The following is a 144179-nucleotide window of genomic DNA, read 5'->3' as shown; positions in this document are numbered from 1 at the left end:
GGAGGGCACTATGGTGTTGAACGCTGAGCTGTAGTCAATGAACAGATGTGAGTGCTACGAGGCGAAAAGTCATTTAGACAGGTTACCTAGGCGTTCTTCGGCACAGGGACTACGGTGGTCTGCTTGAAACATATAGGTATTACAGACTGGGTCAGGCAGAGGTTTAAAATGTCAGTAAAGGCAACCGCCAGATGGTCAGCACATGCTCTGAGTACGCGTGCTGGTAATCCGCCCCGCGGCCTTGTGAATGTTAACCTGTTTAAAGGTCCTACTCACATTGGCAACGGAGAGCGAGATCACACAATCATCCAGAACTAATGGTGCTCTCATGCATGGTTCAGTGTTGCTTGCCTCAATGCGAGCATAGAAGGCATTTAACTCATCTGGTAGGCTCTTGTCATTGGGAAGCTCGCGGCTGGGTTTTTCTTTGTAATCTGTGATCGTTTGCAAGCCCTGCCACATCCGATGAGCGTCAAAGCCGCCGTAGTAGAATTCGATCTTAGTCCTGTATTGACGCTTTGCCTGTTTGATGGCTCGTCAGAGGTCATAGCGGGATTTCTTATAAGCCTCTGGGTTAGTGTCCCGTCCCAGGAATCAAGAGGATATAGTTATGGTCAGGGACAGTGAGGGAGAGCCTTGTATGCATTTCTGTGTGTGGAGTAAAGGTGATCTAGGGTTTTGTTGCCTCTAGTTGCGCAGGTGACATGCTGGTAAAAATGAGATTAAACAGATTTTAGTTTCCCTGCATTCAAATCACATGGGATGGGAAGTGCCACCTCTGGATGTGTATTTTCTTGTTTGCTTGTGGCCATATTCAGCTCATTGAGTGCGGTCTTAGTGCCAGCATCGGTTTGTGGTGGTAAATAGACAGCTATGAAAAATATAGCTGAAAACTCTCTTGGTAAATATTATGGTCTGCAGCTTATCATGAGGTATTCTAACGCAGCAAGAGCAAAGTTGAGACTTCCTTAACATTAGAGATTGCGCACCAGCTGTTGTTAACAAAGACACACCCCTACCCCTCTCAGCTTACCCGAGGCTGCCGTCCGATCTTGACGATGCATGGAAAAGCCAGCAAGGTGTATATTACCCTTGTCCTTGTCCAGCCACGACTCCGAGAAACATAGAATATTACAGTTCTTCAGGTCCCGTTCATAGAAAAGTCTCGAACGAAGCTCATCCAGTTTGTTCTCTAGTGATTATACGTTCACCAACAAAACAGAGGGCAATGGCAGTCTAGATTCTCGCCAACGTAGTCTAATCCTGATGCCGCCTCACTTGCCTCTCTTCCGCTTCCTCTTTCGAGTCCCAGGGATCAGGGCCTGGTCCTGGGTAAGCATAACATCCAGAGCTGCCAGTTAGAGTTGAAGTAGAAATCTTCATCCAAATTTAGGTTAGTGATCGCTGTCCAGAAGCTGTTTTCGGTCATAGTTATGATCAGCGTAATTATTATTTTTTTAATAGCAGAATTGGTCAGGAGCCCGTAAGACGGTAGCTATCCACTGCAGATGGGGTAGGGGTAGGGGTAGGGGTAGGGTTAAGGGTGGGGGGTGGTTAGACGACGTCACAACGACTTGGGGCAGTGGGTTCAGAACAACCACGACAGAAACTGTTTATACAAAATATATATATACCACTACCCAAAAGGGCACTTGGCAAGCGGGAGGGCAATGGGGCAGGTGCTCGGAGATGGTAGGTGAATGATGGTGAGTTTATAGTAGTGAGGAAAAAGCGCTCTCTCTTTCTGTCTCTCTCTTTCTCCATCCATCCCTTGTCTCTCTCTCTCTCCATCCATCACTCTCTCTCCATCATCCCCCCCTCGCCTATTTCTCCATCTCTTCACCCCTCCCTCCCTCGCTCCTTCCCTTCCTCTCTCTCTTACTCTTTATCTCACTCCCTCGCTCTGACCGCTGTATCTCCTGGCCAAAGTTTACAACACAGTGGGTGTCATACTGCCATCTGCTTTCCAGGGCAGTGAGCAGACTGATTCACTACAACATTGTGATTGAGTGGAAGGGAGATTTCCAAGTCTAATAGATACCCCCATGCTCCACCCCTCCTCTGTCCCTGTTGTACTGTGGAGGTTCTCAGTATGCATTTGCATTCAGCACCAGTCAGTAGGACCTCCACCTTCAATGGGCTAATCCTGCTTTGTCTCCGGTGGCTCGTGATCTCTCCTACCCCGTAATGAACAGGTTCTGGGGCCCATTGGCCAGGCTGTCTGGGGGGCTGCCGCCCTCCACTGCCCCCCCTCGACCCCTCTTGTCCCCTCCCCTCTCCGCCCCTCTTGTCCCCACCTGTACCCATAGGTCCCTGACAGCTGCTCGACATTGTGGGTGTGTAGGTGCCGTGAGGAGTGTGTCAGTAAGCCAAGGAGACGGAGGACATGGATGCACACTAATCCTGTTTTGCACTTGTATGCTATAGGCAGTGTTGAGGGGTGCACAGCCCCCAGTAATAAAGCAAGACAAAAAGAGCATTAGGCCTGCTGGTCCAAGAGGCACACCAGAATACCAAATCATCTAAGCGCATGGTTTGTTTTTTCTATCATAGATCACTAGGGAAATTGGGTTTAAGTGTGTGTGTGCGTGCGTTCGTGAGTGTGTGAGTGCGTGAGCCTGTGTGTGTATTAGTATGAAATACATGTAAGTATGTTAGTCTGACTGTGACTATATATGAGCAAGGAGGGCTCTGGGCTTTAACGCAGTGGTAATGGTAAACAATGAGGTCTGTCCCCTGACCATATGGGTTTAGCTGGTGAATTATGTAAATGGACTGTGGCCCAGCTGGTGGCCTGTGTCTGAGGGCAGCGGTGGCACAGCCCTTCACCCTCCCCCCATCTCCCCTCTGCCTCTCTCTACCCCACTGTACTGCTGTCACTGGAGCACAGCCCCCACCCCCCAGCCAGAGCTACAACATGAGGACAGTCACCCCATGTACACACAGGGAATATTGATCACCACTAGTGGACTTGATGTTTAAATTTATATGCCTGCAGTAGGGTTCAACTAATGCAAACTGACTGGCTGGACTAACACACATAGAACGATTTATTTAGTTTAAGTTTAGAATGAGTTATACGTTTCTCCTGTTCACACTCATTATTTCTAAACCATTATGTCTCTGAGATAAGATATTGTAGATTGTAAATACTGCCAAAGGTCCAGAGTTGTCATAATGAGTGTAAAGTATTACAGGGGGTAGGTGATGCGAGAGGCCTGGTCAGGAAGTGTGTGGCCATTGTCAAAACAGAGAAGTGAAACCAGTAGAATGTAGAAGGATAACTGCACCCCGCTGCTCCATGTCTTTTTATATTGTTCATTTTGAGGTTTGTCGTCTTTCTCCTCTTTTAGAAAGAGGAGTTGCTTAACTTCCATGCTAACAGTGTAGTCCACAACTGTCACCATTCTATACCATGCTGCGGTCACACATGGCAGCCAGAAATATCTGGGCTAAGATTACTAGAATAGGATGTATCTTATGTACAGTCTATTCAAGGTTATGTACAGTGGCTTGCGAAAGTATTCACCCAAATTGGCATTTTTCCTATTTTGTTGACTTACAACCTGGAATTAAAATGGATTTTTTTGGGGTTTGTATAATTTGATTTACACAACATGCCTACCACTTTGAAGATGCAAAATATATTTTTTGGTGAAACAAACAAGAAATAAGACAAAAAATACAGAAAACTTGAGCGTGCATAAATATTCACCCTCCCAAATTCAATACTTTGTAGAGCCACCTTTTGCAGCAATTACAGCTGCAAGTATCTTGGGGTATGTCTCTATAAGCTTGGTGTTGCTTTAGCAGTATGCTTAGGGTCATTGTCCTGCTGGAAGGTGAACCTCAGTCCCAGTCTCAAATCTCTGGAAGACTGAAACAGGTTTCCCTCAAGAATTTCCCTGTATTTAGCGCCATCCATCATTCCTTCAATTCTGACCAGTTTCCAAGTCCCTGCCTATACAAACATCCCCACAGCATGATGCTGCCACCACCATGCTTCACTGTGTGGATGGTGTTCTCGGGGTGATGAGAGGTGTTGGGTTTGCACCAGATATAGTGTTTTCCTTGATGGCAAAAAAGCTCAATTTTAGTCTCATCTGACCAGAGTACTTTCTTCCATATGTTTGGGGAGTCTCCCACATGGCTTTTGGCGAACACCAAACGTGTTTGCTTATTTCTTTCTTTAAGCAATGGCTGTTTTCTGGCCACTCTTCCGTAAAGCCCAGCTCTGTGGAGTGTACGGCTTAAAGTGTTCCTATGGACAGATACTCCAATCTCTGCTGTGGAGCTTTGCAGCTCCTTCAGGGTTATCTTTGGTCTCTTTGTTGCCTCTCTGATTAATGCCCTCCTTGCCTGGTCCGTGAGTTTTGGTGGGCGGCCCTCTCTTGGCAGGTTTGTTGTGGTGCCATATACTTTCCATTTTTGAATAATGGATTTAATCGTGCTCCGTGGGATGTTCAACATTTCTGATATTTTTTTATATCCCAACCCTGATCTGTACTTCTCCACAACTTTGTCCCTGACCTGTTTGGAGAGCTCCTTGGTCTTCATGGTGCCGCTTGCTTGGTGGTGCCCCTTGTTTGTGGTGTTGCAGACTCTGGGGCCTTTCAGAACAGGTGTGTATACAGTTGAAGTCGGAAGTTTACATACACTTAGGTTGGAGCCATTAAAACTCGTTTTTCAACCACTCCATACATTTCTTGTTAACAAACTATAGTTTTGGCAAGTCGGTTAGGACATCTACTTTGGGCATGACACAAGTAATTTTTCCAACAATTGTTTACAGACAGATTATTTCACTTATAATTCACTGTATCACAATTCCAGTGGGTCAGAAGTTTACATCCAATAAATTGACTGTGCCTTTAAACAGCTTGGAAAATTCCAGAAAATGATGTCATGGCTTTAGAAGCTTCTGATAGGCTAATTGACCTCATTTGTCAATTGGAGGTGTACCTGTGGATGTATTTCAAGGCCTACGTTCAAACTCAGTGCCTCTTTGCTTGACATCATGGGAAAATCAAAAGAAATCAGCCAAGACCTCAGAAAAAAAATTGTAGACCTCCACAAGTCTGGTTCATCCTTGGGAGCAATTTCCAAACGCCTGAAGGCACCACGTTCATCTGTACAAACAATAGTACGCGAGTATAAACACCATGGGACCACGCAGCCATCATACCACTCAGGAAGGAGACGCGTTCTGCCTCCTAGAGATGAACGTACTTTGGTGCGAAAAGTGCAAATCAATCCTAGAACAACAGCAAAGGACCTTGTGAAGATGCTGGAGGAAACAGGTACGAAAGTAACTATATCCACAGTAAAACGAGTCCTATATCGACATAAACTGAAAGGCCGCTCAGCAAGGAAGAATCCACAGCTCCAAAACCGCCATAAAAAAGCCAGACTACGGTTTGCAACTGCACATGGGGACAAAGATCGTACTTTTTTGAGAAATGTCCTCTGGTCTGATGAAACAAAAATAGAACTGTTTGGCCATAATGACCATCGTTATGTTTGGAGGAAAAAGGGGGTACCTTGCAAGCCGAAGAACACCATCCCAACCGTGAAGCACGGGGGTGGCAGCATCATGCTGTGGGGGTGCTTTGCTGCAGGAGGGGCTGGTGCACTTCACAAAATAGATGGCATCATGAGGAAGGAAAATTATGTGGATATATTGAAACAACAGCTCAAGATATCAGTCAGGAAGTGAAAGCTTGGTCGCAAATGGGTCTTCCAAATGGACATTGACCCCAAGCATACTTCCAAAGTTGTGGCAAAATGGCTTAAGGACAACAAAGTCAAGGTATTGGAGTGGCCATCACAAAGCCCTGACCTCAATCCTATAGAAAATGTGTGGGCAGAACTGAAAAGGCGTGTGCGAGCAAGGAGGCCTACAAACCTGACTGTTACACCAGCTCTGTCAGGAGGAATGGGCCAAAATTCACCCAACTTATTGTGGGAAGCTTGTGGAAGGCTACGTTTGACCCAAGTTAAACAATTTAAAGGCAATGCTACCAAATACTAATTGAGTGTATGTAAACTTCTGACCCACTGGGAATGTGATGAAAGAAATAAAAGCTGAAATAAATCGTTCTCTCTACTATTATTCTGACATTTCACATTCTTAAAATAAAGTGGTGATCCTAACTGACCTAAGACAGGGAATATTTACTAGGATTAAATGTCAGGAATTGTGAAAAACTGAGTATAAATTTATTTGGCTAAGGTGTATGTAAACTTCCGACTTCAACTGCACCACTTTTCCGTTATTTATTTTTTTGCATTTTTTGAAACAAGTTATTTTTTTCATTTCACTTCACCAATTTTGACTATTTTGTGTATGTCCATTACATGAAATCCATATAAAAATCAATTTAAATTACAGGTTGTAATGCAACAAAATAGGAAAAACGCCAAGGGGGATGAATACTTTTGCAAGGCACTGTATTCTATTCAGACCTTTATTTGCACATTGTCTTGCTTGTGTTCTGGATTTTTCTGTGGTAAAATGTGGTCAAATGTGGGGTATTGTACCTGTCTCTGTTAGTTGCATTGATCTAACCGTTATTGACATAGTCGCTCCAAACTGAAACATGACGTGATGTTTTTCAAAGAGAAAGGAAATTTAAAAAATTAATAAAAATAAGATACCCATATGAGATTCCTTTCCATTTTTATTTAGGATTGTTATATCATTAAATAACATCATACGAATACCGATCATTGATATCCTGTTTTGGACATTAAGGTCAAAACACAAGCCCCCAAGGAGGTTCGGCTGAGAATCTTTCCCAAGGTCTAGAGTAACATTACTTCTAAACATCTAAATGGCTGTTATTCATTTAGAAACATATTAAACGTTCTGTTTCTGCTCACGTAGTTAGAGGAAGTAAAACAGTGTGAGGCCTTGCGAGATCCCCAAAGAAATTAAAACGGGGAACTGCAAAAATATTCACGTCATTAAGCCCTCATTTTAGCGGTCAGTCAAGCAGAGATGCCAATCAAGCTTCCTCTTTCAGATGCTAAATGTTAATAAAGTCCCAGAAGAATGCCAACTTGATTGAGTTTCCCAGGATTCCTGCCTGGGCGGAGGGGGGGGGGGGGAGGATTTTGGGATTGGCAGAACCTGCTTACCGAGGCGGGACGCGGTGGCATAATTGTGCGCGATGCGTGCCCTGCTAATTATCACTCTGGAAGGTAATCTTCAAAGATTATGGCAGCTGTCAGGGGTAACAAGCCAGTGATTCTACGCCACATTACAGGAGAACCAAGGCTCTCCCTCTGTCTCAGAGACAGGGGCTGTCTCTTCTTGTTCAATACACACATGCACATGGGCATGCACAAACACACACGTATACACACAGGCGTGGGCCCGCACAGATACACACACACACACACAGGAGTATACTGTGTACATGCTACTGAAACAGATTCTCTCCTCTTTTAGCTAGCTGCGATGGACAGATGTCTCCTTTCAACATCACCATGGCACTGAAACCCACAGTCATTTCCCAGCAGCTCTGCAGGGTTTTTTCTCTCACCTGTCGCTGAGGACCCTGCCCATACCCTAATGGACGGCCAAATAGAGAATTAGTCCTGATTAATTTCATCACTTAACATTCTGCCCCCTCCTCTGATTTGATTCATACGTCAGGTACCTAGCATGCTGCCCGTGGGCACCTCCGCTGAGACCGCCGGGCCTTTTGAAGAGCAGGGCAGGAGATGTGCCACTGACAGGCAGGGAGTCAGGCAGGCCCCATGGGAACACCGCCATTCACAGGACCTACATACGAGGCACCTCAGTATGCCAGGCGTGCCCGCTACGAGTGCCACTACACAGGGGTCAGGCCAGCAAGGGAGGGGCTCAGGAGGAGAGCAGGAGATGGAGGAGAGGAGAGAACAAGAGAGGAGGGGAGCGAGGGAGGGAGGGAGTGATGGATACAAATTAATTTTCTGCCCCCTGATGTTAAGAGCGTTAAATTAGTGTTTTCCTCTGAGACATGCCATGGGCTCTGGGTGGCTCTCGTGCCCTGGCTGTTTTGTTTCTGCGCTCTGCACTGTGTGGAGTGCTGTACTATCACAGACACACAATCAAATGGGAGCAGCTCTCTATAATCACAGCATACTAAGAGACTCTGCCTGTCTGCCGGTCTATAGCCTGCTGCACAGTACTATTCATCAGCCAGTTACCTTTCTCCCTGTTCACACGAACAGATACTAAGGTTAGCAGTCATGTTGTGTGTTCCCAAATAATTTGGGGTGTATTATATTCTAGGTGCCACAACAATATCCATTATTATAATTGACAGGCATTCATACATACCCACTCTCTGCTCCACTGTGCCCTTTTCTGAGCTGCTGATCATGAGCAGTGTTAACGTAAGATCTTTATAAATTCCACTCTGTGAAGTGTGAAGTAAATCTAACAATATACAGAGAGAAAACCCCTATCGAACAACAAGAGTCCTCTCTGATCCCATATTTATATACAATCTCTAGAATGATAAGGATGATCATCTTCTGTACTTCCTCCTTTGTCCATATTCACTGCATGTTGGGCTGTATGTGGAGGACTGCTGTGTGGGGATGTGGATTCAGTCGCCTAATGAGGTATTGACTCCAGTCTGCACACTGCACATTGTTTAGCCTGTTTATTTATTTATGACTGTTTGATGTATAGAGCTCTGCTCATGATTCATTCCTTAACACAGACCCCTGATCAATATGCAAGATTAATGGTGGATTTACTTTAATGTTATTTTTATTGAAAACATGGATACACTCCTCTCTCTATTTTGCTATCTCTCTCCCTCTCCACGCGTTCCCACTTGATTGATGTCAGCACCGTATAAACCTGGCATTCTTTTAATTCTCTGTATAATTTTTCACCGGCTCTACTGTCAGTTGCATTGTTAAAAATTAAAGCGATTGTATTCCCCTTTCTAATGCTAATACCATCCCACGTGGGCCCCAAATGCATATGAGGGCCAGAAACAAGATCTGTGAGGAACAAATGACACTTCTTACAGACGCCAGAGTATTGAATAGTGATGAGGCCAGTGCTAACACACTCTTCCCCCCTCAGCACCCTATCAATGCCCTGTAGTTTACCTGTCTGTCTCCCTGTCAATCACACACAAGGAGGAAATGGAGCTAACGCTGTGTTTTCCTTATTTCTGTCTCGGCTTGTTTGATTCCGGGCTGACTTTGCTGAAGTGCCCTTTGTGTCGCAGCTACCCGTGTTGCTCACACACAAACCCTCCTCACACTCAAATCCCCAACCAACAATGCTATTTCAACAGAAACGATCAACACAATGTTATACGCCACCAGCAAAAAATATATCATCGTTTTAACATAGTTTATATTCATAGTTACAGCCTTAACATATAAATACAAATATAATCAAAGATATGCCCTCCTCCTTCATTACAAGGTAAATAAGGTAAGATAAAGCAACACTGCTGCAGGTGTGATTGACAGCCAGTGAGTGATTGACAGCCAGTGAGTGATTGACAGCTTGCATTATACCCTGGCTGAGGAGGAGTCTTATAGGTCCTTCGCTCAGGGCCATTGAGTTGTGTGTAGATTCCAGAAGCATCTGTTTCACTCTGACGGTAAAGAGAGACCAGGGAGAGTATAGCCTCTGTAGATCCCTATATCCTCCTCAACATGATCGTCATGGAGCCTCCCTAGCCCTCACCTTGTATCTTGATTGGTGGAGGAGGGTTGCTCTGAGTACGTTTGAGACGTCTGCTGAACAATCACTTCAGTTCATTGCGACATTTAGACTCTGTGAACATTTCTAAGGATTAAAAAAATATATATCTAGCCTCAACTCCCCATAGGAATGTGTAAATTCCTCCTCCTGCCATTTAAGAGCTTGTCTGAGGTCAGTATGGTCTGTTAGGTCTTGATGGTTATGGTAATGTTGGTTTGGTTATGAGGATTTTGGTCAGATCTCCATGTTTTATTTATGCAGAGCGCTTATCCGTTTTCTGTTTGCCCTGGGCAAGGTATGGTTATTTATTTCCGCTATACAAATATGATCTCACATCATTTTGCATTTTGTCAAGGATTTGTCAATGCTAATAATTCTTTAATCTACTCATAAATGTAGTCCTCCATGATTTTTTCATTATACATTTATGTGAATTGGAACATTAGCGTAATGCCTGAATGAAAACATACACAAATTGTTACACATTTTATAGTTATTTTAAAAGCTATTAACAGTTTAGTGTTGTTTAGAAATACTAATGTCATGAAGTTTGATACACACTTATTTTTTTCTCTCATAATTATGCCTATTAAATTAATTCAATTAAATCCAAGAATGCTTTATTGGCAGGGAACACATTAGTGAATAATCTGCCATGCTGTTTACCCACCCAGAGGCCTGTACAATATTTTCACCTCAGTGCTGCCTGCCTGTGAGAATAGGACTGTTGAGTACAGCATTGTTGGGGCAAAGTGCAATGGACCGGCTTACTTGAGACAAATGACAAGCGACATGGAGAAAATGAGAGCTAATTCGACACGGAGTGTTTTCTTTAATCCCAAACTTAACATCTGGGTTAATGACGGGAGGGTTCTGTGTTCGATAAGAGCAATTATCATGAACCAGGAGGGCTTATTAGTTTGAGCTCCTTTTGGCAGTCTGGAGTGGCATGCGGCACTCTCAGCGCACTCTCTAGGTGGTCCCTCAGTTCAGAGGCTCATGAATAAGTAAAAAAAAAAAAAAAAAAAATTGAAGAGGTTTCCTTGGGGAAATCGGCCCCTGTCTTCTCTCCACTCCTCTCCAGGTGCACTGGGAAACGGGGAAATCGTAGCCCTTCCCTACTGCTATTATCATATTCTCTCCCTCTCTCTCTCTTTCTCATGCTACTAACAATGAGGCAGTTTCTCTCATAATCTGATAATATATTGGTGCATTTATGTGTGGGACATGCTGAAGTGATCTTACCCTAACCTTTACCAAATTAGTCATTTTATTTGTGGTTCATTGTTGATGTTCTGTATTAGTTATATTTTATTTTACTTCTGCTCTTTTTTCCTCAACACTTTTTTGTTGTTGTTGTTTTATTTTACTTTTTTATTAAGAAATAAATGCATTGTTGGTTAAGGGCTGTAAGTAAGCATTTCACGGTTATGTCTACACCTGTTGTATTCTACGCATGTGGCAAATAAAATTTGATTTGATATCCAAGTTTCTCTTCATTTTTCACCTACCTGATAGTCTGCAGAACCAGAGCTTGTTCCCATCGTAGAATATAAAATAAAATGTATTGTAAAGACAGCTGCCATGTATGGGTAGTGCATTTTCAATGAGGATACAGGGGGAGCACAAATAGAAAATAATGAACAGAAGTCAATTTGGCAGCTGCCTGAAATCTCCACCAATCGAAGCTGATTTATACATATTTTCTCCAGATAGCAGATCATCAAGTTGTTCTCCATGTTACTGTGAAAATGATGACGTTGAAGAAAAGGAGTCTCTATACAGACCAAAACAACAGGTTACATTTAATTGAGAGCATTTGGCTGCGTTTAGACAGGCAGCCCAATTCTGATCTTTTTTCCACTAATTCGTCTTTTGACCAATCATATCAGATCTTATCACATCAGATCTTTTTCAGAGCTGATCTGATTGGTCAAGACCAAAAAATATCAGAATTGGGCTTCCTGTCTAAACGCAGCCTTTCAGCCTGGGAACTGGATCCAGTTCTAGTCAGGATTTCTAAAAATATTTTTTAACTAATCTAAATATACTGTGGAAAACTTGGAAACTTGAAAGACTGACTCATTAACACTGAGAGGTAAAGCAACAGTGAGTAGAAAACTCTTCTGAGATTACTTAAAATACTAAAATGCAAGTGGAGATCTCCTAATTCTGATGGTTGCATTCCCAGGAGAGAGTAATTTGGAGGACAGATGGGGAGGAATACCATAGCACATGAAAGTCCACCGGCCTCCCGCTGTTTCTCACTACAGTCTCTGACAGCCCAAATCAAGCACTGGTTGCCATGCAATGGATTTTTGGGGGAAACTGCACTTTTTGTGCGAGGAATGGATTATTTGACAGTGAATTCATGACTCTCCTCTCACTCCTTTCTCACTTCTTTCCCTCCCTTTTTTCTTCTGCCCCTCGGTTATTACTCCCTTAGGTTTTATGGTGCAGAACACCATTTTTAAGGTGATGATAGTGAATAATGGGAATGTTTGGTTTCTGGCATAATAGTGGTGGAACAATGAGCATTTTGTTATTCAATTTCCTATTTAAGCTGAGGAGGAGCAGCTTGACTTTGGAAATATGCTTAAGTCAGGAAATCCTTTGGTTTGACGTTTGAGTGTTCAGGGTCCCAAGTTTCATTTTGGCAGACCATCATCACTCACTTGTGGCTCATTCCTCCATCTCTACCACTCACTGTTCTCAGTGAGCTGTGTGTAAGGCTTTGTTTCAGAGTTTGTGTGCACAACAAGACATCTGATTAATTTTGAGCCACAGCTTTTGCTTCACGATCTGGTTTTAACTGGCCTGCACTATGTCACATCCACTGAGAAGCATTGGATTATGTGGAATATTCAGCATCAGGGATGTCCGTTTCTAGTTGACTACAGTCATTAAGAGCTCTGACGTGCGCTACAGCCCTCGTTTAATGAAAGGAAAAGGGCTGGCGAGGTGCCTGTGTTTTTAGCACTCCTCAAAGTCCTGAGAACTCACGTCTGTCCCGGAGCAAGGCCAGTGAGACATGAGGGAGTGTAAAAATACCCCAGTGTGTTCTAACCAGCCCAGCTCCCGTTGGGTGGAAAAAACAGGAGAACCAGGAGCCGGAAGATGGAGAGAGCTTCGCCAAAGTGCTAGCTTCCCATGTCAGCACCGCTGTGCTGCCCAGGGCCATGGCAAGCAGCACAGCATGTGTGCTCCCCTCAGGCCTGGAGGAGAGAGAGAGAGAGAGAGAGAGAGAGAGAGAGAGAGAGAGAGAGAGAGAGAGAGAGATGCTAAATCTCTGCTGGTTGTCCATTGCTTTCCTGAGAGAATGGCGCCATCTAGTCTGAGCAGAGAAAAACAGTGCAATATCTGTATAACGTCAACAGTGGCCAAGGGCTTCCCAAACAATATTGACCAAGAAAGAAATACAACAATTATTTTATTTTTCGTCACTGTGATTCATAATTTTCCTTCAATTTGCAAGAGGCTGTATCTCACCGGAGAAAGCATCCAAGCGATTTAAACAGCGCCCCTCTGTCTCTGTATGTGTAGCCCATCTATCTGATGCTGTCTGGTCAAAAAGAGTATGACAATGTTGCTGGCCATAGCATTGAATGCAATGGAAGCTAGCGAGCATTTGGCCTCCTTTGATATATATATATATTTTTATAATAGCCAATCAGCATTGAGCTAAACTGGGTGAGCTCAACTGTGAATGGTCCTGGCACACCCCCCAAAAAATGTAAAGGGAAGCCAGTTTGGATTTGGCTTCACACCAATCACATCACATCAAAAGCTAAACGCAATTTACTGAAAAAACTTGAATTGTTGCATCTCGTTGTGTCATCCTCCGGTGGCTAGCTAGCTAGCTAAAATCGTCCCTTTCCTAAATTAGCCATATATGGAGATAAGGATTTGGGCTTAATTCTCTGTACTGGCCAATGATTATAACAGTGAATATAACAGTGATTATAACATAAATTCATACATTGTGCCCCTGGCCTGAGAGGATGGAAGTTCAACATGTAGCTAGATGTAGTAAGCTAATGTTAACTAGCTGGCCTGGCGTATCGTTGCCCATGAAAGGAAGTTAGGCTAGTGAGCAATTCTTTTAGCCAGGTAGCCTAGGACAAATAAGCTAAAAGAGTGTACTGTTTGACAGTCATATACTTTTTCGACAACATGAAAGAGATGAGGATGGCATTGGCATTTCTCTACAAGTAGGGTGAGTCAACATGTTTTTTCTACTTGCACACACACACACACACATACATAAACACACACAGAAATCAGTCCATGGACAGCTTCATCATATTTAGCTAACGTTGATTGGACTAAATTGTTTTTGGTATCTTAGTTGTCACTGTATTAGACTAAGCATAGGTGGTTCTAAATCAATAGTTGTTTAGTAGTCCGAAAATGTTGGAAACATTAACTTGCTTGACCATGCTGAAGGTCATGTAACTGTTTGTTACATGCAATATGCTTTGTGGACTTCACCAGACAGATGTTGCTCTCCAGTTTTGTGATAAAACAAAGGTGTGGTTGAATTTATTCTGCCACAGTGTCTTCTTATTGTCTCGGCCTTAGGCCTATACTATATATCACAGTTGCAATGCATATGAATTAACAGGTTATAGAGCAAACAACGCAATTATCACATAACATAGATTGTAATATGCCTTTTTTTCCTGGCTTAACTTCCCCAATGATTTTACCAACGCACTGCTACTGAATGTCAACACGGTTACAATGGACACACAGCTATGATATCAGTCAGAAGAGCTTTGAGTGTCCATAACACATCATGAAGAATATCTATAGGTGTTAGTTCTGATTCCATTTTCGTCTTGGAATCAGGACTGCCTCAAAGTAGGTCAACGCAATGCAGATACTGTAGACCAGTGGTTCCTAACCTTTTTCGGCCACTGTCCCACCAACTGACTTTTGGCTGCCTGGAGTACCCCTGAAATACCACCTCATGTACATTTTACCAGTAGGCCTATGGTCTCATGAGTCCTCTCAAGTACCCCCAGGGGTCCTAGTACCTCTGGTTGGGAACCACTGCTGTAGACTAACCCTGTCTCAGATACTAAGGTATCTGAATAGGCAGAATAACTTGTGTTTTATACCTTTAAGTTTTATTGCTCTGTATGTTTCTCTCTTGTCTCCTTTGTTACAGATTATATATTACTGCACACAGGGAACAGTATTGAGCTCCAAAGTATGCTATTTCCTGTGTCGTTTTTTTTCTTCCCCTCTGCGCTGTAATGTTCTCTTTGCATCCTAAATTACTGCTACATCTGCACAGGCATTTCCTGCCTGACCTTGAGCCAGGCTCCCGCGCACCCTCAAAGTGATGGAGAAATCACTGACAGCCAAGGACACGCATCTGCACGGACACAGGACTCAGTCCCAACAGACACACAGTACAAACAGTATGGCTAGGGGGAAACAGTAGGCTTCACAACACTAGGCTTCACAATACAGTCTAAGATTTTATTCATTACACTAAACTAAACTAAAAAAATGTTATCATGCAAATGTATGCTTTATAAATAGAAGTGGATATAGTTACCTCGTACCCCTGCACATCAACTCGGTACTGGTACCCTGTGTATATAGCCCAGTTATCGTTACTCATTGTGTATTTATTATTACTTGTATTATTACGTTTTACTTTTCTATTATTTCTCGATTTAATTTTTTCTGCCTTGTGGGGAAGGGCCCGTAAGTAAGCATTTCACTGTTCGTCTACACCTGTTGTTTACGAAGCATGTGACAAATACAATTTGATTTGATAAACTACTTTAATACATTTTACCAATATTTGAGTTGCTGATGTCAGACCTGTTTACTTAGGTATATAGTTGATTTATCCAGGTCTCAGGTGATCTGTAGGAAGTCATATTACTTTCTTAACCTTGTCAGGAGTTTCATCGGCTTCCAACACCATAACACATTCTATAAGTCATTTAGGTTACGGTTACGGGTACGGATGGGAGGGTAGGTGGGAGTTGGCATTATTATTCTGGGGTACTCACACCAAAGTATTCCAAACCAAACCGAGCATTCAACTACGTAATCGCTGCACATTTTGAAATGCTATGCTCCTAAAATTGGGCACACGTGTTTTTATTCAATGGGAAATGTATATAAGTGAAAGTTAGTTCAAAGATAGTTTAGAATAATATTATTCATGTAAAAAGAAAGCAAATACGATGCAAGTGTGACTTCACTGTATTTTGCGAGCATGCTCAGAATACATTGATATCCCTCATAACAGTAAAAGACTGCCTTTTCTCACACTGCTATTTAATTGCCTGAACAAAATTTATAAGGCGCTGGAAATGAACCAAGCCAAAGTAAAACAATTAGCATAGATTTAAAATAACAAATCTTTCCCTCCGGCGATTTGCTAAACTTTCATAGACATAATAGCACACAGAATTATTATTCCAACTCTGCCCAAAAACAAGCCAAGCACACACAGTATCTATTGTGCTCTGTAATTGGTGTCTGCTTTTAATGTTAAATCATATGGCAAGTGACCATGATGGCAGTCCAAACACACAGAGGCTCAATTCTCCTGTGGAGCAGTTAGGCTCAGAATGGATCCACCCTCCAGTCAACACAACACAGTGTTCTCCCCTTCTAGTCCTGGCACAGTAAATCCCAACACATTTCGGAGGATCCTGCCCTGACATCTCCTGCCTCTTCGACCTCCACCCACCCTCCACCCCCTCCTAATCCCAGCAGGGGAGTCATAGTTTCCATGCCGTATGAGGTAGCGTAATCGTATGAGGTCATGGTGTTTGAGCAGGATACGAGTATCTCTCTGCTGCTTTCCCATGGGAGAGTTCTCGGAGGAACTGGCGGCGGGCGCTCTCACTCTCTCTGCTGATTGTTTGAGTGTGCTGCTGGGAACCAGCTAGCTCCACTGGTGGACGCACATCATGCACATGTCCTCAACAGTCCTCAACAGTTCCTCTGTTTTCTACACTGGGTTTTATCTATTGGCTGCCGTATGCATGCCTCCCCTCAAAGCACAATTACAATGTGCATGTACACACATGCACACGCACTACACATCAACATCCATCAAATGATCAACCCGTCCTTATAGTAATTTCATTTCCCCAACAACAGCCTGTGACATATGCTCAGTGCCAGGATGCATCGCTGACTGGCCCAGGCTCAGAGAGCGAGACAGCCATGGCTGTCACAGACGGTTCCTAATGCATGTTTGCTGTATAGACAGGTGCATGTCTTCACATTGTCCTATCTCATCTGTCACGGTTCACAGTGTTGCAGTGGTCTGGCCCTAAAAGCCCATGGGCTGGAGGAGGTTTTTACTGCTGTTCCACAGACCCATGGGGGTTGCTTCCTGATCCAGTCCTGACGGACTGACTGACTCTCTGGCCCTGACAGCCACAGCCCTGGTCCCAAGGTGCCCCTCTCAGTCCCTGGTGTTACCCCACATGACAGCTGGTGTCCCACTGAGCGAGAGCACAGCTCTCCACATGAGTGCCCATCCCGGCCGTCCGCAGCCCAGACTTAGACAGGAAGTGACAGACCGGGTTGGCCAGCCTTTCTCTTTCTGCAGAGTTAAAAGAGAGAAGAGATCGTTCTCTCACTTCAGAAGGGTTTGCCAATTACGGCCGGGGGGGGGGGGGGGGGGGGGGGGAGCTGCAAAGCAGTTTCAAAATCAATAACCAGATCAAGCGATGTTCTCTAACAGAACTCTTGGCGAGGAGAAGAAAACACAGCGACTCTTTCAACATCAAATTAGAAAGATTGATTGTGAGACAGAAATGCATGCAGCTTCAACTGTTGATAAAACACAGGCCAAAATGTCACATCTTGAAACGTGCTACTCTTTTATTTACAGTCCTCTTAGACACCTCTGACCTAGCTTCTTGACATGTTTTTATGACTTATTGAATATCGTTACTCATCATTGAGATTGTTCTGGGAGCCATGCCCACAATCACTAGGCCTATTTAATAATATAAATATCTGTGTTTTAAAGCCCTGGCAGCTTAAATCATGCAAGCCGTTGAATGGATAATGAGAGTACACAAAATGTTACGAAGTGCTGGAAGTGTGAGGTGAATGATGTCATTCCATATGTATGATGCATGATTATTTGCAAGAGGAGTATCCAGTCCTCCCAGTTAGTTCCCACTAGGTAGTAAATGTATCCATGCAGTTAAATACCTCCAGGATGCTTCTGGCCTGGCTTGCTCTGTTCACTGTGTGTTCACTTGAATATGCCTACACACACAATCAGAGTAACGACAAGAGAGAGGGGGCCTCAGTCAAAACACCTCTGGCGCTGTGACCCGTGTCGATCCATAAATTATTCCTGAGTGTGAGCGTAAAAAGGGTATGCCACTCCAACACTGCGCTCTTATGACATGCCATCAGATTTGTCCTTTCACATGGAGCCCTGCACCCCCTGAGCTATAGGGGTCACGTCGTGGCAAAGTGATGCAGAAATCATTATTTTCCCAGATAAATAAATGAGCCAGAGGCCCTTCAGGCTTCACTCCAACCACCCGTGATACTGGGGGGCCTGAATAATATAGAACAAATAGCTCAGTTAATTTATTAATAAGCCTTTTTTTCCTGCTGTCACAAGAAGCGGATTGGCTAGCGGCTGTGTTAAGGGACAAACGGATATGCCGCTGGGGACATTTAAATTCCTCCGGTTGAGAGAGAAGCGGGAGGAAATCGACTGCTCTTTTAAGCAATGTGAGGGTGACTGAGATGATGGAGTCGGGAGCTTGTCCCTGCAGGCTGTGTGACAATCAAGTGGTGGCGATCAAAGGCCTCATTAGATTTGTGTTTAGAACAGAAATATATTCTGAAGAGGGGGAAGTCAGAATGGCCATTTAATCGCTCCGTATTTCAACAACACTTACTGTGGTGACCTCTGATTAAATGTGAACAACGGGGAACACCTCTACTGCAGGCTATGTAGGCTTATTGACATTCTTTATTATTACCTACAGAAACCACAGCTCTTCTCTCAGTGATCCATACTAATAGGTCACTGGTCACAATGCATGTGCATTGTACGAAACATTGACTTGTGAAATGGACATCAGTACTGCAACTTGTATCTTTGCCTGAGGAGCAGCTTGGCTCCTGAGCTCTACTCTCTCCCTGTTGAACCTCACTCTGCTGTGGGAAGGTGAACTCACGACCTCCCATAAACCTCATCTCTGTGGGACTACTACTCTATATCATTATGACAGGGAAACCGCAGCTCACTCACCCCAACACAAACGTGTCAATTGGATTCACATTTTCCCATTCATGTCTTCTGGTTCTTACCCTCCCTACCCTTTACCCCTATCACCCTTACTGATCAGACGTGGTGTCCCCCCTTGGATCATCTTGCCCTGGCTAACTGAGCTCTGACATGTTAGCCTGTCCCTTAGTCCTCCAGCCACAGTGGTACCCTATCTTTATCATTGCTTAGTTACATTAGGCTAGAGCTCTTTTCCCATTCATTATAACTAATTCAGTAAGATTGTCCTCAGGCCTAGTCCTCCTAATCCTGGAAGATCGCCTAGTGCCTCTGTTGCTGTAGCTCCTCTCTGAGGGGTGAGGTTGCAGAGTGAGTTAACCCTGTGGGCTAAGAGAAACTCAGCTGGGGGACAGATGTGACAGAAGCGCCTCAGTGGTTTGGGTTAGGTTGGGTTTGGGGTCTTCAGTCTCCACAAGGGAGCTTGACGGTCTGCATAGCAATGGTATGTGACTCCAAACATGTTCTCCCATCAAAGATACCTCCAGTGCTTAGTGAAAGAGTAAGAGTCAGAAAAGAGTATCAATCTTTGTATATTCATGTTAATCAGCTTTAAAACTATTGACTCCATCAGCTCAGTACTAAGAGAGAGAGAAAGAGAGAGGAGAAAATAATTTGTATCTATCCAAACACGTGTATAGTGTATTTGTTAGCTATAGTCTTCCTTGGTTATCACTAGTAATGTATGTTGACCGGTGCTCTGACCGACAGTGTGCCCTGTTAGGGTACATGCTCATTGCCATGGCGCCGAGTGGGAGGCAGAGAACGCAAAAGAGTCCTGATTGGCTCAGACAGATGATGCAAATGCCCCATAAAATATTCATGCTCTGTGCATTGAGTGTTGCTGTAGTTGCTATTTTTTTGGTTGTTGTGGTCTTAATTCCACTAACGCTTACTAATGCTGAGAATATAGCCGCATTGATTTATGCAGTGTTGCTATGGTATTGCTGTGGACACCTTCAACAAGGTACAGTATTTGAAATGGGTTTCTAAGTCTCATTGTATAGGCTACTCTGACTCCTTTGCAAGCCAACATACATGGTGGTGGTTGTGGTGTTGTGTTTGGGGGAAAGTGGGGCAGTTGGATCGATGGAATGAAAGTGGTCCCCCTATCTGAACTCCCCGTGTTCCCCTGCTCGGAATCACTCTACGGCACTGAGCTCATCAGTCATGTTACAGTTGGATGTGACGTGGGCGGGTCAGGGTCCTGTGGTTCCACATGTCACACAGTCAAACCCCTAATAGCTCTCAGATGGAGAGAGGGGGAGGTGAGAGTGCCAAAGGCTCCCTCTCTATCTCCCTCCCAGCACATTCCGCCATCACACCCTCTCAGTCCTCCTGTCCCTGTAGTAATGCCTCGGATACACCATGGGATAGAACCACAGGCTCTGGGCTCTTCACAAACCTCTCACATCTTGCTAGAACTGAATATCCAAACACACTCACTGTCTCACAACATATACCATCACCCCACCCCTCCATCGGCCCTAACCCAACATGAACACATGCACACACTTACACACACTAAACCCACCGTTTATTTGCTGTGGCAGGTGAACAACCAAGACGGTTGGCTTTACAGTTTGGCCTGGAGGCATTATCCAATTCTACGCTGTTTCCTATCCCATGTGTCAACCCTGACCATTTTCCTTTTTTTTTTGCAATCAAGTACTTTGAGCTCGGTGTTGAAAACCTGGGTATCCTCTGGGGTGCAGTGGGCTGGAGGGAGGGGGCTGAGAGGGTAATTCCAGACGGCCAGCTCCAGTGCCTAAACTGCCATGGTTCCACAAACAACACATTCTCTCCTGGCTTTCTAGTGTTTCACTACCCCACTCGCTCTTGTGCTCTGCATTTCACTATGAAACATGTTGGCTCTTGGATGATTCTTTCCATCTCACAGTGTTGTATTTTCCATCTTTCCATCAGCCTCTATGCTACTGACGAAGCCTCTGATCAAACAGCCCAGAACAGAGGAGGGTAGAGTGGAGTAAACATGGAGTGCCGTTTTCTCTGCCGACATATTTGTCATATTTCTACAGTACTGAACACACTAGCGCTTTAAATAAACTACACGTGGATTATATGCAGTGAGTATACAGCTATATCATATTCAAGATAATGTAACCCTATAGCATCAGTGTAGCTTTCATCTTATCATGTTATCAGCTCAGCCCTCCAATAGTCATCATGTCCACTGAATCTTAAATATACTGCTGCATTCTCTCATAGAAATAGGTTAAAGACCCACTCCAGCTATTTGTTTCCTGTTGAAAATCTATATCCCAGTATAAATACAGTAATGTACACACATTTAAAGGAAAATTCCACCCCAAAACTATATTTTGGTATTTGTTTCATTAGTCCATTGTTGATATAGTCCCAAAATGTTTTGCTTGTCAGCAATTAAGTTTTCAAGATATGTAACTTTCAAAATACAGCAATCATCCACGTATGATCCATTTTGCATCGTATGATTTTCACCTCATTTAACACCTGATTTACTTAACAAAAGACACATCTCAATAGGTGGTCCAGGTAAGTCATGACATTGCACAAGTGAGGGGGGGGCTTTCCTCTTTTGTTCTCTATCGTTCCTCAAGCAAGGGGGGAGGCCGATGACATCACGGATTCCCATCAGTACTTTATTGTATTTATATAGGGATATCGCTTTTCAATGGTAAAAGTTCAAAAATTGCTGGAGGACGTCTTTAAGTGCTGTGTCTCTCTCACATCTCTCTGTCCCTATTAGTATTCATATAGAGCCATATTCCTGTGAAGTGTGTTTTCCTTTCACTTTGTTATTTCATGATAAATGGGAGGCAAAGTACAAAACATATTGAAGCTGCCCGACCATTCGCTCGCTGCTTATTTTCACACGATTACACTGTGACAGCTCCTCACATTCCACAAATGCACAGGGGTAGATTTTCCTTCCTTGAGCAGGCTTTGATTTAAACCTTAATAAATGCAATCGCCTTAATTTATCTCAGGGGCTCTTTAAGATGACAGCCTGAAAACAATTAACACCTTTTCTCCAACATGTCTTGCTTTTCCTTCTGGCGTAAGGAGCAATAATATTTGTTTTTGCCTGCAGTGTCATGGGTCACATCAACTCGATGAGAGTTTACTTCTCTGGCAAACGGGGGTTTCAACACCTAGTGTGCGTGGTGAGGAACCAGCTTGACAAGGCAGTGTTATTTTAAGAATGTATACTCCCTGCTTTGGGAGAGATGGTGCTTTTTTTATGTGTCTTGGAGCAATTCCCAGGCCTCTGAGGCTGCCTGCCTGCTTGATATAAATCATGTGCAGGGAAAACGGCTCTCTGCACAGCGTACAGGCAATGAGATGATGTATACACGGGACATTAAGGAATAGTTTTTCAATGACTCCACTCATGCAATCTAGCTGGCGTTGAAACAAGTTGAATGTTCCTTGTCAATGTCTTATCGTTTCTATGCTGCTGATGCGTAGTATCAAAATGTACATTGTATGTTTTACAACGTTGCATTTGGGAGTTGTTATTTCATTGCAGATTTAAATCACATAGTAATTGAAAGAGTATTTTTCTTCACTATCTATAACTGAAACCATAAGCCTCTGGAGAGAGAGAGACCACTGTCCACCCGTTTGTTTTATTTAAACAAATATTATGAAACCATTTTTTATTTTTTATAAACAGCGCCAGTGGTTGGTTTTGTATGCGGACCCACAATCTATGCTTTATCAGTGTTTCAATCAATGTACAGTATGCCTCAGCCACTCGATCTCTCTCTTGTCGGAGGCCAAAAAGGGGATTTTGATAAGACCTCTATATTTTATTCACATGCTTTTAACAGGCGAGTGTAAGCCAAGAGCCTGGTTTTCATAATGAGGTGCTCATAACAGCTCTAATAATCATTGTGGAGTTGACAATAGGAGGGTTAGCCTAGAGCTCAAAGCCCAGAGCCAGGGGATGTACAGGAGGATCCTGGGAGGTTTAGACTACTCTTTCTCTCTCTTTCTCTCTCACACTTTCCCTCTTTCTATTTTTTATTATCTTGCTCTCGCTTTCTTTCAGGGGCGGACTGGGACCAGAAATCGGCCTTGGCATTTTAAACACACCGGCCAATTTTTTTCCTTGATGCCCCCCGATTATTAGCCAGATAATTCTCATTTTGCACAAAAGAAAACAAGTTAGACAGGCCCACTGGGCTAAAAATGGACCAGCCCATCTGGTATTTGCCAGCCCTTTTGTGGGCATCTATTGTCATGCCATCTGCACTCTGCTTTTCTCCCATGGTTTTTGTAGCTGGAGAGGATAGACCCATGGACATGAAGCGTAGCATGATGTTGCATTTTGGTCGTTGCATGCGAGAGCATTTTTGGCATTGCTCTCCATCCCATGGGAGAAGAGACAAAGCCACGGACTGACAGGGCTCTTAAATGTCTCGCTATGAAGAGTGAATAGTCCTTTTTCATCTCTTTCATTCTTTGTGGTGTGTATATTATTTGTGATTTTTTCCTCTGATGGTACTGTCTATTCTTCAAAAACATGTATTATTTTTTACAAGCTATTGATTTAATTTAGGCCACTGGGGTATAATCTTTGCTTACTAAATTGACTGTCAATTAAATTCTGATGTCATTGCCACAACTTGTACTGTTTAATGTTATGCATTATTATCCATAGTCTCATTGGATTTACAATAGACAAATTATTATTTTATTTTTAGACAAATTATTTTTTCACCACTTATCTGCCATTTCTCTTAGCTGGACCGTGGCACAGACCTGTTTTATCATGCATGTCACGCAGGAAGCGTTTGTCCTTGAAAGCCTCTTCTTTCCCTTCATTTTCCACATTAACTGTTAATGACTCCAGATGTTTGGACCTTTTTCGCGTTCCTTTTTATTCAGCTAAATTGTTAATTTAATCTGGCCATAAAAGAGCAGCTGCTTTTTGGGGACCAGAACAGTGTGTCAGTGTCAGGATGGAGAGACCAACAGGATAGCAGGATGAGAGGGGTTGTCCTGGGTCCCACATGACGTCAGCAGCTGGCTTTATCCTGCTCTTTAATTGCCTTTAAAGTCTCTCCATTCCTTTCTCTTTATTCCCTGATATTCCCCTCATCCTATACCTGTGCCGCTACACTACTGTTGTGAATCTGCATGACGCAGGTTTAGGGTTATTTGCAAAAAGCAAATGGCTGACTGAAGCCATGCTCACAACCCTATTTGACGGCTGCTCTTCACAGTCAAAGTGTGTGTGTGTGTCTGTCTGTGTGTGTGTGTGTGTGTGTGCGGCGACAGGGGAGTTATCATTCCCGCCCCAGCTTTTTCATCCGCGATAAGAGGACTGATACAAGTCTTTAAATGCACAGGAGCTCTCCCATGGGGTTAGGTCCCAGTGCTCCACGGTTGTTCCTACCCAGATGTGCGCTAAGAATAAGGCCCTTATTTATCGTTCTCCAGTTTATTTTTGTAACAGCTCTGGAATGTGCGCCTTCTGCCTGTTTGTGTTGAAAATAAAAAACGTAAGCGCCAGTAAACGCTGCAGCAACTGATGATAAAGAAGCTGCAGCCTGTTCAGAGCATGACTGGGACTGGGAGTGAGACAGCAGCCTCCGTAAGGCCCTGTGCTGTGTGGCCATGCTGTGATGTCTTATGGCACTCCCTGCTGTGGCGCTAAAGATGGAGGACGTTTCATGTGTCCTTTCACCGTTCCCTTGTTCCCTCTCCTGCATGAACAATGACAGGCTGAGCCGCAGGCTGAGCCAGACAGTGGCGAGCACACACTGTTGTTTACCCCCTAGGAATGAACGCTGCCTCTCTTGTGGGGGGCAGAGGAATGGCAACAGTTTAGACAAAGGATTTTGAAGGGAAAAGGAACATTTAATGTGATTGTTGTGAAGCCAGTTCAAACAATCTATAAAGGAAGCATCAGATCAGATTTTGTCCAGTGCTGGGGCGAGACGTTGGCAGCATGCCCAGCGGACAGAAAATTATCTGCTGGGCAGTGTGCCCGCCCACTTAGGGTGGTGACCCTCCCAGCTCACACAGGCTCTGTTAGGCCTGCTAGAACCACCACAGTGTACACAGTGAATATGGCCCATGTCACAGTGCATCATCATACCTGGTAGACCTATGCTGTTCCATCACAAGGACAGGCAGCTCTGTAGATCCCATCACTATGACAGGAAGTGACTGGCCAGGACTGAACATCACGTCGACTCGGCTATTTGTCAAGTTCCCTGAACGTTCCCTGAGCGTTAATGGAGCGGACCTGTTTACACGGCTGAATTTCCCATGGCTGATCATCATCTGCGGTCACGGACGCTCTCCATCTTCTTCTCCCACTTTATAGTTTAGCAAAACAAAAAAGAACAAATAAAACAATCCAAATTTCCCATTATTCTTTTTTCATATGGATCCAATTAGTTTAAATACTGTGAAACCATGTGAGTGAGTAAGTTCTGTTTTCCTTCTATTTCCTTTTGAAATACAATGTCCTTTGTTCATTGATTTAGTTCTAATTTTACATATCCATGCCCACGACTTGGTTCTCAGGTTTGTAATCGCTCTGTTGGCCTGGATATCTCTGCTGTTTTATTTCGGGTTGTTATTTTTGGCTACCACTCAGACCAAAGTCAGACCTTAGGTCCTTTTCCCAAGCGATATACATGTCATACACCCACATGCCATACATAATTTGACCCTGCCCCACATGCAAGCGTACTTCCACCACGGCTTCTTTCCCAGAAAAAAATTATATCTTAAACAAACAAATAGGAAAAAGGTTCATGCCTGTTACATAGAAATCTGTGTGTTTTATGTGTGATTTTGTAAGTGGAACGCCATTTCCTACATTGTCTTGATAATCTGTCTTTTATAAATTCCTTCATCTCCATTGTATAAGGACACCAGAAAATGTCTCTCTCTTTATACTGTAAACTACAATAATTGATAATTTATAACTATCATTATTATTTCAAATTATACATATATTCAAAATAAAGCTATAAAACATTTCATATGATTATAGTAGTGACTAGTAAAAGAACTCACCGCTTGATTGGATTTATCCATTCTCTTGTTTCTTTCTATCTTTCATGTTTTATCTGGAGACATCATCCCAAATGTTGGGGTCACAGTGCCACCTATTGGAGAGACAGCATACACAGAATATTACATTTGCATACATTAAAGGATTGTGTCTTGATCAGGGTGAACTGTGGGCAAACATGTCCAGTCAATATTGACCAATCACTGTTCAGACAATAATTTGAAATGCAATTCAAATGCAATTGTGTCATCATCAGTAATCCCCACAATGAGTGTTGGTAGCCGACCGAATCAGAATTGCTTGTACACCCAATCCGTAGACCATACCCCCGTACAGACTTTTGTGGATCTGAACCGCATAAGATAGCTGTAAACAATAAGGTAATCATTTTACTTAGCCTATCAGAGGACAAGCTGGAGCTATCTTTTCAGGTCTACATGAAGTTCTTAAGTTGTAGAGGCTAGGGGTCAATTTGGCATTGAGTGCCAGATTCACTATGAAAATATTTAGTCTTGTGCCATGCATTTCTGAACTATTCTTCAGTGGGTTTCCATGTAGACCAATAAAAAGCTATTAATATATGTGAATGAAAGAGGTTACAATTTAATATTCATTTATTAATACACCAGTAGACCCTATTTCCTAATAAGTTCCACATCGTTCCACTTCCTTGTTAAAACAAATCCCTCCAAACCCACCAGATGAGGTCTTGAGGAGAAACAGTGAAAGCTGAGGAATAGTGAAGGATGACGGGGGCGTGACAGGAGAGTGGCGTTTTCAACTCATGCCTGATCGCATTGACAGAACTCAGCACTTCTTTTGGCAGCCCACTAACTAAGTGCATCTGTTTACTACTTATAGCCCATCCCCGTGGCCTCAACACTCCTGAATACTTTATTAGGAAGCCAGAAACAGGTTCGTAAAGAAGGGCCTGTCAATCTCTGCCACTCCTCTGAGTCAAAATGATTAAATTGCTTCTGAATGTTCTGATTTCATCTGCAGGCCTGACAGTCCGTGGGCTGTTTCTTCATTGGCCATGCAGTTTTGATGGGTTGGGGGCTCCCTCGGCACAGCGCAGATAGGGACAGTAAGTGCTGTCTTATGTCATGCATTGTTTTCACTAAAATCTTTCATCTGTTTTTAGAGCGTTGTAATTATTTTTAGTCTATGTGTGTAAGGACGAGAGCTACTCCTGCGGTTGAAGTGGGTCCCCGACCATGTAAACGTTCTCCTTCAGAGTCAGAAGCAGACGGTCTCCTGAAAAATGGGCTGGGGATCGGAGCTGACACCAGGAAACCTGCACGGCTGTCTCCTGTCCATCACTGAGACAGGCATGATAGAATCAGGATGACAAAGTGTGACTGTGCTGATGTGGATCGGGTCAGGCCTCACTCCACTGCCAGGCTGGATTTGGAATAAGAGCAATGACAGTATTGTTGGATGTCACCACTGTTGTTGTGGATTGCACTCTTCAAGCTGAATGTGTCCTCATGTAGATGGTTGCCTGCACCAGAAAATCCCATTAACTTTTCACTTGTCCTCCACAATAATGTCTCTCCTAGAATCATTTACCACTGACAGGGAGGCACATGAGCCGTTAAGATCCAAGGAGGTTGAGGCCCTATAGAGCAGTCAATGAATAGTAATTTAATTTGATATAATATTGTAACGAATGGCGGGGAAGGGAAGTGAACCCGGGTCGCTGGAGTGAACGGCAAACAGCAAGGGTTAACCCACTTGGTGGGAATTGTAGCGTGGCTCATATAGTCAGGATCGCTACACTGCCCCCCTTCAAACGGGTAGGCACGTCCTCGTGCTTTGACCTATCGCAGCCCGCTCACACGTCTGGCCATGCATTCTGATGGCCTCACTCATTCCACTTCTGACAGCAATGTAAAGAACAGCGATGCAGGGAAGCGAACCCAGGTCACTGGCGTGAAAGGCAACACCCTACACATCGCACCAATAGGGTTAATCCACTTGGTGGGAATTGTAACATGGCTCATATAGCAAGGATCGCTACAATATTTTATACAGTTACGCTTAATGATGTGTTGATTTGGGTGATTGTTTTGTTTAAGTCTATTTTTACACGTTTTTACAAGTTACAAATGTTTATTTCTTAGATTGTACAGATAAAGTGATCTTTGCCATATTTTGAGTGATACCTCACAAATATATAATAATTATGGTCATGAAACAAAGAGAGTCTTTTCAAGAGATAAGATGTAGTCCATAAGAAAAGTGTCAGGTGTTTGCCTCAACAGTTTGAGGACTGGGGGGTGAGGCCAAGGGCCAGGGTTCCGGTCTAGAATCACGGTTTCGACTGCTCCTAGAGTTTTGTTTCGGTACTGCAGTTTAACTGACTCTCGGCCCAGAAAGACAATTTCCATAGACGACCACATAGAAAAGTCAGATTAGAAAATTCGTAATAAGACATTTTAGTCATCACCTTTGTGCAGAAAACATCCATTGAATTATTCAAATAATTGTCGCTGAGGCCGTTTTTTTCCATCACTCACAGCTGAAGATATTAACATTTTATATTCATCCAATGTCTGCCATGTTTTTTGATGACATCGTCGCTGCTCGCGCGGCTCCCTGTGCGCACTTATGCCGCATTCACATGCTAGCCGGAACTAGGAAACTCAGACATTTTCGACTCGCTAACTGGTTAACGTGTAGAACTACAACCCTTTTTTAGCAAGTCTAACATTTCTGAGTTTCCTAGTTCAGATGAGCACGTGAATGTGGCATGAGTGCTAGTGCCTGGTTTGCCAAAAGCATCTTAAGGCTAAGTTCATCGTTAAAACCTTTGTAGGGTCATCGTTAAATCTCTGAGCTGTTTCCCAAAACCATCGTTATTAACGTTGCACTTGAAAACGCTCATAATCTTACGCACGCCTCAGTTCACTCGTAAAACACCTAAGTGCGTCGTTAGATGCTTTGTTGCCCTCCCACTTTATCAACAGAAGATCTCCCATAAACATAGAATCGCATGGTTTATCCTATCTCTGTGACCACCGATAACTTCAGAACAAAGTTGACTATAAATACAAAGTTGCCAATGTCTTTGCAATTGATACAAACAAGCAACGTATAAAAAGATGATTCAATTGAAAACTGAGATAACTGCATTAAAACATAAACAGTAGGCTATAGGCCTATTTCAATCATATTGAAATACATTTCATGTTCAATCCATTGAACTCTATTTTGCTACTTGTAGGCTGTAATTTGTCTCAATATATGTCATGATGTGTAGCCTAACGTGTGAAATGATGTTCCAAATCAGTGATTTAATGCATTTTTATTGGGTAAGCATTAGAATAAGCCGCCTCAATATTTTCAGCCGTAGGCGGTAATATTTCTCTAGGAACTGATCCGTCGTCAATATTGTGAAATCATTATAATGTTAAGGAAAGATTTGAATGGAGAAAGCTGATCCGAGAGCAGTGCTCCCTTTTTTTTCCCGATCGACACATGCTCCAACGACGTACATAGCGACCATTCTCTCTGCGTGGTGTTTTGGGAAACGCATGTCACATCTTCGGCCTTGTAGGAAAGACGCATCGTTAAAACCCTCGTAAGCCTAAATTCCATTGCTATCGGGAAACCGGCAAAGGATGATTGTGATTCTACTTTCTTGCAATAGGCTGCGTTTACACAGGCAGCCCAATTCTGATTAATTGGTATTTTGATTGCTCAAAAGACCAATTAGTGGAAGACACATCAGAATTGGGCTGCCTGTGTAAATGCAGCCTTTTAGGCTACCACAAGGGACAAAATCTACACAAAACTATCACATAGAACAATAAACATCTGCATATAAAAAGAACCAGAGCCAGCTTGGCGGCCAAACAGCAAAAAGTCTGACCTAATCAATTCAGTTACAATAGCTAAATCAAATATCATACCTGTGTATTTTATTGGAGTAAATCTCATGCCTGTGTATTTTACTGGCGAAGAGATGGCAGAGAAGGTTCTGATTATGAATCCTCTCTGATTATTCTTTACATAGGCCTAGACCTCAAGCTTGAGGGGAGGTACAATGAAGCAGGTGGAATTTTACTTTTCTTTACCCTTTAGGTCAACATTTCCGTGTTTTAGTATCCTTTTTTCCTGACACCGACCAATGCTAGCACAACCTGGCTGGGTGGGCACCACGGAAAAAAATGACATCTCGCCAAAAAACTGACTGGTCACTGTGGATTAGCTACAGTAATCCGACAGCAGTTTTTTTTTTAAGGAGCCCGACACGCGGTGATGGTGGCAAGTAGTGAGGATGCGGCGATGGAGGATATGGAGAGAAGGTTGGAGAAGCAACAGCTGTGCTGGAATGCGATCAATATGGATGATAGTTGTGATGATATGGGTCGTGACGATGAGGGTCAAGGACCTGAACGGTCTGTAGTGGAAAGTAATAGGAAAAAGAGAGACCATGCTACAGAAAGCAGTGGCGCTTCTAGTGCAGAGAGCGTGAAGAGGGTGAAGGTAGGGAACAAGAGTAATAATGTGTATGAGTGGGAAGTTATGATGGTGTTTAATGTGACCACAGGGCCGCATCTACATCCTATCCAATTAACCAATGACGTAAAGAAAGAGATAGGTGAAGTAAAACTAGCCCCGTTCATTGGAATGGTAGACTGCTTATAATCTGTACAAGATTCTTCAAATGGAAACCCTCAATGGGAAGAAGATCAAAAGTCATGTTCCTGGTGCTAAATCATTTCTGGGATCCCACTATCTATGTCCATAGATGATATTAAAGAAAATGTGAAGGGAGGCAGAGGTATTGAGGCCAAAAGGTTGATCAGTAGGAAAGAGGGTCAAAGGGTCAAAGATGTGAAAGCTTATCAGTGCTACTGAAGTTTGAGAAGGTTTTGCCTGAAAAGTACAGATAGGATTCCTTCGTTTCAATGTCAGAGAATTTGTCCCATCCGCATTGCTGTGTTTTACTGTACTGAATGTCCATAGATTATATAAAATAACATGTAGAGGGGGGCATAGTGGTTGAAGCCATAATGCTGTTCAGTAAAAAATAGCGGCAGAGAAGTCAGTATTTTTAATGTTTGAGAAGGTTGTACCTAAGAAAGTACAGATGGGCTTCCTGGCTTTCACGGTTAGAGAGTTTGTCCCACCTCCATTAAGGTGTTTTAAATGCCAGAGAATGGGACATGTAGCGGCTCTGTGCAAAGGAAAGAAAAGATGTGCCAAGTGTGGAGGGGAACATGATTATGATGAATGTGGGAACAATGTCAACGTTAACTGTTGTAATTGTATGTTGGTCCAGACAAAGATACGAGACCTGTTCAGACATCTTGCTCTCACAAATGTGTCATGTCAAAGGAGACCTTAATAGTTAATCAGATTGACTTTATAGCCTTCATGGGAAAGGTTATCAACCTGACTGCGTTTGTGGAAAGAAGAACTGCCAAGTTGAAGATCATTGCGGAAGCAGCAACAGAGTTTTTAGGAGTAACAGATGTTACTGTCGCCATGATTGTTGATATGTTGATTTCTAATAATACTAATGATGGAATGTCTCAGTATGATGATAATTAGAGTTATGTTTTTTGTTATCCTTCAGTGGAATGCCAGAAGCCTTATTGCTAACGGTCAGGAGTTTAAGAAATATGTAATAGATTTAGAGATCAAACCTGATGTGATACGTGTTCAAGAAACATGGCTTAGACCACATCTTGATTGTATTATTCCTGGTTATTGTTCAATCCGATCTGATAGATCAACTGTGTTTGATGCATATACAAAACTTTAAAGCCATTATTTTAATGTTTTTTTTAGGCTACTTTCCTGAAACAATAATTAACCACCTCATGGTTCAGCTGTCGGAGATTCAGGCACTACATTTGAGACACTTGAAACCCTACCTCTTTAAGGAATACCTGGAATAGTATAAAAGTAATCCTTCTACCCCACCCCCTCATAAAAAATAAAAAAATAGAAAAGAAAAGTGGTTGTCCCACTTGCTATCATAAGTTGAATGCACCAATTTGTAAGTCGCTCTGGATAAGAGCGTCTGCTAAATGACTCAAATGTAAATGTAAATGTAATCAACTGGACTTGGTGATAGGTGTGCTATGTTCATAAGGGAAGTCTTGTATATCGTAATATAACTATCCCATCTGAATTTTTATGTATAATGGTGGAAATCTACAGTGCAGGTAGTAATATTAAGTTACTAAATGTTTACAACCCTTGTCGTCAACAATCTGTAGCTATGTTTGATGAAATATCAGGAGAATTGGGCTCTAGAGAGATATGGTGCAGCGACTTTAATGTACATAATAGTTTATGGCGAAGAACACATACAGATGCTAATGGTACTATTGTGGAAGATATGATGGAAACAGGAGCATTAGTGTGTCTTAACGATGGATGTGGTACACGAGTAGATGTTGTTAGATGGGTTACATCCTGCCTGGACCTCACAATGGCTTCTAACTCTATTGCATCTATGTGTGAATGTAAAGTACTGAATGATTCTACTGTTGGAAGTGATCATTTCCCGATTTCGTGTACCATGAACTTTGATGTTACCATTCCAGATAGGGTACCATTCAGAAGATGGTGCTTTCATAAAGCAGACTGGAGAAAGTTTGGTGATCATTGCTTAAAGTCTGTTGGACAGTTGTCTTTAGAGAGGCTGGTTGATGTATGTGCTGCCTCTGTAACATCACTGATTTTGAGTGCTGCGAATGTATATGTACCAGTGAGTGAAGTGGGTGAGAAAAGGAAGGCGGTTCCTTGGTGGACTGAAGAGTGCACTGCGGCTATTCGAGAAATAAATAGGGCTTGCAGAGAGTTGCGTAGGAATATGACTCCTGAGAATCTACTTGTTCCAAAGGAAGAGAGCTTTAGTATGTAGGGTCATTAAGTCTGTCAAGAGAAATGCATGGAAACAGTTCTGCTCTACAATAGGCAGGGGTACTGAGCTGGGAGATGTATGGTCTATGTTTTAAGAAGATGACTGGAAGAAGCAAGTCCACTCGAATTCCAGTTTTGGTTGTGGGTCAAAAAATGGCTGTAACTGATCAAGAAAAAGCTGAGTTGTTCGGGAAGACATTTGCAAGGGTACATAGTGGGGTTACTTTGGATGAAGTATATAAACAACGCAGGTGTGAGATTTTAAATGCTCATGTTAATGTGTATAAGAAAAGGGATACTGTTGACTCTTCTTTGGATGCTGTTTTTACCATACATGATTTGTGTTCAGCCTAAATAGGCTGTGGATATACAGCCCCAGGTCATGATCAGTTGTACTATGTAATGTTTAAGCATCTACTTGATGAGGTCATACATGTTCTCCTGGGATTATTTAATAAGATTTGGAAGGAGGGGGTTATACCTTCTGGTTGGAAACGTGCAGTAATATTACCCTTTGTAAAGCCTGGTAAGGACCCTTCATGTGCTGATTATAGACCAATAGCACTGACCTCTAACTTGTGTAAACTGACGGAAAAGATGATAGTCAACGGATTGTCATATTTCCTGGAACATAGAGGTTTATTAAGTCAATGTCAAAGTGGATTCCGTAAAGGTAGATCTACTTTGGATGCATTAGTAAAGGTGAGTAATGAAGTTGAAAAAACTCTGGTCATGAAATAAGTAATGGCTACTGTCTTTTTTGACATTGAAAAGGCTTATGACAGTATGTGGAGAGAAGGCCTACTGATTAAGATGGAAAGACCTGGTTTTGGTGGGAGATTATATAACTGGGTTTTGGCCTTCTTATTTAATCGCTCTTTTCAAGTTAAAATATTATCCATTTTATCTGATGCCTATGGAGTAGACAATGGTATTCCTCAAGGCAGTGTTATCAGTCCTATTTTTTTCAACATGAAGATTAACGATGCGTTTTCGAATGTAGGTAGAGGTATTGGGGCTTCCCTATATGCTGATCATTGAGCTATTTGGAAGAGGGGAAGGAATGTCTCTCATGTGATCAAATTGATTCAACAAGCTATTGTGGATGTTGAAAGATGGTAGATTGACTGGGGTTTTAAATTGTCAGTGGCAAAGTCTATGGGGAGGGTTTCTAAGTACAAATATTTGGGTCTATGGTTCAATGAGCGATATACATGGAAAGATCATAACCAGGTGGCGAATCGCATCTCTGCATGTCTGGCAGACATATCAGTATGGATGACGGATCACCACCTCAAGCTGAACCTTGGCAAGACGGAGCTGCTCTTCCTCCCGGGGAAGGACTGCCCGTTCCATGATCTCGCCATCACGGTTGACAACTCCGTTGTGTCCTCCTCCCAGAGTGCGAAGAGCCTTGGCGTGACCCTGGACAACACCCTGTCGTTCTCCGCTAACATCAAGGCGGTGACCCGATCCTGCAGGTTCATGCTCTACAACATTCGGAGAGTACGACCCTGCCTTACACAGGAAGCGGCACAGGTCCTAATCCAGGCACTTGTCATCTCCCGTCTGGATTACTGCAACTCGCTGTTGGCTGGGCTCCCTGCCTGTGCCATTAAACCCCTACAACTCATCCAGAATGCCGCAGCCCGTCTGGTGTTCAACCTTCCCAAGTTCTCTCACGTCACCCCGCTCCTCCGCACACTCCACTGGCTTCCAGTTGAAGCTCGCATCTGCTACAAGACCATGGTGCTTGCCTATGGAGCTGTGAGGGGAACGGCACCTCTGTACCTTCAGGCTCTGATCAGTCCCTACACCCAAACGAGGGCATTGCGTTCATCCACCTCTGGCCTGCTGGCTCCCCTTCCTCTGCGGAAGCATAGTTCCCGCTCAGCCCAGTCAAAACTGTTCGCTGCTCTGGCACCCCAATGGTGGAACAAGCTCCCTCACGACGCCAGGACAGCGGAGTCACTCACCACCTTCCGGAGACATTTGAAACCCCACCTCTTTAAGGAATACCTGGGATAGGATAAAGTAATCCTTCTACCCCCCCCCCCCCCCCCCCCTAAAAAAAATTTAAAAAAAATTGTAAAGTGGTTATCCCACTGGCTATAGGGTGAATGCACCAACTTGTAAGTCGCTCTGGATAAGAGCGTCTGCTAAATGACGTAAATGTAAATGTAAATGTAATAATTGTTGAAAAAAAGTGTAAGGTGGTGAATCTTATGTGCTCGGTCTCTGGTTATGAATGGGGTGCTGACGGACAATCGTTGATGGATATTTATAGAGCTCTGATCAGGACGACAATTGATTACGGGTGTATCGTTTATGGAACAGCAGCAAAGACTTGGCTTCAGAGGTTGGACAGAATCTAGTATATAGCTTTAAGTATGTGTATCGGTGCATTTAAATCAACAACTGTGTGTGCCTTACTAGTGGAGGCAGGTTAGATGCCTTTAGATATACGGCAAAATATTATTAGGTTGAAAGGCTGTGATGTTGAGCATTCCACTGCTACTGTTCTAGATGACTGATGGGAATATACTGGTAGACAAGGCAGTGGTTTTGGTTGGACAATTGGAAAGGTTGCTGATAAGAGTGGTTTGAGGGAGTTGGAGGTTGGCCCTTCTGTGGTGATAGGGGATGTTCCTCCATGGTTACTCCCAGATCTTGTTGCTTATCTAACCTTGGTAGAGAAAAGGAAAGATCAGAAGTCAGTGATATAGGGAAACTGCTTGACAATTACATTGGTAGAAGTTTTTATGCTTTTTTACCGCTTTTCACAGATAGTGGGCGCACAGGAGCAGCCGTTTATGTTCCTTAATTTGATGTGCAGATATGTAGAAGACTAACAGATGAACTGTCAGTATACTCAGTTGAACTGTTGGTGATAGTAGTTGCCCTCCAGTGGGTGGAGGACGTACAACATGTTAGAATTATAGTATGCTCATATTCTCTGTCTGTATTGAATAGCTTATCATCTGGTAAATCTAATAGGAGTGACCTACTATTGGAGGTATTCATGTTATTATGGAGAATTGAGAGACTGGGTGTAGTAGTGAGATTCTGCTGGGTCCCAGCACATTCAGGTGTGGAAGAAAATGAAATTGTAGACCAGTTAGCCAAAAGAGCTTTGAAACTAGATCTAATTGATATTAATGTTCCACTGGGTAGAGGTGAGGCCAAATGTAAGATCAGATACTTTTTGATAGATGTGTGGCAGAAGAGATGGTACTCTGAGCACAAGGGCCGGCATTTATATGCCCTCCAAAGAAAGGACGGTGGACCAAGATTCAAAGGTCAGATTAGGAAGGAAGAGGTGGTGTTTGCTCGATTGCGCTTAGGACCTTGTACATTGGACTCGTCATTACATCTGGTTGGCAAGCATGTGAATGGTTTGTGTATGGTCGATGAAGCGGTGGAGCATGTGTTGTTATATTGTTGTAGTATGTTGAACAGAGGGAAAGATTGTAGGGTCATTGAGGTTGAACAGGGTTGGAAAGGATTTTGGGGATGGGGAGGGTCTGTTAGAAGTTAGTAGGGCTCTTTTTTATTTTCTCAGAGGTACTGTTAGGTTGGAGGATTTAGAAATGTTGCAAACCGTGACTGACCATACACTCCAACACAGTAGGTGGAGGCATGCATCTTTAACGTTTGTTTGCGGAGCGCCATTATATCATAGAAGAAGAAGAAGCTCGCCGCGCTCCAGACCTTAGTAACTTGCCAGGTCCGTTTGCCGCTAACGGAGCTGGCTAGCTGAAGGGACTCGAATTCTGTTGTCGGTGACACAAATCCAAGTCCATCTGTGGTTGTAAACAGACTGGACGACGCATTATTGAGGCGGCGAGCCCTTGGTCGAGCGTCTACATGCTAAATATGTGGAAAGTCAGGGAACTGGTGGATAAAGCGTGAGTATTCTTGCAGTTATCTTGTGTTTGTCGTTTTGTTGCAAGGCCCGTTTATGATAAGGACAAGGGAATCACTGATCTCGTGACGTCACGCTGTTTTCTCAGCTGATGGCTCATTATGGCGAACGTTAGTGTATCAGCCTTGTGTACAACATTAAATAATGTATTCTCTATGATCTTTTTGCTGATGTCCCTAATATCCATTCTAAACATACATGCAAAGTAACATCCCCATCCCCCTTCTTTCAGCCTGCTAACTCAGGAAAGTAACGTTAGGTGATGTATGGCTAACGCGTTAGCCATACATTCCATGTCTCAGAATAGGTCCCTTTGATGTCCACTATCATCTATTTCCTGCTAGCAATATTTGTTTTACCTGGCTAGATTATTTCATACCCAATGACATCGTATCGTTCAATTACAATACAAGGCCCTCGTCCACTGCCGCCTAACATTAGCTAGTTAGAAATCTGGCTAATTTAGCTTAACACATTAGCTAACTAGCTGACATAACGTTAGCTAAGCAAGCTAGCCACAATGACTGTCAAGACCTTTCGGTTCATTGTGTCCATAACATTAACCACTATGGAAGTTGAACTTCATGACCATTCTATTGTTTTATGGTTAAAACGTTTTTATACGACCATAATGACCTGCTAGTTAGTTAACTATCTAAGCCAGCAGCAGCTAACATTTGTCTGTGCACTAACCTACTGTACTGTAACCAGCTGCCGGTTAGCTTCAGGAGGACTTTGCAGCAGAGCCATAAAGCTGTCTGCCGACTAGGGTAAATAGGCTCCTCATGCCGCTCATCAAACACTTTGAATGACACTGACTGACAGTTAACCTGAACCACGAGGAATACAACACCAACATAATCTCTTAGCTAGCGTCTCACTGGGGGGGCATGTTCATAGCTAGTTAACATTAGCTAAATTAGACTAGTATTCTGCCAGCAGCACAAACTATGACGTCAAGTTTTTATGGTAATGAGGAAACCTTTAAAATAAAAGCCCACATTGCAAAAGGTATTGCATTTTAATCAATGGCCACTTTTATTGTGGCAACAAGAAAAGACAGTAAGTAATTTCTGAAAACAAATAACAAAATATGGTTTTAAAAACATTTTTTCAGACCAATAATGAAAAAGTTGTGTTGACACTGGTATGTTGAGAATATTGGGCTGTAGAGAGAACACTTTTTTGCCTGTCTCAGCTAAAGTGGGGTGGAAAAGTAGGATCTCTACTAACCAAATATGTGTAGTTTTGGAGGGGGACTGTGTCATACATACCCAGCAGCACTTCGTTCTCCACCTCCTTCATAGCTCCCAATGCAATACACTGTAATAGGCTGTACATTGTATTCATATTGGCTTGTAGAGAGAACTTTCTTACCTGTGTTGAATGTCAGTTGGAGATACAAAACACCTTAACGGGTTACAGTATTCTAAAGATTATAAAGCCATCAACATTTTAATAAAAACAGCATATACTGACCTAAAGGTTGAGCTGTGTTAGCCTATCTCTAGCTTATCCAGGGTCAGTGATACATAGACAGTGTATGGTTGCACTATCTATGGGAACAACTGCAATCATTTTGCAAGCGACATTGCTAAAATGAATAAAATAAAATGCTCATCTCCTGTAGCCTAATTGTCATTTGCTTGTTGTCACACTGTACCTAAATTATAAGGGTTGAATTTGCACTAAACAATTTTATGGGTCAGCACTTAAAAGGCATACTAAGTCTGTCATATGGTTTGCCTCATATACAATGTCTACTGGTATAATTTTAAACTGATAACATATACAGTGGCTTGCGAAAGTATTCTCCCCCCCTTGGCATTATTCCTATTTTGTTGCCTTACAACCTGGAATTAAAATGGATTTTGGGGGGGGGGGGGTTGTATCATTTGATTTACACAACATGCCTACCACTTTGAAGATTCAAAATATTTTTTATTGTGAAACAAACAAGAAATAAGACCAAAAAAACAGAACCCCCCCCGCCCCCCAAGGTCAACTTTGTAGAGGCACCTTTTACAGCAATTACAGCTGCAAGTCTCTTGGGGTATGTCTCTATAAGCTTGGCACATCTAGCCACTGGGATTTCTACCCATTCTTCAAGGAAACACTGCTCCAGCTCCTTGAAGTTGGATGGGTTCCGCTGGTGTACGGCAATCTTTAAGTCATACCACAGATTCTCAATTGGATTGAGGTCTGGGCTTTGACTAGGCCATTCCAAGACATTTTAATGTTTCCCCTTAAACCACTCGAGTGTTGCTTTAGCAGTATGCTTAGGGTCATTGTCCTGCTGGAAGGTGAACCTCCGTCCCAGTCTCAAATCTCTGGAAGACTGAAACAGGTTTCCCTGTATTCAGCACCATCCATCATTTCTTCAATTCTGACCAGTTTCCCAGTCCCTGCCGATGGAAAAACATCCCCACAGCATGATGCTGCCACCACCATGCTTCACTGTGGGGATGGTGTTCTCGGGGTGATGAGAGGTGTTGGGTTTGCGCCAGATATAGCATTTTCCTTGATGGCCAAAAAGCAAAATTTTAGTCTCATCTGACTAGAGTACCTTCTTCCATATGTTTGGGGAGTCTCCCACATGCCTTTTGGCAAATACCAAACGTGTTTGCTAGTTTTTTCTTTAAGCAATGGCTTTTTTCTGGCCACTCTTCCGTAAAGCCCAGCTCTGTGGAGTGTACGGCTTAAAGTGGTCCTATGGACAGATACTCCAATCTCTGCTGTGGAGCTTTTCAGCTCCTTCAGGGTTATCTTTGGTCTCTTTGTTGCCTCTCTGATTAATGACCTCCTTGCCTGGTCCGTGAGTTTTGGTGGGCGGCCCTCTCTTGGCAGGTTTGTTGTGGTGCCATATTCTTTCAATTTTTTAATAATTGATTTAATGGTGCTCCGTGGGATGTTCAAAGTTTCTGATATTTGTTTATAACCCAACCCTGATCTGTACTTCTCCACAACTTTGTCCCTGACCTGTTTGGAGAGCTCCTTGGTCTTCATGGTGCCTCTTGCTTGGTGGTGCCCATTGCTTAGTCGTGTTGCAGACTCTGGGGCCTTTCAGAACAGGTGTATATATACTGAGATCATGTGACAGATCATGTGACACTTAGGTTGCACACTGGTGGACTTTATTTAACTAATTATGTGACTTCTGAAGATAATTGGTTGCACCAGATCTTATTTAGGGGCTTCATAGCAAAGGGGGTGAATACATATGCACGCACCACTTACCCGTTATTTATTTTTTATAATTTTTTGAAACAAGTTATTTTTTTAATTTCACTTTACCAATTTGGACTATTTTGTGTGTGTCCATTACATGAAATCCAAATAAAAACCAATTTAAATTACAGGTTTTTTTTTTTTTTTTTTTTTTCACCTTTATTTTACCAGGTAAGCCAGTTGAGAACAGGTTCTCATTTACAACTGCGACCTGGCCAAGATAAAGCAAAGCAGTGCAATAAAAACAACACAGAGTTACATATGGGGTAAAAAAAACAAAGTCAAAAATACAACAGAAAATATATATACAGTGTGTGCAAATGTAGCAAGTTATGGAGGTAAGGCAATAAATAGGCTATAGTGCAAAATAATTACAATAGTATTAACACTGGAATGCTAGATGTGCAAGAGATTATGTGCAAATAGAGATACTGGGGTGCAAAAGAGCAAAATAAATAACAATATAGGGATGAGGTAGTTGGGTGGGCTAATTTCAGATGGGCTGTGTACAGGTGCAGTGATCGGTAAGGTGCTCTGACAACTGATGCTTAAAGTTAGTGAGGGAGATAAGAGTCTCCAGCTTCAGAGATTTTTGCAATTCGTTCCAGTCATTGGCAGCAGAGAACTGGAAGGAATGGCGGCCAAAGGAGGTGTTGGCTTTGGGAATGACCAGTGAGATATACCTGCTGGAGCGCAGACTACGGGTGGGTACTGCTATGGTGACCAATGAGCTAAGATAAGGCGGGGATTTGCCTAGCAGTGATTTATAGATGGCCTGGAGCCAGTGGGTTTGACGACGAACATGTAGTGAGGACCAGCCAACAAGAGCGTACAGGTCACAGTGGTGGGTAGTGTATGGGGCTTTGGAGACAAAACGGATGGCACTGTGATAGACTACATCCAATTTGCTGAGTAGAGTGTTGGAGGCTATTTTGTAAATGACATCGCCGAAGTCAAGGATCGGTAGGATAGTCAGTTTTACGAGGGCATGTTTGGCAGCATGAGTTAAGGAGGCTTTGTTGCGAAATAGGAAGCCGATTCTAGATTTAACTTTGGATTGGAGATTCTTTATGTGAGTCTGGAAGGAGAGTTTACAGTCTAACCAGACACCTAGGTATTTGTAGTTGTCCACATACTCTAGGTCAGACCCGTCGAGAGTGGTGATTCTAGTCGGGTGGGCGGGTGCCAGCAGCGTTCGATTGAAAAGCATGCATTTAGTTTTACTAGTGTTTAAGAGCAGTTGGAGGCTACTGAAGGAGTGTTGTATGGCATTGAAGCTCGTTTGGAGGTTTGTTAACACAGTGTCCAATGAAGGGCCAGATGTATACAAAATGGTGTCGTCTGTGTAGAGGTGGATCTGAGAGTCACCAGCAGCAAGAGCGACATCATTGATATACACGGAGAAAAGTGTCGGCCCAAGAATTGAACCCTGTGGCACCCCCATAGAGACTGCCATAGGTCCAGACAACAGGCCCTCCGATTTGACACACTGAACTCTATCTGAGAAGTAGTTGGTGAACCAGGCGAGGCAGTCATTTGAGAAACCAAGGCTATTTAGTCTGCCAATAAGAATGCGGTGGTTGACAGAGTCGAAAGCCTTGGCCAGGTCGATGAAGACGGCTGCACAGTACTGTCTATTATCAATCGCGGTTATAATGTCGTTTAGGACCTTGAGCGTGGCTGAAGTGCACCCATGACCAGCTCGGAAACCGGATTGCATAGCGGAGAAGGTACGGTGGGATTCGAAATGGTCGGTGATCTGTTTGTTAACTTGGCTTTCAAATACTTTCGAAAGGCAGGGCAGGATGGATATAGGTCTGTAGCAGTTTGGATCTAGAGTGTCACCCCCTTTGAAGAGGGGGATGACCGCGGCAGCTTCCAATCTCTGGGGATCTCAGACGTTATGAAAGAGAGGTTGAACAGACTAGTAATAGGGGTTGCGACAATTTCGGCGGCTAGTTTTAGAAAGAAAGGGTCCAGATTGTCTAGCCCAGCTGATTTGTAGGGGTCCAGATTTTGCAGCGCTTTCAAAACATCAGCTGTCTGAATTTGTGTGAAGGAGAAGCGGGGGGGGGGGCATGGGCAAGTTGCAGAGTTGGTGGCCGGGGTAGTGGTAGCCAGATGGAAAGCATGGCCAGCTGTAGCAAAATGCTTGTTGAAATTCTCGATTATTGTAGATTTATCGGTGGTGATAGTGTTTCCTAGCCTCAGTGCAGTGGGCAACTGGGAGGAAGTGCTCTTATTCTCCATGGACTTTACAGTGTCCCAAAACTTTTTGGAGTTAGGTTGTAATGCAACAAAATAGGAAAAACGCCAAGGGGGATGAATACTTTTGCAAGGCACTGTACGGTATACCGCCCAAGCCTAGTTGCAATGCTGTGAAAAACAGTTGCACTAGTGCTAAAAAAAAAAATATATATTCCCAAAGTTTATCATGTCTTTGAGGGGACTCTTATTTTGAATTGTGCTGTCAGCATAATATCCTGATGCTCAGAGAACAGTAATCTAAATTGGTGTGTTGCACATGATCTCTTATGTGTTGGCTATGGACATTTGTACTGCATGGTGCATACCATACATTATTTCAATTAATTGCTAGAGGGGTTTGAAGTTTGTATACCCTGGCAACATTTAGTTAATCATTCATGCATCAGTATTGGAGAAGTTCAAATTGCTTACTGCAACCATTTATGTCAACACCGCTAGCTATGATAATGAGTAAGTATATCTTGCATTGCAAGCCCTGCAGCTTAGTGCTTCAAGGTTGTGCAATATTTTCTAAGTGTAGCTAAGTAACCACAAAGTATAACATAGAAATACATTTTGTCCTGAGGCATAGCCTAATTCTCATAGGAGAGGCTTTTCAACATGTGAAAGAGCGTGTTTGACCTCTGGGTTGGAATGTGCAGTCACTGTGGTCATTGACTAATACAGTTTGGAAACCAAGTGGTGTGTTTCTAGCACTTCTCCCTATGCCAGCATAAAGTCATGAATCATGGCAGTTCTTGTATCAACCCTGTGCAACCACTTTCTGCTGGATTACCTTTGTCAGGCTTTTAAATTAGGCTTAATTTAAAGGGACTTGTAAATACCATCCCTGGTCTAGCCATTCAGGGCCTATTGAAAATAGCCTTTTTTATAATCTGCTGTGTTTTGATTTGAATCAAAAAGCTTAATTGCATGTAGAGTAGTTTCAAATCATGCATACACTTGAGTCATAAAGAATGCATGAAATGAGAATGCTGGTGAGCAGTAGAAAGAGGTGAAGGATATGAATGACTGATTCTGATGCAAAACGTCGCCCACCTCCTCCCAATGAATGGAGCACTGATGTCACTGTGACCTCTGATCTTCAATTACATGCATGTTGAGATGGAGGTTTGTAAGGTGCAAAGCCAGGCTAGACTCCATGTAGGTAGGCAAGGTACTGCCTCCATTGTCTGACTGAATGCACTCATCCTTGATTCCAAACTGAAGGTTTGTGAAGGAAGAGGTTTCTTTCATTGTGCAAACAGACAAAAGAGCCCTGTCATTGGAAAGGGTCCTTTCTTTGCTTCTTGTCTCCTCATTTTGAAAGGAACTGCATGGTTTTATGAAGGAGTGTAAACATCCATTTACCTGAAAGTGATTCTTTATAGTCTTCAATGGTTTTTAAACAAGCATTGGGCCAGTAAACGAAAGGCGACTAGGTTAAAAATCTCTGTGCCGTTGAGCAAGGCACTTAACCATAATTGGTCCTGTAAATCGCTCTGGATAGGAGCGTCTGCTAAATGACAAAACTGTAATGGAGGAAATGCTAGCTAGCTACATACATTGCAGCTGACCTGCTAAACGCTAGCCAGAGCCATGATGTATAGCCAGCTAGCTAGCTCCTAATTGCAATGTTGGATAGATAGCTAGCTAACCTGTTCCATCTATGAAAATAGGGACAATTATCTCACTTTATTTTAACTTATCCAATCTTTACCCACTGTGCATCTGTAGCTAGCCCATCTGTAGCTAACATTAGCTAGCCCATCTGTAGCCCCTAACTAACTAGCTAGCTGAGTTCCAGTTTTTGTTTCGTTATTTTACATATTGTTTGAACACCAAATGGCCACAAGCTGCCTGCCAGTGGGTGGAAGCTAGCTAGCTATCTAGATATCCCTGCCTCAGCCATAGCATTGGCTATCTTGCCAGTACGCATTGGGTGAATGCAGCAGTCCTGTAACGTTGGCAAGCAAGGACAACCCGTGTTTTCAATGAATAAGCTGGCTTGGTAGCACACATATTTCCTTAACTGATTCCGATGATGGCTCCATAGCCTGCCATAAGCTAGCTGACTAAACTCAACTCCATGGTGAAGGAAGTTCATCAGAAACTTTCTTCACCATGGAGTTGCGTTTAAGCGAGTTGCTGAGCTGGGGCTACGAGGTTATCATAAATTGTACTAGCTAGCTAGCTACTTCTCTGTTCTGGCATAAACCATAGCCTACATGTCGACACGTAATCACTACAATTTGAGAGTTGTTTTCAACTGCTAGCCACTACCAGGTTTGGACTAGTTGCCTGCTTGCTTGCTAGTAGCTAATGTTATACATAGAAAATAACAACCTCTCTTTAAAGGATGATATTATTACTTGGCTGTGATCTGATATCCTTCTACACTGAGTGTACAAAACATGCTCTTTCCATGACATAGACTGACAAGGTGAATCCAGGTAAAGGCTATGATCCCTTATTGATGTCACTTGTTAAATCCACTTCAATCAGTGTAGATGAAGGGGAGGAGACAGGTAAAATAATGATTTTTAAGCCTTGAGACAATTGAGACATGGATTGGGTATGTGTGCCATTCAGAGGCTGAATGGGTAAGACAAAATATTTAAGTGCCTTTGAACAGGGTATGGTAGTAGGTGCCAGGCGCACCGGTTTGTGTAGAACTGCAACGCTGCTGGGTTTTTCAGGCTCAACAGTTTCCCATATATGTCAAGAATGGTCCACCTTTCAAAGGACATCCAGCCAACTTGACACAATTGGAGTCAATATGGGCCAGCATCCCTGTGGAACGCTTTCAACACCTTGTAGAGTCCATGCCCCGAAGAATTGGGGCTGTTCTGAGTGCAAAAGGGGGTTGCAACTCAATATTAGGAAGGTGTTCCTAATATTTTGTACACTACATGTAGATCAGGGGTGTCAAACTCATTTTAGCTCAGGGGCCACATGGAGGAAAATCTATTCCCAAGTGGGCCGGACCGGAAAAATCATGGTGTATATATAACTTAAAAACAACAACTTCAGATTGTTTTCTTTGTTTTAATACGATCAACATACAACATAAAGCTGGAGCCTGAGGACAGTGTGTCCAAAATAGTACAAGCACAACATCACTATTAATCATAAAACACGTCAAGTTTATTTGAAAATTCTAAAGAAAAAGAACACACAAACACACAATGCCTCAGTGATTAACATAACTGTTTCACAGATCACAGAACTATATCAGGGTGTCATTTCTCAGGCAGAAATGTAGATAAAGATAATGAAATCCTGTTCCCCAAACAAGTGCAAGAACCACAGAGTCAAGAATAGGTTAAATATACAAATAAAATAAAAACAATTAAAAACAATAGCACATCAACATAAAAAGATATAAACATAAAGCTGGAGCCTGAGGACAGTGTCCAAAAGCACAACATCACTATTAATCATAAAACACCTCAAGTTATTTGAAAGTTCTGAGGACAAAGAACACACAAACACACAATGCCTCAGTGATTAACAGAACTGTTTCACAGATCACAGAACTATATCAGGGTGTCATTTCTCAGGCAGAAATGTAGATAAAAATAATGAAATCCTGTTCCCCAAACAAGTGCAAGAACCACAGAGTCAAGAATAGGTTAAATATACAAATAAAATCAATTAAAAACAATAGCACATCAACATAAAAACATATAAACATAAATCTGAAAGCGTTGCTCAAACTCCCGTAACAGTCCCGTTATTTTATCTTTGAACCGCTTCATGTCTGCCACATGTTGGGTCGCGCACACATTTTTCAGACAGGGGAAGTGAGCTGCATCACCACCGGCAAGTTGTGTCTCCCACAATGACAGCTTCAACTTGAAAGAACGTATGCTGTCATAATACTGCGTGACAACTTTGTTGCGCCCTTGCAGCTGTTTGTTCAAGTTATTCAGGTGCTCTGTAACATCCACCATAAATGCAAGGTCCTGCATCCATTCTGCGGAATGAAATTCTAACACTGGTTTGCCCTTTTCTTCCATGAACTGTTCAATTTCTTCTCGTAAATCAAAGAAACGCCTCAGCACAGCACCTCGGCTTAACCATCTTACCTCAGTGTGGTATGGCAGGCCATAGATGTGGGCTTTCTCTCTGAGAAGGCTGTCAAACTGACGGTGATTCAGGCTTCTGGATCGGATGAAATTAACAGTTTGGATGACCACCTTCATGACGTTATCCATCTTTAATGACTTGCAACACAAAGCCTCCTGGTGCAAAATACAGTGAAAGGTCAAAAAATCACGTCCTCCATTTGCAGATTGCACTTTCTCTCTGAACTTTGTCACAACGCCTGCTTTTTTCCCGATCATTGAGGGCGCACCATCTGTAGCCAGGCTGACTACAGCTCAGCATTCAACACCATAGTGCCCTCTAAGCTCATCACTAAGCTAAGGATCCTGGGACTAAACACCTCCCTCTGCAACTGGATCCTGGACTTCCTGACGGGCCGCCCCCAGGTGGTAAGGGTAGGTAACAACACATCTGCCACACTGATCCTCAACACGGGGGCCCCTCAGGGGTGCGTGCTCAGTCCCCTCCTGTACTCTCTGTTCACCCATGACTGCATGGCCAGGCACGACTCCAACACCATCATTAAGTTTGCCGACGACACAACAGTGGTAGGCCTGATCACCGACAACGATGAGACAGCCTATAGGGAGGAGGTCAGAGATCTGGCCGTGTGGTGCCAGGACAACAACCTCTCCCTCAACGTGACCAAGACAAAGGAGATGATTGTGGACTACAGGAAAAAAAAGAGGACTGAGCACGCCCCCATTCTCATCGACGGGGCTGTAGTGGAACAGGTTGAGAGCTTCAAGTTCCTTGGTGTCCACATCACCAACGAACTATCATGGTCCAAACACACCAAGACAGTCGTGAAGAGGGCACGACAAAGCCTATTCCCCCTCAGGAGACTAAAAAGATTTGGCATGGGTCCTCAGATCCTCAAAAAATTCTACAGCTGCACCATCGAGAGCATCCTGACTGGTTGCATCACCGCCTGGTATGGCAACTGCTTGGCCTCTGACCGCAAGGCACTACAGAGGGTAGTGCGTACGGCCCAGTACATCACTGGGGCAAAGCTCCCTGCCATCCAGGACCTCTATACCAGGCGGTGTCAGAGGAAGGCCCTCAAAATTGTCAAAGACTCCAGCCACCCTAGTCATAGACTGTTCTCTCTGCTACCGCACGGCAAGCGGTACCGGAGTGCCAAGTCTAGGTCCAAAAGACTTCTCAACAGCTTCTACCCCCAAGCCATAAGACTCCTGAACAGCTAATCATGGCTACCCAGACTATTTGCACTGCCCCCCCACCCCATCCTCTTTACGCTGCTGCTACTCTGTTAAGTATTTATGCATAGTCACTTTAACTCTACCCACATGTACATATTACCTCAACTACCTCAACTAGCCGGTGCCCCCGCACATTGACTCTGCAACGGTACCCCCCTGTATATATAGCCTCCCTACTGTCACTTTATTTTACTGTATATATAGCCTCCCTACTGTCACTTTATTTTACTTCTGCTCTTTTTTTCTCAACACTTTTTTGTTGTTGTTGTTTTATTCTTACTTTTTTTGTTTAAAATAAATGCACTGTTGGTTAAGGGCTGTAAGTAAGCATTTCACTGCAATGTCTGCACCTGTTGTATTCGGCGCATGTGACCAATAAAATTTGATTTGATTTGATTTGACAGCGCGGGACCAGTCCACTCCGACCCTGTCCAGCGCGCCGACGAGTGCGGTAAAAATATCAGCTGCTGTCGTTGTATCTGTCATCGGCACCAACTCCACGAACTCCTCGGTGACGGTCAATGTGTCATCAACTCCGCGGATGAAAATGGCCAGTTGTGCAACATCTGTAATGTCCGTGCTTTCATCAATTGCAACCGAAAACGCAATAAATGACTTTACTTTTTGCTTCAACTGGCTGTCCAAATCCACTGAAAGATCGGAAATCCTGTCTGCAACTGTGTTTCTTGTCAGGCTGATATTTGCAAAAGCCTGCCGCTTTTCAGGGCACACAATCTCCGCTGCCTTCATCATGCATGTTTTTACAAATTCACCCTCACTAAATGGTTTTGAAGCCACTGCGATTTCATTAGCAATGAGGTAGCTAGCTTTCACTGCAGCGTCACTGATGTCTCGGCTGTGAGTAAACACAGACTGCTGTTTCTTCAGACCCGCCAACAGTTCATTCACCTTCTCTCATCTCCGCTGTCCTTGAAAGTTGTCATATTTGTCGGCATGAAGACTCACATAGTGGCGACGAAGGTTATATTCTTTCAGCACTGCAACATGCTCTGAACACACCAAACATACAGCTTTCCCATTCAATTCCGTGAATAAATAGGATGACCATTTTTCTTGGAACACTCTGCACTCTGCGTCCACTTTTCTCTTTTTTGACAGAGACATATTGGAGCAATGAGGGTGCCAAAGCACATAATGTTAAAAGTAGAAGCCGTAATAAATATCGCGGGCAAAACAAAGTAGCTCATTGGCTGCACGTGCTTGACCTACTTGCTCTGCCCCGGTATAAACAGTTTGCTTGCTTAACACAATTGCTATTGCGCCATCCAGTGGACGCAATTGGAACAGCAGGTTATTTTATTGAAAATTTGCAGCGCATTTTTATACTTTACAATTTTTTATATTTTTTTCTAAATCATCTCGCGGGCCGGATTAAACCCGTTTGCGGGCCTGATCCGGCCCGCGGGACGGATGTTTGACACCCCTGATGTAGATCATCTATGAATAAGTGAACAGGCACGGGTTATCATTGCTCATTGTTTATTGCGAACAAACCGTGTTGGACGTGGCACACTAATCTCACATAGTGGCTCACTACTGCCGTCTGCTGGATAATGTCGGGATTACACAATGAAATAGCACTGTGACATTGACAATGGTTCATATACTTGGAAAGTCGATTTTGACGGTTCGTTAAGTTGCTATGAACTACACTGAACAAAAATATAAACTCAACATGTAAAGTGCTGGTCACATGTTTCATGAGCTGAAATAAAAGATCCCCGAAATTTTCCCTACGCACAAAAAGCTTACTTCTCTCAAATGTTGTACACAAATTTGTTTACATCTCTGTTAGTGAGCATTTTATCCTTTGTCAAGATAATCCATCCACCTGACAGGTATGGCATATGAAGAAGCTGATAAAACAGCATGATCATTACACAGGTGCACCTTGTGCTGGGGACAATAAAAGGCCACTCTAAAATGTGAAGTTTTGTCACAGAACACAATGCCACAGATGTCTCAAGTTTTGAGGGAGCGTGCAATTGCCGTGCTGACTGCAGGACTGCAGGAATTGACTGATTTCCTTATATGAACTGTAACTCAGTAAAATTGTAGAAATTGTTGCATGTTGAGTTAATATTTTTGTTCAGTATACATTGTGCGATTACTGATTTGTAAATACAGAACACAACCATGCACAGAACACAACTTTCTCCACCCAGGATTTTTTTGTTGCTTGCTATTTGTTCTATAGCAGACAATGGTTCCAGCCGAGTGCCTGTTTTATGGACAGAGCCTGCAGTCAGGTTACAGTAATGGATGCTACCATCATCTGATTTCAGCTGAATAGGGCTTGAAACAGGAGGCTTTCTCCTGCTACCCTGGTCCCAGAGAGCTCCCTGCAGATGCTAACCTAAGCTGTTTGAGAACAGACTATGCACCTCCACACATTGGCATTTCAAATCAAATCAAATGTTATTTGCCACATGCGCCGAATACAACAGGTGTAGACATTACAGTGAAATGCTTACTTACCAACAATGCAATTATTATTATAATAATTTTTTTAAGTTAAGTAAAACAAATAAAAAATAAAGAGCAGCAGTAAAATAAAATAACAGTAGGGAGGCTATATACAGGGGGGTACCGGTGCAGAGTCAATGTGCGGGGGCATCGGCTAGTCGAGGTAATTGAGGTAATATGTACATGTGGGTAGAGTTAAAGTGACTATGCATAAATAATAGACAGAGTAGAAGCAGCGTAAAAGAGGGGGGTGGGGTAGCAATGATTAGCTGTTCAGGAGTCTTATGGCTTGGGGGTAGAAGCTGTTGAGAAGCCTTTTGGACCTAGACTTGGCGCTCCGGTACCGCTTGCCGTGCGGTAGCAGAGAGAACAGTCTATGACTAGGGTGGCTGGAGTCTTTGACGATTTTGAGGGCCTTCCTCTGGGCTCCCAGCACAGGGGGGCAAGTCGCTTCAGTGGGTTGGCTAGTTGAATGGTATTTCTGGTAAGGACTGACATTTTTCACAGATGTCTTGCAGAATATGCATTTAGGCTAGTCATTGGGTCATTAGGCCCTATACTTCCTTGGATTTAGGAGGAGCACGCAAGTTCTGCATGAATGGTAGGCTATAGGTCATTCTGAGTACTCTGTGGCTGATCAATACTATCTGTCTGAGACTCAAGATGAGGCATTGATGGGAGGATCTTTGAGAGTGATCCTCTAGTATTTCTTGTTTGGGGTTTTGCCTTGTAGGTTATAATACAAAGGTATGTTTCCATCTGTTATTGCACAAGAGAGAAGTCATTTATTCTTTGAATAATGACTTTGCTTCAAGGCCCACTCCAACTGTCTTTGTGTAGGCATGAGTCCTGTGTTCAGTATGACAAACCATGATATTGATGATATCATTACATTGTATTCACTAACAATAGCCCCTATGAAGGCTTCTTTATGTGCTGGCCGTGTTTCATTCTTTTGACGTTCTCCGCTAGTTAATGGAAGGAAAAGTCCCATCAACTAATGCAGCAAGAGCAATATCATTTCATCAACATTGCACTATTATGTGGAAAGATGTGATCTGTTGAAGGGAGTAGAGGAAACCTGCCCCTGAAGACATGAGAGAAGGGACGTTTTGACAGCTCTCGCTCGGATAAGATCTGAGGACTCTCTTCTCAAACTCTTGCGAAGACAAACATGAAGAAATGATCTGTCCACGTTTTCTTCCAATGCGCTTTGAGACAATATGGTAGCAGACGTTCTTCAGCTTGCCCTTAGCTGGCCTCACTGTCGAGGCTGAACCATGTCTTGACTGAGCCACACTTCTGGGAAATACTAATTATGCTTTTAGATTACAGTAATGAACAGAACTTCAGTCAATCAGCCAACCTGCAAACACATTTTATCAGTACATTCTCTTCCTAGGCATGACTCCCAGCAGTACAGTATTCTATATCCTCCCAGCACACTGCAGTGTGAGCAGCACCACTGGTAGAGATCTCCTAATCAACCGAGATGCAGGCTGCATCCCCCAGGGACTCTTCTCCCTGGCAAATGTCCTTGTTCGCCCATGGCCCCTTGCTTCAAATGAGCATCGGTGAGCTGAGCGCTCTCAATCTCCCTCCTCCCTCCCTCCCTCGCTGCTATTGTCCCCTGTGTCCCCTTCATCACTATCACCACTATCTCCATTTGAAAACTGACCTCTAGAACCACTGTTCCTCAGAAGCAGCAGGTAGTGTTTTTCTTCTAGTGTAGGAGGAGGGAGAGAGGAGAGGTGAGGTGAAACTAGAGGTTGTTTCATGTGCAGTGCTTTGGCTTTTCAGCGGTGGCCCGCTTGCTGTGTTTTCCACTGCATGTGTAAATAAGCAGGCCCATCCTGAGTAGAACAGACACGGCAGCGGCGGGCCTACTGAACAAAGAGGCCCAGGATGCAGAGGGTTGGAAGGGAAGCCTGGGCTCTGTCTCTGTTTGCTTCTCCCTTTCATTCAGAGCCACTGCTCACCTCCTTTTGTCTCATCTCAGCTGAGTATTTTTCACACAGCGGGCCCTTCTGTCGGTGTGTGTGTGTGTGTGTGTGTGTTTTCTAGGCTGTTTGAAATGTAAGCACACCACCAGTCCGTTTGCCGTTCAGGCCATCTGATTTTATAAACCGCTATCATTCATTATTCAGTGGACTGAGATTTCCCTCATAATCTTGGAGCAGCTTTGCTGTAGAGAAGCTCTCGCTCTCTGTCACTCATACTGCTGCACGGACACTGACTGTATACATTCTCTCTGTGTGTTTGTTAGTCCATCCATCATGAAACACACATGCTTCATACACCTAAAGAAGTGTATTCACTTTCATTGAATGTCCAGTTCTACCCAATGTTCTGTTTGGAACAAACCGGTTTGAGCTGTGGCCATTTGTTGATCTAGAGTAGGATGGCCCCCCTTTTGTAGGCCTGCAGATCCATTTCCCCCAAACATTATAAATAAAGGAACTCAGTCAGGGTCTCAATTTACTGTTGAGAGTTAGAATAGTAGAATACACAAGGTGAAATTTCAAAATGTGGGTGTGCATCAGCAGTTTTATGTCAGTCACTGACAGTCACTCAATTAGCCCATGTCAGCAAAACATTTTTAGATTGGTAAGTTAGTCTAGCCAGCTATCTAAACTTTTAGCAATCATGGTGGAATTACCGACCAGGGGCCCCTATTGATTTTGTTAGTCACTCTCACTCAGATATATTAAAAATATGTCTCTCCACCCTATGGCAAAATGTGTAGAATTCTAGCAAACTTGCTTTAAATCTGCAACATTTTCTCTATGCTCATGGCAAAGTGTAGAATTGCAGGAAATGAACTCTAAAACTATAATGTTCTCTCTCTGCTGTTGAGGGGGGCCGCTAAAATGTTTTGCTCGCTAGGTGGGGTGGGTGGGGGCAACAGAACTTAACTTAGGGCCCCCAAAAGGCTAGGGCTGGCTCTAACTGCATGTGTGGGTATGGATGTGGGTACACAGACCCACGAGCCACTGTGGGTCTGTGTACCGACATGATGAGTTCAGATTTTTTGTGGCCCCCCACCCCATCAAAGTTGGACATCCCTGATCTAGAGTCTCTGTGTAGCCTATGGGTGATCAGTTGGCCGTTTTCTCAGACTTCAAGTTTGTTTATTCGTCATATACACATGATACACAGTACATTTGAGTACACTGCAATGAAATGCTTACTTGCAGACTTGATATAATTGGCTCGTTCATCAGTCTCCCGTCTCGTGTCATTCTTTCCCCAGCTCTATTCCATTGTCCTCCAATCTGTCAATGAGCACTTTAACCTTGACCTCCTAAAGATCTGACCACCAGTCTGTGGCGAAGCCCTGGCTAAACGCAGCCAGCTTTTGACTAGCCTAATCAGACCAGAGGTAACTTAAGGCGTCAGCATGCTTCAGTTCGGCTGGCGCATAGCCGAACTCAGCTAGCCGAACCGAAGGAGTGTGCTCGCATACTCCCTTGAAAGACCTTCACTTGAAAAATGAGAAAAAAGTCAATTTTGAGACACCGTAGCCAGTATACACTTCCTCAAAAGTCCAAATTAATCTAAGATAATTTAAGGAATCTGTCATTACTTTTGACGTTTTTGCCGACGAGATCTTAGTCCCGCAATTTTAAATCTAATACTAATGCAGTGTTTTCAATGAAAAAATGTGCATGAAAACGGGTCATCTCTTGTTGAATGACAACAGACTTGATTGAAGAATCCCTACTGTTGACCAATCACCGACGATGGGGCGTAGACTTCGGCTCCGAACATTGGCTTGCCTCCCAAAAAAAAAACACTGAAGTCCAAAATGAACAAAAACTTCACAAAATGTTGTCATAATATATGCACAAACTCATGCGGACTCCGTTAGGGTCACCTCCACTACTCTACACCACCGTTAGGCTACTGTGTGTAAACAAATGGAGGCAAATAAACTGTGAGTGTGAATAGGTTCAATAAGGAGGAGAATTGAAAATATGCTTTTCCATGTAGCCTTGTGGATTGTTCGATCTCTTGGCTAATATTAGGGTCAGGAATTAAGTCAATCTCCCTCCCTATCGATAGGACTCTAGAGCCATAAAATTGGATCATATTTGTTTTGCCGTCAGCAACATGTGGAAGAGCTTGGCATGTGTCGTGAAACTGAACTAATCTGTGAACCTGCGTTTCTGGATTTAATTAGTTTATTCTAAACCAGACTAAGTTGATCCATTCCAAAGTCCTCTGCCAAATCCAGGGATCTGTTCCAAAAGCTGGTTTAATCACAGATTTCCTTCTGCTGCGAGTTGCAGAAAGAAACATGTCGGCTTAGCTTATGCTTAGGGTTTTGCACTGTGCACACATAGTTTGTCCCCAGTAGATGGATGCATAGACTAAGTAGTCGAAGGAGCTGCATTTCCTGCCCTGTGAGAACAGCTGTTCAAGCTTCAATCTCTCAGACCTGACCAAGTTTCTGTTCCTCTCACACTTCCATCATCCATGTCCCAATCTGTGGTAATGGCTTCCAGTGCTGCATGCCTGGCTCTCCGCTCAACCTGCTCCCTCCCTGTGCAGGTGGGTCTTTGGGATTTATTGAGACTGGGAGTGAAGGAAGTGTCTGTTTTCTGTCTAAATGACATTAGGAATGATTAGTAAAAGTGCTGGCAGCTGCAGGGGAAGGAAGAGTCTGTTGGGCCATGGGAAGAATCTCAATTGCATACTCCTCGCGTCATCTCTCCTCGCCTCCTCAAAACCCATTGGATGAGAAAGCCAGAGGTCCAATGGGTTTTGAGGAGGAGGCAAGACGAGAAGACGCGAGCAGTATGCAATTGAGATTCTCCAATGTAGTCCTGAATCCTCCTCGGTCCTCTTCACACATCTGCCTGGTCAGGGATGACCAAGGAATGGTTAGCGCAGCGTGTCCCAAACTAGGGGTTGCCTGATTTAGAAAATGGGGTCGTGAGAAACTGAAGTAAAATGAATAAAATCATGCTTGGTTCATAGAACCGGGGTTACGTCAGTAACCTCTGGTAGCTGCTAGATGCGGTTGTAATAAACAGAGCGGTTTCTGTTTTCTTTCTACAAGTGTGGCTCTTATCTTTTTGATCGGTTTCCCTCTACAACGCCCACAAGCGGCGCAGGACTCCTTAGAACAGAGTGGACAAGACCAGGCACTAAATCAGACTAGGGGAAAAAGAACATCATCAATGATGATGTTCTTTTCTACGCAGAAGATCATACAAAATTATTGCCTGATGTTCTTCTATACTTCCCAATACCTTTCTGATGCATTTCAGTCACTTCAAACCATGCTTCCTTCAGATTTAAATACTGTCAAAAGTACTGTCAGACTGATTTGTAATAGACTGTCATAGCCCCAATGGAAAAAAAAGTAATCATTGGCTGTTGATTGCAAAACATAAATATTAAAATGGGACCGCGGGCCAAACAATGTTGGGAACCCCTGGGTTAGCCTAATCATCCACACAGTCATGTTTGGTCCCTTCTTACAATGGCTGAACAGTCTCTACAGGGATCACAATCGAAATCACCTTTATTCGGCAAGTACATTTACACTTTAAGTCGGAAGTTTACATACACTTAGGTTGGGGTCATTAAAACTCGTTTTTCAACCACTCCACAAATTTCTTGTTAACAAACTATAGTTTTGGCAAGTCGGTTAGGACATCTACTTTGTGCATGACACAAGTAATTTTTCCAACAATTGTTTACAGACAGATTATTTCACTTATAATTCACTGTATCACAATTCCAGTGGGTCAGAAGTTTACATACACTAAGTTGACTGTGCCTTTAAACAGCTTGGAAAATTCCAGAAAATGTTGTCATGGCTCTAGAAGCTTCTGATAGGCTAATTGACATCATTTATCAATTGGAGGTGTACCTGTGGATGTATTTCAAGGCCTACCTTCAAACTCAGTGCCTCTTTGCTTGACATCATGGGAAAATCAAAAGAAATCAGCCAAGACCTCAAATCTTTTTTTGGACCTCCACAAGTCTGGTTCATCCTTGGGAGCAATTTACAAACGCCTGAAAGTACCACGTTCATCTGTACAAACAATAGTACGCAAGTATCAATCAATCAATCAATTTTATTTTATATAGCCCTTCTTACATCAGCTAATATCTCGAAGTGCTGTACAGAAACCCAGCCTAAAACCCCAAACAGCTAGTAATGCAGGTGTAGAAGCACGGTGGCTAGGAAAAACTCCCTAGAAAGGCAAAACCTAGGAAGAAACCTAGAGAGGAACCAGGCTATGAGGGGTGGCCAGTCCTCTTCTGGCTGTGCCGGGTGGAGATTATAACAGAACCATGCCAAGATGTTCAAAAATGTTCATAAGTGACAAGCATGGTCAAATAATAATCAGGAATAAATCTCAGTTGGCTTTTCATAGCCGATCATTAAGAGTTGAAAACAGCAGGTCTGGGACAGGTAGGGGTTCCATAACCGCAGGCAGAACAGTTGAAACTGGAATAGCAGCAAGGCCAGGCGGACTGGGGACAGCAAGGAGTCACCACGGCCGGTAGTCCCGACGTATGGTCCTAGGGCTCAGGTCTCTCAGTTGGCTTTTCATAGCCGATCATTAAGAGTTGAAAACAGCAGGTCTGGGACAGGTAGGGGTTTCGTAGCCGCAGGCAGAACAGTTGAAACTGGAATAGCAGCAAGGCCAGGCGGACTGGGGACAGCAAGGTGTCATCATGCCCGGTAGTCCTGACGTATGGTCCTAGGGCTCAGGTTCTCAGAGAGAAAGAGAGAACGAGAGAATTAGAGAGAGCATACTTAAATTCACACAGGACACTGGATAAGACAGGAGAAGTACTCCAGGTATAACCAACTAACCCCAGCCCCCCGACACATAAACTACTGCAGCATAAATACTGGAGGCTGAGACAGGAGCGGTCCGGAGACACTGTGGCCCCATCCGAAGAAACCCCCGGACAGGGCCAAACAGGAAGGATATAACCCCACCCACTCCGCCAAAGCACAGCCCCCGCAACCACTAGAGGGATATCCCCAACCACCAACTTACAATCCTGAGACAAGGCCGAGTATAGCCCACAGAGGTCTCCACCACAGCACAAACCAAGGGGGGGGCGCCAACCCAGACAGGAAGATCACGTCAGTAACTCAACCCACTCAAGTGACGCACCCCTCCCAGGGACGGCATGAAAGAGCACCAGCAAGCCAGTGACTCAGCCCCTGCAACAGGGTTAGAGGCAGAGAACCCCAGTGGAGAGGGGAACCGGCCTGGCAGAGACAGCAAGGGCTGTTCGTTGCTCCAGCCTTTCCGTTCACCTTCACACTCCTGGGCCAGACTACACTCAATCATATGACCTACTGAAGAGATAAGTCTTCAGTAAAGACTTAAAGGTTGAGACCGAGTCTGCGTCTCTCACATGGGTAGGCAGACTGTTCCATAAAAATGGAGATCTATAGGAGAAAGCCCTGCCTCCCGCTGTTTGCTTAGAAATTCTAGGGACAATTAGGAGGCCTGCGTCTTGTGACCGTAGCGTACGTATTGGTATGTACGGCAGGACCAACTCGGAAAGATAGGTAGGAGCAAGCCCATGTAACGCTTTATAGGTTAACAGTAAAACCTTGAAATCAGCCCTTGCCTTAACAGGAAGCCAGTGTAGGGAAGCTAGCACTGGAGTAATATGATCAAATTTCTTGGTTCTAGTCAGGATTCTAGCAGCCGTATTTAGCACTAACTGAAGTTTATTTAGTGCTTTATCCGGGTAGCCGGAAAATAGAGCATTGCAGTAGTCTAACCTAGAAGTAACAAATGCATGGATTAATTTTTCTGCATCATTTTTGGACAGAAAATTTCTGATTTTTGCAATGTTACGTAGATGGAAAAAAGCTGTCCTTGAAACAGTCTTGATATGTTCGTCAAAAGAGAGATCAGGGTCAAGAGTAACGCCTAGGTCCTTCACAGTTTTATTTGAGACGACTTTACAACCATCAAGATTAATTGTCAGATTTAACAGAAGATCTCTTTGTTTCTTGGGACCTAGAACAAGCATCTCTGTTTTGTCCGAGTTTAAAAGTAAAAAGTTTTCAGCCATCCACTTCCTTATGTCTGAAACACAGGCTTCTAGCGAGGGCAATTTTGGGGCTTCACCATGCTTCATTGAAATGTACAGCTGTGTGTCATCCGCATAGCAGTGAAAGTTAACATTATGTTTTCGAATAACATCCCCAAGAGGTAAAATATATAGTGAAAACAATAGTGGTCCTAAAACGGAACCTTGAGGAACACCGAAATGTACAGTTGATTTGTCGGAGGACAGACCATTCACAGAGACAAACTGATATCTTTCCGACAGGTAGGATCTAAACCAGGCCAGAACTTGTCCGTGTAGACCAATTTGGGTTTCCAGTCTCTCCAAAAGAATGTGGTGATCGATGGTGTCAAAGGCAGCACTAAGGTCTAGTAGCACGAGGACAGATGCAGAGCCTTGGTCTGACGCCATTAAAAGGTCATTTACCACCTTCACAAGTGCAGTCTCAGTGCTATGATGGGGTCTAAAACCAGACTGAAGCATTTCGTATACATTGTTTGTCTTCAGAAAGGCAGTGAGTTGCTGCGCAACAGCTTTTTCTAAAATTTTTGAGAGGAATGGAAGATTCGATATAGGCCGATAGTTTTTTATATTTTCCGGGTCAAGGTTTGGCTTTTTCAAGAGAGGCTTTATCACTGCCACTTTTAGTGAGTTTGGTACACATCCGGTGGATAGAGAGCTGTTTATTATGTTCAACATAGGAGGGCCAAGCACAGGAAGCAGCTCCTTCAGCAGTTTAGTAGGAATAGGATCCAGTATGCAGCTTGAAGGTTTAGAGGCCATGATTATTTTCATCATTGTGTCAAGAGATATAGTACTAAAACACTTAAGTGTCTCTCCCGATCCCAGGCCCTCGCAGAGCTGTGCAGATCCAGGACAGCTAAGCCCTGGAGGAATACGCAGATTCAAAGAGGAGTCCGTAATTTGCTTTCTAATGGTCATGATCTTTTCCTCAAAGAAGTTCATGAATTTATCACTGCTGAAGTGAAAGCCATCCTCTCTTGGGGAATGCTGCTTTTTAGTTAGCTTTGCAACAGTATCAAAAAGAAATTTTGGATTGTTCTTATTTTCCTCGATTAAGTTGGAAAAGTAGGATGATCGTGCAGCAGTGAGGGCTCTTCGGTACTGCACGGTACTGTCTTTCCAAGCTAGTCGGAAGACTTCCAGTTTGGTGTGGCGCCATTTCCGTTCCAATTTCCTGGAAGCTTGCTTCAAAGCTCGGGTATTTTCTGTATACCAGGGAGCTAGTTTCTTATGACAAATGTTTTTCGTTTTTAGGGGTGCAACTGCATCTAGGGTATTGCGCAAGGTTAAATTGAGTTCCTCAGTTAAGTGGTTAACTGATTTTTGTCCTCTGACGTCCTTGGGTAGGCAGAAGGAGTCTGGAAGGGCATCAATGAATTTTTGTGTTGTCTGAGAATTTATAGCACGACTTTTGATGCTCCTTGGTTGGGGTCTGAGCAGATTATTTGTTGCGATTGCAAACGTAATAAAATGGTGGTCCGATAGTCCAGGATTTTGTGGAAAAACATTAAGATCTACAACATTTATTCCATGGGACAAAACTAGGTCCAGAGTATGACTGTGGCAGTGAGTAGGTCCAGAGACATGTTGGACAAAACCCACTGAGTCGATAATGGCTCCGAAAGACTTTTGGAGTGGGTCTGTGGACTTCTCCATGTGAATATTAAAATCACCAAAAATTAGAATATGATCTGCTATGACTACAAGGTCTGATAGGAATTCAGGAAACTCAGAGAGGAACGCTGTATATGGCCCAGGAGGCCTGTAAACAGTAGCTATAAAAAGTGATTGAGTAGGCTGCATAGATTTCATGACTAGAAGCTCAAAAGATGAAAACGTCATTTTTTTTTTTGTAAATTGAAATTTGCTATCGTAAATGTTAGCAACACCTCCGCCTTTGCGGGATGCACGGGGAATATGGTCACTAGTGTAACCAGGAGGTGAGGCCTCATTTAACACAGCAAATTCATCAGGCTTAAGCCATGTTTCAGTCAGGCCAATCACATCAAGATTATGATCAGTGATTAGTTCATTGACTATGACTGCCTTTGAAGTGAGGGATCTAACATTAAGTAACCCTATTTTGAGATGTGAGGTATCACGATCTCTTTCAATAATGGCAGGAATGGAGGAGGTCTTTATCCTAATAAGATTGCTAGGGTGAACACCGCCATGTTTAGTTTTGCCCAACCTAGATCGAGGCACAGACACAGTCTCAATGGGTATGGCTGAGCTGACTACACTGACTGTGCTATTGGCAGACTCCACTAAGCTGGCAGGTTGGCTAACAGCCTGCTGCCTGGCCTGCACCCTATTTCACTGTGGGGCTAGAGGAGTTAGAGCCCTATCTATGTTGGTAGATAAGAGGAGAGCACCCCTCCAGCTAGGATGGAGTCCGTCACTCCTCAGCAGGTCAGGCTTGGTCCATGGTATAAACACCATGGGACCACGCAGCCGTCATACCGCTCAGGAAGGAGACGCGTTCTGTCTCCTAGAGATGAACATACTTTGGTGCGAAAAGTGCAAATCAATCCCAGAACAACAGCAAAGGACCTTGTGAAGATGCTGGAGGAAACAGGTACAAAAGTAACTATATCCACTGTAAAACGAGTCCTATATCGACATAACCTGAAAGGCCACTCAGCAAGGAAGAAGCCACTGCTCCAAAACCGCCATAAAAAAGCCAAACTACGGTTTGCAACTTCACATGGGGACAAAGATTGTACTTTTTGGAGAAATGTCCTCTGGTCTGATGAAATAAAAATATAACTGTTTGGCCATAATGACCGTCGTTATGTTTGGAGGAAAAAGGGGGTTGCTTGTAAGCTGAAGAACACCACCCCAACCATCATGCTGTTGGGGTGCTTTGCTGCAGGAGGGGCTGGTGCACTTCACAAAATAGATGGCATCATGAGGGAGATAAATTATGTGGATATGTTGAAGCAACATCTCAAGGCCTCAGTCAGGAAGTTAAAACTTGGTCGCAAATGGGTCTTCCAAATGGACAATGACCCCAAGCATACTTCCATAGTTGTGGCAAAATGGCTTAAGGACAACAAAGTCATGGTATTGGAGTGGCCATCACAAAGCCCTGACCTCAATCCTATAGAAAATGTGTGGGCAGAACTGAAAACGCTTGTGTGAGCAAGGAGGCCTACAAACCTGACTCAGTTACACCAGCTCTGTCAGGAGGAATGGGCCAAAATTCACCCAACTTATTGTGGGAAGCTTGTGGAAGGCTAACTGAAACGTTTGACCCAAGTTAAACAATTTAAAGGCAATGCTACCGAATACTAATTGAGTGTATGTAAACTTCTGACCCACTGGGAATGTGATGAAAGAAATAAAAGCTGAAATAAATCATTCTCTCTACTATTATTCTGACATTTCACATTCTTAAAATAAAGTGGTGATCCTAACTGACCTAAAACAGGGAATATTTACTAGGATTAAATGTTAGGAATTGTGAAAAACTGAGTCTAAATGTATTTGGCTAAGGTGTATGTAAACTTCAGACTTCAACAGTACATACACCCGTAATTTGACCCGGTGAAATGGTGCTGACGGCAATAGACAAAATATAGGCCTAGGCGTACAATACCCATTTAATCCTGCAGTTTTCATGTGGGAATGTCCCCTGGGTGTACAAAACATTAGGAACACCTGCTCTTTCCATGACAGGCTGACCAGGTGAAAGCTATGATCCCTTATTGATATCACTTGTTAAATCCACTTCAATCAGTGTAGATGAAGGGGAGGATTTTTAAGCTTTGAGAATTGAGACACAGATTGCGTTTGTGTGTCATTCAGAGGGTAAATGGGCAAGACAAAATATTAAAGTGCTTTGAACGGGGTATGGTAGTAGGTGCCAGGTGCACCGGTTTGAGTGTATCAAGAACTGCAACGCTGCTGGGTTTTTCACGCTCAACAATTTCCAGTGTATCAAGAATGGTCCACCACCCAAAGGACATCCGGCCTACTTGACAGAACTGTGGGAAGCATTGGAGTCAACATGGGCCAGTCCAATCCCTGCGGAATGCTTTCGACACCTTGTAGAGTCCATGCCCTGACGAATTGAGGCTTCTCTGAGGGCAAAAAGGGGTACAACTCAATATTAGGAAGGTGTTCCTAATGTTTTGTACACTCAGTGTATGTTTATTTTTCTTTCTTTCCCTCAGTTTTCTCAAATGCATTCTTCGCGTCCTTTTGAATGAGTTCTGTTCTCAGCTGGTACATTTTTCATTACCCTGAGTGGTTATGGGTGTCTATTTGTGTTGTCATAATAATCCGGTCAAGCTGCTTCTCGAATCAGGATAGATCTTGAGAACCCTTTTTCCTCATCAGTCAGTTTAATTGCTGTCTTTATACCCTGGAGTGGCCCACTCTGCCGCTCCTTCTGACAGTTCAGAGAAGAAAGTTGTGTAGAGCCCAGCTGTTTCCTGGCACTCTGACTTCTCTGCTCTGTGACTGGCAGGTCTGCTGATGGTGATGGGAGAGAAATGAGGCCTGACAGGAAATGGCTGATTGTTCTGTATGGCCCACACTGAGTCCACATTGAGCTTTATGGACATCTGGAGCCCTCCCAAGCTGCTCTCAGAACAGGCCCAGTCTGAACAGAGGAGTTAGGCCTTTGCTGGACATATAGGCTAAATCAGAAGTCTGTTAAGACGAGCCTTACCCCTACTTATCCTAACACCACCACCCTAATACTCAAAACACACCATGTGCTGATATGCCAGGTACATAATCTGTATAAGACAAAGAAGACATGCTTCATGCAGAATATGAAAAAGATCATGCTCCACAATGTATATGATATATCCACCAGTGTCTTTCAGTGTATTTTGTTTTATTGATATGATTCTTATGTTAGCCTAATGTTTCATGTGTGTGTTTTCATGTGTCTTGCAGCACTAACGTGGTGATGAACTACTCTGAGATCGAGTCCAAGGTGCGAGAGGCCACCAACGATGACCCATGGGGTCCCTCTGGACAGCTCATGGGAGAGATCGCCAAGTAAGGGACAAGCACTGCACAACACTGTTCTATCAAATTTACAAAAACTAGCCTAGTAGTTGGCTGGGCGATATATGTATGTTCCAAAGACCTGTATTGCAATAATAATTTTATATATATACACTGCTCAAAAAAATAAAGGGAACACTTAAACAACACATCCTAGATCTGAATGAATGAAATAATCTTATTAAATACTTTTTTCTTTACATAGTTGAATGTGCTGACAACAAAATCACACAAAAATTATCAATGGAAATCAAATTTATCAACGCATGGAGGTCTGGATTTGGAGTCACCCTCAAAATGAAAGTGGAAAACCACACTACAGGCTGATCCAACTTTGATGTAATGTCCTTAAAACAAGTCAAAATGAGGCTCAGTAGTGCGTGTGGCCTCCACGTGCCTGTATTACCTCCCTACAACGCCTGGGCATGCTCCTGATGAGGTGGCGGATGGTCTCCTGAGGGATCTCCTCCCAGACCTGGACTAAAGCATCCGCCAACTCCTGGACAGTCTGTGGTGCAACGTGGCGTTGGTGGATGGAGCGAGACATGATGTCCCAGATGTGCTCAATTGGATTCAGGTCTGGGGAACGGGCGGGCCAGTCCATAGCATCAATGCCTTCCTCTTGCAGGAACTGCTGACACATTCCAGCCACATGAGGTCTAGCATTGTCTTGCATTAGGAGGAACCCAGGGCCAACCGCACCAGCATATGGTCTCACAAGGGGTCTGAGGATCTCATCTCGGTACCTAATGGCAGTCAGGCTACCTCTGGCGAGCACATGGAGGGCTGTGCGGCCCCCCAAAGAAATGCCACCCCACACCATGACTGACCCACCGCCAAACCAGTCATGCTGGAGGATGTTGCAGGCAGCAGAACGTTCTCCACGGCGTCTCCAGACTCTGTCACGTCTGTCACATGTGCTCAGTGTGAACCTGCTTTCATCTGTGAAGAGCACAGGGCGCCAGTGGCGAATTTGCCAATCTTGGTGTTCTCTGGCAAATGCCAAACGTCCTGCACGGTGTTGGGCTGTAAGCACAACCCCCACCTGTGGACGTCGGGCCCTCATACCACCCTCATGGAGTCTGTTTCTGACCGTTTGAGCAGACACATGCACATTTGTGGCCTGCTGGAGGTCATTTTGCAGGGCTCTGGCAGTGCTCCTCCTCCTCCTCCTTGCACAAATGCGGAGGTAGCGGTCCTGCTGCTGGGTTGTTGCCCTCCTACGGCCTCCTCCACGTCTCCTGATGTACTGGCCTGTCTCCTGGTAGCGCCTCCATGCTCTGGACACTACGCTGACAGACACAGCAAACCTTCTTGCCACTCCTGGATGAGCTGCACTACCTGAGCCACTTGTGTGGGTTGTAGACTCCATCTCATGCCACCACTAGAGTGAAAGCACCGCCAGCATTCAAAAGTGACCAAAACATCAGGCAGGAAGCATAGGAACTGAGAAGTGGTCTGTGGTCACCACCTGCAGAACCACTTCTTTATTGGGGGTGTCTTGCTAATTGCCTATCATTTCCACCTCTATTCCATTTGCACAACAGCATGTGAAATGTATTGTCAATCAGTGTTGCTTCCTAAGTGGACAGTTTGATTTCACAGAAGTGTGATTGACTTGGAGTTACATTGTGTTGTTTAAGTGTTCCCTTTATTTTTTTGAGCAGTGTATATATATATATATATCAATTTTTAATTTTTTTTGGTCTCATATCCTTCGCTCCTTCTGTGCTGTGTGCGCTGTGCACCTTACCACTGGCAGACACCAAGCCCCTCCCCCTGCCACACAACAACAACAAAGAGACAAAAGATCACTTCTTCCTCTCTGACAACAAGCAGTTTCAACTTGTCTTTTGCCTTTGAGGTTTGGTCAGACATATAATCGGTTATATGGGCACCGAAACACATTGAGACATTATTTTACTGTAATAGAGAAGAACTTAACCTTTGTAACAATACCCTTTTTATGTCTCAACTCCCAACTTTTTTAACAGAGCAGACCCTACCAAGACGGGAGTATCAATTAACATAATTGTGGGAAATTAATCCTGTCGCGCGCAGCATTGTGCTACCACGTACCACCTAGAATAATTTTAGCCACAGACTGTTATGTGCTAGCTGTTTAGTCTGTGTTTTATAAATGTGCAATGAATATAAAAATATGCAACTCGTTCTCATGCTGAGAAATAAGCATATTTTTATCCAGGTAGGCAACATCTAAACAAAGTGAGCAGGCTATGTTGTTCAAACAGTTGGAGACAGGCAGGAGGGTGTATTCATAACAGTTCAACTGTTCTATCTCGTTAGCAAGCAAACAGATCCAAGTGGTCTAGACTTTTAATATAAAGATTAGATGGTTACTCACTAGCAATGGGCGTGTGCTTGAGAGATTGTTTGAGACCTGTGTTCATTTTCTATAATGGCTGCTACCAGAAGTTGGTCATTATTAGTGTATGTGTATGTTTCTGGTTACATTTGTAACAAAACTGGCATTTTCATAGACTGACTTGAAAGCCAGATCAGTGATTATTGCAAAAAAGCAGGTAAAACTATTTTGATAAAATAATTAAATTATTAGTTGGTCTTATTGTTGAAGGCTTATATTTAGGCTTGGTATAATTTCACGAGCCCTAAATTCATTAGATTATTCCCGACTGTTTTTGAAATGCGGTGTATTGACCTTAAATTGTGCAACAAAGCTTATTTAGAGAAAAATGAATTTACATCGAGTTATACATCGTGAATCGCTATTTGAAAAAATAACTATGATTTTTAGGCAATATCGCCCAGCCCTAGTTGTGCATTTACCAGTCCACACTCTCTAATCTCATCCTTATTTCTTGATCTGCCTCTCAGATCTACGTTCATGTACGAGCAGTTCCCCGAGGTCATGAACATGCTGTGGACCAGAATGCTGAAAGACAACAAGAAGAACTGGAGAAAAGTTTACAAGGTGTGGAGAGTCTCCGTTCCACTGCTAATGTTTCATTCATACGATCATGTAGATTGCGGTGAGGAAGCCATGTTGTTTCTAACTGTGTTGCTCCTCTCCCCCAGGCCTTACTGCTACTGGCATACCTCATCAGGAACGGATCGGAGCGAGTCGTCACCAGTGCGAGGGAGCACATCTACGACCTTCGCTCCTTGGAAAACTACCATTTTGTTGGTAAGGAATCATTTGGGGCTGGCGCTGCACAGCAGCACGGAACGACGCAGAAAAGTGTGTAGCCTAAGCCTAGGTATTGATTCATTCCATAACCGTCCCACACTTCTCTTCTGAACCAATCAGGATGTCCTCAGTGGTGAGACTGTTGGTTCTCAGATGGAACACCCAGGAGAATTCATTAGTGAGGAGGAAGTCTCCATAGTTGGAGTACTGAAGTCAGTTGTATCATGTTCTGGTTTTAAATTGGTATATGCACATACAGTACCAGTGAAAAGTTTGGACACACCTACTCATTCAAGGGTTTTTCTTTATTTTTACTATTTTCTACATTGTAGAATAATAGTGAAGACATCAAAACTATGACATAACACATATGGAATCATGTAGTAACCACAAAAGTGTAAGTAGCCACCGTTTGCCTTGATGACAGCTTTGCACACTCTTGGCATTATCTCAACCAGCTTTACCTGGAATGCTTTTCCAACTGTCTTGAAGGGGTTCCCACATATGCTGAGCACTTGTTGGCTGCTTTTCCTTCACTCTGTGATCCAACTCATCCCAAACCATCTCAATTGGGTTGAGGTCGGGTGATTGTGGAGGCCAGATCATCTGATGCAACACTCCATCACTCTCCTTCTTGGTCAAATAGCCCTTACACAACCTGGAGGTGTGTTGGGTCATTGTCCTGATGAAAAACAAATGATAGTCCCACTAATCGCAAACCAGATGGGATGACGTATCGCTGCAGAATGCTGTGGTAGCCATGCTGGTTAAGTGTGCCTTGAATTCCAAATAAATCACAGACAGTGTCACCAGCAAAGCACCATCACACCTCCTCCTCAATGCTTCACGGTGGGAACCACACATGCATAGATCATCCGTTCACCTACTCTGCGTCTCACAAAGACATGGCGGTTGGAACCAAAAATCTCAAATTTTGACAGATTTCCCCGGTATAATGTTCATTGCTCGTGTTTCTTGGCCCAAGCAAGTCTCTTATTATTATTGGTGTCCTTTAGTGGTGGTTTCTTTGCAGCAATTCAACCATGAAGGCCTGATTCACGCAGTCTCCTCTGAACAGTTGATGTTGAGATGTGTCTGTTACTTAAACTCTGTGAAGCATTTATTTGGGCTGCAATTTCTGAGGCTGGTAACTGGAACTTATCCTCTGCAGCAGAGGTAACTCTGGGTCTTCCTTTCCTGTGGCAGTCCTCATGAGAGCCAGTTTCATCATAGCGCTTGATGGTTTTTGCGACTGCACTTGAAGAAACTTTCAAAGTTATTGAAATGTTCTCGATTGACTAACCTTCATGTCTTAAAATAATTATGGACTGTTGTTTCTCTTTGCTTATTTGAGCTGTTCTTGCTGTAATATGGACTTGGTATTTTACCAAATAGGGCTATCTTCTGTATACCTCCCCTACCTTGTCACAACACAACTGATTGGCTCAAACGCATTAAGAAGGAAAGAAATTCCACTATTTAACTTTTAACAAGGCACACCTGTTAATTGAAATGCATTCCAGGTGACTACCTCATGAAGCTGGTTGAGAGAATGCCAAGAGTATGCCAAGCTGTCATCAAGGTAAAGGGTGGATACTTTGAAGATTTGTTTAACACTTGTTTGGTTACTACATGATTCCATATGTGTTATTTCATAGTTTTGATGTCTTCACTATTATTCTACAATATAGAAAATAGTAAAAATAAAGAAAACCCTGGAATGAGTAGGTGTAACCAAACCTTTGACTGGTACTGTATGTAATGTGCACAAATGAACAGTATTTAAATCATGAAGTTGAGTTTCTCTTTAGATATCAACTGTATGCATTTGTGATTTGCTATGACAGAGGTAAAAACCTTTGATGGGTTCTGTACATGTTTTGTTTCATGTTTTTGGCCTAGCCTGAATAGCTCGCCACGTGTTTTCAGTTGCAGAACACCACATGCTTTGGAGGCTAATGCCATCACAAGAATGTGAGAAACTCTGAACATGTGCATTCCAAACATAGCTTGCTGTCCCTGTCAAATTGGGACCTTGTAGCAGTCGTAAGGACAAAGATTCAGCAGGAGGCATACATACATACATACATACATACATACATACATACATACATACATACATACATACATACATACATACATACATACATACATACATACATACATACAGTGGATATAAAAAGTCTACACACCCCTGTTAAAATGGCAGGTTTTTGTAACATAAAAGAATGAGACAAAGATAAATAATGTCAGAACTTTTTCCACTGTTAATGTGACCTATAATGTGAACAATTCAATTGAAAAACAAACTGAAATCATCGAGGGGGAAAAATGAAACATAAAAACATTACACTAACCTGGTTGCATAAGTGTGCACACCCTCTTATAACTGGGGATGTGGCTGTGTTCAGAATTAACCAATCACATCCAAACTCATGTTAAATAGAAGTCATTACACACCTGCCATCATTTAAAGTGACTCTGATTAATCACAAATAAAGTTCAGCTGTTCTAGTAGGATATTCCTGACATTTTCTCAGTTGCATCTCAGAGCAAAAGCCATGGTCTGCAGAGAGCTTCCAAAGCATCAGAGGGATCTCATTGTTGAAAGATATCAGTCAGGAGAAGGGTACAAAATAATTTCCAAAGCATTACATATACCATGGAACACAGTGAAGACAGTCATCATCAAGTGGAGAAAATATGGCACAACAGATCCATTACCAAGAACTGGACGTCCCTCCATAATCTATGAAAAGACGAGAAGAAAACTGGTCAGGGAGGCTTCCAAGAGGCCTACAGCAACATTAAAGGAGCTGCAGGAATTTCTGGCAAGTACTGGCTGTGTGCTACATGTGACAACAATCTCCCGTATTCTTCATATGAATGGGCTATGGGGTAGGGTGGCAAGACCGAAGCCTTTTCTTACAAAGAAAAACATCCAAGCCCGGCTGAAAATTGCAAAAACAAACATCAAGTCCCCCAAAAGCACGTGGGAAAATGTGTTATGGTCTGATGAAACCAAGGTTGAACTTTTTGGCCATAATTCCAAAAGGTATGTTTGGCGCAAAAACAACACTGCACATCACCCAAAGAACACCATACCCACAGTGAAGCATGGTGGTGGCAGCATCATGCTTTGGGGCTGTTTTTCTTCAGCTGGAACCGGGGCCTTAGTCAGGGTGGAGGGAATTATGAACAGTTCCAAATACCAGGCAATTTTGGCACAAAATGGTTTTAGTTTTCCCCCTCAAAGATTTCAGTTTGTTTTTCAATTGAATTGTTCATGTTATAGGTCACATTAAAGGTGGAAAAAGGTCTGACATGATTTATCTTTGTCTCATTCTTTTACATCACAAAAACCTGGCATTTTAACAGGGGTGTGTAGACTTTTTATATCCACTGTATGTATGTACGTACATACATTTTACATTTTAGTCATTTAGCAGATGCTCTTATCCAGAGCGACTAACAGTTAGTGAGTGCATACATATATTTTATTTAATACTGGTCCCCCGTGGTACATACATACAGTGAGGGGAACAATGTATTTGATCCCCTGCTGATTTTGTACATTTGCCCACTGACAAAGAAATGATCAGTCTATACTTTTAATGGTAGGTTTATTTGAACAGTGAGAGACAGAATAACAACAAAAAAATCCAGAAAAACGCATGTCAAAAATATTATAAATTGATTTGCATTTTAATGAGGGAAATAAGTATTTGACCCCCTCTCAATCAGAAAGATTTCTGGCTCCCAGGTGTCTTTTATACAGGTAACGAGCTGAGATTAGGAGCACACTCTTAAAGGGAGTGCTCCTAATCTCAGCTTGTTACCTGTATAAAAGACACCTGTCCACAGAAGCAATCAATCAATCAGATTCCAAACTCTCCACCATGGCCAAGACCAAAGAGCTCTCCAAGGATGTCAGGGACAAGATTGTAGACCTACACAAGGCTGGAATGGGCTACAAGACCATCGCCAAGCAGCTTGGTGCGAAGGTGACAACAGTTGGTGCGATTATTCGCAAATGGAAGAAACAAAAAAGAACTGTCAATCTCCCTCGGCCTGGGGCTCCATGCAAGATCTCACCTCGTGGAGTTGCAATTATCATGAGAACGGTGAGGAATCAGCCCAGAACTACACGGGAGGATCTTGTCAATGAGCTCAAGGCAGCTGGGACCATAGTCACCAAGAAAACAATTGGTAACACACAACGCCGTGAAGGACTGAAATCCTGCAGCGCCCGCAAGATCCCCCTGCTCAAGAAAGCACATATACAGGGCCGTCTGAAGTTTGCCAATGAACATCTGAATGATTCAGAGGAGAACTGGGTGAAAGTGTTGTGGTCAGATGAGACCAAAATCGAGCTCTTTGGCATCAACTCAACTCGCCGTGTTTGGAGGAGGAGGAATGCTGCCTATGACCCCAAGAACACCATCCCCACCGTCAAACATGGAGGTGGAAACATTATGCTTTGGGGGTGTTTTTCAGCTAAGGGGACAGGACAACTTCATCGCATCAAAGGGACGATGGACGGGGCCATGTACCGTCAAATCTTGGGTGAGAACCTCCTTCCCTCAGCCAGGGCATTGAAAATGGGTTGTGGATGGGTATTCCAGCATGACAATGACCCAAAACACACGGCCAAGGCAATAAAGGAGTGGCTCAAGAAGAAGCACATTAAGGTCCTGGAGTGGCCTAGCCAGTCTCCAGACTTTAATCCCATAGAAAATCTGTGGAGGGAGCTGAAGGTTCGAGTTGCCAAACTTCAGCCTCGAAACCTTAATGACTTGGAGAAGATCTGCAAAGAGGAGTGGAACAAAATCCCCCCTGAGATGTGTGCAAACCTGGTGGCAACTACAAGAAACGTCTGACCTCTGTGATTGCCAGCAAGGGTTTTGCCACCAAGTACTAAGTCATGTTTTGCAGAGGGGTCAAATACTATTTCCCTCATTAAAATGCAAATCAATTCATAACAATTTTGACATGCGTTTTTCTGGATTTTTTTGTTGTTATTCTGTCTCTCACTGTTCAAATAAACCTACCATTAAAATTATAGACTGATCATGTCTTTGTCAGTGGGCAAATGTACAAAATCAGCAGGGGATCAAATACTTTTTTCCCTGATGCATGCATACAAACTTCTGACTTTAAATGTCAGCATACCAAAATAAAAAGCCTGTCATCAGGCAAAATCTGTCTTAACCAATAAAGCACAGGTGTTGTCTACCAGGCTCCGATACAGCATGAATGTAATAATATACTTAATGAAATACCAGAAATGACCGTAACCAAACATTCTAGATTACTTGGTGAATTGCAGGGATAAACGGTAACATCAAGACTAAATATATATTTGTGATATAGCTGGGAATTAATAAAGATTTACAAACTATTGACACAATGAAATAATCAGTGGGAACAAATTGGCAGGAGTCGGTGCACATTAGGGGAAAGACATATCTAGAGCGCATCTTCGCCACTCTCCCTCTTATTGTTGGTGGTTATATGAGATTGCATCACTACTTTTAATATGCTCAGGGAAGTACTGTTTTGGAGGCACAATTTTGGTTCCAGTTACATTTAGAAGTTGTGAATGTTGCTCAGAACGTTCTTTCCAGAGCTGAACTACATACAGCGGTTTGCTTTAAACTTAATTTCAGTCTACACAACTTCACCTAGAGCCAAGTGACTGACCCTCAGAGTGTTCGTAGTTTCAGTGAGTGACTGAATGACTCAAAGTACATGATGTGGTTAGAGCAGTGACCCAGTAATGCCCATGTAGGGGTCTAGGACTATCTACAGGCAAAACAAGCCTGTCTAGAGATGCACACAGACCTTTGTAAAAGGTCAGATAACGTTTAGGTACATTGCAGCCTAAATCTCATTTACATTCATCATGGTTATTGTCCCTTAAGGATAGGTAGCTAGAAATGTGGGTTCTCTCTCTAGAAGTTCAGTTTATCTTGAGAAATGCACAACTCTGGTAAAGTTGACCTGTTGTGGCAGATCCCCCCCCCTCTACCAGACACTCATCCACTTTTCAAGCTTATTTGGCTTGTTCTGCTCCCCCTCTCTTTTGCTCCCTTAGCCAAAACAAATGTCACTTTGTTTGCTGACTGTGTTGACTTCCCCTTTAACTGCTTACACTATCACCCCCCGTCACTATGGAGAATAAGCCCTCAGGGTTATGGATGGGGTCTATTGTCAGTTTTCCAATAAAATGAGCTCAACCTGGAATGTTGGCACGAATGTGGGAAGCCAAAAGTTAAATGATTTTCATACTTTAATTTGGTGAATGCTAGTAAACTAAGGTTCCTATCCTGTTGTATGCTGCCAGATGAGAGTGGGAAGGATCAGGGCATCAACGTGCGTCAGAAGGTGAAGGAGATGGTGGAGTTTGTCCAGGATGACGACCGGCTCCGGGAGGAGAGGAAGAAGGCCAAGAAGAACAAGGACAAGTACATCGGGGTGTCCTCAGACTGCACTGGAGGAGGAGGCAAGACCAGCCGTAAGTGTCACCACACGGGGGGGAGGGCACATTATCTGTGATGCTCTGATAAAGGTGTGTAAGATAGAATGTGGTATTGTCTCTCAGCTCCATGCTCTCACAAATGAGATGTTATGCTGTCACAAAGTTTGTAAGGGACGTTCCCCTCAGTCAGCAGGGGCATTTTCCCTGTAAGCAGACATACAAGGTGCAAGTAAGTAAGTAAACACACTGACTGATTTACCGCTAGTCACTGTGAGTCTCTCTCTCTGCAGGCCTCAGTCTGTCAGTCTACAGACTCAGAAGGCTTCCAGAATATCACACCTCATTCCCCTCGATTCCCCACAGACCTCTCCCTCCCTCACGCCCCCTCCCTCACGCCCCCTCCCTCACGCCTCCTCCTCACTGATCTTTTGATTAGAACTGTTTTTACTCCGGGGCCAATCACGTCTTATCTCCTCTCACATCTTCATCTGTGAGATTTCTGATCATGTTTGTACGAGAGAAACCTCTCCATTCATGTAACGGAACATATCTTCCACAAATCCCTTTTTGATTTGCTCTTTCTGATCTGCTATTCCGATATCTAATCAAGGGGGTTGGCGGGTCCCTTGCCATTTCATTAGGATTGGGTTGGAGACAACTCACTAGAGTTTGCACTTTATTTCCATGTGCCATTCATTGATTCCTCCCTTTGATTCCTGATATCTTTGATTTGCTGCTGTGATTTCCCACTTCATTAGTCAAACGAGAGTTCCCATTTGTCAATTAATGATGTGGTAGGGGTGGGGATTATTTTTGTCACAGGATCAAAATACCCCAGCGATGGGAGACATTCATCTAGAATGTTCATCTAGGACGCTCGCTCTGTTTCAGCAGACACTGTAGCTGTGATATGTTTGTGTTGGCAATGGGCCCATTATCAATGTGGAATAAACAATTATCTGTTACAAATCATAATTGGCATTCCAGATAGATCCAGTATATTTCCACAATGGCTCTCATAATGTTAGTGAAGTCCTGAGTGGCGCAGTGGTCTAAGGCACTGCATCGCAGTGCTAACTGTGCCACTAGAGATCCTGGTTCGAATCCAGGCTCTGTCGCAGCCGGCCGCGACCGGGAGACTCATGGGCGGCGCACAATTGGCCCAGCGTCGTCTAGGGTAGGGGAGGGAATGGCCGGCAGGGATGTAGATCAGTTGATAGAGCATGGCGTTTGCAACGCCAGGGTTGTGGGTTCGTTTCCCACGGGTTCGGCCAGTATAAAATAAAAAAATATGTATTCACTAACTGTAAGTCGCTCTGGATAAGAGCGTCTGCTAAATGACTAAAATGTAAATGTAAATATGAAGTGAGGCTCACTCAGCAAAGCTACAAGACATGCTAATGGTACCAAAACACACTTGATTTTTCAGCACATGTAAACCCTGTTTCCCCCCTCTCTGCCCCTCAGCGGGAGAAATGTTTGACTCGGAGCCCAGAGGGAAGTGGGATGAGGACTGGGACAAGAGCAAGGGAGCCTTCCCCTTCAGTGAGAAGCTGGGAGAGATCAGCGACAAGATCGGCAGCACCATCGACGACACCATCAACAAGTTCCGCAAGAAGGAGAAGGATGACTCGCCCGACAGAATCAGGTATTGCCGAGTGTATTTAAGTACGCTGGCCAAAACGCTTAAGTCAATACAAATCTGCTTGATAATGGATCATTTCTTCTTGAAAGACCTAATATAAGATCATCTTCACTTTTTAATGTGTTCTTTGGGTCCTTTTCTATCTCCCCCAGTGACGACGAGGAGGACAGGGTATCGCGGAACGGCCGGCCGTTGTCAGGGTCGGAATCAGGGAATCTGTCGGGGATGGAGTTCAAAGACGAGGAGGAGACTGTTACGACCAAGAGCGTCCAGATCACCCAGGCAACAGAGACCACCACCAACACACGCAAACGGGGCGGCGTCCCATCCAAAACCGTGGACCTGGGGGCCGCCGCACACTACACAGGGGACAGGAGCAGTCTGGACGCAGACAACGCAAAGGTACCACTGCCCTTGTGTACCACTCTGACCGCTGACCTAGGCCGCTACTGTACGTCAGCGGAGGCCTGTAGCAGGGATGGACTCCACACAGCACCTGCTTTTGAAGCCTGTAGAGAACACTGTTGTATTGACTGCATCATCTATTTTCATCAGTGCGTTTTTATTGAGACTGAAGCACAAGATGGTGGTAATTTCCAGTGGGACAGAAGGCAGGCCGTGTTTCATCTGTTCTGACTGTCTAATGACATGATAGATGTGGATGGCAGGAGGAATAGGGAACAGTATGAGATCCTGTGCTGCCTATTCCTGACTGTTTCTAGACCAATGCTGCCCTCTTGTGGCTGCTCTAAGAAGTGTAGCACCCCGTTTTATTCCAACTCCATTTAAACAACCATTCTCTTTCTCTTGTCTTCAGACGTCGGTCAGCCAGACATCAAGCAGTGGCCTTGCAGACCTTCTGATGGTGGACTCTGGGTCCAGTCAGGCGGCACCAGCAGGTAAGACTGATCACTCACTCATCTAATGAGTCACTCAACCACAGTGGTATAGACATATTGAGAAGAGCTTGGTATTCAAAGTAATGGCACTCTAAAGTAAGACGGCTCAAAGCCATCGACGTATAGAATTGCCCTGAACAGCTCCTCCAGAATCGTCTGTGAGTAGTCGAGGAGGGGAAGGCCGGAGGCAGGCAGGCCTAAGAGGCCCAGATGTCAGGCAGCTTAGCTAGATGAGAGAAGTGTGGTGGCAGAGCATGGCATGGCCAGCTGTCTGAGGCTGAGGCAGTCTCTGGTGGGAAGGGAGTGCTGCATGCACACACGCACACACACACAGATGCTGCTGTCCCTGCTCATCGTGTCCTTGCCTCCTCCAACCAAACAGCTGGGGCCTGTCTCACACACTTAGCCATACACTCTGGGAGGGAGGTAGAGGAAGACATCCTCATCACCTCCGCTGTCACACTCTGTTCTCACTCTCTTTCACTGTGTGTGTGTGTGTGCGCCATTCCAGGTGGAAGTTCAGACCTCATCGGTGGCTTTGCTGACTTCTCTTCTCCAGCTGCCTCTGCCAGTCTCCCTTCATCAGCCGGTACGTCTCACTGCTTTCTCTCGCCATCGTCTGAACGCTATCCTCTTTCTGTATCACAGCTCCGACATTAATCTTAGGCAGGCCGCTCCCACTTCCCAATGACAGGTAGTCAGGTTAAATCCAGCAGAAAGGTTTTCATAAACCTAGGAGCAGCTTGTGAGGGGAGAACAGAAGAGGTGAATACCTTAGTACAGAAGCACCCATGACAGAGATATTTGGAGGATCCAAAGGCCCTCCTCCCGTTCCTCTCTGTGCCATCTCCTGCTGAGGGGTTTGTGGTTGCGGCCCACGTCCTGTCCTGTGGAAGGGAAGGTGGTGAAATATTGATGAGTCACTACCTCCTGAGCCTTATGAGGACAGACACCTGTCAGCTCCCATTTGATACAGCTTATCTCCCTCATCCTCCACCCTCCGCTCTGCTCTAGATGGATGGATGGATGGATGGATGGATGAATGGATAAAAAGAGAGAGGGATGGATGGAGGGAAGATGAGAGGGCAAGTCTTTGGCAGTTTATCTGCTATCTAGATTGGATTTACACTGTACAAAACATATCTTTCCATGACGTAGACATAGGTGAATCCAGGTGAAAGCTATGATGCCTTATTGATGTCACTTGTTAAATCCACTTTAATCAGTGTAGATGAAGGAGAGGAGACAGGTGAAAGAAGGATTGAGACAATTGAGACATGGATTGGGTATGTGTACCTTTCAAATTGTGAATGGGCAAGACAAAATATTGAAGTGCCTTTGAACGGGGTATGGTAGTAGGTGCCAGGCGCACCCGTTTGAGTGTGTCAAGAACTGCAACGCTGCTGGGTTTTTCACGCTCAACAGTTTCCAGTGTGTATCAAGAATGGTCCACCACCCAAAGGACACCCAGCCAACTCGACACCTTGTAGAGTCCATGGCCTGACGAATTGAGGATGTTCTGAGGGGAAAAAGGGGGTGCAACTCAATATTAGGAAGTTCTAATCAGTCATTATCAGAGTCCTCCCTGGATTTCTATGTGTGTGTGTTCCCTGCAGTACCCTCTCAGGTGTCAGGTCCCATCAGCACTGTGCTATGTGTGTGCTGATACTCCCCTTGGGCGATCCCTGCCTGACAGGGTGCACATCGCCCTTTCAGAAGAAATCGCACATGTATGCCCCATGCCTTATTTATTTATCTTCAAGTTGACACTGTGGATAATAAAATCTTTACTTATTTTGAAAAAATATTTTAAGATAAGCACAGCAACTCATTTCTTTTTTCAAAGAAAAATCACCTAAATAGTTTCATTTAAAATCTTTGGGATGAGGGTGGTTAGAGATGAATAGATATGAATCTGGTGTATTCTTTCATTTTCTAAATGAGCCTCTATTCTCTCCCTAGGGCCAGGGTCAAATGGGAATGGTGAGTTTGGGGACTGGACTGCGTTCTCCAGTCCTCCGGCCACCACTCCTCCATCTCAGCCAATCACAGACCTGTTTGGTAGCATCCAGCCTCACCTAGCCTCGGCCCCCACCCCGCCCTCAGCTGACCTCTTTGACCTGATGGGCTCCAATCACACCTCCCTCAGCACCTCCCAAAGCATGACCTTCTCAATGTGTGGTACCCAGAGTGTGGGCGTTGCCAACAATGGCCTGCCCATCTCCAGATCACAGGTACGGGTGGCTCACAGGCCTCCACCTCACTACACGAGCCATTGTTATAGATAGGGGTGCCTCATTATCACTGAAGATACGTTGTGAATACAAAGAAGGATGTATGTTGTGTGATTGTAGGATTGGTGAATGTCTTGTCTCTTCTTTGGGTTGATGTAGAACTTTGGGCCAATGCAGGGGGGCTTATTGCCGCAGCACATGGGACTCCAGAAGCCCTCCCTCCCCCCCACGTGGTCGGAACCCAGCGTTAACATCAGCCTGGACTTCCTGTCTCCTGGTATGCAGATGGCCAACTGTAAGCCCAGCCTCAATATGTTACAGCAAGGTCTGTTATTAACTCACGCTCTCCACTTATTTCTCTCACTTGTAATGTGAATATCTGTGTGTCAGTGCAGGGAGATTGAAATGAGAGTAATATCACCATATTTGTCATTTCAGATCCCCTGCTTCCAGGAGTCCAATCACCCATCAACCTGGCTCAGAGTTTTGGAGGCCTGAATCTGAACATCCAGCCCACAGCCGCACCCATCAGACCTCCCACCAACCCCATGATGCCCACCAGCGCCATGGGCCTGGGCATGCCTCTCACCATGGCAACAGGTACCATGGGGATGGGCGCCATGAGAATGGGAGGAGTGCCTGTCAATCAGGGAATCATGGGAATTAACATGGGCGTGGCCCCCGCAGGCATGGGCCTGCAAGGCACCCTGGGTATGCCAGGAATGGGCATGGGGCAGCCCATGGTCAACCCCGCCATGGTGCAACCCAAACAAGATGCCTTCGCAAACTCCGTCAACTTCGGGAAATGAGAGCGCTAAAGGATTTGTGTGGAAGAGTATCGGTCAGAATACACCATTTTGAAGGAAAAGCTACTACTTGAAAAATATCTGATGGTGTTACCCTTCAATCCCTACTCTTTATGTATACAGGTAGCTGCCAAAATAATGGAAACACTTGAGTAAATATTGAAAGCAGGTGCTTCCACACAGGTGTGGTTCCTGATTTAATTAAGTAATTAATATCCCATCATGCTTAGGGTCATGTATAAAAATGCTGGGCAAGTCATTATTTTGGCTACCATGGCTATGCCCCCATAGGATGACAATACCCTCATCCACAGGGCACGAGTGGTCACTGAATGGTTTGATGAGCATGAAAACTATGTAAACCTTATGACATGGCCGTCTCAGTCACCAGATCTCAACCCAATTTAACACATGGGAGATTCTGGAGCGGTGCCTGAGATTTGTGTTTTCTACCACCATCAACAAAACACCAAATTATAGAATTTCTCATGGAAGAATGGTGTCGCATCCCTCCAATAGAGTTCCAGACACTAGTAGAATCTATGCCAAGGCACATTGAAGCTGTTCTGGCTCTTAGTGGCCCAACACCCTATTAAGACACTTTGTTAAGGTGTTTCCTTTATTTTGGCAGTTACCTATGTATACTGAACAAAAATATAAATGCAACATGCAACCATTTCATTGATTTTACTGAGTTATAGTTCATATGAGGAAATCAGTCAATTGAAATAAATAAATTAGGCCCTAATCTATGGATTTCACATGACTGGGAATACAGATATGCATATATATAAAATGGGCCTCATAATGGGCCCCAGGATCTCGTCACTGTATCTCTGTGCATTCAAATTGCCATCCATAAAATGCAATTGTGTTCGTTGTCCGTAGCTTATGCGTGCCCATACCATAACCCCGCCACCATGGGGCACTCTGTTCACGTTGACATCAGCAAACCGCTCGCCCACACAACGCCATACACGTGGTCTGCGGTTGTGAGGCCGGTTGGACGTACTGCCAAATTCTCTAAAACAATGTTGCAGGTGGCTTATGGTAGAGAAATGAACATTCAATTCTCTGGCAACAGCTCTGGTGGGCATTCCTGCAGTCAGCATGCCAATTGCATGCTCCCTCAAAACTTGAGACATCTGTAAACTGCCTTTTATTGTACCCAGCACAAGGAGCACCTGTGTAATGATCATGCCGTTTAATCAGCTTCTTGATATGCCACACCTGTCAGGTGGATGGATTATCTTGGCAAAGGAGAAATGCTCACTAACAGGGATGTAAACAAATTTGTGCCCAAAATTTGAGAGAGAAAAAAGCTTTTTGTGCGTATGGAACATTTCTGGGATCTTTAATTTCAGCTCATGAAATATGGGACCAACACTTTACGTTGCATTTATATTTTTGTTCAGTCTATGTACTGTATAAATCAAGAGTTTGAATTTGTTTTGGAGGGGGGGGGGGTTGCTTATCTAATGTGACATTTTGTAAATGGTTGAAAGCATATACATACAGTATACTTTCTTTTTTTAAAGGAGAAAGATGTCTCTCTCTCCAACACCAGATAAATACTCTAGAAAACATGGTAGGCATGTTACGTTGTCCCTTTTCTACTTTCATGTTGTCATTTCTCTGTTTCTAACCTGTCATAAGAATGTTCAGGAATTACCTCACATTGACCATACTTCATTGATCATATGTAAATATACTTTTGGTGTGCAAAAAATAAATTATTCGCTTTATTGATGACGTCTTGGACAGTATGACGTGGAGAGCAAGCTTAAAGGATGAAGAAGTCCAAGTCCTTCAGTTTTTTGTTTTGATGTCCTGATACATTTGAATATCTGAAACCTACAGTTTGTTACTGGTGCGTGTTTAAGCTGAACTTTCAATTCCCTCGGTTCTATTGCCTGTTCTACCATCAAAGGGGGTTAACAATCAGAATCAGCATTAAGCAAAGCGGTTAACCACAAGCACCAGCTTCTGTTGATGCGTCCCAAATGGCACCCTATTCCCTATACACTGAATACGGCCCCGTGTAGCTCAGTTGGTAGAGCATGGCGCTTGCAACGCCAGGGTTGTGGGTTCGTTTCCCACGGGGGGGCCAGTATGAAAACATGTATGCACTCACTAACTGTAAGTCGCTCTGGATAAGAGCGTCTGCTAAATGACTAAAATGTCAGATGTACAAGACATTAAGGACACCCCTCCCCCTTTTGCCCTCAGAACAGCCTCAATTCGTCGGGGCATGGACTCTACAAGGTGTCGAAAGCGTTCCACAGGGATGCTGGCCCATGTTGGCTGGATGTCCTTTGGGTGGTGGACCATTCTTGATACACACGGGAAACTGTTGAGCGTGAAAAACCCAGCAGCGTTGCAGTTCTTGACACAAACCGGTGCGCCTGGCACCTACTACCGTACCCCGTTCAAATGCACTTCAATCTTTTCTTAACCATTCACCCTCTGAATGGCACACATACACAATCCATGTCTCAAGGCTTAAAAATCCTCCTTTAACACGTCTCCTCCCCTTCATCTACACTGATATGAAGTGGATTTAACAAGTGACATCAATAAGGGATCATAGCTTTCACCTGGTCAGTCTATGTCATGGAAAGCGCAGGTGTCCTTAATGTTATGTACACTGTATAGTGCACTATAAAGGGAATGGGGTGCCATTTGGGACTCATGGGCTTTTCCATCCCAATGTGATCATGTACAGTGGCATTGTTAGTGTTACCCAGGCAGAGGCTGTCCCTCTCCTTCCTGTTATATGGTGCCTCACAGTGAAACCCATGCCATGTCGGTCATGAGTATGGTCACAACAGCTGACACAAGAATAAATCACTATTTGATTGAGATCCTTGATCGTTCAAGTCCTTTTTAAGTATATTCACGGATATTAAGCCCATATATGCCACAGCTTGGTATGAAGTGTGTGTTGTGAGGTCATTGTGGGGATGTGTGTGACTGCATGGCCAGCAGGAGTGGCCAGGTGTTGATGGGGAGACAGGGTTTAATGGGACTGTGTGATGAGTGAAACTGTCTGCATCCCTGCCTAGCACTCTAACGGGAGAGTGGGGATAGACCGAGAGAGAGAGATGGGGGCTGAGTCCGCCTGACCTGCCCAGTGGTACCCCTCATCACTCTCGCTTCCACTGTGAAGGCTGAAACCGGTGTTTCTGTCTCGCGTCTCTCTCAATGTGAAGGTTATTTCAAAGGGTGCTTGTCTTGCATCGTGTGTGTGTGTGTGTGTGTGTGTGTGTGTGTGTGTGTTTTTCTCTCCATTTGCTGCTGTGCACACAGACGCAAAATAACACACCTTTCTGTCACACTCCGAGGCATTATGTTTCAAATGACCAAATGTTTATTTTATTACTCAAGATTATTCCATAGTGTTATTTTAATATTTTAAAATGTAATATTATAAAGACTGTAATATTATGTTAATTTACATAATGTTGAATGAATGGGAGAGTTACTAAAACCATTATTAGTTTATGCAAATGTAAAACATAGAAGGATAAAGCACCTCTTTCATAAACTACTTTCTTTACTTTTCAGTACATATTGTTTTTATTGTACTCAACAATATTTTATGTATTTCAATAAACTGTTCATTAAATCATGAGTAGAAGGCAATTTATTTCTCATGCAAAGGTTCTATTTTAAGTTATATACATTTTTTTTTTGCTTAAAGGGATGCTCCTTGACAAACCCAATGGCAACATCAACAGTCACTTTGCTTGTACAGTATCATTTTCATCGAATATTCCTTTTTGGTCCCAAATAAGATGGACCGGAGTGTGAAGGAGGGGATAGCGGGACATTAAAGTTATCCATTAGTAACACGATGGGTATAATTAAAGCATGTACAGTGCCTTCAGAAAGTATTCACATCTCTTGACTTTTTCCACATTTTGTTGTATTACAGCCTGAATTTAAAATGGATTAAATTGAGATTTTGTGTCACTGGCCTACACACAATACCCCATAATGTCAAAGTGGAATTATGTTTTTAGACATTTTTGCTAATAAATTAAAAATGAAAAGCTGAAATGTCTTGAGCCAATACATATTCAACCCCCTTTTTATGTGACCAATAAAACTCAATAATAGTGTTTAACATACAATTCTTTGTAAGGTCCCTCGTCGAGCAGTGATTTTCAAACACAGATTAAACCACAAAGACCAGGGAGGTTTTCCAATGCCTCGCAAAGAAGGGCTCCTATTGGTAGATGGGTAAACATTGAAAAAGCAGACACTGAATGTCCCTTTGAGCATGGTGAAGTTATTCATTACACTTTGGATGGTGCATCAATACACCCAGTCACTCTAAAGATACAGGCATTCTTCATAACTCAGTTGCTGGAGAGGAAGGAAACCACTCAGGGATTGCACCATGAGGCCAATGGTGACTTTAAAACAGTTACAGTGTTTAATGGCTGTGATAGGAAAAGAACTGAGGATGGATCAACAACATTGTAGTTACTCCACAATACTAACCTAATTGACAGAGTAAAAAGAAGGAAGCCTATACAGAATAAAAAATATTCCAAAACATGCATCCTGTTTGCAATAAGGCACTAAAGTAAAACTGCAGAAAATGTGGAAAGAAATTAACTTTTTGTCCTGAATACAAAGCGTTATGTTTGGGGCAAATCCAACACATCACTGAGTACCACTCTTCATATTTTCAAGCATGGTGGTGGCTGCATCATGTTATGTGTATGCTTGTCATCGGCAAGGACTAGGGAGTTTTTTAGCATAAAAAGAAACGGAATAGAGCTAACCACAGGCAAAATCCTAGAGGAAAGGTTTGTTCAGTCTGCTTTCCAACAGACACTGGGAGACAAATGCACCTTTCAGCAGGATAATATCCTAAAGGCCAAATATACAATGGAGTTGCTTACCAAGACGACATTGAATGTTCCTGAGTGGCTTAGTTACAGTTTTGACTTAAATCGACTTGAAAATCTATAGCAAGACTTGAAAATGGCTGTCTAGCAATGATCAACAACCAACTTGACATAGTTTGAATGTTTTGTTAAAGAATAATGTGCAAATATTGTACAATCCAGGTGTGTGCAAAGCTCTTAGATACTTACCCAGAAAGAATAGCAGCTGTAATCGCTGCCAAACCGTGATTCTAACATGTATTGATTGACTCAGGGGTGTGAATACTTATGTCAATGCAATATTTCTGTATTTCATTTTTAATACATTTGCAAATTTTCTAAAAGCATGTTTTCACTATGGGGTATTGTGTATAAATGGGTGAAAAATAATAATATTTAATGCAGTTTGAATTCCGGCTGTAACACAAAATGTGGGATAAGTCAAGGGGTATGAATACTTTCTGAAGGTATTGTATGTTGGTTTCTCAGTCATTTCAAAGGTCCTGGCACCTTTGGCTAGAGCCTGAGAGATGTCAGGGATACCAGTTTACACAACCTGGTCTCAGAGCATTTTGTATTATTCTGTATGTAAATCCGAGAAACCTCCTGTCTTATGTAACCATACCACACGTAACATGCACCATATATACAAAGGTATGTGGACCCCTTCAAATGAGTGGATTCGGCTATTTCAGCCACACCCGTTGCTGACAGGTGTATAAAATCGAGCACACAGCCATGCAATCTCTATAGACAAACATTGGCAGTAGAATGGCCTTACTGAAGAGCTCAGTGACTTTAGATGTGGCACTGTCATAGGATGCCACCTTTCCAGCAAGTCAGTTCGTCACATTTCTTCCCTGGTGGAGCTGCCCCGGTCAACTGTAAGTGCTGTTATTGTGAAGTGGAAATGTCTAGGAGCAACAACGGCTCAGTCAGGAAGTGGTAGGCCACACAAGCTCACAGAACGGGACTGCGAAGTGCTGAAGCACGTAGCGTGTAAAAATTGTCTGTCCTCGGTTGCAACACTACCGAGTTCCAAACTGCCTCTGGAAGCAACGTCAGCACAAGAACTGTTCGTCGGGAGCTTCATGAAATGGGTTTCCATGGCCAAGTAGCCGCACACAAGCCTAAGATCACCATGCGCAATGCCAAGCATCGGCTGGAGTGGTGTATATCTCGCCACCATTGGACTCTGGAGCAGTGGAAATGCGTTGTCTGGAGTGATGAATCACGCTTCACCATCTGGCAGTCCGACGGACGAATTTGGTTTGGCAGATGCCAGAGGAACGCTATCTGACCCAATGCATAGTGCCAACTGTAAAGTTTGGTGGAGGACGAATAATGGTCTGGGGCTGTTTTTCATGGTTCGTGCTAGACCCTTAGTTCCAGTGAAGGGAAATCATAACGCTACAGCATACAATGACATTCTAGATGATTCTGTGCTTTCAACTTTGTGGCAACAGTTTGGGGAAGGCCCTTTCTGGTTTCAGCATGGCAATGCCCCTGTGCACAAAGCAACCCTATCGCACACCTTTGGGATGAATTGGAATGCCGACTGCGAGCCAGGCCTGATCGCCCAACATCAGTGCCCGACTTCACTAATGCTTTTGTGGCTGAATGGAAGCAAGTCCCCGCAGCAATGTTCCAACATCTAGTGGAAAGCCTTCTCAGAAGAGTGGAGGCTGTTACAGCAGCAAAGGGGGGACCAACTCTATATTAATGCCCATGATTTTGGAATGAGATGTTCGACGAGCAGGTGTCCACATACTTTTGGTCATGTAGTGTATCATACTAAGTTTAGTGTCCCCGATTTACTTTTACTATGTTATGTTTAGTCTATGAGACCAGGCTGGTTTACAGGATGTCCAATGTGCCTCGACTGGGTGGGCAATCCTGGCATCTGTTCAATCAGAGAGGCGACTAGGAGGGGGTTGTAATCAGCACCACACACAGTCTCACCTGTACTTGTCCTTCCTAAACATGTTGGCAGTGATAACACTCTGGAGACACAGACAGAGAGCGCAGGTGGCGTCAATTGGGAATGGCAGTCGCCATGCCTTAGCTCAACACCAACAATTTAAAATGGGTTACTAAAATCATTCCAATCCCGATTAAAAGGCACATGCAGTTTAGCGGTATAAACGGGCTGGCTTTAGGACAGAGCCGACGGCTCCGAGCGGGCGGGAAGGCTATTTGCCCGGCTGGCTGGCTTTAGGATAAGCGCATTGACGCAGCTGCACTGAATAGCGCGACTTTTCCCTCAAAACAGTGTAGAGGTGGAAGATGGCTGTACTAGATGGCATGGCTAGGAAACTGCTTTTTGACTTGACATGAAACGAAACTAGAGTTTTTAATTCTGTGTTTGTAGCAGCCAAGGTGATAATGGCTGAACTACATTTTACTTGTATCTGCTGTTCTCCAAATGTATTTTTTAAGTTTTTAAATTGTGTAGAAATGCAGTAAATGAGCTTCAATTTTGTTCAAGTAAAAAATATTAATTTATGGACAATATATTAAGGCTATACACATTTTTATGAAAAATATGTATTTGTTGGCCAGTTAAAGGGTTAAACAAGGTCACTGCAGTAGAGTTGTCACCTAATGTGGACAGTTCTTATTCGTTTTCATTATAGTACTACTTGGAATAACATCTCTTATCTCTCAAACAACAGAGTAGAAAATAGTGACTTTGCTGTGGGCACTGGGAAGAGGAGGCTGGGGCCTTGAACATGAGAGTGCCCATAGAAGTTATTAGAAGAGATGCTTTCACAAGTGGAAGGGGGACTTTGCACAGTTGGAGCACCTTTGCAGATGTTTGTCTTGAAAAGAAATCTCCAAGCATGTTGTTTGTTTAAGGACATGACCGTATTCTAATGAGCCCTGCTCTGCAGAGCTCTTGAAGTGTGTCAGTGAAGCTGGGGAACAGATGCCCCCTGGGACTCTTCTACTGCCTCCCCACTGAGCTGCCAGCAACACAAGGAAAGGGCTCCACTTTCTTCTCCTTGGTGGGCAATTCTATTGTATATAGCCCTCAAATATTATTGCACTTGTGCATCCTTCCACCTTTTTGAATTGCAGACAGTATTTTGCATAATTACAGACAGATAAAGCCTGATCTTTTTGTAGGGAGGATTGTGCAACACTTGCAAGGTTGCCATAGAAACACAACTCATTGTCAGATTTGAAGCCATGCAGCCCAGTTTGATACCGTGGGGTTCCATGAAATGAGTGCCTTTTGTGTCCCTTTGGTATTTTAAATAGAACTTGTGCACCAATATTGCATTTTAAAAGCATGTTATATTTCAGTTAAGTGCCCTTTAATGTAGACCACATGGAGAATTCAATAAATCAGATTTGTTATATGAATAAAGACTTGCTAAAGTGCCAAAACTCAGCATTTTGCCATGTCCCTCCTTGCACCCTCTGTGACTTAAACCCAAAATGTATCAAAGTTTTCCCCATCATTGTAAAGCCTAGTTATTTTGTTGCTTTGACAAAGTCCTTTTTTTTATTTCATGTGATTAGTGATTCATTTACGTCTGTCCCTCATTTTAAGGTCAACCCTGTTATGTGAACTGAACTCTCATTTTAATACAGTGAAACTATCCCTTTTAAAATATTTATTTCCAAAGAAACATTGAACATCTAATAGTGAAATCATTGTGTAAAAGCAGGTGAGCTGTTCCGACTCTTTTTGGCAATTTACTGGTGTTTTGTGGTGGAAAACTGAGCAGGTCGAGCATAACACATCAACTCTGTTACCCATAGATAGAATGTTTTAACAATTCATTTTTTTTGTTAAGCTTGCATTCAATCGCAACACAACAAGCTTCCATTACCTCTGTCACAAGGGGATTTATGGCTGATTTAAGATGAAATCATCAACCCTTTTATGGTCAACACTGCTACTTTATCTGGCACTTACTAATCCTCTTAAATGTTAAGTCCCCTATATATGGGACTTTGAGCGGTTCTGGACCGGTACCGGTATGAAAAAAGTATGAAAATGTATGCACTCACTAACTGTAAGTCGCTCTGGATAAGAGTGTCTGCTAAATGACTAAAATGTAATGTAAATGTGCCGACTGACATTTTGGTGTACAAAGCGCTCTGCTCTGTGAAAGTCGTAGGGTCCAGTGCCTTATAGCCAGAAAGCCCCATCTGTCTGCTCTCAGCTACCAGAGCTGACTTGACATTTTCTGGCCTATCAAGACAAATAATTGATTTGGTCTCCCTGAGTGACAGAGCCCAGCCTGGGAGATGGTATATGAAATGGGACAGTCTAGCGATTTCAGCAATCGTGGTTTCATCTCGCTGTGATATTCTCCGCTGGATTTAGAGCTCGCAGCATAAAATAAGCCGCAATAATTTCATAGAATTGAAACACGAGCACTTTCACTTCCTGCTTAAAGCTGAAGTTGTAACGAGTCTGGAGCCATTTGGATGGTGCCTGTATGCTTAGAGGAGGCTTGGCAGAAAATGCTCTGTCGTCAGTTATATGAAATGGGGACAAATATGTACAGTCACTAAATATTATCATATTTATTTTACAATTATAAGAAAGGTGAAATCTTATAGTAAGATGTTTGAATTTGATTGTTGCTATATTTACAAAGCATTTCAGTAATTTCAAGCCCTATTCCCCCACTTTTGTTGAATAGGAAAAAATATAATATATTATTTTCTATACTTTCATAATATTTGTACTGTACTTGAGCTTGTGTCCTCAAAAGTGAGTACACCTCAGCAATGTATAACTATTTTTTACCAGAAAGGTGAGTTCCAGACCTTTCTAGAACTATGCAGCATTTCTAGTTATTTTTTATGTCCATCTCATGAAAAAGATTTACTTTTGGGTGTGTCTATTTAGGCAGAAATCTACATTTTGCATTATCATGCAAGAGGTTTTTAATAGGCACTTACTATAGTTTTTTATTTATTCAACCTCTTGAGGTGGGAAAACATGTTGTTGTTGTTTTTTACATGTGCTCTTTATGACAGAATGTTACAATTTGGTGAAATCAAACTAATTTACACATCTCAACAGGCAGTGAATTGGTGGAACATCCCACCAATGTTTACCCCAGCCAATTTGTCTTTCAATATTCCAATGTGTCTTTCACTATTTAACTGCCTATACCTATGAATTGAGGATGCTTTTGAGTGCATGAGGGTGTTGGCTGTCCTATCAATGAAGGCAAGTTTAAGGGAGGGGGTAGTGTTTGAATTCCGTGAGATAGACAGTTATGTAGCTAGTGTGTTTAGGGATAATGTGCACATTAAAATGTAATCACAATCAGAAATGTGAAAAGAAAGACACAATGGCATCTGGACGCTATTTACAATTCAGGAGTTTAATAATTAATGTTGACCGTATGAAATGTATTTGACAAGCAGATAAAAGTGATAAAAGATGGCATGTTCACCGCAATTTCCCTCTTGCTAAATGTATTATTAGTCTAATGTCGCCATCTAGCGGTTAATTGTAGTACAGTGGCTGGTAGGCCTAACTGCACACATTCAGCGTGATATAGGAGGATGTATGACGGGATTATTGAAAATGTTTGTGATAATGGGATTCATGAAAATGTTTGTGATAATGGGAAACTACACATTGGCTTGTTTTTCTTGCTTTGTTGACACGTTTTTCCTTGTCCTTTGAGGGTGTATCATTGTGACAAGTTACATAGTTGCGTTCCTTTCCTTGCCATACAAATTTCAATTATGACAGGTCCCACGCGATTATTGTGGTTTGCAACACAGCTGCTCGCGCAACAATTTAAATCGTTCCCAAACATTCCATGACAGTTTGTCTCGTAACAACGGACAATACAATCAATCGGTTATTTTGTTGGTTGTTATCGGTCACAATAAGGTTTTCTCTTAAGTTTAGCCAGCTAACTTGCTAATATTTGCAACAATGGACAGGCATCCCATGCGAAGAGCACAAATTACATTCAAGAAAAGTGAACAATGTAAAAACGAAGATGACAGTGGGCCTCCACCTAGTAAGAAAAATGCTAATGAAAGCGAGTGCCCTGCATCTTCAACAGAGAGGCATCGAGGTGATGGAGAACAGAAGAGACCAGTGGGTAGGCCTAAAGGCAGTGGACGTTCTGGAAATAACGTTAGTGAAGATGTTCAGGTCAGGCCTAAAGTTATTTTCAAAGCTGAGAGTAAATGGGGTGGTGATGGAGCTCTAATGCCCACATGTTCAACACACCTCAAGGGAGCCATTCAAGGTCGACCCGTTACATTTGAAAAGGAAAGAGCATCATCATCAGTCAGTAAACAGAGTAAAGCCACATCTGATCATCCCACGACCTCTCAAGTGTTGGAGATCATCACACCTGCTCCAGGTCAGGCCAAGGTCAAAGTTGTCCAAGAACTGGCAACAACGTATCGTCAAGGATGTCCACCTGTGACTCCCACTATAGACTTCTCCAAACCGATCCATGTTGTACATGAAAATGGGATGACCTTCACAGTATTGGATGGTAAAGCCATAACGCTCAGCAAAGTTCCATACCCACCACCTGTTCATGTGAATGTTCAGCCACCCCCAGTAAAGGTGAAGACAAGAGGGATGAATCTCACCATGCCACCATCAGAAGCAGGTATGACTAAGAGCTTACCTAAATTTTACATAAGAATTTAATGTTTTTAATACTTTTCAACAGATAATTGTCACGTATTGAGTTCATGCACAATCCAAAACTCTATGTGAAACATGGCCTTCTAGAAAATCTGGAAGTACCACGGAGCGTAGACAGAAATGGCTACATCAAGAGGCCTATGAATGCGTTCATGGTCTGGGCAAGAATCCACAGGCCTGCCCTGTCCAAGGCCAACACAACAGCCAACAATGCAGACATCAGTGTGCAACTAGGAGTAGAGTGGACCAAGCTCACCGAGGAAGAGAAGAGGCCCTACTATGAGGAAGCACGTAAACTCAAAGACAAGCACAGACAGGAGTTCCCTGGTAAGCATAGAGCAGGCTGTCTACTCCACTCACACCATTCAAGTCCATTTAAACATGTATAATTATCGGCTCATATATTTATCATATTTCAAAATTCATATAGCTCTGACACGTATAATCTTTACTTACTTTTCAAGTGTTTGTTCACAATCTTCACCCATAATCATCACAGGTTGGATCTATCAGCCCAGACCTGGAAAAAGAAAGGGCTACCCTTCTGTGATGTCCTTTGCCCCCCAACCATCCTCCTGCTCTGCAGGGACAAGTGGTCCTGGGGCTGAGTCTTATCCCATGACCATGACGACTATGGCCACCACTACCACCAGCTCCTGTGTTCCATACACACGGGCCACAGGTAAAGGAATAGCTCACTATCTGGCTATCAGGGTGGACATTTTTTGGGGGGGTCCACCACTTGCAGTGGCTGGTGGATGCTCAGATTTTGCCAGCCACTAACATTTTTTACTAGACATATTTTTTTCTGAAACTTAATAAATAATGAAGATAAATCACAGTAAAGATATGCGCATGTTTTGTAATGTTAAAACAACAATTATTGAATGGTTTTCACCACTGTAGCATTGAGATTCTCTCTTCCAGACCTCACATACAGTTGAAATTGGAAGTTTACATACACTTAGGTTTGAGTCATTAAAACCAGTTTTTCAACCAAACTATAGTTTTGGCAAGTCGGTTAGGACATCTACTTTGTGCATGACACAAGTAATTTTTCCAACAATTGTTTACAGACAGATTATTTGACTTATAATTCACTGTATCACAATTCCAGTGGGTCAGAGGTTTACATACACTAAGTTGACTGTGCCTTTAAACAGCTTGGAAAATTCCCGAAAATGATGTCATGGCTTTAGAAGCTTCTGATAGGCTAATTGACATAATTTGAGTCAATTGGAGGTGTACCTGTGGATGTATTTCAAGGCCTACCTTCAAACTCAGTGCCTCTTTGCTTGACATCATGGGAAAATCAAAAGAAATCAGCCAAGACCTCAGAAAAAAATGTGTAGACCTCCACAAGTCTGGTTCATCCTTGGGAGCAATTTCCAAACGCCTGAAGGCACCACGTTCATCTGTACAAACAGTAGTACGCGAGTATAAACACCATGGGACCACGCAGCCGTCATACCACTCAGGAAGGAGACGCGTTCTGTCTCCTAGAGATGAACGTACTTTGGTGCGAAAAGTGCAAATCAATCCCAGAACAACAGCAAAGGACCTTGTGAAGATGCTGGAGGAAACGGGTACAAAAGTATCTATATCCACTGTAAAACGAGTCCTATATCGACATTACCTGAAAGGCCGCTCAACAAGGCAGAAGCCACTGCTCCAAAACCACCATAAAAAAGCCAGACTACGATTTGCAACTGCACATGGGGACAAAGATCGTACTTTTTGGAGAAATGCTGTGGGGGTGCTTTGCTGCAGGAGGGATTGGTGCACTTCACAAAATAGATTGCATCATGAGGAAGAAAAATTATGTGGATATATTGAAGCAACATCTCAAGACATCAGTCAGGAAGTTAAAGCTTGGTCGCAAATGGGTCTTCCAAATGGACAATGACCCCAAGCATACTTCCAAAGTTGTGGAAAAATGGCTTAAGGACAACAAAGTCAAGGTATTGGAGTGGCCATCACAAAGCCCTGACCTCAATCCTATAGAAAATGTGTGGGCAGAACTGAAAAAGCGTGTGCGAGCAAGGAGGCCTACAAACCTGACACAGTTACACCAGCTCTGTCAGGAGGAATGGGCCAAAATTCACCCAACTTTTTGTGGGAAGCTTGTGAAAGGCTACCCAAAACGTTTGACCCAAGTTAAACAATTTAAACGCAATGCTACCAAATACTAATTGAGTGTATGTAAACTTCTGACCCACTGGGAATGTGATGAAAGAAATAAAAGCTGAAAGAAATAAATCTCTCTACTATTATTCTGACATTTCACATTCTTAAAATAAAGTGGTGATCCTAACTGACCTAAAACAGGGAATTTTTACTAGGATTAAATGTCAGGAATTGTGAAAAACTGAGTTTAAATGTATTTGGCTAAGGTGTATGTAAACTTCCGACTTCAACTGTATATTCTTATTCCATTCCTTTACTTAGATTTGTGTGTATTAGGTTTTTGTTGTGGCACTGTTAGATATTACTTGCTAGATATTGCTGTAAACTTCCGACTTCAACTGTATGTATATATGTGTATATATATATATACAGTGGGGAGAACAAGTATTTGATACACTGCCGATTTTGCAGGTTTTCCTACTTACAAAGCATGTAGAGGTCTGTAATTTTTATCATAGGTACACTTCAACTGTGAGAGACGGAATCTAAAACAAAAATCCAGAAAATCACATTGTATGATTTTTAAGTAATTAATTTGCATTTTATTGCATGACATAAGTATTTGATACATCAGAAAAGCAGAACTTAATATTTGGTACAGAAACCTTTGTTTGCAATTGCAGAGATCATACGTTTCCTGTAGGTCTTGACCGGGTTTGCACACACTGCAGCAGGGATTTTGGCCCACTCCTCCATACAGACCTTCTCCAGATCCTTCAGGTTTCGGGGCTGTCGCTGGGCAATACGGACTTTCAGCTCCCTCCAAATATTTTCTATTGGGTTCAAGTCTGGAGACTGGCTAGGCCACTCCAGGACCTTGAGATGCTTCTTACGGAGCCACTCCTTAGTTGCCCTGGCTGTGTGTTTCGGGTCGTTGTCATGCTGGAAGACCCAGCCACGACCCATCTTCAATGCTCTTACTGAGGGAAGGAGGTTGTTGGCCAAGATCTCGCAATACATGGCCCCATCCATCCTCCCCTCAATACAGTGCAGTCGTCCTGTCCCGTGTGCAGAAAAGCATCCCCAAAGAATGATGTTTCCACCTCCATGCTTCACGGTTGGGATGGTGTTCTTGGGGTTGTACTCATCCTTCTTCTTCCTCCAAACACGGCGAGTGGAGTTTAGACCAAAAAGCTCTATTTTTGTCTCATCAGACCACATGACCTTCTCCCATTCCTCCTCTGGATCATCCAGATGGTCATTGGCAAACTTCAGATGGGCCTGGACATGCACTGGCTTGAGCAGGGGGACCTTGCGTGCGCTGCAGGATTTTAATCCATGACGGCGTAGTGTGTTACTAATGGTTTTCTTTGAGACTGTGGTCCCAGCTCTCTTCAGGTCATTGACCAGGTCCTGCCGTGTAGTTCTGGGCTGGTCCCTCACCTTCCTCATGATCATTGATGCCCCACGAGGTGAGATCTTGCATGGAGCCCCAGACCGAGGGTGATTGACCGTCATCTTGAACTTCTTCCATTTTCTAATAATTGCGCCAACAGTTGTTGCCTTCTCACCAAGCTGCTTGCCTATTGTCCTGTAGCCCATCCCAGCCCATAATTTTATCCCTGATGTCCTTACACAGCTCTCTGGTCTTGGCCATTGTGGAGAGGTTGGAGTCTGTTTGATTGAGTGTGTGGACAGGTGTCTTTTATACAGGTAACGAGTTCAAACAGGTGCAGTTAATACAGGTAATGAGTGGAGAACAGGAGGGCTCCTTAAAGAAAAACTAACAGGTCTGTGAGAGCCGGAATTCTTACTGGTTTGTAGGTGATCAAATACTTATGTCATGCAATAAAATGCAAATTAATTACTTAAAAATCATACAATGTGATTTTCTGGATTTTTGTTTTAGATTCCGTCTCTCACAATTTAAGTGTACCTATGATAAAAATTACAGACCTCTACATGCTTTGTAAGTAGGAAAACCTGCAAAATCAGCAGTGTATCAAATACTTGTTCTCCCCACTGTGTATATATATATATATATATATATATATATATATATATATATATATATATATATGCATATACACTACCAGTCAAAAGTTTGGGCACACCTACTCATTCAAGGGTTCTTCTTTATTTTTACTATTTTTTACATTGTAGAATAATAGTGAAGACATGAAAACTATAAAATAACACATATGGAATCATGTAGTAACCAAAAAAGTGTTCAACAAATCAAAATATATTTTATATTTGAGATTCTTCAAATAGCCACCCTTTGCCTTGATGACAGCTTTGCACACTCTTGGCATTCTCTCAACCAGCTTCATGAGGTAGTCACCTGGAATGCATTTCAATTAACAGGTGTGCCTTGTTAAAAGTTAAATAGTGGAATTTATTTCCTTTTTAATGCGTTTGAGACAATCAGTTGTGTTGTGACAAGGTAGGGGAGGTATACAGAAGATAGCCCTATTTGGTAAAAGACCAAGTCCATATTATGGCAAAAGCAGCTCAAATAAGCAAAGAGAAACGACAGTCCATCATTACTTTAAGACATGAAGGTCAGTCAATACGGAACATTTCAAGACTTTGAACGTTTCTTCAAGTGCAGTCGCAAAAACCATCAAGTGCAATGATGAAACTGGCTCTCATGAGGATGGCCACAGGAATGGAAGGATAAGTTCATTAGACTTACCAGCCTCAGAAATTGCAGCCCAAATAAATGCTTCACAGAGTTCAACTAACAGACACATCTCAACATCAATTGTTCAGAGGGGACTGTGTGAATCAGGCCTTCATGGTCGAATTGCTGCAAAGAAACCACTACTAAAGGACACCAATAAGAAGAAGAGACCTGCTTGGGCCATGAAACACGAGCAATGGACATTAGACCGGTGGAAATGTGTCCTTTGATCTGGAGTCCAAATTGGAGATTTTTGGTTCAAAACGCTGTGTCTTTGTGAGACGCGGTGTGGGTGAACGGATGATCTCCGCATGTGTAGTTCCCACCGTAAAGAATGGAGGAGGAGGTGTTATGGTGTGGGACTGCTTTATTTAGAATTCAAGGCACACTTAACCAGCATGGCTACCACAACATTCTGCAGCGATACGGCATCCCATCTGGTTTGGGCTTAGTGGGACTATCATTTGTTTTTCCACAGGATAATGACCCAACACACCTCCAGGTTATGTAAGGGCTATTTTACCAAGAAGGAGAGTGATGGAGTGCTGCATAGGATGACCTGGCCTCCACAATCCCCCGACCTCAACCCAATTGAGATAGTTTGGGATGAGTCGGATGGCAGAGTGAAGGAAAAGCAGCCAACAAGTGCTCAGCATATGTGGGAACTCCTTCAAGACTGTTGGAAAAGCATTCCAGGTGAATCTGGTTGAGAGAATGCCAAGAGTGTGCAAAGCTGTCATCGAGGCAAAGGGTGGCTATTTGAAGAATTTCAAATATAAAATATATTCTAATTTGTTGAACACTTATTTGGTTACTACATTATTCCATATGTGTTATTTAATAGTTTTGTTGTGTTCACTATTATTCTACAATGTAGAAAATAGTAAAAATAAAGAAAAACCCTTGAATGAGTAGGTGTGTCCAAACTTTTGACTGGTACTGTATATATATATATTTTTTTTTACATTAACATATACATTTGGGCTTTGGATAAATAAAAACAATTCTCCCAAATGCTCTGTGTGACCACCTACCAATGTGGCTGGTAAGAATAGCCATTCTACCAGCCAATGCGAAAATCTACCTCACACACTCTCATTTAGTGCACAAATTCTCCATACAACTAACACAGACTACAAAAACATACTTATATTTTGATTTCACCTAATTAACATTCTGTCATAAAGAGCACATGTTCAGCTTCATAAAACTAACTGACTGTAAGTCTTTTTTGTTTAAAATTATTCCGAAAAATAAATAACGGAAAAGTGGTGCGTGCATATGTATTCACCCCCTTTGCGATGAAGCTCCTAAGTAAGATCTGGTGCAACCAATTACCTTCAGAAGTCACATAATTAGTTAAATAAAGTCCACCTGTGTGCAATCTAAGTGTCACATGATCTGTCACATGATCTTAGTATTTACACACCTGTTCTGAAAGGCCCCAGAGTCTGCAACACCACTAAGCAAGGGGAACCACCAAGCAAGCGGCACCATGAAGACCAATGAGCTCTCCAAACAGGTCAGGGACAAAGTTGTGGAGAAGTACATATCAGGGTTGGGTTATAAAAAAACAGCCACGGAGCACCATTAAATCCATTATTAAAAAATGGAACGAATATGGCACCACAACAAACCTGCCAAGAGAGGGCCACCCACCAAAACTCATGAACCAGGCAGGAGGGCATTAATCAGAGAGGCAACAGAGACCAAAGATAACCCTGAAGGAGCTGCAAAGCTCCACAGCGGAGATTGGAGTATCTGTCCATAGGACCACTTTAAGCCGTACACTCCACAGAGCTGGGCTTTACGGAAGAGTAGCCAGATTAAAGCAATTGCTTAAAGAAAAAAATAAGCCAACAGATTTGGTGTTCGCCAAAAGGCATGTGGGAGACTCCCCAAACATATGGAAGAAGGTACTCTGGTCAGATGAGACTACAATTGAGCTTTTTGGCCATCAAGGAAAACGCTATGTCTGGTGCAAACCCAACACCTCTCATCACCCCCAGAACACCATCCCCACAGTGAAACATGGTGGTGGCAGCATCATGCTGTGGAGATGTTTTTTATCAGCAGGGACTGGGAAACTGGTCAGAATTGAAGGAATGATGGATGGCGCTAAATTCTTGAGGGAAACCTGTTTCAGTCTTCCAGAGATTTGAGACTGGGACAGAGGTTCACCTTCCAGCAGGACAATCACCCTAAGCATACTGCTAAAGCAACATTTGAGTGGTTTAAGGGGAAACATTTTTAAATGTCTTGGAATGGCCTAGTCAAAGCCCAGACCTCAATCCAATTGAGAATCTGTGGTATGACTTAAAGATTGCTGTACACCAGCGGAACCAATCCAACTTGAAGGAGCTGGAGCAGTTTTGCCTTGAAGAATGGGCAAAAATCCCAGTGGCTAGATGTGCCAAGCTTATAGAGACATACCCCAAGAGACTTGCAGCTGTAATTGCTGCAAAAGGTGGCTCTACAAAGTATTGACTTTGGGGGGGGGAATAGTTATGCACGCTCAAGTTTTCTGTTTTTTGGTCTTATTTCTTTGTTTGTTTCACAATAAAAAATATTTTGCATCTTCAAAGTGGTAGGCATGTTGTGTAAATCAAATGATACAAACCCCCCAAAAATCCATTTTAATTCCAGGTTGTAAGGCAACAAAATAGGAAAAATGCCAAGGGGGGTGAATACTTTCGCAAGCCACTGTAAGAAATATATATTTTCCCATCGTAAGAGGTTAAATAAACAAATTACTAAGTGCCAAATAAAGCAACAGGGTTGACAATTTTTTCTTAAATCAGCCATAAATCCCCTTGTGACATGGAGAATGGAAGCTTGTTGTGTGAAACACGGAGTGAAAACATTTTTAGCTTCTCTATCTACGGGTAAAAGGGTTGACGTGTTACTATATGCTTGACCCGCTCAGTTTTCCACCTCAAAACACCAGAAAGTTGCCAAAAAGAGTAGAACGAGCTCACCTGCTGTTACACTATGATTTCACTATTAGATGTTCAGATTTTTTTTTTTTTAAGGAATAGTTTCACCATATTAAAACGAGAATTCAGTTCACGTAACAGCGTTGACCTTAAAGTAAGGGACAGATGTAAGTGATTCACTAATCACATTAAATAAATAATAATCTTCAGAAATGACTTTGTCAAAGCAACAAAATAGCTAGGGCTTTACAACGAAGGTGAAAACATTTTGGGTTTAAGTGGGTTAAAATCTTCCTAGAAGTCACAGATGGTGCATGGAGGGACTTGTCAAAATGCTGAATTTTTGCACGAGCAAGTCTTTTCATATAAAAAATTGGATTTATTGAATTTTCCTTGTGGTATATATTAAAGGGCAGTTCATTTAATATAACAGGCTTTTAAAATGTAATATTGGTGTACAATTTCTACTTGAAATATCAAAGGGACGCAAAAGGCACTCTTTTCATGGAACGACCCAGTTGCTGTAACAGCAAGAATAATACATCGTAGTATGAAACTAAATACTGTAATTGTTATGGTTTTGTCTTCCCCAGGCTCTAATGGTGTCCAGGTGACTACAACGGCAGCTCCAAACGCCTCTCAGAGTACCAGCCCAGTCTCCATATTCTTCCAGACTACTTCCAGCCCCCACCCAACAGCCACACCCTCTGGTGGTAAGCCTGCAGAACGCAAGCGTGAAGCCAGCCCCTTTGCCAGCAACCCTGAAGTAGCTCCCAAACCCAGGAAAATCTGCAGGCAACAGGCGTACTACAGTTCTGCCAGTGAGATGCCCTCAACAAGCATGGCATCCAGCTCCAGAGGTCTCCAAATGCCACTCCCTAACATGGCTCACCCTCACATGTATCCTCCATCTCCCATGCCACATCCAGCAGGCCTCTTCCCTACCCCTCGCTTTCCCTTTGCGCCACCCTACTTCATGCCTGGACCCAATTTTTATCCACCAGGGTGAGCAATGAATGCTCTTTCATCTTGAATACAAATTCAGTTCTACTTAGGTATGCTGTTTGATGTTTTATAATTGTGCAGGTTAGTGGTAAAAATGTAACTATGGTCATTTGAAACACCATCATCCTGGGATTGTTTTATTCTTTCAGATCATACCCTTACCCACACGGCCCATACTCTTACCCAGTTCTCCAACCCCAGGAATTCTCCAACCCCATGGTTACTCCCATGGTTACTCCGGGCTACCCCTATGATGACAACTACGATCAGCATGAGTCCACATTTTCCCTTCTCAACAGAGACTACCCGTTTCTGCAGAGTGGAGAGTGCGGGCAGAGATGTCAAGGTCAAGAGCAGGCCCCCACTGCCTCTGAGCTTCTAGGTTTGGTCCCACCACTGGACTTACGTGCCCTGGAGAACGTATTCACCAACTCTGCGCCAGATAACTCTGCCAGTGTCCAGGAGGTCCAAGTCACCAATGAGGAGGACGAGGAAGAAGTGCCTGTGATGAGAATTCTCTAGGATCAAACCAAAGTGACATCCTTTAGCAAAATCCCTGATAGACATCCTTTAGCAAAATCCCTGATAGACTATTTGTTGATTCAGTGAATCAAAACTTTGTGTTGTACATTAACTCCAAAAAAAGTTTATCTAAAAATAAATGAATTGTTACTGTTATTCTGAAATAATTTATTTTTAAAGATGAGTAGTTTTATGCGATCGATCTCTGCTCTGCTCAAAATGAAATGTCCAGTATTTTAAAGTGTTTGATAGGGCTTCTATTTATTTATGCCTTTTTGTTCTACAAATACCTGGTTTGTAAGGAGAAAAGGGTGCTTTGCTGGTTTTATGCAGACTGAGACTCCAGCTGATTTTTGTATAGAAATCCAATAAATTACCTCTGGCCAGACGTGACTATTTTGTCATCCAATCAGATTTTATTCATGACAGGGCTGTACTATTCACATACCGCCCCAACAGATCCACAGATGACGCAATCTCAATCGCACTCCACACTGCCCCACCTGGACAAAAGGAACACCTATGTGAGAATGCTGTTCATTGACTACAGCTCAGTGTTCAACATTATAGTGCCCACAAGGCTCATCACTAAGCTAAGGACCCTGGGACTAAACACCTCCTCTGCAACTGGATCTTGGACTTCCTGACGGGCCGCCCCCAGGTGGTAAGGGTAGGCAACAACACATCTGCCATGCTGATCCTCAACACGGGGGCCCCTCAGTTGTGCGTGTTTAGTCTCCTCCTGTACTCCCTGTTCACCCACGACTGCGTGGCCAAGCACGACTCCAACACCATCATTAAGTTTGCTTACGACACAACAGTGGTAGGTCTGATCACCGACAACGATGAGACAGCCTATAGGGAGGAGGTCAGAGACCTGGCAGTGTGGTGCCAGGACAACAACCTCTCCGTCAACGTGAGCAAGACAAAGGAGCTGATCGTGGACTACAGGAAAAGGAGGGACGTACACGACGGGGCTGTAGTGGAGTGGGTCGAGAGTTCCAAGGTCCTTGGTGTCCACATCACCAACAAACTATTATGGTCCAAACACACCAAGACAGTCGTGAAGAGGGCACGACAACACCTTTCCCCCTCAGGAAACTGAAAAGATTTGGCATGGGTCCCCAGATCCTCAAAAAGTTCTACAGCTGCACCATCGAGAGCATCCTGACCGGTTGCATCACCTCCTGGTATGGCAACTGCTCTGCATCTGACCGTAAGGCACTACAGAGGGTAGTGCGTACAGCCCAGTACATCACTGGGACTAAGCTTCCTGCCATCCAGGACCTATATACTAGGCGGTGTCAGAGGAAGGCCCAAAAAATTGTCAAAGACTCCAGTCACCCAAGTCATAGACTGTTCTCTCTGCTACCGCTTGCCGTGCGGTAGCAGAGAGAAATGCTCCTTAACAGCTCCTTAACAGCTTCTACCCCCAAGCCATAAGACTGCTGAACAATTAATCAAATGGCCACCCAGACTATTTACATTGACACCCTCCCTCCCCCCTCTTTGTTTTTACACTGCTGATACTCGCTGTTTATTATCTATGCACAGTCACTTTACCCCTACCTACATGTACAAATTACCTCGACTAACCTGTACCCCTGCAAATTGACTCGGCCCTGTGTAGTTCAGTTGGTAGAGCATGGCGCTTGCAACGCTAGGGTTGTGGGTTCGTTTCCCACGGGGGGCCAGTATGGAGAAAAAAAGGTATGCACTCACTAACTAAGTCGCTCTGGATAAGAGCGTCTGCTAAATGTCTAAAATGTACTGGTACCCCCTGTATATAGCCTCGGTATCGTTATTTTACTGTGTTACTTTTTATTTTTTACTTTAGTTTATTTAGTAAATATTTTCTTAACTCTATTTCTTGAACTGCATTGTTGGTTAAGGGCTTTTAAGTAAGCATTTCACAGTAAGGTCTAGACCTGTTGTATTCTGCGCATGTGACAAATACGATTTAATTTGATGATTGACAGGCCATTTGGCCAATGCGGTGTACAAGTCTATGTCAGGAGGCGTTTCCAGGAAGAATCGTTTAATTTCCCTGTAATGGCGGACCACGGAGACGGTGAAAGTATTGGGTTTAACGACAACAGGTGAGGCGATAGCGAATAAACCCAAGTGATTGATATTTGTGATAAATAATGTTTGCAACGGTTGTCAACTTGACATTAATGTGAAAGTGGCCTCCCAGTGATTTCTTACATGCGCTCGCGAGTGCATTCGGTGCAGCCGCTGACTGTTCAATGTGGCCACGCTAGTTAACGTAGTTGCTAACATTATAGCCTCGTAACGTTAGCTAGCTAGACACCCTCCTGACTCATCGTATATTTTGCTGAACTATGATGTTATGCGTCGAGTTAAGCAAACCAGTTAGAACATAAACTACCTAATAGCTAGTTAGATAGACACGGACGATTGTTTCTGAAATGGCTTGTTAGCTGGGCGTTCAGACAGTGCGTCGATTTGAATGGCATAACATTAGCCAACGTTAGTTACCTAGCCTAGAGTAGCTACATTAGCTAACTAGCCAGCGTACACATTCACTAGTTACTGTTCCTTGGCGGATTGGCAATTTATGTAGCTAGCCAGTGAAACTGGCAAATGTAGCTACAATCATCAAGCGATTGATAGTTAGCTAGACCGCGTAATATAAGTAATAGGCTAGCTACTATAATTAGCTAACGTGATAACATGAATTATGATTTTGAGATACTAGCCTGTTGCTGCAAACAATAACCTGAACGAGTAGAATAGCTAGCGAGTAAAATATACTAGATGTGTAGATTTTGATTTGGTTCATGAGGCAGGTCCATTTGGGTTGTTTCTAGGATGACGCAGCAGCAGACGTTGCGTTTCCGCGGCCCTGCTCCTCCTCCAACCCCAGTGATGCGTGGTCCACCCCCACTTCTCAGACCCCCGCCTCCCCCTTTCGGTATGATGAGAGGGCCCCCGCCACGGGGGCCACCATTTGGGCGCCCACCATTTGACCCTAGCATGCCACCCATACCCCCACCAGGAGGCATGCCCCCGCAGCTCGGACCCCCTCACCTACAGGTACTCCTGCCAGTGATGCGAGGATATTTTTAAAAACATTTAGCCCATCTATTCTATAGTATGAAAGCATTGAGAGCCAGAACATCAGAGACTGCACAGTTTGTATAAAATGCTTGAAATTTAAATGTTTTTCAGAGACCTCCTTTCATGCCCCCTCCGATGGGCGGCATGCCCCCACCCCCAGGGATGCTATTCCCCCCTGGAATGCCCCCAGTACCAGGAGCTGGAGCTCCTACTCTGCCCCCTGCTGATGAGATCTGGGTGGAGAACAAGACACCGGAGGGAAAGGTAAAGAATGGCCTTTTACATTGTTCTCTAATATTTCAACCTACCGGAATGAATATTTTCCTGCGTTTCCCTCATAAGTTATAGATAGGTGGTTGTTTAGCAACAAAACTGACGCGTGCGAAACACACTGGGTTGGCTTAGATTGTTGACATGTAAACTATATTTCTTCTCCAATGTTTATTGAAAACATAAATAGATTTTCATAATGGGCATTTAGTCTCTCAAATAATTGTTAGTGTTTATTAGCTAACTAGCGATTTTTTTTTGCCATATTAGCGTAGACATGACATCAGACAAAATCAAATCAAATGTCATTTGTCACATGCGCCGAATACAACCGGTGTAGACCTTACTGTGAAATGCTTACTTGCAAGCCCTTAACCAACAATGCAGTTTTAAGTAAATAAAGTAAAAAATAATAAAAAGTAACACAATAAAATAACAAATGAGGCTATATACAGGGGGTACCGAGTCAATGTGCGGGGGTACAGGTTAGTCGAGGTAATTTGTACACGTAGGTAGGGGTAAAGTGCCTATGCATAGATAAACAGCAAGTAGCATTAGTGTAAAAAAGGGGGGGGGGGGGGGATCAATGCATTAATTGTTCAGCAGTCTTATGGCTTGGGGGTAGAAGCTGTTAAGGAGCCTTTTGGACCTAGACTTGGCGCTCCGGTACCGCTTGCCTTGCGGTAGCAGAGAGAACAGTCTATGACTTGGGTGACTGGAGTTTGTTACACATTTTTGGGCCTTCCTCTGACGGCACCTAGTATATAGGTCCTGGATGGCAGGAAGCTTGGCCCAAGTGATTTACTGGGCAGTACACAATACCCTCTGTAGCACCTTACGGTCGGATGCTGAGCAGTTGCCATACCAGGCGGTGATGCAACCGGTCAGGATGCTCTCGATGGTGCAGTTGTATAACTTTTTGAGGATCTGAGGACCCATGCCAAATCTTTTCAGTCTCCTGAGGGGGAAAAGGCGTTGTCGTGCCCTCTTCACGACTTTCTTGGTGTGTTTGGACCGTGATTGTTTGTTGGTGATGTGGACAGCAAGGAACTTGAAATTCTCGACCCACTCCATGGGGGTGTGTTCAGCCCTCCTTTTCCTGTAGTCCACGATCATCTCCTTTGTCTTGCTCACGTTGAGGGAGAGGTTGTTGTCCTGGCACCACACTGCCAGGTCTCTGACCTCTTCCCTATAGGCTGTCTCATCGTTGTCGGTGATCAGTCCTACCAGGGCAGTGTGGAGTGCGATTGAGATTGCGTCATCTGTTGGGGCGGTATGCAAATTGGAGTGGGTCTAGGGTTTCCGGGAGTTACACCTGGCGCCGACGAAGATGGCGGCCTCGCAACTAGCTCTTAGGAAACTTTTATGTATTTTTTTTAACATTATTAGCTCAGTGTTTTTGTATCATTACATACAGCCGGGAAAAACTATTGGATATCAGAGCGGCGGTAACTCACCAGAACTACCAGCATTACGACCAGGAATACGACTTTCCCGAAGCAGATCCTTTGTTTGCTCTCCCCAGGGCAATTGAAATGATTCCAGCGGCTGACCCAAAACATCGCCGGCGGAGGAGAGGCACTCGGAGCGGCCTGCTGGTTCGACTTAGGAGGCGCGCACACCACCCACCGCTTCCAAGTATATTACTCGCTAATGTTCAGTCTTTGAATAACAAAGTCGACGAGCTCAGGGCAAGGATTTATTTCCAGAGAGACATCAGGGCCTGTAACATACTTTGTTTCACGGAAACATGGCTCGCTCGTGATATTCTGTCAAAATCGGTCCAGCCAGATGGGTTCTCAGTCCATTGCGCAGACAGAAATAAATATCTCTCCGGGAAGCAGAAGGGCGGAGGTGTGTGTTTCATGATTAACGACTCATGGTGTAATTGTAGTAACATACAGGAACTCAAGTCCTTTTGTTCACCCGACCTAGAATACCTCACAAGCAAATGCCGACCGTATTATCTCCCAAGAGAATTTATCGGTTATAGTCACGGCCGTGTATATTCCCCCCCAAGCCGATACCACGACGGCCCTCAAAGAACTTCACTGGACTTTATGCAAACTGGAAACCACATATCCTGAGGCTGCAATTATTGTAGGTGGGGATTTTAACAAAGCAAATTAGAGGACTAGGCTGCCGAAGTTCTATCGACTGTTGTACTCGGGCTGCTAAAATTCTCGAACATTGCTATTTGAACTTCCGGGATACTTATTAGGCCCTCCCCCGCCCTCCTTTCGGCAAATCTGACCACGACTCCATTTTGCTCCTCCCTTCATATAGGCAGAAACACAAAAAATAAGTAAACGTGCTAAGGACTATTCAACGCTGGTCTGACCAATCGGAATCCACGCTTCAAGATTGTTTTGATCACGCAAACTGGGATACAGTGAGGGGGAAAAAGTATTTGATCCCCTGCTGATTTTGTACGTTTGCCCACTGACAAAGAAATTATCAGTCTAATTTTAATGGTAGGTTTATTTGAACGGTGAGAGACAGAACAACAACAACAACAAAATCCAGAAAAACGCATGTCAAAAATGTTAGAAATTGATTTGCATTTTAATGAGGGAAATAAGTATTTGACCCCTCTGGAAAACATGACTTAGTACTTGGTGGCAAAACCCTTGTTGGCAATCAGAGGTCAGACGTTTCTTGTAGTTGGCCACCAGGTTTGCACACATCTCAGGAGGGATTTTGTACCACTCCTCTTTGCAGATCTTCTCCAAGTCATTAAGGTTTCGAGCCTGACGTTTTGCAACTCGAACCTTCAGCTCCCTCCACAGATTTTCTATGGGATTAAGGTCTGGAGACTGGCTAGGCCACTCCAAGACCTTAATGTGCTTCTTCTTGAGCCACTCCTTTGTTGCCTTGGCCGTGTGTTTTGGGTCATTGTCATGCTGGAATACCCATCCACAACCCATTTTCAATGCCCTGGCTGAGGGAAGGAGGTTCTCACCCAAGATTTGACGGTACATGGCCCCGTCAATCGTCCCTTTGATGCGGTGAAGTTGTCCTGTCCCCTTAGCAGAAAAACACCCCCAAAGCATAATGTTTCCACCTCCATGTTTGACAGTGGGGATGGTGTTCTTGGGGTTTCCTCTGAATCATTCAGATGTTCATTGGCGAACTTCAGACGGTCCTGTATATGTGCTTTCTTGAGCAGGGGGACCTTGCGGGCGCTGCAGGATTTCAGTCCTTCACGGCGTAGTGTTACCAATTGTTTTCTTGGTGACTATGGTCCCAGCTGCCTTGAGATCATTGACAAGATCCTCCCGTGTAGTTTTGGGCTGATTCCTCACCGTTCTCATGATCATTGCAACTCCACGAGGTGAGATCTTGCATGGAGCCCCAGGCCGAGGGAGATTGACAGGTCTTTTGTGTTTCTTCCATTTGCGAATAATCGCATCAACTGTTGTCACCTTCTCACCAAGCTGCTTGGCGATGGTCTTGTAACCCATCCCAGCCTTGTGTAGGTCTACAATCTTGTCCCTGACATCCTTGGAGAGCTCTTTGGTCTTGGCCATGTTGGAGAGTTTGGAATCTGATTGATTGATTGCTTCTGTGGACAGGTGTATTTTATACAGGTAACAAGCTGAGATTAGGAGCACTCCCTTTAAGAGTGTGCTCCTAATCTCAGCTCGTTACCTGTATAAAAGACACCTGGGAGCCAGAAATCTTTCTGATTGAGAGTTGGTCAAATACTTATTTCCCTCATTAAAATGCAAATCAATTTATAACATTTTTGACATTAGTTTTTTTCTGGATTTTTTTGTTGTTATTCTGTCTCTCACTGTTCAAATAAACCTACCATTAAAATTATAGACTGATCATTTCTTTGTCAGTGGGCAAACGTACAAAATCAGCAGGGGATCAAATACTTTTTTCCCTCGCTGTATGTTCCCGGGTAGCTTGCGAAAATAATTTAGACAAATACACTGAAACGGTGACTGAGTTTATCAGGAAGTGTATAGGAGATGTTGTGCCCACTGTGACTATTAAAACCTACCCTATCCAGAAACCGTGGATAGATGGCAGCATTCGCGCAAAACTGAAATGGGAACTGGGAATATGGCAGAATACAAACAGTGTAGCTATTCACTCCGCAAGGCAATTAAACAGGCAAAACATCAGTATAGAGACAAAGTGGAGTCGCAATTCAACGGCTCCGACACGAGACCTATGTGGCAGGGTCTACAGACAATCACTGACTACAAAAGGAAAACCAGCCACGTTTGGAGGAAAAGGGGGGAATGCTTGCAAGACGAAGAACACCATCCCAACCGTGAAGCACAGGGGTGGCATCATCATGCTGTGGGGGTGCTTTGCTGCAGGAGGGACTGGTGCACTTCACAAAATAGATGGCATCATGAGGAAGGAAAATTATGTGGATATATTGAAGCAACATCTCAGTCAGGAAGTTAAAGCTTGGTCGCAAATGGGTCTTCCAAATGGACGATGACCCCAAGCATACTTCCAAAGTTGTGGCAAAATGGCATAAGGACAACAAAGTCAAGGTATTGGAGTGGCCATCACAAAGCCCTGACCTCAATCCTATAGAACATTTGTGGGCAGAACTGAAAAAGTGTGTGCGAGCAAGGAAGCCTACAAACCTGACTCAGTTACACTAGCTCTGTCAGGAGGAATGGGCTAAAATTCAACCAACTTATTGTGGGAAGCTTGTGGAAGGCTACCCAAAACGTTTGACCCAAGTTAAACAATTTAAAGGCAACGCTACCAAATACTAATTGAGTGTATGTAAACTTCTGACCCACTGGGAATGTGATGAAAGAAATAAAAGCTGAAATAAATCATTCTCTCTACTATTATTCTGACATTTCACATTCTTAAAATAAAGTGGTGATCCTAACTGACCTAAGACAGGGAATTTTTACTAGGATTAAATGTCAGGAATTGTGAAAAACGGAGTTTAAATGTATTTAGCTAAGGTGTATGTAAACTTCCCACTTACATTTACATTTTAGTCATTTAGCAGACGCTCTTATCCAGAGCGACTTAGTTAGTGAGTGCATACATTTTCATACTGGCCCCCCGTGGGAAACGATCCCACAACCCTGGCGTTGCAAGCGCCATGCTCTACCAACTGAGCTACACGGGGCCTTCAACAGTATATTCTTATTCCATTCCTTTACTTAGATTTGTGTGTATTAGGTTTTTGTTGTAGAACTGTTAGATATTACTTGCTAGATATGGCTGCACTGTCGGGACTAGAAGCACAAGCATTTTGCTACACTCACAATAACATCTGCTAACCATGTGTATGTGACAAATACATTTGATTTGTATCAAGAACAAGATACAACTAGCTGAAACAAGCTACCTAAGATTCCCCACATGGCAGCTTCTTGTCATTGTTGCCAGCTATCTGGCCATCCCAGAATCCCAACACCGCGTAGACTTCTGCTCCATTGAAGCGTGCACATCGTTTCCGTGACATTTTTACATTGTTTTTTTTTTGACGTTGTAAGCTAACCCGTCTATGTCCTCCTACCCTTCCCCCTAGGCGTACTACTACAATGCCAGGACTCGAGAGTCAGCCTGGAGCAAACCTGAGGGGGTGAAGGTGATCCAGCAGTCAGAGCTCAACCCTGTTATGGTGACCCCGGCTGGAACAGGAGCCTCCTCCAGTAGCATCACAGCTGCCAGCACTGCAGCTGCCATACCCTCCCCAGTGTCCACACAGGCCCCCTCCCCATCCAGCACCATGACCACCAGCCCAGTCTCCAACACCACCACCACCGTGTCCCAGACCGTTGCTAGTGAGTACATAAATGGTAGAGGGACATCTGGATCCCATCAAGAAGCATTTGGCTTTAGACAGGTCTGACCTGATTTGGTGAAGTTCACAAAGTTGGTAATGGGTTGTTTTCTGCTTGCCTATGGTTAGTTTTACTATATGACCAGACTGTGTGTTGTAACTCTCTGCTGGTCTTTGTCCAGCTTCTGCTGCTACAGATCTGCAGCCTGTGGACTCCGTCCCCTCCAGTGTTGCAGTGACCATCAGTGTAGCCACCGTGCCAGCCTCGGTGACACCAGTCCAGACCATGTCCCTGCTGCCCCAGAGTCTCCCGACTGGCCTGTCCCACCACGCCATGTCCCAGCCTCACACGGCCACTATCCCAGGCTTCCCCCCAGGGGTCATGCACCCCTTCAGAGTGCCTCTACCAGGCATGCACATCCCACTGCCCGGTAAGACATGATAAGCTCACTCCTCATCCCAACCCCCCCCCCCCCTCCCCCTCTAACCCTTTTTAACATTACTGCCTCTCCACCTGTTTCCATACTTTGTCATGTGTCATCTCTTCATTTCTTTGTCATCTTAATTTTAGGTCTCTTATTTTAATCTCCCGTAAAAGCGATAGGTTAAAACAATTATTGTAGAGGTAGAATGGTCTTGGTCAAGGCTGGAGTGATAATTAGGCAAATCAATTCAACTTGTGTTTCTACTTTGTTTTTTAATATTCTTGAAATGTTTCCTCTGGCACTTAAAATTAGGGCCAAATTCGAGCTGGTTCGAATGGAATTCTCAAATTCAAGCTGGGTCGAGGGAAACCCGGGCCAGTGCAGCCCAGTTTCACAACTGGTGCCAGCTCGATTAGACTTCGGGCTGGTGACGCCGTTACTATACAACCACCAAGCTGATTACTGCTGAATGCTGACACGACATTTAGCTGGCTTGTCTGGGCTCGTTGCTCTTAGCTAGCACATAGATAAGCATTACTGCAGTAGACAGACATGACACAAATTCCACCATAGCTGGATCCTTCAATCATTTTTGCTCTACGCAAACTTTTGAGAACAGTCAGCCCTCAAATGCTAGCTACCTAACGTTAGCTAGTAAATCCGAGTTGAAACAAGCAAGCAACTAGCTAACATGCGCTAGCAGCAATTTTAGCCGGCCAGGTTGTATTGAAAGCTAGCTAGCTACATCATATCAAACATGTCTGGTTTGTTTGGTTAGCTAGCTAGCAAATAGTCAATGCCATGGTCCTCTGTAGCTCAATTGGTAGAGCATGGCGCTTGTAACGCCAGGGTAGTGCGTTCGATCCCCAGGACCACCCATACTAGCCGGCCGCGACCGGGAGACTCATGGGGCGGCGCACAATTGGCCCAGCGTCGTCGAGGGTAGGGGAGGGAATGGCCAGCAGGGATGTAGCTCAGTTGGTAGAGCATGGCGTTTGCAACGCCAGGGTTGTGGGTTCGATTCCCACGGGGGGCCAGTATGGGATTTAAAAAAAAATAATAATAATGTATGCACTCACTAACTGTAAGTCACTTTGGATAAAAGCGTCTGCTAAATGGCTTATTATTATTATGACAAGCAGGGTAGGAATTAAGCTAGCTAGCCTGTTATGCTAGCGACGACGCTAACCGTTTAGCTTGCTAACGTCAGCAAGCTAAATAAATGGCTGGCACTGGCAGGAGTATGGGGTAACGTTAGTTACAGCACGGTGAGGGGGGAATGAAATTATTCTAACATCTTGCTAGCTTGGCAATGCCAGTTGCAGTCACATATTGGCTACCTAACAACATGACATCATTTTACACTGAACAAAAATATAAACGCAACATGTTAAGTGTTGGTCCCATTTATCATTAGCTGAAATAAAATATCCCAGAAATGTTCCATATGCACAAAAAGCTTATTTCGCTCAAATTTTGTGCACAAATTGGTTTACATCCCTGTTAGTGAGCATTTATCCTCTGCCAAGATAATCATCCACCTGACAGGTGAAGCTGATTAAACAGCATGATCATTACACAGGTGCACCTTGTGCTGGGTACAATAACAGGCCACTCTAAAATGTGCAAGTTTGTCACACAACACAATGCCACAGATGTCTCAAGTTGAGGGAGTGTGCAATTGTCATGCTGACTGCAGGAATGTCCACCAGAGCTGTTGCCAGAGAATTGAATGTTAATTTATCTACCATAAGCCGCCTCCAATGTTGTTTTAGAGAATTTGGCAGTACCTCCAACCAGCTTCACAACCGCAGACCACGTACGTGTATGGTGTCATGTGGGCGAGTGTTTTGCTTATGTCAACGTTTTCAACAGAGTGCCATATGGCGGCGGTGGGGTTATGGTATGGGAAGGCATAAGCTATGGACAACGAACACAATTGCATTTTATCTATGGCAATTTGAATGCACATAGATACCGGGACAAGATCCTGAGGCCCATTGTCGTGCCATTCATCCGCTGCCATCACCTCATGTTTCAGCATGATAACGCACAGCCCCATGTCGCAAGGATCTGTACAAAATTCCTGGAAGTTGAAAATGTCCCAGTTCTTCCATGGCCTGCATACTCACCAGACATGTCACCCATTTAGCATGTTTGGGATGCTCTGGTTTGACGTGTACAACAGCGTGTTCCAGTTCCCGCCAATATCCAGCAACTTCACACAGCTATTGAAGAGGAGTGGGACAACATTCCACAGGCCACAATCAACAGCCTGATCAACTCTATGCGAAGGAGATGTCACGCTGCGTGAGGCAAATGGTGGTCACACCAGATACTGACTTGTTTTCTGATCCACACCCCTACCTTTTCTTTAAGGTATCTATGACCAACAGATGCATATCTGTATTCCCAATCATGTGAAATCCATAGATTAGGGCCTAATTAATAGATTTCAACTGACTGATGTCCTTTATATGAACTGTCATTCTGTAAAATCTTTGAAATTGTTGCAGGTTGCGTTTTATGTTTTTGTTCAGTTAGTTTTTTCTTGCACTGTAATTATTGCAGAAACAAGTCACTTGCAGTCCTGTAGATGGCAGCATTGCTCAAGTTCAGAAAAGGGTCATGTAGGCATCTGGAGAACAAATGCAGCAGCAAATTCAAAGGCTTTTGACACACTGTCTTATAAGGAAAGAGGCCGTTCATTTTAGACGACTCACTCTTCATTCTTAAATTAATTTAAATATAAAAATGTTAACAACATTTTTAGTTCAATCCTCTGCCCATCTACATGACCAAATTAGCACGTTATTCATCCATCTGGTTGTTGCCAGGAAGATAATACTAATGTGGTTTTATCAAAGTCATATAATGGTTGTGGGCCTAGTTTTTAAATGTATTGTGTCAATAGTTGTCTGCCTTGCCATGGCACCTGGCACCTCTTCTCCTGTGTCCCAACAACATGCTTGCTTGCTTGTCCGTTCTTGCAGGTGTAGCAATGATGCAGATAGTAGGCGCTCCCTATATAAAGACAGTCTCCCCCAACAATAACGGTAATTCTTTCAAACGTCTCCAGTCAGTATTCTGTTAGATGGCATGTTAGTGATGTGTTGTGAAAATGATGCTTATTATTTTTTTACCACTTAGGCACTGCCAAACAATGTGAAGTATTGCTGTCGTATCTTTTTCCTTCATATTTCTTCAACATTAGTGAGTTAGACGTTTTAGGACTTTCTGTCTTGTTTAAACTATAAAGTTCTGATGCTTTTTTCGAGGAGATTACGGACAGAGACATCTCTGCCCTTGTAATTGTGATAAACAACCAATTGATATTTGGCATCAGTGTGAAGTCTTGTTGGACATAGCTGCATTGTAGACTTGCATCAGTAATGTCGCTGTTATACTGTTGGTTTTAGCTAGACTACTTTAGCAGGTTAAAATGTTTTTAAGATCAGAGTTGTAATTTATTTTGTAAACCGTGACAAAGGAGTATTGGACCTTGTTTTAACAAGCAGCGCACTTCTTTTTGGTGAAGTTATTTTCCATTCAGTAGATAAAATTCACGTTAATGTATGGTCATTTGATAATCATTTTCTTCTTGTGGCATGCCTTTTGTGTATTTTTGTTAACATCTCAGTGGCTCAGTTTAGATGTTACCTGTGTGACTAACCAGGGAAGGTCCTTTCTTTACACTTTGAGAATTAGGTGTAATTGTTTGACCTAAGACCTTTTTATATTTCAGGTGAATTCTTATGGACTCTATACATCCTCAATACATTTTAAGAATAAGAGACACAAGCACTAGCAAAGATGTCATCAACACTGCCTCTTTTCAGCTAACCCTCCCGTGCTGTATGTTTGGCGTTATCAGAGCGGAATGTCTTTAGAAGTATTCTGTGTGTATTTCACCTTCTACAGGTATGCTGCCCGGCATGGCCCCTCCCCTTGTTCCCATGATGCACCACCCTCAGTTGGCCCTGGCGGCGCCCGCCTTAGCAGGCCTCCAGCTCCCAGAGTGGTCCGAGTACAAAACGGTCGATGGGAAAACGTACTACTACAACAACCGCACACTGGAGTCCACCTGGGATAAGCCCCAGGAACTACGGGAGAAAGGTTGGCTATTTAAAGCTTGGGTCTCTCCAACCAGCTATCATTCTTCCTGGACTGGTTAGTGATATTTAAATGTTGCATATCTGTGTGTGAGATGTTGCATGTCTAATGTGTGTGAGTTTCCCCTCCTGTAGAGAGAGCGGCAGAGAAGGCCAAAGAGAGGCAGCAAGCCCTGGAGGAGGAGGCCATGGAGCTGGAGGACGAGGAGCCCAAAATAGAACCCCCTAATGAGGGAAAAGAGGTAAGAGGAGAGCTGAAGCGGTCTAGAAGTCAGAAAGGTGGCAGCAAACAATGAAAAGCCCTTTTTACATCCACAGCATTTCCACAGCCTTACATTTGATAGGGTGGATAATTTGAAGAATACAGCTTAACAGTTGTTTTCCTTTCATTGAGGAGGTTAAGGAGGAGGAGATGACTGAAGAGGAGAAAACAGCACAGAAAGCCAAGCCAGTGGCCACTAACCCTATCCCTGGCACTCCCTGGTATGTACCCACTGATGGTGATTGAGCTATGTGCTGTTGTATGAGGCTGAACTTTCATCACTCTCCTGCCCTGGTGCCCTATTGAACGTGTGTGTGTGTGTATAGGTGTATTGTGTGGACCGGTGACGAGCGTGTTTTCTACTACAACCCCACCACGCGTCTCTCCATGTGGGACCGGCCAGATGAGCTGGTGGGGCGGGCCGACGTTGACAAGAATATCCAGGAACCACCTCACAAGAGAGGCCTGGAGGACGCCACCAGGAAGCTGGGTACAAACACACACCCCAAATTTTGTTGCTGGTCTTACTGCATTCATTTTAGGAGAAGGTGGGATTCAACTTTATATTCAAGTATATACAGTTTACCCAATAGCAGTTTTAAATTTTTACATGAGGTTGGTAAAATTGGTAATCCATTTTACGAGCTGAACGGCACAGTCGGGAGGGGAAGTTTAATTTTCAAAAGTTCCAAGCGGTCAATAATTTATTTTTTTGAGACAGGGGTTTCACCAAAGCTGTGTTGTATTCATTAGGTAAAATGGGGTCGAAATGATTGACACCCTTGATAAAGATGAGCAAAAATGACTGGTGTAAAATAAATCAAATACTGAGCTATATTTTATGCTCAAAAAATTGTGAAATTATTTTATGCTAAAACAATTGCTCAGAGAAAGAAAAAATAAAAGATCTCAAAATATGGATCAAAATTGACAGGCCTGTTTTCAATACCTTTAAAATCATCAGCTTGCGAGGATAACGACCCTGAGGCTTTTTCTAAAATGAGAACACATTGGGAGGGAACTTTGACCTTCATCCATACCGAATCCTTGATATCCTTTGTCTGCGCTTATGGACTGCCCTGTTTAATTCAAACCACAGGTTTTTAATGGGTTTGAAGTCTTTAGACATTGCAAAATGTTGATTTTGTGGCCAATTAACCATTTCTTTATGGATTTTGATGTGTGCTTAGGGATATTGTCTTGCTGGAAGATACACCTGCGGCCAAGGCAACCAGATTTCCCCCTAAAATATCCTGGTACTGGATAAAGTTAATGATGCCGTTGACCTTAAAGGAGGCTGTAGTTTTTTTTACAACCAAATCTCTATTTTTGGAAATGGCATGTTATAGAAGGGTCCAAACACTTATTTTGCAATTTCACTTGTTTTTGAGAAACATACCCCAACCAGCGAGTCACTTCCTCATCCTCGTTGTGCAGTACGGGGGGGGCTCTGAAAAAACGTGACAAATGCTCCAGAAACACCAAAATACGTCCTTTTAGAAACGGAAAAGCTCTCAGTATAGTGATTCAGCTCTTTAGATGTTGTACACATTATATTGTCATTAAACTTTTATCTGCAAGGTTATATTCCATTTTGTGTGACTCAAGCGGTTTTCACTCTCCAGCTTGTTCCATTCTATGTGTAGCCTGCTCCTAGAATGGACGGAGAGGTGTCGCTCGAGATGCAACTCAATGGAATATAGCGTTGTGGATAAGGTTTGGAATGACACAATTTCAAATGTACAACATCTAAAGACCTGCATCCCTATACTGAGAGCTTTTCGGTTTCTAGAAGGAAATATTTGGAGTATTTTTTTCATGTTGTTCATTTTTAGAATAAGGCTGTAACGTAACAAAATGTGGAAAAAAAGTCAAGGGCTCTGAATACTTTCCGAATGCACAGAGAGAGATCAGTGTGTGTGTGTGGAGTCGGTGCAAGCGAGGGTCAATGCAGGTAGCCTTATGGCTTGGGGTTAGAAGCTGTTCAGGGTCCTGTTTAGCAAACTTCCGGCATTTACATTTGTTGAATTACATGAAAATTGAGCTCTTTGGCCATGAACACCAGAGGGGGTATTGGTGTCAAAATGAGAGAATGCATGACCAGAAAAGAAGCCCATACCTACTATAAAATATGGTGCTGGATCTTTGATGTTATGGGGGTATTTTGCTTCCACTGGTCCTGGGGCCCTTTTTTTGCTTCCACTGGTCCTGTACCAGGATATTTTATCCAAAAACCTGATTGCCTCTGCCAGGAGGCTGAAACTTGGCCGCAAGTGGTTCTTTCAGCAAGACATTAACCCCAAGCACACATGGAATTCCACAAAGAAATGGTTAATTGTCCCAAAAAATCTGAATTCATCTCAGTCTCTGGAAACCCATTGAAAACCTGTGGTTTGAAATGACGAGGGCAGTCCATAAGCGCAGATCAAGGATGTGGAAGGATTCTGTATGGAGGAATGGTCTAAGATCCCTCCCAATGTCTTCTCCCACTCATAAAACATTTTAGAAAAGTACTTAGTGCCGTTATCCTCACAAGGTGAGGTATTGAAAACAGTGTTGTCAGTAATGTTTTTCCACTACCTTTTTGAGAGGAGAAAATTATTACTTTTGAAACAAAATCTCTCTCTGAGCAATTGTATTAACATAAAATAATTTCCAAAAACTATTTAGTATACAATATAGCTCAGTATTTGAATGTATTTTATGCAGTCATTTTTACCCATCTGTATCAACCGTGTCAATCATTTCAGACCCCACTGTATGTCCTAGCTAATTTAACAAGATGCATTACAAGCTCAAAACATTTTTCAACAAAAATGACAATTATGACAATAGCCGTGGCCATTCTCATGACAATTACTCATTACCCAAGATTCCATAACCTTCACAGCCCTTCTCATCATGCCTCTGTAGGTTTTCACGAGGATTGCCTCATTTATAATGTTACCATCACTTATCGCTCCCTCAGGAATCAGCAAAGAGGAGCTGGAGGCGGCAGCAGAGGAAGCTCTGGAGGATGAGCCTGTGAAGGCCAAGAAGAGGAAGTAAGTCCCCAGTCCTCTCCACCCAAGGGCCCAACACGGGCCAATAGAGGCATGAGGAGGCACTCAGTCATTCTTCCTCTTGTCTGAACAGATAAAACAGCATGTACAAATAAACCCATGATGTACTCTGGCTAAAAATCTAAATTGTTAGTTTAAGGTTACGTTTTTTTGGTCATCAAACCCTAAATTGCTTTAGTTGGATCTGTTCCTGTGGGGGTGGAGGGACTTGACTCTTTTGGTGGGAAGTAGTCTTTGACCCAGCTTGCACTGACTTAGTAAAGTCTGATTTATGTCTTCACTGGGTCTGTTAAAGTGGTGAATCAATCAATCACTGTCCAGGTTACCCAATCAGTCACTGTTTCCCATCAGTGCCCTCCAAGCCTGCCTCTCCCTGCTACCCCAAACACTGGTCCTGTTGCACAGGAGACTATTGTTCAGGGAAAAGGCCTGTAGAACACATGGTGATGCCAACATGGGCCTCCAAGGTAACCACCTTGCTTCTAAAACTACTGCTTTAGGAACCCAAATGAAACAGCAAATTAAGAAATTCACCTCACTGCCCCGTCCCGCCCTAGCTTTATGTGATTGTGGAACGGAATTCAAATCCATGACAATGAATATCAGTGGTCAGTTATTTGACAAATCCTACCCCTCCCAACCTAATGGGACCTACGCAAAGCCTACCATATATAATTTGGAGTCCACTCATTTGTTAGAGATGGCCAATAATTGAACAGTCAAGTATAGTGCACCTCTCCACTATTTCTTCAAGTCAAACCACCTGGATAGCGATAACGGAGCAGAACATATCCTTTCCCTATTTTAAAGAACTCAAGTTGCACCCCAGTCCCCTAACCTCCCCATCTATCATCAAATCAAATGTATTTATAAAGCCCTTTTTACATCAGCAGATGTCACAAAGTGCTTATAGCTCTCCCCTGTCCCCGTGTGCCTGGTCCCCTGACGCGTTCCCTCTGCTTGCAGGAAGGAGGAAGTGATGAAAGAGGCGGACTCTGAGAAAGAGGCAGCCATGGAGGCGGAGCTGAAGGCTGCCCGAGAGCGGGCCATCGTGCCCCTGGAGAACCGCATGACACAGTTCAGGGACATGCTGCTGAAGAGAGGGGTAAAACACTTCAATCCAACGCAATACTGTAACCAGCTCTGTAATGTTAGACACATTAATCTGAATGGAAGCCCACCAAGGTACACTCTTCAGTTAATTCTCCTTGTCTTTGGTGCACTGTTGTATTCCTGTTCCTCTCCCTCCTGCCTCTATCTCTGTCCTCTCTCTTATGCTCAGTTGAATGACAAATACTTTTCTGCTTATGTTTTGCTTTGGTAATACAAAAAAAGAATAATAATAAAATAAAATAAAAGTTAGGTTTAAAATGTTATACACATCTATAATGGTCTGATTTTAATTGTAATGATAGGCTATGGATTTAACATTTCACTATTCTATGTAGGGAAGAAATTGTCTAATCTATTAATTGTACATAACGGTGCCAGTTTCATATTTTTCTTTTTTTACGAAATGACTCATGCCATATGCTGTGTTTTTAACTCTAGCTTTTAATAGAATTCAGCTGTTAGGTTTGTCCAATACATCCATCAGATCCATGTTTGTCTACAGACCTGCACTGCCAATGACAGTCGTAATGTTCCTTGTTTACAAACTGGCATGCAGAGTAGATAATAGCCTGTTTTCATATTATAGTCTCTAATCTGGGATCAGCTTTCTTGTCTTCACCTTCTGTTTATGTATTATATGAACTATGTATCAACTTTTCTATCCTATATGACTAAACAGATGTGTTCAGCTTCTGTTCTGCCCCAACAGAGGCTTATTGTAACTGACTCATGCAAAGCAGCGATAAAAAAAAAGAAAAAAAAAGATTTGGATTGTAAAGCATATTAAACTACCCTAGCAGGGGATTTATTGGCGCTGCCTAACTGGTCTCTGGAGCCTTTTCCATGGGCACCACCAGGCATGATGCAGACCTTTATTGCCTTACTCTGCTCATATTGCATTGTTCCTTTGGGTGCCAGTAGTTTGAGGAGTAAAACTTGACTCATTCCGCCCCTTTTTAGATTTAATGGGGGTCGACCAAAGGATTATAAGTTGACTGATGACATGAAATTGTTATGTGGATGTTGTTGAAGCCCACCTTGATTGGCCTGGTCTCATGCCCTCTTTAACCCCGTGCCCACAGGTCTCGGCATTCTCTACCTGGGAGAAAGAGCTGCACAAGATTGTTTTTGACCCGCGGTATCTGCTGCTCAATCCCAAAGAGAGAAAGCAGGTATTGTACACTTACAGAATGAATCAATCAATTAATCTATACATTAATCAAGTTCTTAAAGTATAATTATTATATTTTTTGTGCCATATTCTGTGTTATTATGGTAATATGAGCTATGTTTCACTTTGGGGGGGAAAGGTCAGAGCCCTGATAACAGGTAAGGTATGAATTTCCCAAGGGGTTACCTGCCACGCCTGTCTTCATTTAGGCTGACTATTGTTCCATGTGTCTGCTGGCCTTGTGCAGGTGTTTGACCAGTATGTGAAGACCCGGGCTGAGGAGGAGAGGAAGGAGAAGAAGAACAAGCTGATGCAGTCTAAGGACGAGTTCAGGAAGATGATGGAGGATGCTAAGCTCACTGCCAGGTCAGACCTCACTACAAACAACACCCATTAGTTCAAACATCGACTTGGTGTATACCCGGCAGTTGATTAGTGCATACATTGTCTTGGTATACCCGGCAGTTGATTAGTGCATACATTGTCTTGGTATACCAGGCAGTTGATTAGTGCATACATTGTCTTGGTATACCAGGCTGTTGCACTCATTACTAATTTATTGTCAGGTGTACATTTGCATTGTCAGTGTTTCTTGGACAACTAAGAGTGTTTGTTTGTTTCAGGACAACGTTCAGTGAGTTTGCCTCCAAGCACGCCAAGGACCCACGGTTCAAGGCCATAGAGAAGATGAAGGACCGGGAGGCCATCTTCATCGAGTTCATGACCGCTCTCAAGAAGAAAGAGAAGGAGGACTCCAAGAACAGAGGAGAGAAGGTGAGCACTGGACTGGAAACCCCCATGGCCCACTGAATACAGAAGCCTGAGGAAATGTGTTGGACAAGAACCTAGCTGCCTGGATTGTGTGCTTAGGGAAACCTGGAAGAAATACCTAAATTCTTAAGTGAAAACATTTTAGAACAATCATTTAAGTTGTTGTTGAATGTCTACCTGACCAAGTGTGTATGTTCCTCTTATAAACCTGGTCTGCCCTCGTGTCTGTCCCAGGTGAAGCAGGACTTCTTTGAACTTCTTGGGGACCACCACCTGGACGGTGGGCAGCGCTGGAGCAAGGTGAAGGACAAGCTGGAGGGAGACCCCCGCTACAAGGCTGTGGAGAGCTCCAACACCAGAGAGGAACTCTACAAGCAGTATGTGGACAAGCAGGCCAAGGTGGGAGGGACAGCCATGGCACCTCGCTCAGAGGCTGCCTGCACCGCTCATTCATACACTGACTCCAGCTTGCAACGTGTCATCTTCTGGCATTTAACCCAGCCCACTATTCAGTGGCGTGCGGTTAGGCGGTGTTTAGGACTTTGACGTGATGGCTGTCATCGGTCATGCCGCCTGTGATGATTGCAGGCCTCTGTGTGTGTGTATATGATGATGCTGCCAGAGTGTGTGTGTGTGACGGTCTCTCTCTCTCTCTGTTGCCAGCACATGGACTCAGATAAGGAGAAGGAGATGGAGCGAGCCGCCAGGATAGAGGCCAGTCTGAGGGAGAGGGAGCGCGAGGTGCAGAAGGCCCGCTCTGAGCAGACCAAGGAGATCGACAGAGAACGGGAGCAGCACAAGAGGGAAGAAGCCATCCAGCACTTCAGAGCCCTCATGTCGGATATGGTGAGCTCTCCCTGTCTCTCACACACACACCTGAAGTTAGTTCACTGAATAAGAAAAATAGGACTACAATTGCTAGTTGAACTTGGGTGAACCAAAAATTGTTTTACATCAGGCCCAGTTTGATATGACCACTGAATAGTTTGAAGGGTGAACAGGCAGATAAGAGTGCGAAAAGTAACCTAATTATTTTTGAATGCATTGATGCACAGACTTGTGTGGTGCAGTGAATATGTGGACAAAGAACTGTGCCAGATCCTAATGCTGGTGTGTGTTGTGATCAGGTGAGGTCGTCTGACGCGTCGTGGTCTGACACCCGACGTAACCTGCGTAAGGACCACCGCTGGGAGTCTGCCTCTCTGCTGGAGAGAGATGACAAGGAGAAACTGTTCAACGAACACGTGGAGGCGCTCTCCAAGAAGAAGAAGGAACACTTCAGGCAGCTACTGGACGAGACCGTCATGGTGAGGGACAACGTTTTGGCTGGTGTTACACTCCATTCCAGGGCATATGTACACATGGCTGCGTGAAATGGGAACTCACTGCAGTCCATCTGTGCATGAACATGCTGTTGACATAGAGGCGGCACTGTAGACCACAGACCATGCATGTCATTCAGATATAGCGTGTAATCCTGTGACAAATGACTTGGTAGTAAGTGCTGTTATTGATGACTGTTCGCCACAGATCACACTGACCACCACATGGAAGGAAGTGAAGAAGATCATCAAAGAGGACCCTCGCTGTATCAAGTTCTCCAGTAGTGACAGAGTAAGACCTTTTTTCTCTTTACGTTACCGGGTGCTACTGGTTACGTCAGCTACCCATGTACTGAGTTAACACCAGGCAGAAACACTGAGGGGTTTGTGTTCTCTGTATCTCAGAAAAAACAGAGGGAGTTTGAAGACTACATCAAAGACAAGTACATCACAGCCAAAGCTGACTTCCGAACGCTTCTGAAAGAGACCAAGTTCATCACGTACAGGTGGGTGCTTGAGAACACATGGGCTAGATTAAATGTTTTACACTGGTACCTGAGGGAATAAGGTTTCAATTGACATTTATCATAAGTTGTTTTTTTTTAAAATGCCATTTATACTTACAATTAAGAATGGAGAGTCAAACAATTGCTTGATCTATATTGCGCCAGCAGGAGGTGCTGTTGGTTCATCTGCACTGCCTCTTTACTCCTCCTATCCTGTTGAATTGTGGTGTAGTCGTACTGTAGTCACAAGATATCGGCAAGAGCCACATTCATGTTTCTCCCAACACGTTATTTTCCACTGACTGCTTCCACCCATGTTGTCCTCCGCTCAGGTCGCGGAAGTTGCTCCAGGAGACTGACCAGCACCTGAAGGACGTGGAGAAGGTTCTGCAGAACGACAAGCGTTACCTGGTGCTGGACTGTGTCCCGGAGGAGAGGAGTAAACTCATCATGTTCTACATCGAGGACCTGGACCGCCGGGGTCCCCCTCCTCCCCCCACCGCCTCGGAGCCCACGCGCCGCTCCACCAAGTGACCACAGAGACTTCTAGAGAGCCAGAGCATGAACCCGCCCTACACCTGTCCTAGTGCAGTGTTAAAACTGTAATGTTGTAATGCCTCGTCGTAAACCTGGAACATCCATCCCTGTATTTATTAAAAGCAGTGCAGGGCCATCGTGGCTCTCCTCTCCTGTCTACAGGGCCTGATGATGTGCCACTTCTCTGTGACCCCTGACATCTGACCTTTGGCTAAGGTGAATGGTCAAAGGGTAGGCATAGTAATGCATCTGTGGTTTTCAATCTGCTGCAGTAACCTACAACATGTACGACAATGTAAATGATCAGTTCTGCTGTTTCTGTGACTCAAGGCATTGCAGGCCTTGGTAACTGTTTGAGGGTGTCATTGACATGTACCAACTCGCAGTACAGTTTGAATGCTTCTTCTCAAAGCGGTTTAATTTTCATGGGTTGCTGTTTCTGTAAATGTTTTACTGGAATAAAGCAACATTTTTTTGAAAATCTAGTCTTATGATCTGTCAATGTTTTAATGATTTTGTTACCAAACGCCCTGTTTATACCTGGAGCTAACATGTGTCCTGATCTTTTCCACATTCCGATTGTGCCCACACAGATTAGACAATTAAAATAACAGATTGTGATCTAGGCCCGGTTTCCCGAGAGCAATGGAATTTAGGCTTACGAGTGTTGAACGATGCAGCTTTCCTACAACGGCCGAAGATGTATTATGCGTTTCCCAAAACACCACGCAGAGAGACGTCGTTGGAGCATGTGACAATACTGCTAGGATCGAAAGAAAGGCAGCTCTGCTCTCGGATCAGCTTTCTCCATTCAAATCTTTCATAAAAAATTATTTGGCAAGGCAAAAAAGCATTAACGACACACTTAGCTGTTCTACAAGTGGTCCGAGGCAGGTGTTAGATTGCGAGCGTTTTTTGAAGTGCAACGTTAATGATGATTGTCTTGGGAAACCGCTCAGATTTAACAACGCTCCCACAAAGGTTGTAATGATGAACTTAGCCTTAAGATCCCCGGGACCACCCATACACAAAAATGTATGCACGCATGACTAAGTCGCTTTGGATAAAAGCGTCTGCTAAATGGCATATTATTATTATAAGATGCTTTTAGGAAACTGGGCCCAGGTCTTCCTGAGGATGCGTTGTAATGTATCTAGATATCTTACAAGTGTAAACTGATCTGGATTATCAAACCATTTAAATCGTCCCCGACAGGACGGCACCATTGACTCGAGGCATGTTCCTTAACATAAAATAAAAATGTGCATTCTGCTGAAATATACCCTTTTTGAAAAAAGGGATTGGCAAGATTAGAACCTGTGACCATCCGGTCCCTTTCCCAGTGCCTAGTCCACTGTGCCAGTAGGGGGAAGGGTACTAGCCTTGTTTTTTCACATATATAAAGCTGTTCAGTCAGAAAGTTAGGAGGTTAATTTGATTAGTTAAGATAGTTGGGTAAGGTTGGAAAACGAAAGTCACAACTGGGATTCGAACTGGCAACCTTGCGGGTCACAAACTGTGTTTACCTCCCTAAAAGGCCTTTTTTTTATTTGACTCACCTGTTACTCCGCCCACTGACATGTCACAGCTTTGCCCACTGAGCGTTCATCGAACCAATCAATTTGTCCACAACTACCTCCGGAGGAGGATCACAGATAGTTATTATAATTGTCTACACCTGTCTAAATATGTGGGCCCAATCAGAATATGGACAGGATCAGGACACATTAGCACCAGGTATAAACGGGGCTAAAGAGAAAACATTTTACATTCATTTTCTCAGCTGTTCCTCTGATCACTGAGTCCATAATAAAAAGTCATGAATATTTAGGTTACTCATTTTTTTATTATACATTTTGTATTTTTGTAAATGTATTTTAAAAAATTGGAAGAAAAAGCTTGCTACATTGTTTTAATCAATCCGACCCAGTAACATCATCCATTCCTCTGCAGGTATGTTTTGAAACCTTCATGAAGAGAAATTATAAATTAATAAATTAAGAGATACAGAGGGGGCAGGAGAAGAGGTAAAAGGGTGTCAAGCTCATACCATCTCAGCAGCATCTAAGCATGTCATCATCTCAGGGATGCAAAGGGTGAGTTAGTGGAGCCAGTCTCTCAGTTCATCTCCATCTCCCCAATGCAAAGTACTCCTGTTTCTACTAAGGAACATACACATAAAAGTATCATCCCTGCATTTCTGTGCATATCCATCAAAACTACAGCAACAACTTTGAGGGAGAAAATTGTAAAATGGAGAAAAAAAATCGAAATAAATAGGCGTTGACAGCCATCGTTCTCAATGTTCTGGGTGCAACCGAGGGCAACCCTGGATTTACAACAACATGGCGGCAAGTCTCCGAGATCGAGAGAGAGAGAGGAAGCTGCAAAGCTGTCAGTGTCTCTTCTTCACAAGTTGCAGTGCGGCCAGAGATTCCCAGCCTTGCGGCCCTCTCCCAGTCCCCAGCCAGCCAGCCAGGGAGCGCTATGCCGGTCTGTGCTGCTCTGCTCTGCTCTTCGTCCTTCCAACCTTAGTTGATCTTGTCCTGGAATATGTACAGGTTGTTGGTGGCGGCCACGGCGATGATGTTCTCAGAGGGGTGCCAGGCAGTGTGCAGGATCTTCTTGCTGAAATCCAGGCTGTCCACACTGATCTCATCCTTGCGTCTCTTGCCTCCCACACACACCTTCCTGGGCTTCAGGATGGCCCGGGGCTTGCTGTTCTCCCTCGACGCCTCCAGGGTCACGTCACGCTTGGTGTTGCGGTCAAACATGCGGAAGAAGTTGTTGTAGGAGCCGGTCATGATCACACTGTGGAGAGATTGGAGGGGAGAAAGTGATGATGCTGCAACACATCAATCCCATTCATCCAACCTTATCTATTGATACACTGATGTAATGTATGAAGAGCTCCAGTCACACCAATCCTAATACAGTGGCTGTCACTGACCTGTCAGACCCGTTCCAGACACATTCAAACTTGTCGAAGATGCAGTCATTCTCATACAGGGAGCACAGCTTACTCCTCAGGTAGTCATGCACCTGGAAGAGAGAAAAAGGGAAAATAAATTGAGATGTATTTTCCAGAACCATATGTTTCGATATATCTATGGCTCTGGTATTTTCCATTGCATTTTTCTGTTTTATACCCAGCGATATTAAGAAATGTTCAGAACGATGTATGATCTACAGTGTATCAAGGTGTCCATAACAAGCTTGACACATACAGAAAAGTGTATGTGTTGTAATGAGAGGTATACTCTACCTGGTAGGTCTCCAGAGGTTTGCTCTCCATGTTGAGGTCCCACACTTTGACAGTGAGGTAGTCCCGTGTCATCAGGTAGCGCCCGCTGTGGCTGAACTTGACATCTGAGATGGAGGAGATGATCTCAGAGAAGAAAGAGCGGTTACTGGGGTCCTCTGGCTCCTCAAAGACTGCAGGGGGAACAGACAGAGGAACGAGCTGTGTTAACATCTGGCCGATAAGCAACTCTCTGGCTTACAGCTTCAGTTGATTGATGAATCACTTTCACACTGCACCAGCTACTTTAAGCCATTAGCTGGCTCTTCTAAACAACCGCTAAATATGAACCAGGAAAAAGAGAGAAATAATACATCTCACTGATAAATATTTGCTAAACAGAAAACCATTTCTCATGTTAGCAGACATGTATTTCTCAGTAAAAAAGTAATTAACATAGTCATATTTTGCAATGCAAACACATCATTAATAATTGATTATTCACTTCTGGGAATTCATCATCTCTCTTTCCTATTTTATGAGTCGATCCACTTGGGCCACTCAAACAGGCTGATAATTGATTTGAAATGCAAATGCAGCTTTCAACAGTCAATAATTGAATACTGTGAGCTTATTTAAGATATTAAACATAAGATATATGTGCCAATAATGGATTTTATAATATGGCTGTTCTCACTGCATAACCTCCTGTCTGTCTATGATCTGTCAATATGCTCATCCTGGTGAAAACGGATGATTTGGGGCTCAGGGACAGAGCCTTGACTGACCTTGAAACATCTATCACTGTGTGTTTGGATCAACTCAGAGCCATGGAGGAATACACACTGGATCCTGTGGACTTTCTGGTCCACCATTTACAAAGAACTTAGTACATGGAAAAATGCCAAAAAAACAACAGGACGGGAAAAAATCTATAAAATCCCCCTTGACATCATAGTGCTCTCTGTTTTCTTCCATTTCCACTTCAGCAACCTTATTTTCCAATAATATCTCACAGATAAATGTCCACCTGCAGCTTAGTTAAGTTCAACAAAATGTAGCATGCAATAAATTAATTTACCAACAACTGTGCCAGGATCCCATCATACAAATACTAATTATCACTGTGCAGTAAATGACTAACAATTAGTGGCACAGTAGCTATTAGAAAGGAGTAGAGAGACTGTTATAGAGGTATAGGGGCTTCCGAACTTACAATAGCCTCAGTGCTTAAGGCTAACAGTTTTTCCTGATCATGTGACCTGACGACCTATGACAACTCAGCCCAGAGCTTTTCCTAGGCAACTCATGTGGTCAGGAAAACCCCCTGGCCCTTATCATGGAGCCTGCTGACAATATACAGTATATGAGTGGTTTGGGGTGCGGCAGAGGCAGCCTTACATTTGGAGTGGTTGTCACACAGTGCTGAGGCCCTCATGTCACACAGGCGGATGGAGCCCTTGCTGCTGCTGTAGACAAAGGTGTTACACTGGTTGGGATGGAACTCCGCTGCTGTGATCACCTCTGTCAGCTCCTCCATATTAGCCGGCTTGATGTCCACAATGTCTGAGGTGGGGGGGGGGGGGGGTAAAGGAACTCAACCATATAGAGGAGTACTGATGCAATTCACAGCTTACAGTTTGAGACTTTAATGGGTTGCTATGGGATGTCCCTTCCTTCTCTTGTCAAATAGTTACTTCAGAGGTTGCCAGAGTAAGCACAAAAAAATGAAAAGAAAAAACAGCGTGAGGAAAAAAGAAGACTTAAAACAAGCAGAAAGCAGCACTGGTCCAGAAGAGGGAAATGACAGCAGATCCATCACACAGAGAGAGAGAGAGAGGAGATGAGAGCTGAGGAGGGAGGTTGACCAGCCAGTAACACTGTGATTGATAGAGTATAGAGGCTCTGTAAATAAGAAGCTCAATATGTGCCCAGGGCCCCAAAGCTCAGCCATCCATTCTGCTGTCCACAGGGCATCTCATCTGTGATCTGCAGAGAACCCCAAAGTGGAAATCATTGTTGATCAATGGGGATGTGCTCCTGTTTAAATATGACCTCATTGGATTCTCTCTGACACACACCTGGGATGGGATGCAGATGACTGCTGGACAGACAGACAGGCACCAGATAAAGGGTAATGGCCAGAGTGACAGAGAGGCAGACATATGAAGACCCAGGGGGGATATAGACAGAGACACCAGCAGCTTGCTAATTGCTATCTACCAAGTGTAAATATCAACCAAGCTGTTAGCTCAAATTGCCTTCCATTTAAAGGAACAGTGGAAGTCTATGAGTGTTCTGTTTAGAGGAAGATCTGATCAAGTGGGTTTGTAGGCACACTGGCATCAGCAATTTCATACGTTGAGCCATATGGATCTATATACTTTCATAGTCAGCAACATAATTGGGAGAAAATGTAATGTGTCATTCTTAACTTAAGCCTGGTTTTATCGCACTGATTTATAACCAAGATGATGCAAACCTGACTGGTCTAGCTACATTATGCCGACTCACATTCTCACAGTAAGAATTTGATAGGACACACTAAATTATATTGCATACAAGAGCTTTAAACTGCTGTAAACTGAATACCTTTTTTATTCCTCATGAAAATGAGAAATAATGCAATTCAGAATTAATAGTATACACTACCAGTCAAAAGTTTGGACACACCTACTAACTCAAGGGTTTTTCTTTATTTTTACTATTTTTTACATTGTAAAATAATAGTGAAGACATCAAAAGTATGAAATAACACATATGGAATCATGTAGTAACCAAAAAAGTGTTAAACAAATCAAAATATATTTTATATTTGAGATTCTTCAAATAGCCACCCTTTGCCTTGATGACAGCTTTGCACACTCTTGGCATTCTCTCAACCAGCTTCATGAGGTAGTCACCTGGAATGTATTTCAATTAACAGGTGTGCCTTCTTAAAAGTTAATTTGTGGAATTTCTTTCCTTCTTAATGCATTTGAGCCAATCAGTTAGGTAGGGGGGGTATACAGAAGATAGCCCTATTTGGTAAAGACCAAGTCCATATTATGGCAAGAACAGCTCAAATAAGCAAAGAGAAACGACATGAAGGTCAGTCAATACGAAACTTTGAAAGTTTCTTCCAGTGCAGTCGCAAAAACCTCAGAAATTGCAGTCCAAATAAATGCTTCACAGAGTTCAAGTAACTGACACCTCAACATCAACTGTTCAGAGGGGACTGTGTGAAACAGGCCTTCATGGTCGAATTGCTGCAAAGAACCCACTACTAAAAGACACCAAAAAGAAGAAGAGACCTGCTTGGGCAAAGAAACACGACCAATGGACATTAGACCAGTGGAAATTTGTCCTTTGGTCTGAAGTCCAAATTTGAGATTTTTGGTTCAAACCGCTGTGTCTTTGTGAGACGCAGTGTGGGTGAACGGATTATCTCTGCCTGTGTAGTTCCCACCATAAAGCATGGAGGAGGAGGTGTTATGGTGTGGGGGAGCTTTGCTGGTGACACTGTCTGTGATTTATTTAGAATTCAAGGCACACTTAACCAGCATGGCTACCACAGCATTCTGCAGCGATACTCCATCCCATCTGGTTTGGGCTTAGTGGGACTATATTTTGTTTTTCCACAGGACAATGACCCAACACACCTCCAGGTTATGTAAGGGCTATTTTACCAAGAAGGAGAGTGATGGAGTGCTGCATCAGATGACCTGGCCTCCACAATCCCCCGACCTCAACCCAATTGAGATGGTTTGGTATGAGTCGGACGGCAGAGTGAAGGAAAAGCAGCCAACAAGTGCTCAGCATATGTGGGAACTCCTTCAAGACTGTTGGAAAAGCATTCCAGGTGAAGCTGGTTGAGAGAACGCCAAGAGTGTGCAAAGCTGTCATCAAGGCAAAGGGTGGCTATTTGAAGAATCTTAAATATAAAATGTATTTTGATTTGTTTAACACTTTTTTGGTTACTACATGATTCCATATGTGTTATTTCATAGTTTATGTCTTCACTATTATTCTACAATGTAAAAAATATTACAAATAAAGAAAAACCCTTGAATGAGTAAGTGTGTCCAAACTTTTGACTGGTACTGTATATTTTCTGTCCTCTATCTTAACATCCTGAGTGTGATGCTTGCATCATCATGAATTAGCTAAATCTCTTCCAAAATTTTTTTTTAAACATCTTCCAAAGTGAGAAAATCTCTTAATATGAGTTCCTCAGCGGTCAGTCTAGCCATCTATGTTTGTTGTGAGAAGGATACTGAAGCTCTGGTTGGTGATCTCCAGGTTCCACAGATTGATTCTCAGGTCGTCTGTGGACATGTAGGTCTCGTAATCGTTGTTGACAGAGATGGAGTTGATGTGGTACGTGTGGGCATTGGAGAACACCCGCCTGGGCGTCGCCTCCACCATCAGGTCCATGGGCTGCAGCACTGGCACCTAGGAGAGAGGGAGGGAGGGTGGGTGGGAGGGAGGGAGGGAAGAAGAGAGGGAGGGAGGGAGGGAGGGAGGGAGGGAGGGAGGGAGGGAGGGAGGGAGGGAGGGAGGAGAGAGAGAAGGGGAGAGGGAGGGAGGGAGGGAGGGAGGGAGGGAGGGAAGAAGAGAGGGAGGGAGGAGAGAGAGAAGGGGAGAGGGAGGGAGGGAGGGAGGGAGGGAGGGAGGGAGGGAGGGAGGGAGGGAGGGAGGGAAAGAGAATAAGAAAACATCAAATCACCCATGTATTCTACAGTCAGTAATTCAGTGAGTGCAGTATTTCCGAATGGGCTGTTCATGCATCACTCTGACAGTGTGAGACTGAGCTGAGAGCTCCTCTAGCCAGCTCATAATGGGGAACCCCATGTTCTCACAGGGAGTAGGGGCCCTTAATGATGACAAATCTCAGCCCAAGCCCCTACACACTCGCCACACAACAGGGGGCCCCTAGAGAGACCCAGACCCCCACTGTGCAAGGCCTTGTCTGCCATACTCACACACTTTATGGGCCCCCTTCTCGACAAATGTTCCAGATTTTGCCTCGTATGCGCCTCGCAATTTAGACTAATGCATTGCCAACTCAGTGGAATCAGCAGGAGGCTTGTGCTGATGCGACATGATCATTATCTCTCGATGTGAGGAGGACTCTTATAGAAGAGCATTAGGGTTTTAGGATTGACAATGACTGCAGGATATAGGCATGAGGTTAATTCTACAGTCATATTTGCAGAAACAGAGTAACTCGGTTTTAAATATCTAGATCCCAAACGAAGGTTTGTGCGGTATATTGGTCCACCACTAGCCCAGACTACTCCTTCATTTGTGTGGAGCTGTCAGGTGTAGTGTGTGTTATTGACAGAGACTGCCCCCTCCCTCTGTCTCTCTGTGGTTCCTCTGGCTGTGTTGGAAGAGCAATAAAAAGCGCTGGTAAACGATAACCCCTCACAGAGCTGCTTAACGGCCATACAGGAGGAGCAGCTGTAGCCTGCAGCCCCTCGCCAGGGAACCCCCCCCCACCCCACCTCCCCACCTTCACTAACACTCCCCCTCACACACCCACACACACCCTCGCCTGTCTGTGCAAAGTGATAAATGCCCCTCCAGCCTCTCTCCCCACAGACACACACTGCTCACACACATACACACAATTCACACTTGGAATTGGATTTCTACCGTTCTCAGCCATAATCCCTCAGTTTCTAATGGTCTATAGCAGTGGTATTCAACTTTTTCAGGGGTGGCCCCATTTTTCCAGCCAGAATTTCTGGGGACCCCATTTTTCCCCCAAGAATTTCTCATGACCTCACCCTAAATCTAATGACAACTTTAAAATCGGTACATTTTGATTTTTAAATCAACAAATAACCTTAAATTCATTGCATGAAAAATAAACATTTGCTCAATAAAACCTTCTTTTTTTAAAATGATCTTTCTGAAAATCGTTTGTATATTGTCCCATACCATAATCTGTACTGCCACTGGTCTATGGGCTCGGCACGGGAGACAAGAAAGGTAAAGATAGGTTTAGAGGGAGAGAGAGAAGAAGAGGGAAAAGGGAATATGGAGAATACTGGACGGAGACAGAGTAGAGACAATTTAACAGAGAGATAGAGAGAGAGCGAGAGAGAAAGAGAAAGAGAGAGAGGAAGAGAGGAGCAATGAGTGATAGTGATAACTAGTGACAGAGAGGAGGAGTGGGACATGCTCACTAATGTGCATTCACTCTTGGGCGCCTGCTTGGCTGACCATTATTGGGTATCTATCTGACAGTGAACACAAACCTGTCAACGCCACACAGACACAGCGCAGCTCAGCACAGCACAGCCAATGATTATCAGATATGAGTCTGCTAGCATGATGAGTGTCTCTCACCACCACGGCACGGTCACACGATCACACAGCAAGAGGTGGAGGAGAGGCATGCTGCAGAGACTGCTGAGGTCATTAACTCATACATCAACGTCTGTTTCTCAGATGAGGCAGCGCTGGGAGGAGCTGCTTCGATCCACAGTTATTACTCAATAGAAAAACCTGGACATGAATCAAGTCAAGCGGGTGATATGTTCAGATAGGATAGGAGAGGCACGGCAAATCCACCCTCAACCCAAATTGATAGTAAATCCTCCTTAAGTGTACCATCTCACCATAAGCATAGCATGCACAGTGGTATGCATGCTAGTGAGCAGTGGACATTTTCAATAACATTGATCCTGTTCTGGTGCCACTACATATTTTCATTGTTAGAGTGGCCACTAGAGTATCTGGTCAATATAATGGATAGTCTGTGCCAGTCCTGGAACCAGTGCTTGACTTGGAATGAAATAGGTGCCAGTACTCATTTTGGGTGCCGGTACTGTTTACATTTAGGTGCAGAAGCTCCACAATACTTTTGAGCTAATATTCTATAAGAGGAACAGGAGCTCAAGCAGTAGAACATTTGAGGTGCCTGTACTCAGCTCCGGTGAGCTCCTGCCCAAGTCAAGCAATACCTGGAACACTGTCGCTCCCTCCTACTCTCCCACTAACTTCTTCCCATTCCATGATGTTTCACAATTCCATCTCTCAACCGTAATGTGATTTCTATTGATTTCCAAAAGCTGCGTTGCGTAAGGGTCAATTTGGGCCCAGAGTGGAAAATGAGAGCATGAGAGAGGGATGATTGGTACGAGCCAGAGGTCTAAATATTGATACAGTTTCTGCACCGCTCACTTCTCTCCTAAATCAATATAATATATACTAAGGAGCGCAGAGTCTGAGCTCTTGAAGGAAAATATGTCTATTTAAGGTTTTCTTTTATGAGAGTGGTGGAGAGAAAGAGAGGATCCAATTCCAATGGTTGTTCTGGGGTTTTCTATCATGTACCACATTGATGATGAAAATAGCTATTTTATGTTTATAAAGAACAGACAACAAACTTCTACCCATCATAAGACCTCTGTTTGTACCAGCTATAATCTACTATCATGGTCTTATCATCTGAAAGCTACCATTAGAGCGGATGTTCCATCCTGCTGTCTGTGTATCCATGGAGATGGAGGTGATATTTGACCCCATGCTGACCCCTGGGTACAGGATGGTGTAGACAGATGGGCTGCTACTAGACCTGGCTAATGTGTGGTCAGTCAGCAGCATGGGCGCTTGGTTCCCCCCACCTTACCCCACCCCCACCCCCCTCTAAGAGCCGGAAACACCCCTCCACACTGACAGACATGTGCATTTGGCAAGATATGAAACCAGGCCAGTTTCTTTAATCCCTCGGTGGCATTGGGGGAGAGATAGAGGCTTAGACTGCCATAGGGAGAGATAATGGCACAGGTTGCTGGAGGAAGGATGACATCCGCGTTCAACCTCTGTATGCAGCACTGGGCGGGTGGGCACAGAGATGCCCGGAGGCTGTGGTGACACCGTGGTGGGGTATGGGTTGGCATCTTACCCGCAGGGCGGTGATGGTGGTGGGGTCTCGGATCCTCCCATCCTCTTCCTTTAGGTTGTAGCCCTCCGGTCTCTTGTCCCGCTCACTGATCTTCCACAGCTTCACTGTTTTATCTGCAGGGAGGAGGAGGAGGAGGAGGAGGAGGAGGGGAGAAAGGGATGAGTAACAACAGGCTAGGGCTAGGCTAAAAAGGTGTACTGTGCTGATCTGGCTTGGGGAGATAGCTAGCTGCACTAAGGAGGGGAGGAGGCCGACTCTGTAGTGTGCGACTCAATCTGCTGTACTGATCCAGTATTGGAAGCTGGCCACTGCGGAGTGCTGGCATGACATAAATAGATAGGAGATATATCAGCTGAGATCAATAGCCTCCAATTAACCTGATTAAAGCCTCCTGTTGCCAGCCCAGCTTGTTCCACTGATGTGTCCAAAGATAGCACTCTGCTCTCATAGGAGTCTGTCTGCTGATGCAAGTTCCCCATCGAATACATTTAGTGAAAGGTGAAAGGAAGGGTACTGCAGTATTGTAAAGGTCAGTGGAGTGAGTGATGAATATGTGAATATGTAACTTGAGAAGAGCCACTTCCTGCCTCTGGTGGCACTTAACATAAATATTTTTCCATGAAACAGCTGCTTGGCTAAAATCAATAGGCTGTATAATGCAACAGATTACGTAATGGAGGTAATGGAACCATTACCTAACACTAACATCAACAAGAGAGCATTAAATTATGGTGATTTCACTAAAACTAGCTGTGTGGCTTACCATTGGTGGAGAGGAGGAAGTTGCTTACCATTGGTGGAGAGGAGGAAGTAGGCAGCGTTCTGCTGAGGCAGCCAGCGGATCTTGTTGATCTTCTCCTCGATCTCCAGGCTCTTCAGGTAGTCAAACTCAGGCTCGTGGCTCTGGAAGGTGCTGTAGACATTGTACTCCCCTCTCCTGTGGGGCTGGTTCTTACTCTGAAACAACAAGGACAATGTTTGAGTTTGTGGAAGAATAGGCAGATGTTCTGGGATTATTCAGCTATTCAGACATACAAAAAAAAGACCAGTGTTTGAAGTTTGACAATTAAATGAAGATAACGATATTGCGGCATTAGGATACAGAGGAGTAGTGTACATTGAGCACAATTTGAGAGTGGGGATCTTCCTATTCCATTGAATAGACAAAATGTAGGAAACAGCAAACCAAGATTTTCACAGCAGTAGATGTGTCTGGCCTGGTTTCTGCTTTCTATATCAAGCATACATACGCACACTACCCAGGAACAAACAAAGCATGGGGACTGTAGTATGTGGAGCAGTCACCAAAATCCCTCTCCGGCATTTTACGGGTTGACATAACTGCTGACATAGTACAGTCATTGTGCCTCCATAAGGTATTTTTGTTGAGTAGAAATCGGAGAAATCAGGCAAAAGTGGGTTAAACCTATTGTAAGGCTGTCAGGATCTGTAGTAAGGGCCGGCGAGATAGCTCAATAACAGCCTAGCCCAGCAGCCTCAGCTCAACATGGCAGGTCAGGTATCACCTCAGGAAGCTTCAGAATCAATAGCGCCAAATCAGATGACCAAACAAGAGGGGAGGGTATTAATGGAAACAGATTTGCCCTCTGCGGGGGGTGAAGTCGGGGGGAAGCGAGGGGGTGGGGGAGCGCCTCTGGCGTGGGGATTAGCAGATACTATGGAGCGCCTTGAAATCAGCTGGAAGGTGAAAAGACGAGGGGAAAGGAGGTGGGGGGACTCATGCAGTCCCTGACGTTCATATTTTCTCACAGCCAGACAGAAGGTTCAGACGCTGTCTAGTCCTTTCATCCAGCTTCCAAAGGAGACTCTAGGCCTCCCCGAGTGGCCCATAATCTTTCCATAATACCTCCTACAACCACTGAATAAACATCCACAGACCCTTAACACTTCTACTACTACTAGTATTAGTACTACTGCTACTGCTACTACTACTACTAGTACTACTACTACTACTACACAGTAACCCAGGGAATGTAAGGTCTCAGACACAGCAATAACGTTTGCTGGCTGAGAGTACTTAGCATCTCTGAACATGTAGAACCGGGTGAAGGCAGTCAGACGTCTACGCTAGATCAACATTCGGTGCGACTTGTGCGATCCTTTACTGGAACACGCTGGCAATCTTTCTTCCAGATCCAACCAACATCTATGAATGGTAATGAATGTGCCGATGTGATGTTATTTCATTCAAGGTTCAATATGGGTTCATTAGATGCAGGTTCATGAGCTAGATGTCGAATGGTTAGTGCCATAGTAAAACATTTGAGTGCCAGGATGTGAGAGACATGAGAAACATAAGAGACATGGTAAGTAGGGGTGTCTGGGCCAGTCTTACCTCCTGTTCTCTCTGGAACACCACTACTCTCCCTCCCTTGTCCCCCGTCGCCAGCAGCTCTCCAGTTGGGTTGAACTCAACCGTGGATATGATGTCAGCTGGAACAGAAGACACACAGAGAAACGTTACCTCACTGAGATACTCAATACAACGATACAGTACATTACCCACCTACTGTATGCCTGAATGAGTAATGCTCTGTTTCCTTCACCTCATTGATAACCGTAAAATCAATTTTCAAGACCCAGCTATGTGAAATTAAAATGGTGAATGACTTGAAATACACTACATGAACAAAAGTATATGGACACCTGCTCGTCGAACATCTCATTTCAAAATCATGGGCATTCATATGGAGTTGGTCCCCCCTTTGCTGCTATAACAGCCTCCACTCTTCTGGGAAGGCTTTCCACTAGCTGTTGGAACATTGCTGCGGGGACTTGCTTCCATTCAGCCACAAGAGCATTAGTGAGGCTGGGCACTGATGTTGGGCGATTAGGCCTGGCTCGCAGTCTGCGTTCCAATTCATCCCAAAGGTGTTCGATTGAGGTTGAGGTCAGGGCTCTGTGCAGGCCAGTCAAGTTCTTCCATACTGATCTCGACAAACCATTTCTGTATGGACCTCGCTTTGTGCACGGGGGCACTGTCATGCTGAAACAGGATTCCCCAAACTGTTGTTACAAAGTTGGAAGCACAGAATCGTCTAGAATGTCGTTGTATGCTGTGGCGTTAAGATTTCCCTTCACTGGAACTAAGGGGCCTAGCCCGAACAATGAAAAACAGCCCCAGACCATTATTCCTCCTCCAACAAACTTTACAGTTGGCACTATGCATTCGAGCAGGTAGCATTCTCCTGGCATCCGCCAAACCCAGATTCGTCCATCGGACAGCCAGATGGTGAAGCGTGATTCATCACTCCAGAGAACACATTTTCACTGCTCTAGAGTCCAATGGCGGCGACCTTTACACCACTCCAGCCGACGCTTGAAATTGCGCATGGTGATCTTAGGCTTGTGTGCGGCTGCTCGGCCATGGAAACCCATTTCATGAAGCTCCCGACGAACAGTTCTTGTGCTGACCTTGCAGTTTGGAACTCGGTAGTGAGTGTTGCAACCGAGGACAGACGATTTTTATGCGCTACGCGCTTCAGCAGTCCCATTCTGTGAGCTTGTGTGGCCTACCACTTCGCGGCTGAGCCGTTGTTGTTCCTAGACGTTTCCACTTCACAATAACAGCACAGAGTTGACCGGGGCAGCTCTAGCAGGGCAGAAATTTGACAAACTGACTTGATGTAAACGTGGCATCCTATGACGTGCCACATTGAAAGTCACTGATTTCTTCAGTAAGGCCATTCTACTGCCAATGTTTGTCTATGGAGATTGCATGGCTGTGTGCTCGATTCTATACACCTGTCAGCCACGGTTGTGGCTGAAATAGCCGAATCCACTAATTTGAAGGGGTGTCCACATACATTTGTATATACTGTAAATTGTAGGTGGGGCAAGAGGCAGAGTTAAAAACTTAACCCTGATTCTTAAATGCATTCAAGCGGTCTATTTTCACGCCCCTGCAGTTGATGTGCTCCTCAAGTCTTTGAAGGCCTGCTCAGATAGCGTGTCCATGGATCGGATCAATTATCTATGCCGCTAGCTCATCTCAGGGCTGATGAAAGGCCTGGGCCACCACTACAACAACCTGCAGTCTCTCACAATGCTACTGCCCCCTCGCTAGGCTAACTCCATCAGTAGCATCCCCCTGTCCCTCGCCCCCGCACTGTCTGTCACCACCCCATTCATATGCAAAACCCTCTCACACATCTCCCTGACACACTCACCAGATCTCTACAATAACACGGCATGGTGGACCTGGAGAATCATGTACACAGAGATAGCCTGCTGCTTCTTTCTGTGGCAGGGAAGCCCCTGCAATAGGTTTCCACAACTCAATCACATGAGATCAGATACAAATTACATTTTTGGTTCCATACGTCGCACACTCAGACTACTCCATTCTGTGGTTGAAAGTGAAATTGCATTACAAAAGAGCCACTCCACACCCCCTCCCTACAATATTAAAGATGGTAGATAGATGCTCACACTCATGTTCATATATAGAGATGGAAGATCATGTCTGTCTTTACAGACCCAACAGTGTGGCCAGGCATCCAACTGCATTCTAGGGGCTTAAAGAAATGACAAAGGAAGCTGCCATTGTTGGCTGTCTTGCGGTGTGATGAGGACTATCTAACCCACACAGCCACAGAGGAAAGTAGGGCAAATCGGGGATGTTTAATTAAAGCAACCCCTCACTAGGGAGCGTTGAGGAGCTGCGACACCACCATGGAACTTAGGGGCGGATGCTCTCCCCTCTGTCTGTCTGTCTGTCTGTGTAAACAGCCAGCCATATCAGTGCCACCACAGCCCCAATACAGCTCACTGTACGCATTAACAGCCTCTCAAGTGTCTCATACTCCACGCCCCGCTCTTGACTCGACGTACAATTTGCCAACCTCGAAGAGACAAAGAGCCTGTATTGCTGTCTCTGTGCTGCTGGCTGTTTGTGTATGCTGCAGCAGTAAGCTCTACCCTGCCCTGCCAGACAGCAGAGGGGATTTGCTTCTAAATGGAGGATCTGTATGCATAACTATCCTCAGCCCAAACACACAGTCTATCCAAGGCGGTAGAGAATCCTCTCCGTCTCAGTCTCCTTATCTAACCCTGTAGGTTCCCTTCTGCCAACGTCACACACAACAAAAACTACCTGACACACTTAGCTACCTCACATGACCTGTCGACTGAACGCACCAAACATTGATTCAGGTCAGGACATCCAGAACTGAGATGTATCAAGTAGAATATCTATCTCAAGCTAGTTCTAGCATTGTGAGGTTAAGATAATTCAACTGGCATGCCTAGAATGGAATGATGTTTGTTTTCATCTGAAAAACAAATGAGTTGATCGTGAGTTTTCCCTCAAGCAGATTGTGGTCGATTGATTCCTACCTTTGACACATCTTCCCTGGTCTTCCTCTAGCAGATGCATCTGTTTTAGAGGCTGTGCCTGGGTACACTGTTGCTATGCAATCCTCTCAGAGATAAGGGTACATACTCTGCCAGGTGGATCGCGCTCTCATTCGCAGGTATATTTGTCTTGTTCAAAACTCTCTTCAGACCTGAAGAGACGAGTCCCTCGCACACATACACACTCACACACACTCGCTAACAGAGTGCTTTACCGACAACGCTCGGTCCGGATTTGAATAATTAACATTAAACGAAGCAAACAAACAAGACCAGGCTTTTAAATAATTATATTTTTTTCCCAGGAGAAGCATGTCAGAAATAGAGAGGGACAGAGCGAGAAAGAGAGAGATGTGTTTTTTTTTGTGTTTAAAAGAGAGAGAGAGAGAGAGAGAGAGAGAGAGAGAGAGAGAGAGAGAGAGAGAGAGAGAGAGAGAGAGAGAGAGAGAGAGAGAGAGAGAGAGAGAGAGAGAGAGAGAGAGAGAGAGAGAGAAACATAGAGAGGGAGTATGGAGCGATTTCAGTGCCAACAGATTTTTTTTATTTATTCCATCATTTGGAATTTGTATTAGGATATTTAATTTGAATTTAATATTTTTGAAATTGTAATGCACAAATTGAATCATGGAATTCATAAATTTAACTTGTATTTCCTGATTTGAAATTGAATGAATATTGCAGTCAGCTTTAACAATTAATTTCAATTGAATTTAATATTGAAGTTCAATATTTATATATTCATTTTCAATATGCTAGATATTGCATTAATTGTCTGTGCATCAAGTTTACAAACTATAATTTCAAGTTTATCAAAGTTTCATATATTCAACTTCTTAGATGCATTCAGATTCAGTTTTCCAATTCAGTTCTCTAAATTCAGATTCAAAACCAGAGACAACATCCTGGTACTTTGCCAGCCAGGAAAGGCGGAAGAGAACAGATAGAATCCAAAGCTCACGTTGGTAAACTTCTGCCGGTTTCTGAAACCAATTCATTTGACTCTGGCATTTGAACCGTTTTGGCTATGAGCTACTATGACCCCATTCCTGAAAGCTAAGACTCTCTGGAGCAGGGATGTGGGTGTTCCCCTCTATGATGATCACAGGCTGCGTTAGGTGGGAGTGTCACAAAATGTGCCCCCCATAAGAATATAGTTGAAATGCCCTGTCATAGCCCTTCTAAGGATAGCCTTTCTACTCCTCTTTTAATCTTGATCTGATATGCCTGGGTTTGAACCAGGTCTCCTGCATGTCACAAGACTGTGTTAGCCCACTTAGCTAAAGCCTATAGGGATAAGTTCAGGAAGTTCATGTAAAGGACGACACACTGCTTGATTAACGAGTACCGCTTCCCTCTGATTCAGCTCATACCAAGACTCAAACTCAGGACCTCTGCCTCGCAAACACACTTGACCGCCCTCCTGATGCATTCCAACCCACCGGTCTATTGAAAAAGGCCTTCTTCAATTGCGCAAGGAGCAACACTTCAGGCTGAACGCAGCTTCCCCGGGATTGCCGCGCAAAATAAATATCAGCCCGCACAGAGAAGCATGAGATTGAACTTCACTCAACTTTCTAGTTTTCCCCTTTAGTTAACGCTATCAACGTTTCCCTCTACTGTAGGAATTGCCAATATTAGCCACTAATATAGATGTTTGGTCAACAGGCTATATCGGTCCGCTAATACAGGATGATTAAAGGTCCAGTGCCTTTAAAAATTCAGATTTTTCCGAGGGTGCTGCAGCAACCTCAGCACCCCTACTTCCTGCGGCTATGGTAGATGCGCTTGTTTTGAGATCAAAGCGAGAGCTGCATGTAGCCACGTGTGCACATTTGTTCATATTCTTTGCTAGTAAGTGAGTTATTAGCCCAGTTTTAGCTCATTTCTAGTCAGCAATTGGGGAGTGGTTGCTTCCTTCAAGAGCACAAAACGTGTGCATTTCTAGCCATCTTTGAAAAGCGAGTCAGGTAAAGATAATTTTTTCTGTCTTAAACGGGCAGTGTTGTATTTTGAGACCGACTTGAATAAGCTAAGTAGCCAATAGGCAGAGTGTAGCATAATTTGTCTGATTCTCTGTAATAATGGTTTGGGAATAATAATGAACTTTATTTTGTAAAGTGGTTTCTTGCATCAAACAACACATTTTCAGTCACCTCCTTGTCTGAAGGACAAGTGGATAAACAGGTTAATGTCAAGCCCTGCATGTTTTTTTCAAAAGTCTCATGGAATGTAGGCCTACATTGAACACCACACATTGGCTGCTACTGTAGGCTGAATGATAGAACAGCTATTTCCATGTTAAAATGTTATGGGATGCATTTTCCCATTGTTTTTTATGGTAGGCCACTGGTAGGCCTACATTATGATCAAGTAGCCACCGTAGCCTACTTGGCCGCTGTTATAACTGTAACTTAAAGCGTGTACAGCCTCAATGTTCACAGTAAACGCGCAACCAGAAGTTGCACTGAATTTTCACAACGTTCAAGTTTGTGCTCAGCAGACCAGACATTTCCTCAGTGCCGAAATAATTAGAGGGAACATTGCGGATGAGTGGGTTTCAAAGATCCCCATCTGCTACATTCACCCCTTTAACTCACTCTACAGTGACCCCAGCGGTTGAACCAGTGCAACTGTAGAGCCGAGTCCAGTTGCACCATTGTAAAGGATGTCACGCTGCCTGCTTAGCGAGTACCGCTTCCCCCTGATTCAGCTCACATGGAGATTCGAACTCAGGACAACACACATGACCTCCCTCCTGAAGCATTCCAGCCCATCGTGCTTTTAAAAAGGTATTCTTCAATTGAGCAAGGGGTGACACTTCAGGCTGAGGAGTGAGTTTCACAGATCCCCATCTGCTAAACTAATACGAGTCTTCAAGTTCGAGCAAGGTTAGGTGATCAATGCTTATGTGATGAGAACCTTGCCTGAGACCTGAAGACGTGCTAGTTTGACAAGTGTTAGACATCAAGCAGGGGCGGACTGGCCATCTGGCATTTCGGGCAAATGCCAGATGGGATGGTCCATTTTTAGCCCAGTGGGCCTGTCTAACTAATGGGAGCCTCAGGGGAAGTAATGGGCCATTGTGGGGGCCTGGAGGAAAAGAATGGGCCGGCGAGGGGCCCTGGAAAAAATAATGGGCCGGTGTGTTAGAAATGTTGGTCCCAGTCGGCCCCTGGTCTCAAGTCTCTGGGAAGGGTAGTCATTATAAGGTTAACATGTGAATGACTGGGTTAAGACTGTGTTAGCCTGTTGAGCTAAATGCCTAGGCATTGGTCCTGTGACTTATATTGGTCTCTTCAAGGAGGAGGTCAAAGTAGGGTGAAGTGTAACACAGATGGTTCGGTGACCACGCTCGTGTGATGAGTAACTTGTCTGATACCTGAAAAGATGCATCATCTGGTGCCCAGAAGACCTGGGTTAGAACCCCATCAGTAAACTAACACGTCTTTATGTCTGCCAAGGTTTCTCATCACATAAATAATAAATAAATAAATAAAATAAAATTGTATTTGTCACATGCGCCGAATACAACAGGTGCAGACCTTACAGTGAAATGCTTACTTACAAACCCTTAACCAACAATGCAGTTTTTAGAAAAATAAGTGTTAAGTAAAAAAGAGATAAGTAAAAAAAAAATATATATATATTTTTTAAAATAACAGTAGGGAGGCTATATACAGGGGGTACCGGTACAGAGTCAATGTGCGGGGGGCACAGGTTAGTCAAGGTAATTTAGGTAATATGTACATGTGGGTAGATGTAAAGTGACTATGCATAGATAATAAACAGAGTAGCAGCAGCGTAAAAAGAGGGGGTGGGGGGGACAATGCAAATAGTCCGGGTAGCCATTTGATGAACTGTTTAGGAGTCTTATGGCTTGGGGGTAGAAGCTGTTAAGAAGCCTTTTAGACCTAGACTTGGCGCTCCGGTACCACTTGCCGTGCGGTAGCAGAGAGAACAGTCCATGACTAGGGTGGCTGGCTAGGGTGGCTGGAGTCTTTGGCAATTTTTAGGGACTTCCTCTGACACTGCCTGGTATAGAGGTCCTGGATGGCAGGAAGCTTGGCCCCAGTGATTTACTGGGCCGTACGCACTACCCTCTGTAGTGCCTTGCGGTCGGAGGCTAAGCAGTTGCCATACCAGGCGGTGATGCAACCAGTCAGTATGCTCTCGATGATGCAGCTGTAGAACTTTTTGAGGATCTGAGGACCCATGCCAAATCTTTTCAGTCTCCTAAGGGGGAATAGGCTTTGTCGTGCCCTCTTCACGACTGTCTTGGTGTGTTTGGACCATGATAGTTTGTTGGTGATGTGGACACCAAGGAACTTGAAGCTCTCAACCTGCTCCACTACAGCCCCGTTGATGAGAATGGGGGCGTGCTCTGTCCTCCTTTTCCTGTAGTCCACAATCATCTGCTTTGCCTTGGTGACGTTAAGGGAGAGGTTGCATGAATGGTTCATTACACGCGGTAATCAGTCTGGGCTACTTATCACATGGACGGATCACCAAACCACCTTTGCTGTCCTCTCATTAAATGGGGTGCACAGATTCTTCTGCTTCTGTTTGCCACAGAAAGTGTTGTTGTGCAGTAGGCTTGATTTCGAACCCAGTTAGTTATATTGGTGCCGTGATCTCCGAGTATGAGGTCAAAGGGGGGTGAAATGTAACCAAGGTGGTTCGATGAACCTTGCTGGAGACATGAAGACTTGTGTGAGCTTCCTGAACTGTAGTCCCCTGTAGCTCAGTTGGTAGAGCATGGCGCTTGCAACACCAGGGTTGTGGGTTCGTTTCCCATGGGGGGCCAGTATGAAAATGTATGCACTCACTAACTGTAAGTCGCTCTGGATAAGAGTGTCTGCTAAATGACTCAAATGTAAATGTAATGAACTAATGCCTACGGGCTTTATCTAAGTGGTCTAACAGTCTTGTGACATGCATGAGACCTGGTTTGAACCCAGTCAGTCGCAAGATTAAATAGGGGGTGGAAAGGCTATCCTTAGAAGGGCTATGACAGGGCTCTTCTGAAAAGTTGGCTAGGAGCTAGAAACTATATTCTTATGGGGGGCAAATTGTGGTTTTTGTGACACTCCTAACGCAGCATGTGATCATCACAGAGGGAAACAGAAATCCATGCTCCAGAGAGTCTTAGCTTTCGGGAATGGGGTCATAATAGCTTATAGCCAAAGCGGTTCAAACACTAGAGCCAAATTCATAGTAGGAAAATAAATCCAACATGCCACATTGGCTTCAGAAACTGCCAGAAGCTTCTGTTTACCACTGAGAGCGTTTGTTTCTATCTGTTCTCCTCTCCCTTTCCTGGCTGGCAAAGTACCAGGATGTGGTCTCTGGTTTTGAATCTGAATTTAGAGAACTGAATCTGAATGCATCTGAGAAATTGAATATTTAAACTTTGATTCACTTGAAATGATGGTTTGTAAACTTGATACACAGACAATGAATGCAATATCTACCATATTGAAACTGAATATATAAATATTGAATTTGAATTAAATTGAAATTGTATTTTAAATCTGAATGCAATATTAATAATATGCCATTTAGCAGACGCTTTTATCCAAAGCGACTTACAGTCATGCGTGCATACATTTTTTGTGTATGGGTGGTCCCGGGGATCGAACCCACTACCTTGGCGTTACAAGCGCCGCGCTCTACCAGCTGAGCTACAGAGGACCACATTCATTCAATTCAGTTTCAAATCATGAAATACAAGTTCAATTTATGAATTCAATGATTCAATTTGTGCATTAAACATTCAAAAATATTAAATTCAAATGTAATATCCTAATGCAAATACAATTTCTGTTGGCACAGAAATCGCTCCATAAGGGAGGGAGAGTGAAAGAGAGTGAGAGTGA

The 144179-nt window shown here is 43.7% G+C and overlaps 3 protein-coding genes across 8 annotated transcripts in view; 2 read left to right on the top strand and 1 right to left on the bottom strand.

The window, feature by feature from the left end:
* Positions 1-36699: 36699 nt before the first annotated feature.
* On the top strand, positions 36700-82095 carry LOC311136718 (clathrin interactor 1-like). 2 transcript variants are annotated; one of them, XM_084170976.1, is made up of 12 exons: positions 36700-36872; positions 63187-63291; positions 66157-66253; positions 66358-66466; positions 72816-72986; positions 74418-74598; positions 74748-74997; positions 75413-75494; positions 76006-76083; positions 77457-77728; positions 77888-78053; positions 78167-82095. In XM_084170976.1, the coding sequence occupies exons 1-12, from the start codon at positions 36832-36834 to the stop codon at positions 78535-78537; spliced, it is 1923 nt and encodes a 640-aa protein (XP_084027102.1). In that variant the 5' UTR covers positions 36700-36831; the 3' UTR covers positions 78538-82095. The 2 variants fall into 2 exon arrangements, with proteins under 2 accessions (XP_084027102.1, XP_084027103.1); XM_084170977.1 differs by having other exon boundaries at positions 36718-36872; positions 77888-78023.
* A 19278-nt stretch (positions 82096-101373) lies between these two features.
* On the top strand, positions 101374-122267 carry tcerg1b (transcription elongation regulator 1b (CA150)). 4 transcript variants are annotated; one of them, XM_084170964.1, is made up of 21 exons: positions 101412-101468; positions 102204-102429; positions 102565-102717; positions 108251-108506; positions 108688-108936; positions 111924-111986; positions 112852-113046; positions 113178-113284; positions 113440-113525; positions 113631-113794; positions 116273-116348; positions 117333-117471; positions 118562-118651; positions 118898-119016; positions 119274-119424; positions 119656-119820; positions 120085-120267; positions 120549-120728; positions 120952-121035; positions 121149-121249; positions 121582-122267. In XM_084170964.1, exons 1-21 carry the CDS (start codon positions 101422-101424, stop codon positions 121781-121783), a joined length of 3036 nt encoding a protein of 1011 aa, XP_084027090.1. In that variant the 5' UTR covers positions 101412-101421; the 3' UTR covers positions 121784-122267. The 4 variants fall into 4 exon arrangements, with proteins under 4 accessions (XP_084027092.1, XP_084027093.1, XP_084027090.1 ...); XM_084170966.1 differs by lacking the exon at positions 111924-111986 and having other exon boundaries at positions 101374-101468; XM_084170967.1 differs by lacking the exon at positions 111924-111986 and having other exon boundaries at positions 101407-101468; positions 108703-108936.
* A 1348-nt stretch (positions 122268-123615) lies between these two features.
* ppp2r2bb (protein phosphatase 2, regulatory subunit B, beta b) overlaps positions 123616-144179 on the bottom strand; it is a 93682-nt gene continuing 73118 nt past the window's right edge. Inside the window, exons 2-9 of one of the 2 annotated variants that reach the window (XM_084170980.1) lie at positions 135284-135381; positions 133719-133884; positions 132928-133040; positions 129284-129461; positions 126429-126593; positions 125052-125221; positions 124737-124828; positions 123616-124597 (exon numbers count right to left, since the gene is read on the bottom strand). In XM_084170980.1, the coding sequence (XP_084027106.1) occupies positions 124318-124597; positions 124737-124828; positions 125052-125221; positions 126429-126593; positions 129284-129461; positions 132928-133040; positions 133719-133884; positions 135284-135381 (1262 nt within the window). In that variant the 3' untranslated portion in view covers positions 123616-124317. The remainder of the gene's footprint in view (positions 124598-124736; positions 124829-125051; positions 125222-126428; positions 126594-129283; positions 129462-132927; positions 133041-133718; positions 133885-135283; positions 135382-144179) is intronic. The other variant, XM_084170981.1, reaches the window with a different exon arrangement.

This window comes from Coregonus lavaretus (assembly GCF_964263955.1).
Source record: "Coregonus lavaretus genome assembly, chromosome: 10".
NCBI lineage: Eukaryota > Metazoa > Chordata > Actinopteri > Salmoniformes > Salmonidae > Coregonus > Coregonus lavaretus.
The sequence above is the reverse complement of the archived record's forward strand: the minus strand, read 5'-3'. Positions and strand labels throughout refer to the sequence as shown.

Coding starts and splice junctions, on each gene's coding strand:
- LOC311136718 (XM_084170976.1), top strand. CDS start 36,832: ATGCTAAATATGTGGAAAGTCAGGGAACTGGTGGATAAAGC. Junction 36,873..63,186: donor AGGGAACTGGTGGATAAAGC/GTGAGTATTCTT, acceptor TGTGTCTTGCAG/CACTAACGTGGTGATGAACT. Junction 75,495..76,005: donor CAGTCAGGCGGCACCAGCAG/GTAAGACTGATC, acceptor GCGCCATTCCAG/GTGGAAGTTCAGACCTCATC.
- tcerg1b (XM_084170964.1), top strand. CDS start 101,422: ATGGCGGACCACGGAGACGGTGAAAGTATTGGGTTTAACGACAACAG. Junction 102,430..102,564: donor TCGGACCCCCTCACCTACAG/GTACTCCTGCCA, acceptor AATGTTTTTCAG/AGACCTCCTTTCATGCCCCC. Junction 108,937..111,923: donor CATGCACATCCCACTGCCCG/GTAAGACATGAT, acceptor CCGTTCTTGCAG/GTGTAGCAATGATGCAGATA.